Here is a 144179-nt window from a genome sequence, read left to right as displayed (position 1 = left end):
TCAAGGATGTAATGTACAGGATTGTATCAGTGTATGGACAGTAATGCTTTCAGATGCAAAAGGTAACATTCCAGCTGGAGATAACAGCTACCAAGAGATGACATATAGGTTACTTGTCTGCAAAAATCCCCCTGGTGGCTTGGGACTAACCTAAGGCCATTCCTGAGTTCTGGGGCGCAAGAAGTCTGACAGGACATGATGGAGTACAGGCATGCTTCTCTGCCAGATAGTTACAAAAATGAGACTAAGGCAAAGCACTGTTTCCCACAGGGTGACTGTTGACTTGCTACAAAAATATAGTTGCTTCCTTAGGCGTTCCACTTTCCCAAATTAATGCTATGCTGTTCTCATTCATAAGGGAATTACTTGGTTTACACACAGCTTCAGAATACGTCTACTGTAAATTGATATGAACTAGCAGGCTAAATGGACTTGCCAGATGCTTTCAGATCTCACTTCTAGTTATTTAAAATTAGTGTAGGGATTTCCACCATATCAAGCCTTGAGGGTGGAGGAACAGCAGTAAATACTCTCCAGATTTCCTTCAAATGCCATTTTCAGAAACTATTAAGTCATTTGGACTGAAGTTTAAAAAAAACATACAGAGGCCTACAACAAAAAACTGGCACAGAAAATTCCAACCTTACTGAGTTTTTCAACTGGATAAATAACTGACAGTACCATCTCCAAATGGTAATGCTACCTTTATATACCTGCTTATATGTCAGTTCACAGTAGTCAGTAAAATGAATTGGAAAAGCGCTTTGTAAGCCCTTTGGTGTACCAATGAGAAAAAAAAAAAAAAAAAATTTTTTGTCCCATGTCTTGGCTTTGGATTGCTTATTCAGCAGCCTTGCTCCTGAAAGTCTTGACAGTGGAAAGTCTGTGGAAAGCAGAATCAAGAGGTAAGCTTTCTCAAATGCTGTATAATGTAAAATGCCTCAGAATCACTCAAACTCTGTTCTTTGTAGAGTATTGATACATCCTGGATGACAAACCTCATGCATTTAATGGAAAAATTAAAAATGCTGGGTGTTAATTGCATGTACTGGAAGTAGCAACCCAAACTCCTATCACTGAAAATTAGTGAGCTATCTCTTTCCTCTTCCTACACAATTTAGAGTCTGGCATAGGATGCATGAGATTTAAAGAAAGAACAAATCAAAGTGCAGAAGGTCTTGAAATGTTAGGTACATCAGTGTTGTGTACTATTTCTTTAGTAAGCTGAAGTTCTTAGATATTTAAGCTATACAACCATGGATAGTGCTATTACTGCTTGAAACTTGAGTGTGTATTAAGTGAATGAATAAGGCAATTAATAAATTAGAAATTAATCATAAATTCACCATAGGTGATACAATGTGAATGCATGTTGTAATGTATAAAAGGCTAGCTATATCATTTAAAGAAGATTTCAGCTTGGATTCTTTAGATGGTTATGCTCAGTGGTTTGATCGCCAACAATTAGTGCACTCTTTGCTATCTGCCATACTGAATAAAAGAATCTCTGTGGCAAAGCCACGTTGCATTGAGCAACATGTATCTAGGCAAGGCTGTTGAAGACTAGATTGTGGAAGAGGAGGTATTGTGAGAACATCCTGGAGTAGTCAACTGAGAGCATCAAGCAGACTGTGTGGAGTGCCAAGAGTTGGCATCTCTGTGGCCAGTTAATGACCATTAACTAGGGAGGAGGCAGACTTTCGAAGGAACAGGTCAAAAAAATGTTATTAGAGCTTTTTGTGAACATACTCAGAAGTATCCATGGTTCTGGGGATTATGCTATTCCAGCCCTAGTGTATAAGCAAGCCTCTGCGTGATAAAACTTACATTAGAAGGAAGTTCCTGTTGTCTTCAGTGTCTATACTGCTGCCCTGAGAAAAAGAAATTCTGGTGGCTTTTCTGCTGGTGTAGTGTGTGTGCCACGCACAAGCTTGGACTTCTATGATTTAGCAGTATGATAGGACTTTTTCTGCTGACAAATGCATAGTGGATTGCAGAACATATCTTCTTCTACAAGGGTAGCTTTTCTGATTTAGCTATAAAGCTTTTCAAGACAAGAAATGCAGTGTGTACTTGATGTTTAAATACACTTGATACACTACTCCAGGGCAATAGATTCCAGGGGAAAATGTCCTTCTGGCAAGGCTAGGTGGCGCAGCAGGTTAACGCATTAAAGTTTTTCAGCCGTTTTAGGGTTTTCAGCCGTTTTAGGGTTTTCAAATTCCTCTAAATTTCCAAGGCCTCTTATGTTTATTGACACATCGATGCATTGATTAATGTGGGAGAAACTAACTGCTTTTTGTGGCTTCTCTGGTTCATGATTTTCATATTTAACCAAGTAAAAGTCCACATAGAAAAAAGCTTCCAAGGTACTTTCTGGACAAGACAACATAAATACTTTTCTCATTTCTTGTACATTGCCTTTCAAGCAGAAGTGTAGTTGAGGGTAAACAGACTCTGGATGCTTCTAATTTTGGAAAATTAGAGTTTATTTCATTCTCACTGCCCTCTTGAATACCGCAGAGGTATGTTTATAGATGTTTTATATACCAATAAACCACTGTCTCCAAATACTTACCAAACATTAAAGAAATCTTCAATGTCAGCTTTTTTCTCCACAGAAAAGGAAAAATTTCTGAAAACACATTATTAGTGTGCTCTTAGTACTTCTTCCATCTGTCATAAAAAATAGAACGCTGAGTCTAGTAGTGAAATGAAACATTGATTTTTTTCTTGGAAAAACGTGGAATAACTACCTGGACAGTTTTGTGAAGCAACTTAGTAAGTGTTAAAAGGAACAATTATTTGTTGCCAAATTAAATTGTAACAGACTGCTAGTTTCTCAGATAGAGAATATTGTTTACATAAAAAGCTCAAGATAAGCATCTGTCTCATGTATTGTTATTTGCAGAAGATAACTAAGTGATGATTAATGAGTTATTTATATTCTTTGGAAGAGGTCAGGAATGGAGTTATCAATATTTGAGCAGCAGTATGTGGCATTTTAAATAACCCCAATTATCAAAAAGGTTGAGAGTAACAGTCAGATGGTTAATGTACTGAGCATTTAGCATCTGCTCCTACGAGGTGTCAAGTGCCTTTGCAAGGCACTGAGTGCTCTCAAATTACATTAAAATATTGAGGGAATTCACTTCCTTCCAGGAGATTCTCAGCCACTGGCAGGATAAAGCTATTAGCATCCAGCCAGTAATGGATAGTAGGAAAAATCCATTTCCTCCTTTCAATTATTTTTTTTTTTTAATTTTTTTTTTTATATTTCTACTCCTGAAATGGCTTGCCAGTGCTCTGTAAGCACTTGGCTGAGAGCTGAGTGCCTGCAAGCAAAATATCTTTGTCTGCCCTGAGACACAAGCACAAAAGCTGAAAGCAAAAGTGAGAAACTGAAGAGTAAGAAGCCATGAAAACCTGTATGTGATACATTGTAGTGAAGAGCTTAAATCTATTTCTATAACATAGGGCAGCTTTGGGCATCCCAGTGTGAGGTGGCCTACTCCTTTGTGTGGAGACACTGGTGTTAGCTCTCTGCTGCCAGGCTAGAAATGCAATAGCTAAACAAGCTTATTCTGCACAAATCCCAAGAATCACAGCACGCAGCTTGCATCAGCATTTGCAGCTCATGTTTGTATCTTGTTCCAGGATAATCTGCTTATCCCGTCATGGGGTTAAGGAAGGAGCTGGTTTAGATCCACTTTGGTAGTATTCTGATAGGGTTCCTACTCTTAAAATTGACAGAGCTGTGCCAGCTTTTTGTGGTATTGTCAACCATTACAAAACTGGCAGGTTTAAACAGAAGGAAAGCAACAGTAGTAATTCTGCAGGAGAGCAATGACAAAAGGAACTGTGTGGATACAGAAGAGTGAACCAAGGTGAAGCTGCTTTAGAGCAGCAAAAGCCTTCTACTTAAGCATTTTTATTAAGCCAGTTTTACTGAGCCAGTGTTCACACGCTTCATAGAGTGTAATCATAAGAAATTTTCTCAGGAGAAAACTGCAGGAGGAAATGTTCTGGAGTCTGAGGGGTAAGGCATACTGATGAAAAAGTCAGCACTAGGTGTTTAAATTGTTGAGGAAGCTCTTTCCTGAAACCTCAATCTCCTCTATGCCAGGTCCTGCACAAATATTAGACAAAATAAATGTAAACAGCTGTGGAAGTAAAAGGTAGTTGATGATTTTATGCACAAAGGAGAGCACAGAGAAACAGTATTAGTGTGTGATAAGTATTGGCAGCAGGATTATATGACAGTCTAGTTATGGTTGAAATTTCAACATCCCTATGATATTGAGTGTAAAGGTGCTCTGAGGAAACAAACACACTACATGTATTTCTCAAGCTGTTCAAGTATGGCTTCCATTCTAGGTCCATGTCATGTCACCAGTGGTAGGCTGGAACAGGCTGCTGAGTATTCTCAGTGCCTCTCTATGGGAGAAAGTAAGCCAGCAAGGGTTTCTGAAGCTGACACTGTGACATAATGCTAGGACTCAGCTTAATACCAAACCACAGACAGAATTGTTGGTGTCCTGGGGAGCCACTGTCATCTTTGCAGAACCACGCTCTTTCTCCAGGCAGCTCTCTGAGGGATATGGTGGGTGTCTTGTGGTTCCTAGCCCTCTGGTTTGAGGGTCAGCAAGGCTGTCCATGCTTGGGTTAGTCCATGAAAGGCCCTGAAAGAAAAGATATTTGACATCACAAAGAAGGGAGTCAGTTGTTTGGTACAGAAAGGTAGCCAGTCAAACTGAAAGATGTAGTCAAAATTCTGACAATAGTATATTGGATTGGTATGAGCAAGGGTAGTGAGGGGAATTTCTTCGGGGCTGACATGGGAGACAGCAGTCTTCAGAAGAGTTTTAACTATCTATATATGTAGAACAGGATAACTTATAGAAATGCTATGTAGAGAGGATGCTTAAAATTAGACCTAACCTCTAGGTAAAAACATGGGAAAGTGTAATCAGTGATGACTGCTAGGTTATTGACTTGAGAGGCTAGACGGTGTTTTCTCAGAAAACAAGCGTGTGGAAAGCGTAGTGGATTTTTGAGAAGGTTAAGAGTGTCATCAAATTTACCAGCAAACAGTTTAAGATTGGAAAAAGATCTCTGAGTAACATGGTCACTTGATTATCAATTGAAAGAACTGGACAAATTACTAGTATATCTGGGTTTATTATACTGAATGGGTCACACAGTGAGCTTGTTTTACTGATGGGGTAGTGGGCCTTGGGCCATTCTCTACCTGCATTAGGAATTCTTCATATTCTGAGGTATGTGGTAACAACAAAATTATGCTTGGGAATACATGATGATGATAAGATTGCTACCATGGTTTATGACTCAAAACTTACTTGTTCATAGAATCACAGAATCATAGAATTGTTAGGGTTGGAAAGGACCTTAAGATAATCTAGTTCCAACCCCCTGCCATGGGCAGGGACACCTTACGCTAAATCATATCACCCAAGGCCTCGTCCAACCTCATCTTGAACACTGCCAGGGATGGAGCATTCACAACCTCCCTGGGCAACCTATTCCAGTGCCTCACCACCCTAACAGGAAAGAATTTCCTTCTTACATCCAACCTAAACTTCCCCTGTTTAAGTTTTAACCCGTTACCCCTTGTCCTGTCACTACAGACTCTAATGAAGAGTCCCTCTCCAGCATCCCTGTAGGCCCCCTTCAGATACTGGAAGGCTGCTCTGAGGTCTCCACGCAGCCTTCTCTTCTCCAGGCTGAACTTCCTCAGCCTGTCTTCACTCAGGAAGTGCTCCAGTCCCCTGATCATCCTCGTGGCCCTTCTCTGGACTTGTTCCAACAGTTCCATGGCCTTTTCATGTTGAGGACACCAGAACTGCACACAGTACTCGAAAGGAGGTCTCACAAGAGCAGAGGGGCAGGATCACCTCCTTTGACCTGCTGGTCATGCTCCTCTTGATGCAGCCCAGGATACGGTTGGCTTTCTGGGCTGTGAGCACACACTGCCGGCTCATGTTTTCATTTTCTCATCGACCAGCACCCCCAAGTCCTTCTCCACAGGGCTGCTCTGAATCTCTTCTCTGCCCAACCTGTAGCTGTGCCTGGGATTGCTCCGAACCAGGTGGAGGACCTTACACTTGGCATGGTTAAACTTCATAAGGTTGGCATCAGCCCACCTCACAAGCATGTCAAGGTCCATCTGGATGGCATTACTTCCCTCCAGCGTATCAACCGAACCACACAGCTTGGTGTCATCGGCAAACTTGCTGAGGGCGCACTCAATCCCACTGTCCATGTCAGCGACAAAGATGTTGAACAAGATCATTCCCAACACCAATCCCTGAGGGACACCACTCGTTACTGGTCTCTAGCAGGACATTGAGTCATTTTCCACAACTCTTTGCGTGTGGCCATCCAGCCAGATCTTTATCCACCAGGTGCTCCACCTATCAAATTGATGTCTCTCTAATTTAAAGACAACGATGTCGTGTGGGACAGTGTCGAACACTTTGCGCAAGTCCAGGGAGATGACATCAACTGCTCTTTCCATCATTTTCATAGCCCCATCATAGAAGGCCACCAAATTGGTCAGGCAGGATTTCCTCTTAGTGAAGCCATGCTGGCTGTCACCAAGCACCTTGTTGTATTTCATGTGCCTTAGCATGCCTTCCAGGAGAATCTGCTCCAAGATTTTGGCAGGCACAGAAGTGAGACTGACTGGTCTGTAGTTCCCTGGGTCATGCATTTTCCCTTTCTTGAAAATGGGGTTTATATTACCCTTTTTCCCATCATTGGGAACTTCACCTGACTGCCATAACTTTTCAACTATGATGGACAGTGGCTTAGCAACTTCATTTGCCAGCTCCTTCAGGACCCGTGGATGGATTTCATCAGGTCCCCTGGACTTGTGTACGTTCAGGTTCTTAAGATGGTCTCGAACTCATGCTTGTAAAGCATTATCCCAGAAAAACTAAAAACATCATCATTTGATCAGTCCACACAAAAACGAAAGTACTCCTCAGCAAACCTATGTTTCTAACCATAATGCCACCTCATCTGGTTTCTCACCAGTCCTATTCACCCAGAAAGTTTTCTGAAGGATGCATATACCCTACATGAGAATACACAAATGAGAACTTGATGATACCAGTTTTTCTGTTTTGGCCTCAGTGAATGTTATCTTTGTAGCTATCCCAAACATCCTATGTGGGTAGAGAAAAGGAATGGTGAGAGACAAATTATTTCTTTCCTATGTAATTGACATTAAACCTTTGAGCATGCTTAGTTGTACTTTGAAGAGTTTGTGGTTGCACTGGTTTTGGTTCAATCTGACTCAAGGGAAGGGATGAAAGGTTCATGATAACTCTGTTGTGGTTGCCCATTGCTGCACGTTTTCTTTGTGGTAGCATGCAGTAAAAAAATGCCTTGAAAGCTACTATAAAATTTGCCGAATGGCTTACCTATTGGTGATGTCTCACCATATAGCAGTGAAAATGGAGTGTAGTTGTGTGACAGTTGTGCAAGGAGGCAACCATGTCTGAGAGACAGGGGAAAATAAAGACATTTTAACATAACCAGCAGAGAGTGAGAACAACTTCTGCGGTATTTGAGCTAACAATTGTAGGGGTATCCATTATATCCCAAAAGTTTTTGATCTGCACAGTTATATTCAAACTTCAGTGGTTTGAACTTATATTCAAACTTGGACCTAATGGGTTAAAAAATTCATACATTTCTTAACTTTGTGTGATCCAGGTTTCACTGATGCACGTAAGGCATGGATGCCTTACCCTAAGAAGGATTTTCAAGAAGCACTCTGGTAAAAGGCAGCTTTGTTTGGATTTCACTCAAGGCATTTGGAATACTGAAGCACAGGGAAGCCAAGTTCTGCCTATAAGCTCAAGCACAAACAAAAATGTTCACAGTCAAAACCTTATCAACAATAGTCTGATTGTACTTTATGAGATTAGAGATGCTAAATTGAAAAAAAAAAAAAAACCAAACAAAAAACCCCATGGTATTTTCTTCTCTTTAGTATGCAGATATAGTGACAAAACAAGCAGAGTTTTCCAATCATCATATTGTGCTTTGACATATGAGCAGCTTGGTAATAGTGATGGAAGGTGATATTGGAGCTGATCAGCTTTCTTCAAGAGTTGAAAATCCAACCTATACAGAGAACATCTTGTTTCTCAAATAAGATATTAATTTGAACTTTAATAACCACAGCTCTGTCTGCACAAATCAGCACTGCAAGCATTTAATAATCTAGGCTAAAGCGGGAAGTGTTGCATCAGTTTATTTGCTAGAGTAGGGTTGAAGGAAGTGTATTGGGTCACCTGCGAATCTTCTGAGACGTTAGAAATGGTAAGGCCTGCCAGAAATTACTGAATTTTTCATCTTCAGTAAAACTCCAATGCACAAATGTCAAGTCTCATCTTTATCTGTGTGCACATGTGTGAGTAGGAGAGATAAAAATGAACCTAAAGATGCTACAGGATATGACTGGCTGTTTCTAAATTGAAAACAGTAAGAGAGAAAAGCAGTGCTGCCAAAAATCATGGATCTTGCATGACATTTGTGTACTCCACAGGCTCATCTCAGATTGTCCAGTCTCAGCAGGATTCCTTTGTGTGTGACCAAGCTTTTGGAGACTTCTGACAATTGTGTACAGGTCTTTATCTCAGTCCAATAGGAACAGTGCAGCCTTTCTATCCTTTTAGCTAATAAAAATGAAGCTCAGTGGAGTCACACAAGATTCAGAAACAGGCAGGAGTGCATGTCTTGCCCTCTGCAATAAGATTTGCTCAGTAACTCATACTTTGCACCTTCATAGTGAGTGTCTGGCTATCTAACTCAGTATCGACCAAAATTTAGAAGTTTAGCTTTATGAGAAAATGCTTTTGTACATATGAAATCATAGTACAATAGCACAAAGTGCTCCAGCAAGAGGCAGAAGCCTCCACAACTTTTCTTTACAGCCTTCAGTCACAGGACAGGAAAAAGCTAGAGGACAGGAAAGCTAGAGGTAGAAGGCCAAAGTGCAGACATGAAAGGCATATCTGCTCTTATCTGTTTTCAGCGCAAAGAGAAATGGTTGCAGTCTCTTTCTGCTGACTCAGTTCTTGGCAGCTCAGGAGTTGGTTAGGGTGGAACAGGGAGAAACTCCTCAAGTTCTCAAAGTTGCGTGTGGCATAGACCCAATTTTGTCTTGTGCTTAATTGGTCCAATCCTTATGCTTGGAAAATGGCTTTCGAAATTATGATGTTTGTAAAGACTATTTTTCTTCACTGTAGTACCTGGAGCTCTCTCTGGAGCACATGGAGAAGTGCATGTAATGGTTGGAACTTGTGCAAAGTTATTGATTGACCTGGGGTGAAGTCCTTACACTTTATCTTTTCCTGGGCCTTTTCTCTGACCAACAGCGAAGTTCCCTCTCTCTTGTAATAAGACAGTTTTATCTGAAAGGGACTGTGATCATTAAGTTCTGAACTGTTTAAATCTTTTGCAGTACCAGAAAAACCAATAGTGACTTTTATAGCAGAGGATAATTTGTTTTGCACAAATGCACACTGCAGCAGCTTAACTGTATCTCAGGGATAAACTTATTAATGAAACTTCTTTCATTAACTGTAGTCTTGCCAATTTCTCTTGATATAATGAGAATCATTTACTGTTAACTGGAGCTGATTCGTTTTGTTCAGACCGTGTCATTGTTCTAGTTTTCGCAAATCCTTAGGAGAAGGAGGTGGCCTTCCTTAGTCATCAGTGTATTTCATAGAATCATAGAATAGTTAGGGTTTGAAAGGACCTTAAGATAATCTAGTTCCAACCCCCTGCCATGGGCAGGGACACCTCACACTAAGCCATGCCACACAAGGCTCTGTCCAGCCTGGCCTTGAACACCGCCAGGGATGGAGCATTCACAACTTCCCTGGGCAAACCATTCCAGTGCCTCACCACCCTCACAGTAAAGAACCTCTTCCTTATATCCAATGTAAACTTCCCCTGTTTAAGTTTTAACCCATTACCGCTTCTCCTATCACTACAGTCTCTAATGAAGAGTCCTTCTCCACCACCCTTGTAGGCCACCTTCAGATACTGGAAGGCTGCTCTGAGGTCTCCACGCAGCCTTCTCTTCTCCAGGCTGAACTTCCTCAGCCTGTCTTCACTCAGGAAGTGCTCCAGTCCCCTGATCATCCTCGTGGCCCTTCTCTGGACTTGTTCCAACAGTTCCATGTCCTTTTTATGTTGAGGACGCCAGAACTGCACACAATACTCCAAGTGAGGTCTCACAAGAGCAGAGGGGCAGGATCACCTCCTTTGACCTGCTGGTCATGCTCCTCTTGATGCAGCCCAGGATACGGTTGGCTTTCTGGGCTGTGAGCACACACTGCCGGCTCATGTTTTCATTTTCTCATTGACCAGCACCCCCAAGTCCTTCTCCACAGGGCTGCTCTGAATCTCTTCTCTGCCCAACCTGTAGCTGTGCCTGGGATTGCTCCGAACCAGGTGGAGGACCTTACACTTGGCATGGTTAAACTTCATAAGGTTGGCATCAGCCCACCTCACAAGCGTGTCGAGGTCCATCTGGATGGCATTACTTCCCTCCAGCGTATCAACCGAACCACACAGCTTGGTGTCATCGGCAAACTTGCTGAGGGCGCACTCAATCCCACTGTCCATGTCAGCGACAAAGATGTTGAACAAGATCGTTCCCAACACCAATCCCTGAGGGACACCACTCGTTACTGGTCTCTAGCAGGACATTGAGTCATTTTTCACAACTCTTTGCGTGTGGCCATCCAGCCAGATCTTTATCCACCAGGTGCTCCACCTATCAAATTGATGTCTCTCTAATTTAAAGACAACGATGTCGTGTGGGACAGTGTCGAACACTTTGCGTAAGTCCAGGGAGATGACATCAACTGCTCTTTCCATCATTTTCATAGCCCCATCATAGAAGGCCACCAAATTGGTCAGGCAGGATTTCCTCTTAGTGAAGCCATGCTGGCTGTCACCAAGCACCTTGTTGTATTTCATGTGCCTTAGCATGCCTTCCAGGAGAATCTGCTCCAAGATTTTGGCAGGCACAGAAGTGAGACTGACTGGTCTGTAGTTCCCTGGGTCATGCATTTTCCCCTTCTTGAAAATGGGGTTTATATTACCCTTTTTCCCGTCATTGGGAACTTCACCTGACTGCCATAACTTTTCAACTATGATGGACAGTGGCTTAGCAACTTCATTTGCCAGCTCCTTCAGGACCCACAGATGAATTTCATCAGGTCCCCTGGACTTGTGTATGTTCAGGTTCTTAAGATGGTCTTGCACCAGATCCTCTCCTACAGTGGGCCTAGGATTTTCATTCTCGCTGTCCCTGCATCTGCCTTCCAAGACTTGGGTGTTGTGGTCAGAGCCTTTGCCGGTGAAGACCAAGGCAAAGAAGTCATTCAGAACCTCAGCCTTCTCCAAATCCTGTGTAGCCAGTTCTCCTGATAGCTTCCAGAGGGCGGCTACGTTGTCCCTATTCTGTCTTTTATTCGCTACGTACCTACAGAATCCCTTCCTGTTATCCTTAATATTCCTAGCAAAGTTTAATTCTAACTGGGCCTTAGCTTTCCTAACCTGGTCCCTAGCTTCCCAGAGAACATCCCTTTACTCTTCACAGACCGCCTGTCCTTGCTTCCACCTTTTATAAGCCTCTTTTTTCTTTTGAAGTTTCCTCAGCAGCTCCTTATCCATCCAAGGAGGTCTCCTGGCCCTCCTGCTGCACTTCCTTCTAGTTAGGATGTAACACTCCTGAGCTTGCAGTAGGTGATCCTTGAATATCAACCAGCAGTCTTGGGCTCCCCTGCCCTCTAGGGCAATATCCCATGGAACCTTACTAAGCAGGTTCCTGAAGAGGCCAAAGTCTGCTCTTTTGAAGTCCAGGGCAGTGAGCTTGCTGTACACTCTTCTCACCGTCCTGAGCATCTCGAATTCAAGTATCTCATGATCGCTGCATCCAAGGCTGCCCTGGAGCATTGCATTTCCAATGAGCCCTTCCCTGTTGGTGAGCACATGGTCAAGCATGGTACCTCTCCTTGTCGGCTCCTTTATTACTTGCAGAAGGAAGTTGTCTTCCACGCAATTGAGGAACCTCTTGGATTGCTTGTGCCGGGCTGTACCATTGCTCCAATAGGTAACAAGGTGGTTGAACTCCCCCCTGAGAATAAGGGCCTGTGAGTGTGAGGCTGTTCCTATCTGTCTGTAGAGTGCTTCATCCAGATTCCTCTTGGCCAGGCGGTCTGTAACAGATCCCCATAATAATGTCCCCCATAGCTGTTCTCCCTTTGACCCTGACCCACAGACTCTTTGTTGACTGCTCACCTGTCCCCAGGCAGAGTTCCATACTCTCCAGCCTATCCCCAACATAAATAGCAACTCTCCCTCCCCGCTGCCGGGCCTGTCTTTTCTAAAGAGCCTGTAACCTTCCATTCCAACACTCCAGTCATAGGAGCCATCCCACCATGTTTCTGCGATGCCTATTTTATCATACCCCCGTAGACATGCACACATTTCTAATTCCTCTTGATTGTTCCCCATGCTACAGGCGTTTGTATAGGGTCATCTGAGCTGAGCTCCAAATGAAGCCGGCTCATTGGCTGGAGTGGCTGGAATATCTCTACATTGCTCTGAGCATTTATTATGGATGCTGGCAGCTGACTGGGAGTGTTGGGATGGAATGGTGTCCCCCTCCCCCAACACATCTAGTTTAAAGCATCCTTGACCAGTCTGGCAAGCCTCCTACCAAAACTGCTCTTTCCCTTCTTTATCAGACCAGCTCCACCAGCCCCCACTAGACCTGGCCTACAAACTTGGGTCCTGTGTTCAAGACACCCAAACCCCTGACTATGTCACCACCTTTCTAACCATTTATTAACCTGACCAATCCTCCTAGCCTTTTTGGGGTTCTCCCCTGTATCCTGGAGAATTAACAAAAGGACTATCTGAGCTCCAGGGCCCCTAACCACCTCTCCCAGGGCTCTGTAGTCCTTCTTCATGTTCTCCAGGCTACTGCTATCCCTAGCACCGACATGGATCAGTAGAAGTGGGCAACAGTCAGTGAGACTTACTAGAGCAGGCAGCCTCTCTGCAACACCCCTGATCCGTGCCCCTGGTAGGCAACACATCTCCCTTGAGACTGGGTCAGGCCGACAGAGGAGTGCTTCTGTTCCTTTCAAAGTAACACTACGACTCACTGCTTTTTCCTGGCAGCACCAATAGAGTTCTGCTTTAGCAGTGCACCAGCCGGTTGTTTCTGGTGCGAGTGTGTTTCCTCATCAATCCCTGCAGGGCAGCAAAGCGGCTCTGGGTGGGGATAACAGATTTAGGAGGAAGCCCCTTGCTTTTAATTGTCCTTTTCCTCCTTTTTTTGTTATTGTTTTTTGGATTTTTTTTTTTTTTTTGTCACTAATTCCCAGCTTCCCGGGTTAACGGCCTCCTTCTTTCCTCCATGAGCTAGAGGGGAAGCTTGAGGCCCCTGCACAGTTTGGGCCTGGAGCAAGCATTCCTGCTTCCTCTCAGCTTCCCTGACATCTCGCAGCCTATTAACAGCATCCGGCAGCTCAGCCCCCGCTGCAGGAGGACTTCCACCAGGGAGCACCGGGTGCAGCGCTGCCCATTGTGCACCCTCCCCTCACCAGACCAGTGCAGGCACTCTCTGCACCCCGAGCTCTGCCCTGCAGCCTCCCCTCTCATCGGCTCTGTCTGGGTGCCTACGCTGGCCACCGCCGGGGCAGCCAGAGCAGAGCTCCCGGACCGGGCCCTGCTCACACGGCGAGTGCTCACCATCCCGCTCTGGTGGCCCTCGCAAACTGCCTCGACCTGTTTGCCCGCCGTTGCCCCCTGTTCGGTAGCGCTCCCTGGGGCAGGTTTTTACCCACTCAGGGCTGGTGCCGCTCCTCCTGGCTCCGCCCGCTGTGAGTCCCTGCTCGCCTCAGCTGAGCAGCCGGCTCCTGGGCAGGTCCCGTCGAGGACTTGAGGCTCCCTCGGTGTCTCTCGCCTCTCTGAGTTGAGGCTGCCGGACGCTGAGCTTCCCCCTGCTCAGGTGTTGAAGGTGTCCTCTCTCGAGCTACTCACCTCAGCAATTCAGAATATTTGAACAAAAGAAATGCGGGAACACCTTTAAATGGCTATAAACTTTCTATGGCACAGCAAAATCATTCTCTTCATTTCAACATATGATCAGGAGAAACCCAATTCAAATAAAAGATATTATTTTCTTAGGTTTTGAAAGATCTTTTGTAACACTCAGAAAATCTAAATAATCTAAAGAAAATTAAAGTTTATACAAAGATCCTGGCAAAATAGGTTTTCATCGTCATTCTGGTAGTGTTCTTGTATCTTTCAGTTCATACCGATTTCAAGGAACCAGCACTCTTGAAGAGTAACACACAAATCTCAAGCAAAGGACAAAGAGTCAATGAAACTCAGGGCAGTAGCATTGATCCTGGTACTTCCTATCTTCTGCTTTTTTTGTAAGGGAATCTTGGGAAAAGTCTGGATTGAAGGAAAAGAAATATGAGAAAATTATTTAAAGAAAAGCTAAACTGTGGCTTCATTAAAATTGCAGCTGACAGCAAGTAGACTTATGCTTTGCATTCTGATAAGAAAGTACAGAGAGGAGAGGAGGCCTGAAAAATATATTACAAGGATTGAAAGCAGGAGGGCACTCAGTGATAGGGAAGAGGAGAGAAAATAGCTCCAAAGAAGAAGCCATTCAAGCTTCAAGATATTAAGAATGCTTGTGATTCCAAAAGGAAGAAGAGCCAAACAAACCAAAACTGATCCAAAACCCAAGCCTTGTACCTTGCATCTGAAGGCAGCAGGAAAGGTGCCTGTGTGGGATTAGCCATGTACCTATAAATAAGTGTTAGAAAAGGAGATTTTAAACAAAATCTCATTTTCCTTTATAACACTGCATTGCAAAAAAAAAAAAAAATCTTTACAAAATAGGCTCTTGTGCTTATATCCTAAGCACATCCCCTTTTCCTACATTCATTCTAATACAGTTTAATTTTTTTTTTTAATACTTTTTTTTTCATTTCCTGCTGAAGCGAAGCACAGAACAGTAACTACCGGGGGGGGGGGAGGGTACACTGAATCTGAATTTAATAGCATTTTTTCCTCACATCATCATCTGAGCAGATATAGGTACTTGCTAAGTGTTGCTGCTGTCACCACTCAGAAAAAAGGACAATGGCTTGGTTAAATTCCAGCTGTCATTAAAAAAATCTTTTTAAAAAGAGCTCTGTGGGATTTTCTTTTCATTCCATCTGCCCTTCTCCATGATTTCAAAATACCAGTATTTGTAAAACCCAAGCTAAGTTCCTTCTAGGTCAGTCATGATCTCCAGAGACAAAGGTCAAAAAGGAAAGCTTTAGAAGGCAGCTTTATCAATGACATATGAGGCAGAACAGAATCCAGTGTTGTTTTCTATATCTGAGTCAGTTATGCATTGCTGACAATTAAACATGATTTTCAGCAGTAAAGTAAGCTAAAGGCAGTCGTTATGGGTGATTTCTTATCCCTTGAAAAACTCTGCCATACTGGCAGACGGTAATCACAACACAGTAGCAGTAGGTAACTTTGAAAAAAAAAGATTTGCAAGGAGGATAAAGAAATAGACTTGCATGGTTGCATATGTAAGCTCAGAACACTCATCTGAAAATTGTCAAGATATATGGAGACTGCTATTTCAAACTAGTCAGCTTTTAGATTCTGAAGAACGGATGACAAATAAGGAGGTGATGAGAAACAGTTTACTGTCACAGAAGAGAAAATAAGGGGACCGGTGGAAGAAATGCATGGAATGGGAGGGAAAGAGAAGGAAAGGAGGGGAGAAGCATGGATGATCAGAATCCTGGAGGGATTGAACAGAGCTAAAAACATGGCCTTATACTCTATAAATAGTTAGAAAGTGATGCCCTGGGGAAAGATGGTAGAAACTCCAGTGGATTCCCTGGGAAATGAGTGAAGAGACTTCTCTGAATAAGGGTTGTATGTGGGGTGTGTAGCTTCTCCAGGAGCTTGGAGCAGTCTGCTTGTCCCATACATATCAATCAGCTGGAGTAGAAGGGAAGTTCTCTAAATGTTTTTCTGCCTGAGGTTGATGGGATCCCAGCACTGGCTTGGCTCCGAGTTATTAGCTAATCAAGTAAATAGGACATACATCACTTTCTTAGGGCCTTAGCTGAATGGTAAACACACCACACTTCAGATTTTCAGAAGCTCAGCCTGTGAATAAGTCTAGTTAAAATAGCTAGTCCTACTGATGTTCTCTGAAGATGATATGTTTTGAAGAGTATCGAATTAGACATTACATGCAAAGGGGAATAAGGGCATATAATCTGGGAAATACAACATCTTAGTTCTGATACCAAAGCTAGGACGCAGGATATTGGGAGTGGAGTTTTACTTTTGCAGGGAGTAAGATGCCTCATAATTTGGCCTGGGCATCCAGAAGCAATTCTTGTCCACAGAGACAAGAATTCTCTTTAATTATGTCAAATTTATTTAGTGTTGAAGAAAATGGTTCTTTTCTTGGTCTTTAGTTAGAGATTATGGCTGCCCTGTTTCGGGATTGAGGTAGTGTCATCACCCTCAAAGTTGTGAATGAAAGCAGACTTGATACAGCCTTTTGGGCACAGTCAGCCAGTGGTTTGTACTTTAGACTGGGCTTTCACAAGGGGATAATATTTCAGTTTTTGCTTTCAGGGTAAAATTATACTATTGTTCTCTTTCAAGATTGATTGAGCATTTGAGGATAAGTGTTCTGCACTAGCTTGCAAAAAAAAACCAAAAAAAAACCAAAATTCAATCTGATAAATGGGGGGGCACTTAACACCAGAGAGGGAGGTGAGGAGAGGACTATAGTTGTGGGACCTGCTGAAATCCCTCAGCTTCTTTTCTTCTAATCATGACTAGCTTTGAAGGGAGTGATTTAGTGCAAGAATGTAATTTCTTTCCTCAGCTGGCTAGAGCAGGTAGAGTTCAGGCATTTAATATAGGATCAAATATTCCTTGAGATCCCTAGACCTCATTTAGAATTTTGAGGAGCTTTGAAGATACTTTCACTTCTATTTCTCCAAGTCTAAACATTCTATATCCATTGATGTCCATCTGAAACACAGACTCCCTTACATAGAAACAGGGGGAATTAATACCATCATTGAGGATGCTACAATACCATGAGGATGCACATACCATTCAGTACCATAGTACCATTTTGTCCCATTGGCTTCAGTGGGACATTTTATGGATGGGACTGCTATTCAACACACACATGGAATTTTTGTGGACTTTCAGTGACTCCACAGTTCTGTGGAGCACACTGGAGAAATACTCATGTGAATTACTTCTGAAATCTTTTTTTTTTTTTCTGCACAGAACTGCAAAAGTGCTGTACCAGCCTGGGTATATCAACTGCCAAAGCTGTACTGAGAAGCCATATCCAAAGACTTTGGTAAAACAAACCTTGAGGTCCGTATTTTATTTTGTTCTATAGCTGAACTGAGTCTTTTCTTTTGGGCTGGTGGCTTAGAAATGCTTTCTGTCTTCCCAGATAATGTTTCTAGGGATGGAGTCCTTACTTGTAATATTCTGCCAGGAAGAAAACCACATATCAAGGTCATGACTGCCATCTGAATGTTCAGAGTTGATTGAATACCTATAGCTTGCCAAGCAGCTTACCTTCCAAACGTCCCAAGAAATCAGCTCATGACCTTTTAGCCGCTGAGCTAAACACCAGTTCTGGTTCTGTTTTCTTGGCTAACCAGCTAACCAGCACAATCTAGGAAAGAAACTTTCCCAGAGTATTCCATTTCTGAGAGACTGCTAAGCACCTTTAGGAGTCTTAGGAGACTCCTAAGCATCTGGTTGTTTTTTTTGTTTTTTTTTATGTGAGAAGGGGGACTTTTAATTTGCTAAAGGATAGTTTCATAACACAGAGTTTAGGGATAAATACCATTTCCATCTTTCAAACATCTGAAGTATCATCAAACAAATCTTTAGCACTTCTACGCAGTGCTCCAGGATGACAGCCCTGATCCCATGTTACGGCATAACTAATGCAGGCCTCCACATATTGCCTCTGAAAAGTGAAAGAGGTTGGCAGAAACATGAAATAAAGATACTTATCTCTTGGAGCACTTTTTGGCTGTAGATAAGAAACCTCTCTCCAAGTGTTATTGCAGCATATTAAACTACAGCTGATAAGCGCAGGTACCCCCTCCTTTTTTTTTTCTCAGTGCTCTAGCGCTATCATTAACTGACTTACCCCAGGAAACTGTTCACAACAAGGAATCCAGGAAACTGTTCACAACAAGGAATTAAAACTCCTTGTTGCTGCTGGGATATTCCTTTGTCTAAAGGGGTTTTTTGCTTTTGCAGAAAGTTTGGAGCTTATGATTCCTCTCTTAAGAGACAAACACTGAACAGAGACTATTTTGTCTCCTATTGGATTCCACTTTCCATCCTAGTGTGGGATAAGAGAAAAAACACAGACCAGCTAATACTAGTGATGCTAGCCTGCATAAAAATTCAGGGAAGAGGTTTTAATTAGGACTATGTCCTCCCATTGCATGTAGGCACAAGCGTAGCTTTTATTCCTACAGGTTTCTCTGCATGCCAGAAAATGCCTAAGGAGCAGTTGAGGGCTTCTGACAACTCCTGCAGAAAGGTAGTATTTCATGGTTCCTCTATTGCATATCACAGCCCTCCATCAGCTACTAACACAGGTTTCACTTCCTTGTCCTGATGTTTTCTATAAGCCATATTTCTTGTTCTTTTCAATTCAGCAGGTAAAGACAAAAGCGTTCATTCTAAGATATGGACACATTCTTTTTCTATAGATTCTGAGGAGTAAGACAGTAGGAAGCTTCATGGTAAAAATGAAAGTTAACCCTGAGGTATTTCCATTTTTATTTTATAAACAAGAATGTGCATTAGGTTCCAACAGCTTTCAGTTCTAATTCTCAGCTCTACTTGATTCCTGATCTATTTCTGACTTCTGCTTTGTTTCCCAAATGGAATGTCCAGCAGCATCACTGCCTTGCCCCCCACTTGAACATTAAATTTAGTACTTCTGACCGTAACCTTCTACTACTTAGAAGACCTGTAACTGCCAGTAAAGGCCTGTCATGCATTTAAACAGTTTCAGAAAGCTTAAAAAGTTTCAGAGAATGAAACAATTCCATGAGCATATTCCTCCCTCCAAAAGAACGAAGCTTCTGGTGTTTTCTCAAACATGAAGAATTGTTCTCAAGCAAGGTTGTCAGAGCTGTCACACAGTAAAGCTAGGTTGATCTTTGTGTAAGATGATCTAGAGCTTTCCAATATCCTTTTCTTCATCTGGAAGGTGAAACACGTAAGTTATTGTTCTTCCCCCAGTAAACTGGTACGTATTTTCTGCTATACAGAAACCTTGCAATATATGGTTAAGTATATTCAAATATAGTGTAGCCATCACATGGGAACATCTTCATTTGCCTTTAAGATAACTAGAGTTTTGTCCAAGTTTCTTCTGCATTGTACTAGTAGAGAACTGAATCTGAGGGTTCAAATAACACCATGTTTGAAAATGTATTTTCTTGTTTGAAAACATGAGAGTAATATCTTGCTTAGAAATTCCAAAGCAAATCAAATGAAAGTCATGACTGAATGAGCATTCTAATGGAGAAGAGATCTTGTGGGAAAGTCTACTGGGAAAGAATTCCACTGAAAGTAAACACTGTTTTTTCAATGTATAATAGCACATTTTCTTCCCTTTGGTCTGGCTTCGGTCTAGAAAATGTTACAGAGTAACTGAGTGGTAAGGAGAAGAAGCTGACTGTCTCAAAGCAGTTTTACTTGGCTTTGTATTGCAGTTATGTGCTGGACCATAGAAATCCATAAGTAAGACCTCACCTGTGCAACAGAGGTGAAAATGTCTTCTATCCACCAGTTCTTTCAGTGATCTCAAGGTCTTCCACCACTGCAGTAAGGAAAAGCTTTCACAATTCTTAGTGCACAGCCTAAAACACATGAATAGGAAGGTAAGGTAATGGTTGAAATAACATAAAGCTCCTACATGTCTTGGTCCTGATTCTGCTCTGTGCAAATAATTTCCTCTTTGTTCTGTTAGAGCAGCCAAAGGACTAAATCCTACATCCTCCAGAAATCTATTACTTTCATGATTATGCAGCGCTACGTATGCTTCATCCTCTTAACTCTGTGTGTTTCTCTTTCCCCTCTTCAGCCCCTTTGAAATCATTTCATGCATGGGTAGAACTACCTAACACTGACAGCAGTGATCAACTCTGATCTCTATCCATGATGAGAAATATTAGTGTGCTGATATGGAAAGAGACAAGGATTGCAGGAAAAGCTGTTTAACTTGACAACCACAACAGTGAGATTAAACTCTTCTCTTGGAGAGCTGGGAAGGTGCCAGGGAGAAGTTATAGAAAAACCCAAATCTTTTGATCAGATTTTCCACCTGAATTCTGCTGAGTAGTTTTGCACGAACAGTATATGAATCCAGGTCCACTGGAGGTCAGGACATACTTGGGACCTGTCAAGTCTGCAGAGTGCTTCAGCTGTACTTTGAGTGCTATTAGATGTTTACACAAAGGCCCATGAGCAGTCCTGGTAGGAGGTGTGTGGTCTCACTGTACTATGTGCTGCTCAGAAGTAATTGAGGATTAAGAAGTTTATGATGAGATGCAACAGAGAATTAAAACAAACTGACAGTCTGGGGATGAGAAATCAGCAGCACATGAGCATTGTTTTAACTTAATGACTAGTTGCCTCCACTAGGCAACCTGCCTAACCTTGGTATATCTGAATTGCATCATTTCAGGGAATATTTGAGTGAGCAGTAACTGCAATAAAGTTACAGGTCAAAAGGTCTGAAGCATGACCTGTTAGGAAAGATGGAAAGAAAGATGATTGTTTAGTCTGGAGTAGAAAAGACCGTGGGAAGGCAAAGTACCACTTCAAATTTACAGAAAAGAGGAAAGGAATAACATGTTGCAGAGGACAGAAATTTGCAGCAACAGAGATATGGGCTAGAAGCCTTAGGTAGAGGTTGGTCTGTGTCTGTATCAAGTTGCTTTGGATACTTTTAAGTCCCCATAAACAAAACTAAGAATGAAGTAGACAAGTAACACTAAGTGACACAGATACTGTAGTTGGGCAGCGAGATGACCTAGATGACTTCAGGCCTTCTTCTGGCAGTAGTTTCAGTAATTTTTATGGTATCACTGTGTACCTGTTTTTAAAGGACCTCTCCTTTAAAGGTCTGCTTGGTTTTAGAGAGCTGCATTGAACATCTTGTGCAGAAAACATTTTTGCCCTCACAACCTTTATTCAACATCCCATATTTGAAATGAATATGGGCAGCTCTTTGCAATTTTAGTACTCATGTGGTAGATATTTAATGTTTATTTCCTTCCTTTTGTTTACAGCCTCTTGAGTTTGTCATCAGGTTCAAAGGAGAGAAAGCTGGAGTCAGAATCATAGAATCATAGAATAGTTAGGGTTGGAGAGGACCCTAAGATCATCAAGTTCCAACCCCCCTGCCATGAGCAGGGACACCTCACACTAAACCATCTCACCCAAGGCTCTGTCCAACCTGGCCTTGAACACCATCAGGGATGGAGCATTCACAGCTTCCTTGGGCAACCCATTCCAGTGCCTCACCACCCTTACAGTAAAGAATTTCTTCCTTACATCCAATGTAAACTTCCCCTGTTTAAGTTTTAACCCATTACCCCTTGTCCTGTCGCTACAGTTCCTTATGAATAGTCCATCCCCAGCACCCCCATAGCTCCCCTTCAGATACTGGAAGGCTGCTCGCTCTGAGGTCTCCACACAGCCTTCTCTTCTCCAGGCTGAACAGCCCCAACTTTCTCAGCCTATCTTCATATGGGAGGTGCTCCTGTCCCCTGATCATCCTCATGGCCCATAGGATATCACAGACTGAAGTAAGGGTTGGGTTGGTTTTTTTTGTTTTTTATGACTGTATGTAATAAACACGCTATTACTACAGTCAAGACTTGTCTAAGCCCAGCCAATAGGAGCTAATCCAAATGTGTAGAAATTCACAGGGAGTAATCAGGGAGACAACAGGGAGCCAAGGAGCTGTCTAATTCTGTTGTAAAGCAGCATACCAAGAGTACAGAACTGACAGCTTACTTATCAGTACTTGTTAATGTTTTAGTAGAAAGAAATAGCTCTCTCAACTCCTGACTGCAGTCTTCTACTCCAGTACTGAGCTGGTCTTTGAAGTGGCACTGTCTCTCTACTCCCTTCTGACCCTATGATGCATGTTTATGAAACTTTTTAAATCAGTGGTGTGACTTATTGCTTAAGACTCTCTGCCAGGTCTGATTAAGGGAAAAGCTTGAAAGCGTACAGTGGGATCATGCTTGCTTGCTTGCTTCACTTAGCTTGTGCAGAAATTTAGGCTTGGAGACACTGGACTGGGACCCAAATAATCATTTTTGCATGGCACTGCATTGTGTTTAGACTTGGCTCTAGTGCTCTTAAAGTTTCCTATAAATGGTTCTTCTATTATTTTGTGATTTGTCCAGATCTGGATAGATCTTCATGCAAGCAATAAATCTTGTTCTCAGATTGTACCATTATCATATTGCAAGATTTAGTCCAAATCTTGAAGTTTTTATGATTAATTATTAAATGTAATACAATCTGTTTTCCCCAATTTTTACTCCCAGGAATGGTAGTGTTTTGCCAAAACCAGGAACAAACCAGAACAGTGTAGCAACACTTTAATGGTTAAAGTTTTACAAAACAAAGGTATGTAATAGTGTAATTGAAACAGTAACTTAATATTGCTGGCTGTCTTGTTTATGGTCAGTTTCGTTTAAATTATTTCATGGAGAAAAAGGAATGATGAATCAATTGGATCTGGTTTTCAGAAAAGTTTAGCTTGAAGTTTGTATCTTGCTCCATTGACAGCTAAGTTTTGAACATGTTACGACCTTTGCATTTTTTGTAACAACCAAGTAACTTGAAGTTACTGATAATGAAGTATTTAGAAATGTTCTAATTCTGGGGTGACAAGTGACATGCACTGTGTTATCAGTTGGCTCTCTTGCATACCTTCTGAGGGAAGTAAATAGCTGGCACACTTGAAGACCTCTGGTTAAGATTATGTGGGAACAAGAGCAGGGAAACCAGAGGTGTTAGAGATAGGCACGATATCTAGCAAATGCCTGCCTACCCTATTTGTGGTTCTAACCTTTGCTTTCTATTCTTCCCTAAACATTAACCCTGTTAAGAATTCTAAATGAAGAGTTATAGGAAAAGTTTAAGTGCAATTCTTTTTACCTTTTTTTGCAGCAGGTAATTCTACAGCCTAAAGCAACTCCTATGATAGTGTGACTCAGAGGCAAGAAGAGGGAAAGTAAAGCAAAGGACAGTTACATTTTCTTCTAGACTCTTAGAATGCACAAGAATCAGAGCATGATAGATGTCTTCAGTGCATTGTTGCCTTCTGAAAAATACAGGAGCCCAGGACAATGAGTCACCAAAACGTTTTTAAAAATCTAGCCCCAGTTTCTTCCATTTTTATTGTACTGTGGAGGATCAAGGCTATCCAGTCCCATCGAGAACTCCTGAAGCAGCTGATTGGCCTCATCTGTGCTCTCTTAAATCAGTGGCACCTGCACGAGTGGCCCAGACCAGGATAGTGGTCATTCTACAGTGCTGCAGCCAGGAAAAGAAAGGAGAATTTGTCTGTACCTCATAGCATTGCCTTTGAAATAAAAGAGCCCTACCAGGGGCACAGTCCAGAACTGAAGCCTTTCTCTGTCCACTCTTCCATGTGTTGACCCCTGCTTTAAAGGAAATACTCCCCATCACGTGTCCTAGCATCCCTCTGTCTGTCAATATCAAAGACAGTCACCTGCAAGGTCTGCAGATGTCCTGTGATGAACAGCTGATTTTCTTAAACATTGAGCCCTTGCTTTCTTCTCTCAGACTTTATAATAAGACCAGTCTCTGACTTAACAGAACTTACTATTCTATACTGGGCTAAGTTCCCCTATTGCATATGAACTTCATGGGCCATGTCAGCCAGAGGTTTTATTTGAGGTGCCTGCAGCCTAATGTTTTGCAGCTAAAGAATTACAACTACCTAGCAAAGAATCAATAAACCTCAGCTTGTTCTGGTGTAGGTTTTCTTAAGCCTGTATTGGCAAAATTATTATAAATTGATAGTAATATGTCATTTTGGGCGGATCTCATGTCTTTTTTCCAAGTGTCAATTTTAAAAAATATCTCAGGTGAAAAAAGGTGGATTATGTGTGCATAAAAATAAATGTATGTATTATTAAATGCTGAAAGATGATTTTATGCACACTTCTCTGCTGTGCTCCTGTACTAAGTAAATATCATAGAATCATTGCGTGAGTACATGAAAGTAAAAAATTATGACAGGTAATTTCTTTGATGTATTTTGCCTATGGGCAGGGATCGTCTGCGTAAAGGTTATGATTTTCTAAAACTAAATCATCTTTTGTATGCAAACCAGCTAGAAATAAGAAGATTAGAAATCATTTATTATTACAGCTTTCATGTATTTAAAATTATTTTTCTTCCTAAGAAGCTAGTGTTTATAAGCACAGGAACATACAATATGCCTGATAATAAGACTACACCTATATCGTTACGCACCTATATCGGTGTCCATTAGGTGAAATTGGGAGCCAAGTCTTCCCAAGACAGAGTACCTTTTAGGCATTCTACAACCCAAAACCAATGTACTGGGCAAGATGAAGAATCTATTTTCCCCTTCCTCCTCCTCCCTTGAAGGTCAAATCATTACTCTGACCACTTAAGAAGAACTATCATGCTGATAAGCCTGTTAAGCAGACAAGATCTCTTGTCCAGCATCCGGTCCCTGGCAGGGACCCGTAACAGACATCTAGCAAGAGCTAAATTGATGTGACCTGCTGCCTGGTATACTGTCCTAGTTGTTGTTCATTGGCAGCTTAATGACTTCCTGAGCCTGTGGTTGCATCTGTAGAGTGCCTAACAGCCACTGACAGATTGAGTGTAATATTTTTTAATCCTTTCTTGAGCCTGCAAGGGTTGCAGTTCGCTATATCTTCTCTGTGCATTCTCCTGGGAGAAGCATTTCAGATTAACAGAGAGGATGTCTGTTTTTTCAGGGATCCCTTCAAAAAAATACCTGAATATACTTAACAGGAGCAGGACACAAAGCACTTTCCACAGTATGCGGTAGAACAGGCAGAAAAGAGGCACTAAGGCTGAATTTCTAAGTGAGACAGGCTTATGAGAGGAGCACAAACACTGAGCTGCTGCATAGTTGCTAGCACACTGTGGTATAGTTTCAGTCTGTGTAAGCCAGCACCCTTTGAAAAATGCTTGTCTGAGTATGGTTCAGGCAATAGCATGTGCCCAGCTATTCCTAACTGGCTTTCATATGCTGAAGCCCTACCCCTGAGCGCAGCCCTTTTTCTATACTTAGACATCTTAAATTGAAAGAAAAAACATGCAAAAAAAATGTTTTAGAGTCACATAATCACCACATAGAATACAAAGGAGACCCAGAGCCAGCTCTGTACAGTGTGGACATTGCCATTTCGCCCAAGGCAAGGGAACAGCCCCTGCCCTTGTGTCACTTAACAGAATGAATGGATCCAGGGAGACTTGGAAGCTGATGAGAAAAGCAGGAAGCATACCCCCAGCCACACCTCAGAGGTGGCAGAGAAAGTGATTTTTTTTATGAACCTGAGGAGTTGTGTTGAACTGATTGCATGTCAGAAATCCAGTACACTGCTGGAGTAAGTGTAAATCTGAATCCAACAACAAGATAATTAGGAGGCTTGTAGACCTTCTTAAATTATATTGTTCTCAATATGACCTTCTGTCCTTTAAAACAAGTTTATTCTCCTAGTTTATGTCCTTTCATCTCAAAAACATTAAAGCTTAGCCAAACTCAAACTAGTGAAGCTTTCACAGAGGAATTCTGAAGTTTCCATGAGACCCATGCACGGACACTCTCATAAAACATTGACAGGAGCTGTACCTTTCAGCTGTCCTGAAAAGGACATTTACCTTGTTCCACAGGAAAAATTATGAGTAATTATACAGTCACTCCTCTGTGAAAGTTGTCATGTATTAGTCATCATTAAACATATATAGTATGGTACTCTTGAACAGGTGCCTGTGCCCCACAGCCTTCGTAATGCAGCCTTCAAAGGCTAATGGACAAGAGATATAAGTAACTCTTTTCTTTAATCACAGGTATAGGAGCCATAAAGCGCTCACATATATTTCTCCTCAAAAGGGCTCTAGTCTTCCAGATTATCTCTCCTCATAATCTTGGTGCAAGCAAGCTGTGCCAAGCACCATTTTTGGACAGCTCAGTGTGACACACTGAATTTAACTACACCTCTTCCAGACTGTTCCCACTGTGAAAAAGTCTGGAAGCTAGCTGCATGTAGTTAAAATTATGTTGGTTCTTTCAGTTTCTAGTTTTCAGAAATCTGAACTTTTTTTTTTATATTGAAGTTATCTCTCAGCAGACATAAATTCCTGTAACAAAATCAAGTTCTGTCATTGAATTCACATAGTTTGCTTCATAATTGATCTCATAAAAGTTGATTTCTCATCTCTTGAGAAAAAAAATCAGATCAAAGGGAAAACACAAGAAATGTGAGAGCATTTAAAAGGAGAAGCAGCATTTGCTGCAAACAGTGCATACTGGTCATATAGGTAACAAATATTCAGCCTTTCTTGTTCATCTTCTCAGTGGCTACTCATCCTACAAAGAATAGAAGAAGACAGCTAGGTTAAAGACACACGGAAACTGAGAAAAACAAGAACTGGAGCTTCAGTGCAAGGTTGCCTTATAAAAAATGCTAAATATATTCACCCTATAAATTATTTCAGATGCCTCTATCTCTGAATCCACAATGATGTCAGTGCTTTCCAACACTTCATCAATTTGTTGTGGAGAACAAAATGGAATGCTAACTTGGGAGGGTTCCTTTTTTCCATTGGCACTTTCTGGTACAAGTAATCACTAGCTCCCTAGGTTGTCACAACGGAGAAATTAACATACTGAATTTAGCTAGACAAACTGGGCCTAATTTGAAGCATTCAGATGAGCTCCTATTACACATGGTGAATATTCATAGAGAGGACATTAACAAATTTGTGAACATGATGAGAAGAGGCAAAAACAATCCCTTGAGTAAAAAATGAAAGGGACAAAAGTAGAGGTATTTCCTTCTCATGACCTGGTTCAGAATGGTTAACAACATATATTTTTCTTTGCTGCAAATGGCATTTACTAACATGCAAGTCAAAATTGAGTAACAGTAATAATATAACTCCAAGAAAAAAGATTTTAGATGTTCATAACCCATAATATGGTGAATTCGCTGTTTTCACTCTTCCTCAATGTACCTTCAGAAGCCTAAATCCACTCTTCGTAGAGTACATTAAGAACTTGATGCATAGGGATTTTACACCATGGCACCAATTAAACAAGATGAAAGTACTACATCTGAATTCCCACATGCCCTCAGCAGAAAAGGTACTTCTAATGGTTTTTAACTCGTTTTCCTCTATGAGTTTTTCTCTGTAAGTTTTCTACCTTTTATGTCATCAAGAATTGCAGCACAGTTTGCATGTTTTGCAGTCCCTATGTCCATGTGTTCTAATCATGTGGTTTTCTTTTTCAGTTGAATTTCAGCAGAATTACGCTGCAGGTTCTGATGGATAGGGCAGAAAGTGTTGATATACTGCACTGATTTCCACTGTTGTCTCCACCTGCCAAATTGGATCCTGACTTTGTTCATTTATTCTATTAATTTACTTACTGCCTTTGTTTTTTCTGATCATGTTTTCCATCTTGTTTTCCTTTGAGTGCCTTTTGTTTCCCTCTTTTCTACCTGCTATCTTGATTTTCTTCTTAACTATTAACAGAGTATTTTCTCATTATACTGGCCTACATGGTTCCAAAAATTTTATCAGATCTTTTTGCCTGGAAAACAAAATGTGGGGAAGCCATGTCACAGGTCTTCAAAATAGAGCTGTGACTTTATTTTATCAGTGATATATTCCCTCTTCACTTATATAAGATTATATGATGTTCTGGACAAATTTTGACTTTATGTTAGTATCATTATGTGTAGGAGAATTTCAGTTTCTACAATGCAGATGCTGAGACTGTGGTTTGGCCCAATGCATTGAACAGGAATGTGGAAGCATTTTTAAAAAAGACCACTAGTTTTGGGTTTGATCTTATATGCACTTGTTCTAGTAGAGGAAAATCTGCTTCCATCTTGTATGCACAGGAACAGAAAGAAGAGGCCACTCTACAAAGCAAGACAAAGCAAGAGCAACCACTGCACAGACTGTGCTCTCACCACAGCACAGGTCCATCACAACTGAACAGGCTGGGCAGAATAAGGCTGCTGATAACTGGTCCCTTCAATGGCTCCACACACAGTGAGGTGGTGAATGAGGTCCAGGAAGTCTAGTCTGGCGCAGCAGGAGATGGAAGCAGAGACAGAACTGTAAACCAGGCTGCACCATGGGCCCAAGAGTCAATCTAGAAGGTAGGGCTGAGGGTAGGTCCACTAACAACATAGCTCAGGCAGGGTTATGAAAGGCCATGGTCTGAGCTTACGTGTTGCTCCTGGGCCTTGGGCAAAGGGTAGAGGTTCCAGGTGAGGCTGGTCCAAGCAATTAAATGCTATTGGTACACATTCACAGTCTTCACAGTGTGGACTTAGATGAATTTCTTAGTGGCAGGCTTTTCAGCTCTTTCATCTAATTCCTACCTACTTCAAATTACAATCAAATGGGCTGTTTAAATGTCTTTAGAAACCTGGCTATAAGTACAAATGATACTGAGCTGTTAGACACCTAAGAAGCTTTCAAGCACATCCTTAAGGTCAGTAAGGCCATTTATTTTGTAAGCAAATATTTGTGTTGCATTTTAGCTTTAATCCTCTTCTCTCCTAGCTTTTTTGTCTTTAAGATGGTGTTCTCATGAGGATTAAATAGTTCACATCTGTATTGCATGTGAGGAGCAAAAGTTTCTACAAGCTGCAAACTGTTATGGTACAGGTTACTTTACATGCTAATCCTAACTTTATAAGCATCCTAACATTAACCATATAAGCTAACTGACAGAAGATTTCCCGTTCAGACTTCTCCATCTCTATGCGCTTGTGCTTTGATCAGTTTGTTCTGCATTAACAAGCATGTGGAAAGTCAAAACCAGTTTCCTCATAGATTGTTAGTAGGTGAGACAGAGGGGCAATGGCAAAGAAGCATTAACCTCAGATGTGTGAAGCTTGACATTTTTAATAAATAGCCTGAACTCCCATAATGCCTCATGAAACATCAAAGAGAGACAGAACAAAGCACATAAAATCATAGAATCACAGACTGGTTTGGGTTGAAAAGGATCTTAAGATCATCTAGTTCCAACCCCCCCTGCTAAGGGCAGGGACACGTCACCCTAGACCATGTCACCCAATACTCTGTCCAACCTGGACGTGAACGGCCAGGGCTGGAGCATTTATCGCTTCTTTTGGCAACCTGTTCCAGTGCCTCGTCACCCTCACGGTAAAGAACTTCTTCCTTCTATCTAACCTGAACTTCCCCTGTTTTAGTTTGAACCTATTACCCCTTGTCCTATCGCTACAGTCCCTGATGAAGAGTCCCTCATGAGACCACAAGTATGAGATGAGACTGAATTCAGCTTGAATGTACTTTGTAACAGATAGGGACTGGCTCTCAATGTCCAGTGGACAGAACCTACTGCACTATTGATCTTGTAAACTCCAAATGCTATCATCCCCTTTGACTTGGGAGCTGCAGCTGAGACACTTGGTAGGGCTTCAAGGGCATCTGTGGGAGAAGAGGCTGCCATACTGTGAATGTGAAAAGGGTCAGATCAACCTCTGATGCATTTCTTGATATCTATATCTAGTGGACATTATGCACCTATTTGTCATTTTCAAGGCTTGCTTTGGATTTTTAACAGTTCAGCTATGTGGCTGTATAGCTGACTTACTAATTCTGTAGTAGTGCTATCTTTGGAAGCTGAGCCATCACTAGCTAATTGCTGTAGCAATATATTGAGCCAAATTTACCCTGATATGACCGCTTTGCTCAGGGCAGCCACACAGATCTGTTTATGGGATTTCCAGACAGCAATTCACATCCTCCCAATGCTGAACACTTTCTATTTCAGGTCTGCATATCCAGGCTTGGCTCAACACTGCATTGCTTCACATTTATGCTGGTAGAACTCTTTTGGACAAGTTGGTATAAAACTGGAATAGCCTTATTGTCATTTTCAGGACACTAAGACTACCTCCTTCAGATGAGGCTGAATAGACATACCCTGTTCCAAATTGGTACCTCAGCATGTATTTTTCATTTAAAGCTCTTAAGTATTTGCTGTATGTTTCTGAGCACCACTATTGGATTACTCTGATTTGTTTTTTCCCACAGAAAACTGGTATTAAGTGGTCCTTTTCCCAGCAATAATAATCCCATTTACTATAAATTATTTTATTTGTAGTACCTTGGAGACACTGTAGTGCTTTTACATAATAAAAAACCCCATTTATTTATGAATATTTTGAAGCTTGTTTTCAATATTTTTGTTTGTTTGTTTTTCTCATTTTTAAAGTGGAAATCACTGAATTTTATGGGAAAATAACTATTACAAAAAAAAATCATTTATACAAGTATAACTTCATGTGAAAGGAAAGAAACAAAGAAATGCCTATTTCTTAAAAATATAAAGGAAAATATGAACTTTGTGTAGATGAAAAGTACATGAAACAAGAAAACTATTCACTGAACTAAGCTTCCCATTGACATTTACAGTACAGGTTACAGCTGTCTGCGTGAAAGAGATGTCTGATAATAACGCAGGTTTTCAAAATCAAACTTGCACCAGCATGAGTCAGATTTTTAGGCAAGTCTGGCTAGAAGGAGGAAGCTTTAAAACCTAATTTTAGAGGGAAGGTGAGGTCATGGTACATGCTAAGGATTTGCATAATCCTTCTTACATAATCCTAGCAATAGAGTAGTCAGGTAGGGCTGTTCAGTGTACACTGGCAGAGAGGATGCACAAGATACCATAGTACCCTAAAAAATAAGCAAGCCAATTTTGTTTTCCTAGTATTTATGGAATATGGTCCAGATGTGGAATTATTCTGTGACCCTCTAAAAGGCGCCAGTGTCCCAGGGTACCTTCTGGAGACCTGAACCAGCTGTCCCAGTCCAGCGCCATGGTTCCCACTGAGAGGTAGGCACCTGCTCTGGCAGGATGGGATTTCCAGGGTGTTCCTCTATAATCTGTCCTCTCAAGATGCATAAATGATAGGTAGGATATTGAAAGAATTTAACACTGTCCCATTAGCACTTCTTAAATTCACTGTAGGAAAGATGTAAATACTGCTCCTCCAGGAAGACTCTCTGACCAGTGTTGTGTGAGAAACCGCATGCCTAGCTAATGGACCAGGCAGCAGGGGGGGATGAGACATCGTATGGAAAGGGCGGACTGTGTAGCATGGAGAGGCTGACACCTGAGTCAGAGGTGTTAATGCCTTTATGTAAATGACACAAATTTTATTTCTGATTTTTTTTTTTTCTGGTTCCCTGTACCTGCCTGTGCCTACCTGTGCCTGTAACCATTCAAAGCTTAGAGAGAGCATAGTAAATGTGTGTAAGCACATACAGGTGGAGTATGTGTTTGAAACATTATTGGTTCTGTTCAGCAAATACATTTTATTCCCACCTGGCAGGAATGAAAGTCTACCACAGACACAGATCAGTGGATTTGATGCTTTGAGTGTACAGATGTTTTTTCAACTGTCCCTAATTCAAAGACATTGTCAGACCTCTTCTTATGTGAAGGGCTAATGAAAATGAAGCAAAAGCTACAAATCTATGTTTACCATAGGGGTCATGGCACACATGAAAAGTAAGTATTGAATCATGTTATCAAAACCCTGCCTTTGCTGAACTGGCTATAAGGCTTAATTAATAAGAAGTCAAGGTTTTCAAGCTTGTAATGATTTTGCTCTGGTGAGGCTACCTTCCTGTGACTTTGATGCTTGTTTTGTATGAACATTTGTTCACCTATTTTTTATGGAAGTGGTTGTCAGCATTTACATTTATTATCATTCTCATGCATCACTATCATCAGCCTTTGATCTGGCTGGTTTTTTAGACAGTTATTATTGTGTTTAGAATACTGCGTTACACTGGTAAAGCTAAATGTGCCACATGAATTATAAATAATAACTGGTACAGTTTTTCTTCCTACATACTTAGAGCAGGTTTTTTTCAGGCTAACCAACATGACTTCATGTTTGAGAAAGTACATGCAAAGGTAATCAGAAACATTTTTAACAGTGACAATGAAGGATTTTCATGTGCCTGGATCAGTTTCACAGATGCTTAGTGTGAATGACTAATGTTCAACAGCTGGTCAGGCACATGAAATAGCAGCAGAGATGCTCTTCTTTAGGGTCAAGAAATACACAAAAAATAGAATCTCTTCTACCCCAGCAGTAAATACTGCACATGCCTATAGTAAGCTTTTTTATGGAGTGCTGTCAAAATAGGGTGCAAATCTTTGCATTCAATTTATGCACTTCACAGAAGCTACAATTAAGAGGAAGGGCCACATTGATTTTTCCGGTAAGAATTCTTTTTTTTTTTTTTTTTATTATTATTCTTAGCTCTCTAAGAGCCAAGTTATTAGCTATCCATGGAGGTTGCAGGATGTTTGAACTCTGCTTTTTAGTGGCAAGAAAGTGAGATTAATGAGAGTTCTAGTGTCTCTCTGCTGACAAGAAGCCCATTTCCATTTTTGCTTTTAAGGGGAAGAGCTGCATTTCTCGTAATTTGCAGGAGAGGCATCAACTAGATATAAAGAAAAGAATATATATTCAGCCTCTCTCCTGAGACATGTCATCCTGGTTTTCACACTTACTGGCAAGTGAGCATGCAAAAACACTGCACTGTTGTGTTTGTTGAGCAGTCAAGTGCAGACTTCAGTAGACTGGGACTTCATAAACCACTCACTCGACTTCCCCTAGTCAATTAACCCACATGTTGACTTTGCATTCTCCTCCTGGGCTTCTGTTTGCATGTTTTCCCTCTGTCTGCTGCAGATAGTTTTGCAGAAATCAGTGCTGAAACAGGGTCAACCCCTGTGTCCTTTGTCAAACAGCTTTTCCCTGGTGAAGTTTGCCTTTGGGAGCTGTGGGCTGCGGGGAGAGAAGCACTACACAAACTATTCTCTGTTTCCACTGGTTTGTGTGCACAGAGCTCTAACAGATTTGTATTTGCCCTTAAATCTTGCCTGGCATCTTTTGATCAATTGTGCAATCACTAATTTCCTCCTTTTCCCAATCCACGTGTATAAGCACTGATAAGAGGCTGCACAAAGCCTTCTATCCCATGTGGTTTCTGTAATGTAGTGTTTAACTCCTAGGCTTCTCTATTTAATGGAATCACAGAACACCTCAAGTTGGAGGAAACCCATAAGGATCATCGAGTCCAACTTCCTGCTCCTTGCAGGACTACCTAAAACTAAATCAGGTAACTAAAACCATCATCCAAATGCTTTCTTGTGAACAGTAGATGAGTTCCCAAGAACTGCCATACATAGGGTGTCCAAGAATGGTTAGCAATATATTCCTTAGAACCTTCAGCTGTAGCTTTTATGGCAGTCCTGATCAGACAGCATTAAATAAATTCCATTTCTTTTCACTATGGAGAGCAAGAAAGAGCTGACTGAGGCAGCGGGGAATTAAATGAGCAATGTAAGGACTTTCCCCACTTTATTAGCACCGCAGGTCATTTTGGTAGCAGTATCTCCTCTTCTAACCCTCCAGCTTTTTGGTTAGTGTCAGTTTGGTAGCTTTAAACCTGGTCAATTAAAAAAAAAAAAAAAAAGAAGAGAAAAGAAAATGTTTGTTGAAAAAGATACTTCTCAGTTATTGTTTGTTTTTTTATCAGAAAATTACAGTCTGCTCTGCTCTCCTGGAGAGTAAAGCACGTTGTTATGTAGTCTAGACACTTCTATAGGAAGGCAGGATTCCCATTCTCAGAATAAATGTATTGTGATGGCTGTCCCGTCATACCTGTTTCTCATCTGTTTCTAGCTCCACAGCTGTCTTCAGTGCTGAACATTCTGTCATAGATTGCTGCTGTATTTAAAGAAGGAGGTAGCTGAAAGGAAGCAGGCTCACTGTATTATCATCCCAATGTAGGTGAGGACGAGTGAGTAGGAATATCTAAGCTGTTCCTGTCTGCAGGTTTTATAAGGTCTGCAAAGAGAAAAAGAGAAGCAAGTGGTATCACAACTGATATTGGCCGGGAAGGCACCTGTAAGTGTCTGCCAAGCAGTGCTTCCAAGGTCCATAAAAGAGTCGTAACTTTAGCCCAGCGATGGCCAGGCAATCTAAGCTACATTCATTTCTGGGGAAAACTTGGCTTTTCAACTTTTGGCTGCTCTGGGATTAGGAAGAAGGAGACACTGGATTTGAGGATACTGAGATAGATGGAAAAAGAAGGGATCTGATGATGAAGACATTTTTACAGCAACTGAAAAGGTGGAGTGGAAGGGAAGAGCATATTTGTTAGGAAGTGGATAAAGGGAAGAACACATTTGTTAGGAAGTGGATAAAGCCTTAATCGGGCTAATTAAGAGCTATTCCTATACCTGTGGCCCTGGCAGCCTTCTAGTATCATGGTAGTAATGGTGAGTCTGTTGAGGAGAAAGGAGTCATGTGAGACTCATGCAGCAGTGAAGGCAGAGAGCTGGGAAGAAGGAAAGTGATGTGTTTGGGAGTGCTGTGGAAGGCGGGCAATAGAAGGACAAAGGGAGATCTGGATGGAAACATAACGTTATGCTGAGAGCTTGCAATCTTCAACTTTCTGTTATAAAAAAGCATCAGGGAAGTACTGAATGAAACACCACCGTAAGTTTTATAGCTATTCCACACTGACATCTTATTTGTCTGCCTTTGGTCTAAAAAGGTTATCTCTCCTCCGTGCTGCAGAAATACAGCATGGCTAGTGGAATGATCAAAGTCTGAAGTAAATGGCTTCTGATTTTGTTTAATCGAGAGTGCAACATAAAATTAAAAAATCAAAGCCATGTACAGCCTAATTTCATTATTTCCAAACATGCTTTCCACAGTCACTCTCTGAGCTAATTTTAGCATTGTAGAACAATGGGAGAACAATGGGAGAAAAAATGTACATGATGGAGTACTGTACATGAGGCAGCAGAGGCTTTTGCAGCCTCTCCAGCTTCTGAGTCAAATGGGATGTCCAAATTTGCCATTCTTCAGAATCCCCTTGCTTGTACAAGCTTCCCTGACATTGCCTGTGCCTGCAATTTTACTCCTTCCTACAATAAGTGTTATTGCTTATAAATCACCATGGCTGAATATATATATGCAATCTGCTTAATAACTGTTTTGATGTATTGTCCTAGTGCATCACTTACTGCATCTCTTACTGTATCACTTTATTATAAGCGTAAAGTGGTCTCAGACTACCCCAACTGCTGGACTATTTTATCTTTCCTGTTACAGTTGAAGAGGTATAACACAGGCTCTTCAGGCCTTATTTATAGTAGTTATAGTGGTGTACTTACTTCCTTGGAGAAAAGACATGCAAACTTGTAAAAAAGCTGTTTTGCTGTGAATGTCTCTACCAGTTCCTGGAATTCAATAGTTTTACTGACTTTTAAGCTGGCACAACTATGGCTTTAGACCTTGAATAAACCTCAGTGAAAGAGAGCTAAGCTACTTCAAACTACCTTGCTTCTCATGTGGGCAACACATACAGAGACAGCTACGGTTATCGTGCAGAAACTTATTTTGTCTATCTAGGGACACCTCTGGGGTGTCTGCCAGCACAGTTGTCAGAGGTGTGTGCTAGTTTTATCCCACACCCTTAACCAGCGTGTCTCTGCCAGTAAAACTTCCGAGTTTAGACTGGCTGTAGTGTGAATGCCCCTGTACCATCAAGGCTTTTTTTCTGTATTAGAAAAGGACAATGTTGTACCACTGTAAGTACCTTTATCATCACACTTATATTAGGGGCTATATCAGCATAAGCTCTTTGGTACAAGTGAGAATTAGACCATTTATCTATCAGACACCCTGCTGCAGATGAAAGGGCCAAGTTACAATCAGCTCTGAACCCCTGAGGAAAAGCTGCAGGATTTGCTGACTGAATCACAGGAGAGATTCACAGTGCCATGCATCTGCAATGCTGGTTTTGAAAAGAAGTACAGGAGTCAAGTTCTAAAAAATCCAACACTTACTGTAGCAACCTGATGGGCCACTACATGTTCCCTGTCTGGTGGAATCACCCATGTTTGCGGGGTTTGTTGAGCAGGCCAAGGTTTTTTGATCTTGATACTCCATGCATTCTTAATGAGATATGATTCTGTGGCCTCTTCAAAGGTTTTCTTAAGCTGCAGACATGTCTGCACCTAGATTTCATCTCTTATTTTCAGTAAGATTATTCAAAGGAAAGAAAAGGCTCAGCTGACAAAACCCTTGAGTGTAAGAACAGCATGACAGGATAAAAAGACATGCATTAACCTTACAATTTTAATAGCTTGCTTATGAAACTACAGCCCTTCATGTCCATCTGTGTAACCACAATACCTTTTCATGTTATGTCGCTTACCAGTTGCTGAGGGACATATGATTTGTGTGCTTTTTACACAGACTGTGAGGGACTGGAAGTATTTTACTAGACATTCTGTGTACCCTGCTGTTGAGTGGCAACTGTTTTCTCTATTTTCCAGGGAATTTCAGAAGTACAGTTTCAGAATTGTTACCATTACAAAACCAAGTTGAAAGAAACCTGAAATATCTTCCAGGGAACAGAATTTCCTTACATTTGTCCTTTGCCTGAGATCTTCAGGCTCTTGAGCTTGGAGAGTTTCCTGGCAAGGACATTACTTTGTATTTAGGCTGATTTCAGTGCAATGTGGAGAAGCTGAGGAATGCAACGTATCTGTGTGTATCAGTGCTTACATAAGAGGATGTATAGGAAGCAGGTACTTGCAGCATTAGTACCTAATGTTTAGACTCTGGAGGTGATGTTACTGATATTACATGAAACACCAAACCCTTCCCTGTCCATACACAAAAGATTGCAATGTTTTTCTACCTTTTAATAGTGAGGAATCATCCTTTTATGTAAATTATTTGTAGCATGCCAGTGAAGGGTCCTGGGAAAATGTTAAAAAAGGATTGACTCTTGTCTCTGTCAAGCAGTAGTAAACTGTTTTGGATAGGCAATAGCAGGATTTAGAAGCAAAGACTTCCATTTATCTGAACTGACGAAACTTCTGCCAAAGTCCAGGGTGAAGCCAGACAAAATCCTAACCTGAGCAGGTGAAAGCATTTACTTGTATTGACTCTGATTATTGGAGTACACTGCAATGTCCTACATCAACACGCCACCCCAGGCTGTGGGGTGGCATGGCATATTCTTGCTTTGCTCACAGAACTAACACAAAACACATCTATCTGTAGATTTAAAGCAAAGTGAGAAGCTGAAAACTTTTCACTACTGTTTCAGTTGGGCTGTTTGCTGATTTTGATTGTTTTTATAAGAAAAAAAATACTACAGTCTAGTTCTCCTTCTCAGACAGGCCAAAAACAAATGATGGAACCTCCAGGATTTTTTGTCAGAACAGAAACTGTGTCCTGGATGTATGGCAGACTAGGCAAGTTCTCTTTGGATAGCTTTTTTTATTAATTCAAGAGCAAACGTCAACGCTGTCTTACAAAAGCTTGCTTTGGAGCAGAAGAGACCCACCAGCCCTCTCTAAGCTTTGGTAAATTCATTCAGGATTAAGAAACCCTGTATTTCTAGTACTGAAACTCAAGGTGGGTCTCAGCTCAAGCATATGCTGATAGTCAATCACCAAGAAGAGGCACCTAATAAAACACTGAGAGCAAGCTTCCATGTTGCCCTCTTCCTCCTCCAGGTCTTTGCATACATAGCTGTTTTCTGTAGGAGCAGAGTCCTAGAGGTCATGTTGTTCCAGCCCTTTAAACCTCAATGTTCTGAACGTCCTTTGAAATGTTCTTTGTTACACACAGCTTCTGACCTGTTTCCATCAGCACATTTGGTGTAGGAATCTGCTCTCCGAGTCTCAGTAAATATGACCTATCCGTACTTTTAAGATGAGTATGTATTTAATCTCAAGTTCTCCAGTCAGCTTTTCTACCCTAAACCCATTTCTCAGGGGATGAAGTGCAAAAAAGCAGCTGCTAGTTTCTGTAAAAGGCTGGAATTGGTTTGAGGAATTTGGTAAAATTTGGGGGATTTGAATATAAAGGGTACAGTGTGTCTTCTGCTTCTGATTTTTCTGCCTCTGCATTCATCTATAATTTGTGGAATCACAATTAAGTCATGTTATGCCACTGACATTTTTGTATGGTGTAATCACTCCTGATTGCTGTCTCTGCCCTTTGCTAGCTGGTTTCTGTCTGCAGTACAGCTCTCTTGAGAGACCACAGTTTAAAAAAAAAAAAACACAAAAGAGTACCACCAGGGCACTTTATTTTCATCTCTGAATGTTTGAGTAAAACAGGTCTCCCATGGAAAATGAAGCCAAATGAATGCTGAGATAAGTTAATAATATAAATATGCCACCTTGTCATCTCTCTTACTAATTCCTTCGGAAGCAATACAAACTTGCTCTCATCAGCAAGTCTTAAGAAGCATTGGTTGCTGGAAGGGAAGCAGTCCATATTCTAGTAAGGCATGTGCCCCACCATGAAGGGAAATAAAGGCATGATTCACATTAAATCTGTCCTGTTTCTGCATTGTACCATGTGAACCTCTCCTGACATCCTGGCAGGCCCTAGGATGTGTGCCTTGCTGTTTCTAGTTATTCTCCATGTGCCAGGGTGGACAGGATGCCTGTCCATCTGTACAGACAGCGCATTCTGCTGATTCTATCCTATGTTGGCCTCAAGCAGTGCAGCAAGAAAAATGTCCTCTGAGCAAACTATTTCTCATAGGGTGAATGAAAGGCAGTGTTGTGGCCTGGCACTGGAAATGTCAGCTGAGGCTAGCTGGCTGGGAAACATTGGGAAGCTTCCTCCACTCTGGCCACATGCCCACATTCTGCACTGAATTGTACTCTATTTCCAGATACCTGCATCTTCAGGGTCAGGATGAATGCACGCAATATCATCTTAGAGGAGCCGAAAGTGTTTGTAACTTTGGAGGTATTGCTTAGAACATATGGGCAGTGTTAAAGTAGGGTTTTTATAAAGGCATTTGTCTCAGGTACAAATGGGTACCTCCAGATGGGTTTACTACAGCACATCTAGCCCTGAGAGAATGTAGTGTATGAAGTCTTTTTCATTCAAACTGTACAAAATGGTGAGCTGTGAACGAGGTCTTTTCAACAAACACATGCTGGCCAGTCCAACAGATGATACGAACTTCAGCCAAATACCTGCTAGATTCTTTCCAGGGGTAACCATCTCTTCAGTCTCAGCTGATATAATCCAGTAATTCATTAGCTGGTTCATTTATGAGACGTTACTGTGAGCAATAATGAGAGAGAATTCACTGATACCTTACTGTTGGTGGCTTACAGGCCGTGGCTATACTTAACAGTCTTATGTAGCTCATTATTACAGAAAGAGGGAACCAAAGGTGCTGGAGTTCACTAAGACAGACCATTTCTCAACAGCTTTCTTCATGGGACTCATGCCTTTTTTTAATTCCTATCTGCCTTCTAGTGCTATGATTGTGGTCCATAAAACAAATGACTAAAGAGTATTTTAAAAACATTTGCATACGAGCATATATGTTGATACCCACAAGCAAAGAAACAAGCAAAACAGAAGAAATCAAAGTAATCAATGCAATGTTTTGGCTAATTATCATGTGTTTGTAATTTAGAACCATTACATCAGCTATTCCCTATATGCAATTTGGATCATTTGTTTAACGAAGAGCTGGGATGTCTGTTCATGAGCTTATGTAAAGATTTTTATTTTGTTTTTTAATATGACTACTCTATATTCTTTAAATTTAGCTTTTGATTATTTTATAGAATCATAGAATAGAATCATAGAATGGTTTGGGTTGGAAAGGACCTTAAGATCATCTAGTTCCAACCCTCTGCCTTGAGCAGGAATGCCTCACCCTAGATCATGTCACCCAAGGCTCTGTCCAGCCTGGCCTTGAACACTGCCAGAGATGGAGCATTTACCACTTCTTTGGGCAACCTGTTCCAGTACCTCACCACCCTCAAAGTAAAGAACTTCTTCCTTATATCTAACTTGAACTTCCCCTGTTTAAGTTTGAACCCATTTCCCCTGTTCTATCGCTACTCTGAGTTCTTCTTGCAAATTATGTTGTATCCCTGCACAGCGCTATTAGCTGTAGAAGACAGTATGAATAATGAGTCTTTTAGAGAATGTGTTACCTAAATCAACCTCATGAAATTTGAATATACAATCTTTAGTATATGCTAATGTCTATTATTACAAATTCTAAGATTATGCAAATATTTTACTGGCAATGTAGGCCCTTACATTTGAAATTTTTTAATAACTGATATTTAATATGTGTGCATTAGTTCTCATTTATAGAAACTATAAGATCTAACTGGTTGCTGCAAATTTTTTATTAATAGAATTGAAGTCTGAATGGGACCATGGTAATTATTTAATCTGATAATTTGCAGAAGACTGACTGATATGTGGAGCTCTCCAAGATCAGAGGGAATTTATTTTAATTCCTACAGTTATAGGAGGACAAACACTTTTCCATGCAGTTGAACTCTACCCTATTTTTCCGAAAGCACAAGACTTTGAAAGTGAAATTTGTCCTATATCATTTCAGCTTTAATCTTTGGTGTTTGTTGGTTCCCTCTCAACACATAAATTGGCACTGCATGTTGACATGTTGAAGACTGATGAGCTCTATCACCTCCAAAAGCCACCTCTCTCTCCCAAATGACTATAGAGGGGACCTAGAGAATTAGTTGAGGACAGTTTTTCATAAGCAATAACAGTAAATGCCACTCCAAGTGCTAGTGTGGGGATATGCCATCGGCTGTTTAATAACTGATGTTTACATATCACATGTTACTTTTTAAATTTTCTAAGTGTAGCTTACTGCCACAAACACTTGCCTGGAGCCTTGATAGGTTAAATTGTCACTTAGGTAAATGAGACTGTCATCCTTGTGGTATATTCTAAAAGAGATTGCCTCCATGGAGTTTCTAATCTCTTTTGCAAACTTAGTACATAAACTTCTTTTTGATCTCCATTAATAAGCCAGATTTTTCAGGCCATGAATCATCTCTGCTGAAATGCAAAGAATCAGAAAATAATCCTGCAGAAAGACCCTTAGAAGTTGTTTGGTTCCTTTCCTTTTCCCAGGGTAAGGTTATCTCCTTTCTCAAGACAGGACATTTATCATGTCTAACAGATTATTTGCATAGCTTGCTCTCAAAAGCCTCCTGCCGCAGAATATATATGGACTCAGTCAGAGATCAATATAGTCAGACAAAAAGCTGTTTATTACAAAGCCTTAACCCCTTAAATACTGTTTCTTACATGCACTTACAGTGATTTGGCATATTATGATTGGATACATGTCTTGAAGACCCTTTGCAACTAGCATATAATTGGTTAAGCAAAGGTGTGGGAATTTGACCTCAAAAGCTTGCCAACAGTCCACAGTCCTTATTAACTCAGTAAAATCCAGCTTCTTCTTTTTTTAGCTTTTTTAGGCTTCCTCGGGCCTCTCATGGCCTTGCTGTATCTTTCAGGATTTTCAGAGTTTATGTACCAATTATCCATTCTCCTGTGAGAACACTGCCTCCACAGCCTCCAAAGGTGGAGATTCTACCTTTGGATTCTGTAACCAAGCCATACTAGAACTTCACTGTTTTTCTTAGAAGAAGGTTTTCCTTAAGATATAAGTTCCATCTTTGCAGCTGCAGTTTTAAAGTCCATTATTAATGCCTTTGTAGTCTTCCACTCTCTGGCTATGGAACAGTAATGGTTTTCTCAACAGCAAACAGAGGAAAACCTTTAGTCTTTTCTCCTCTCCTTGTTTCAAAGAAATGCAAAGAAGCATGAGTATTTGATCTCTTTTTTTTTGTGCTTTTTGTTTGTTTGTTTGTTTGATTGATTGATTGATTGATTGATTGTTTTAACCTCTATGTGGAGCACATGTGTTACCTTCCAATCTACATCTAGATTGTGTTACCTGCACAACTAACATAATTTCTTGTAAATTTTATAGTGATGAGAAACTGAGATATACAGATAGGTGAAACTTCTCTCAACTTTGGAAAACTAAGCATAGACAAATCATGACTTCCTTAATAAGGAAGGTCATGGTCAAAATGTAATCACCATTAAATTAAATGTAATCACCAATCAAACTTCTCTCAACTTTGGAAAACTAAGCATAGACAAATCATGACTTCCTTAATAAGGAAGGTCATGGTCAAAATGTAATCACCAGACTAAGTACAGAAATAAAAGGCATGACTGTGGGAAAAGCATTCTGATGGTAGTTTCAAGTCTAATTTCTATAGATTAGAAGAGAGTGTCAGACTGTAGCAGATGACAGCCTATTGTTCTTTCCAGATACAGAATATGCTGAGACAGGAAGGTGAGGAGATGGGTAGCAAAGTTTTAGCTTGCATGCAAAGCACTGCCAGAACAAACAAGCTTTCTGGATCATTTCCGAACAAGAAATCAGAGATATAATTTTACTTCAGGGATGTATTAACAACAGAAGGCTACTGAACTAATGATCCCTGTGTCACACAAAATGCCACAAGCTTCCAGAGTTGAAACCACCTAGTAAAAATGATGGTCCTATTCAGCAGTTAAAATGGTTGACTGTAGCCAACTAAGGTGCACTTACACTATTTGGCTTATCGTTCTGCAGATGTGTGTGGTGTAAATGGAAATCAACACTTTTATAGGGTTTTAGGTCAGTATTCTTTTTGCTCTGTCTCTTCTGAGTGGTTTAGCAGCTGCAAGTGCACACACAAGAATATAGTAGCTTCTCATGTCCAAAAATTATCAAGTGGAAAAAAGTCTTCTTATAAATGTACAAGTTCTCCCATTCCTTTCATCTGCATCCTACATGCATACTGGCATGGCATAGTGTTCTAGACCAAAGCCAGACATCCTGTATGGGTAACAGAAACATGTGACCTAAAGAGATGGTGCTTGGTATAACTGGAAGCATCTTGGAGTGTACCTGTATGTCAATAAACATGGGATGTTTGTAACAATTCCAAAGGAGGACACTACATTCTTGAGGCTAAGTTTAAATCTGAATGAGAGTGTGAAATGAGAATGCTGACTGTAATGTTACTGTAAAGTATCAGGTTGTTTAATTATTTGGAGACTTAAACCAGACATACTAGAAAGAGCACAAGAGCTGTACATGCACAAAACTTGCTCTCAAATTCTTTGAACTTTAGAGAAAGGTGAAATTGCATTTAATTTCTTTTAAGCCCTCATTTTCTTCTTTGTTTGTTCATGCTGCAGTGTTGCTTGTGGTTCTTCTGTCATGGAATCTGTATCATTACAAAGGTCACGGTTGAATACCTTCATCAACCCTTTCTTTAGAGCATGCAGCAAAACCAGAGCATGCAATAGCTGTGACCAGTTCTAACATCTCTATTTCTGAAACAGTTTTTGGCCAGAGTGTCTATCCAAATAATCGTTGGTTGAATAGCCTTCTTGTGTAACACATGGCTGATTGAACATGAACAGTAATACATCAGATAAGTTCAGTGCACTGAAAACAATGGTATGATCTAAGAATAGTGTAAAAAGGGCATGGAGGAAAAAATGTTTTCTTTTGCTACTGCAAATGAATCGGCTTCCAATAATGTCAGTATGTGAATGAAGGCTGAAGAGAAGACAGAGCTAGCAGGAGTGAGTAAAGCTGCAGTACAAAAATAGATGAGAAAAAATTAGATAAGAGCTTTGTTATAATAAAATTTATTATCATTTCATTATATAAGTACTTATAATACCCAGAGTTAAAGTATTATATATATTATATATAAAATATCATCTGATGATGATGGATTTAAGAGGAACTATCTCCACATACATGCAGATTCAGGAGTAACAGAGTGAATTGGAATTAGTTAATCTTCAAGACTGTGGCTACTGATACTGGATCTGGGCAGTCCCATGGATGTACCCATAGGCATTAATTTCTTTGACCAGCCTCACCTGAAGCCTCCACAACACCCTGTCCTTGGAACCAGGTGCCTTTTTTAAGCTTCTGTAAGGGATTTAGTCATGATGGGGGTATGTTGCAGGAATACTGATCTCTAACTTAGCCTCAGCTGAGCCTAGCAGTGGATCCCATCGATCTTGATCTGCAGACTGACTTCTTTCCTTGTTCTCAGACCTGTCCCAGACCTGCCTCATCACTGTGGACCTGCTCCATGATTGCTAAGCGTTATCTTGCCTTGGGTTGCCCTTACCAATCGGATCCTGGTCCTGACTTGTAGATTTACTTCCTGGCTTGACTTCAGACTTACCATATCACCATGAACTCACCTGATAATCTGGATCTTTTGTTGAACTTGGCTATCATCTCTGAGTTGGTCCTGCTCAGCTTGCTTGGGCAGTGTGGGGTTTCAGCTCTGGCTGGTAAGGTCCCTGCCCTGCCATCCCATCATTGTGTTCAGCTGCTGGCTCCCCTTACCTTATGGAGTAGCCAGCTGTCACCGTACCCTGAAAATCTATCCGAAGCACTGTTACCACAGTTGCTTCTCCAAGTGACTTGGTTCAGACTAGAGGAAAGCTCAAAATAGCTATGCTACATTTCAGAGACCCTCTGAACCCAGGATTTCAATCTCTGTTCTGCATAAAGTACTGTACAGACTTTATTGTGGAATGTTTTAGTGTTTGGTAATGCTCCAATACAGAATAGTTACATATTCTTATTAAATAATGTGGAGCTAAAACCAGTATATCTAACCCTTGGACTGAGTACCTTGCTAGGAGATGCAAAAATAGCAAATCTCTTTCCCCAGATGGCTTTGCATAGACTTGATGTGTCAGCTCAATGAAACTAGCTTCTGTCTCTAGCAGTACCTTGTCTCGTTCAAACTTGATATCCCAGGTCTTCTGTATTCTGTATTACTAATGGATGTTGGTGTCAGATCAAAATTTTAATGTGAAGATCTCTCTAAACTGTTAGCACATGTGTTTACCAAAGCAGTCACAGGGAGGACTTGCTTCCTGAGATGTATATTCTTTGCTAACAGATCTGACATAGAGTTGTACATTAATGAAAGCTTCCTGCAGTGAAGAGTAACCTGCATAGATCCTCATAAGTGAATGAAAGTTTCATTTATTTCTCCCAGGGAATGTAACTTTAAAGACAATTTTGCCTATGTTCAGATTAAAAGTTAGATCCATTAATGGTAAAAGGTTTCCAAGACCTCCTGCAAGAATAGTTGAACCAGAGGCGTGAACAAAACGAAAGTCAGAGTAAAATTTTTTTATGTAATGAAAGAAAGAATAAAGACTTTCTTAAGCTTTATTAGGTCTCAGGCAAACTCTGGGACTGAAGGCAGTTTGTAGTGAAATAAAATTGTTTTCATTACAGTCTATGCATTACACTCTACACTGTGTGTTTCACCAAGCTACGATTAGACTATGGAAGGACCAAGATAATGTGTCCAATTGTAACATATGTATTTATCTCCTTTGCCCATATTTGGCATTATTAAGGAAGTAACTGGTACCTAAATACCTAAATATATTATTTAGGTATATAATGTAATAAATTAAGATTTATTTTTCTCCTCAAATATGTGTGCATGTATATACAGTAATGCAGCTCCATTCTTATAGTCAGCTGTAGTCTTTCCTGTATCTGCGATACCAAGAACTGGTAGGATGGGAGAAGCTGCTCAAATGAGAAGAAGGAGATTAAACTGACTGCTGTCTACTGGCAAGTGGCTGAGCAAACTACTCTCTGCACTTGAAAAAGAAAGCTAATATCTTTGAATGGGGAGAGAAGAAGCTTGCCTGTTCTGTGAATAGTGTCTGATTATACTGGGAATACTCAGGTATGACTCTGAAAGCTGTGGCCTCAGAAAGCACAAAGTGATCACAAAATAAATATAGAAATGATAATACCACATTCCCACCACATAAGCAGAAGTAGAAAAGGATAAACACTGAGTTCAGTTTATTTACTTGGTTGTGAATGGAAGGGAGTGTCACAGTGAAGAACAACATTAGCCTTGGCTTGTTTTTCAAATAGGTTAGGTAGTGTTTTGGTTAGAACTAGAGGAGAAGTAGTGGTCTGAGGCAATGGGCCTCAAGAAATGAGCCAGACTTTCAGAGTGCTTGTGCCTCATTTGAGTCTTACTTAAGCCTGAAGCCTGATGAAGTCCTTATTTTATGAGCATTAGGGGAGACTTCTAAATTTGAGTATTTAGGACTGGTAACTGTCTGAAGTCATTTAGGTCAATAGCAGTTTCATGAACTTTACCAAACTTAAGGTCATGGCCTTAATGAGAGTATTTAATTGCTATGTATGTACACACAATAAACACACAATACATATACGATGCAGGCATTTCTATAGAATAAAGCTATATATTAAATATATCTTTTCAATGTCTGCTAAACATTAGTAAAATGATTTAAGTATGCTATGTCTCTCTTTGTTTCCTAAGGTCACCTGTTTCTTTTAGATATGAACAATCATGATTTTGCAAGTTAACTATTACCCAGTAAGTTATTAACTTTAAGCACCCTTCATTCCTGAAAGCAATGCAGTAGAAGCGTTTTAGGCTGGGGCAACTCCTTTTACATAAGAGAGTCTTTCTGCCAAATTATTACCTCAGATGGTTTTTATGTTGTACGTGAATGTTTATACGGAAAATTCTTGTCCTCACACAACAAAGGGCTACAGGAGAGCTCAGATGCCCAACATATGGCAAAAGGAGGAAGAATGCAGTCTTGTGCTTGATAAAGCCAGAGAAAAACCTCTCCAAAAAGAATAGAGAAAAGGATTTCTCTATTCTCTATTTCTCTATCTATGCTGGATTCTAATCCTGTTTCCTGTGGAGTCCTCCTCACTCCTGCTGCTTCCAGCAAAAGCAGAGATCTCTTGACACCTTGCAGAAGCTCAGAAACACCTGGCTGGCTCTCAAGTGTAAGTCTAAACTTGTCTATGAGTTCACTAGAAAAGCACTAGCATGTTTTTCTTTTTCCACCTGATTTTTAGTTTCAGTTTGCCTGCAGAGGCTCTGGTCAAAGCAGTTGCTGCTTCTCAGAAATTCTACCAAGCAAATGCTGATATGCTTGGCTTGCAACTTAAAATGCCAAGTTAAGCAGCTGTACTAAAGGTCTTGTGCTCCCTTGGGTGCCTGAGGTTTCTATGTCCTTGCAAAAAGAATAGAGAAGACGACATAAATACATACTCCTTTATTTTTCTCTTTTCACTGGTTTGCTGGTCTGGAGACAGCATGTACTAGCTAACAAGTTCTGCCGTGTGCTATTGTTATCCTAAATTGGTACTCTTCGGTCAGACAATTAGATCAAGCAGTTAGAGGGTTCTGCAGTTATGCTCGCTTTTAATGTGTGTTTAGATTATGGGAAGCCTAAAATACTACTGTGGGAGTCTGGCTAGATCCATACAGTAGGGTTCAGAACTACTCAGTCAAATTCACTCTTTGTTCCCCCAGCCAGGAAAAATATTAGGGTGTCTCAGAGAGAGGAAATTGAGAGGTTTCTCACTAACTTATAGTCAGATTATTAAGGAGTGACATCTATGAATGAATTTAGGAAGGGCTGATAATTCTTACAGAAGAAAACTGCTTTGGCCCTAAAAAAGAGGTGTGAGCAAAAAAAACTTTCAGACTTTGGCTTGCTTCCCACTCCCACTGGAGTAACTAAGAACGTCTGTAATTGATTTCAAAGGGAGAAAACCATGGCAACATTTGCACAGAAGTGCTATTTTTTTTTGTATACTTTAATATGTGGGACCAAAGTTCTGGCCCTTCTGTAGTTTATGTAATGGACTAGCCTCCAAGGAAAGGGAAAATTGGCTGCTATATTGATGTGGAAACATTCATTAATCACTGGATCAGCACTCTAAACATTTCCTGTTTATATCCAGAGTGACACTTCTTTAAATTATATTGCCAGCTCCAATTTGGCATCAATGTCTGATTCTGTAAAAACAAGCTGTTATCAAATTTAACAGAAATAGAACAGTTTCCATGAAGAAACGGATTCTGAATGCCCTTTGGTTCAGATCTTGTTTCAGAAAACAAACTTTCTCCAAAAGTTGTGATCCAGTCACCTCAGACTGAAAAACTGAAGGGAATCTGGTTTGAAAAAAAATTTTTTGCGTTGTCTTGTATTGTCCACTTTATAAGAAAAACAAAAATGAATTATTATAGAGATTTCCAATTGACTGGCTTGGCTCATGGTAAATGAGCCTCTGATGGATGTGTATCTAAAAAGAAACACATCCGTGTTTTACTGCTCACACACCCAGAAATATCAGTTCTTGTTATTTGTCACTAATACTTTTTCAGAATTGCAGTGATCAGCAGTTCTCTATCCTCCCCACCCCTCCTCAGACCTAAACTGACCTCCTTTTTCTCATCAGGACCCAAATAACATGCAGATTTTAGCCTATGTTGGACCACTGTCTGAGCATATAGACAGATTTTACGGGGAGAAATAGGGACAGAAGGAACTGGGAGAAGGAAAAAAAGCAGCCAAAAACCAAACCTGCTCATATCCAATTTCTATCAGTTGTCTTCAGTGTGGCAAGGCTAGGCTTCTCAGGCTAACTATATACAAGGGAATTCCTGTACTAGGAAACAAAAAGTATTTTTTGGCACCAAGTTTAACTGGCACAGAATAGCTGTGTCCATGCTTTTAAGCTGTTTTGCCCTCCAAAATATGTTGGTTATATCCAGACTACCAGTTGGGACTGGTTCCTGGAAGCATGCCTCGGAATGATCTGGGAGGGCCCTACTTGGCCTCTGCTAAAGTCATACCCCACTATTCAACTTGCTTTAACAGTTGAACGGTGAAGGCAGTTGATTGTCAATTTGCACACAAGTTTCCTGGTAGGATGTAGTTTACTAGTATAAGCATAGCCTAATTGTCCCCTGTACTGTAACCACTATGGACACTATACCAAAAGAGTGCAATGATGGTTTAAATTATAAGATATTCTGAGTTCCAGGATCTCTGCGTGGCAATCAGAAAGTTTCACCTTGACATTCTGATGTATCTCCTCTTCCCACTACACATATGTAGCCAGGGAAGGATCTATATGGTAGGATGGGGCAGGGAGAGGGGCTGTAGTGGCAAGCTTTGAGTTCCTTAACACACATGTGCTTTATGAAGGAAGAGGGAAAGACCTCTTTCAGAGAAGATGCTGAAGCAATGCATCCAAATTCCAAATTCTTCCCTTGCCTGTGTGTGTGAGCCATTGCATCAGTGCATGAAAACATTGTTCTCAAGTGTCAAACTCCTATATCTCTCACCCCTTGAAAGACAGGTGGGTGAGTAATTCACCTGAGACATGGTTGGCTAAAATATAGTAAATACCAGAACACTATGTCTGTTCTTATCACTTCTTATCTGTTCTGCTGTTTCAGCACATGAAGGAAACAGTCTTTAATGGCATATAAACTGCCGATGGAAGTGTAAGTCTCTTGTCATATTTTGCATGGAGCAATTGTGATTCTCAGGGATTAGTTTGCAAGGTAAAATCTCTTTAGTAGTCTCAGCAGAAAAGTATTATCTTGTGTTTTAGCATTTCTAAATGGCATCCAAAATAAAAGAAAGAAGGCTGTAGTTTAATCCAAGCAATTCAGATCAGTGTAAGAGAAACAGTTTAAAATTCAGTGGTTTGTAGCAAAAGAGACTACAGAATAACTTAATCTAGTAATCATCTGTTAAGTGTTTTAAAGTTCAGATCCCAGGATATGACCAGCACAGGAACTGTAAAACTTTGGGTATCTGTTCAAACTGTCCTGACATACATTAGCCTTCAGCCTTTGCCTCTACAGCACTGCCTTGTTTGGTGGCAATACCAGGAATGTAGGAATGTGGCTCCCAGCCAAACTGGTGGGGGGAGAATTCCCTCAACCTGAAGGATTACAGCTCCCTCCACGTCTGCGTCTTTAGTGCTGCACTTCATGCCATTTGTAGTGCATGCTTCTCCATGCTGCCCACAGCTGCTGTTGCATCTGCCATTCTCACACTGCCAGCCTGGGTGGCCATGCTGGGTTTGTGCATTGTGGGATAGCCAGGATGTGGCTGCTGAAAGGGCAAACGTGGGGAAGGCCAGAGCTTGGCTGTATGTGTATAATATCAAGTCAGTCAGTGTTCACAGGCTTAGAATACCACAGTGTTTGAGCTAAGGGAAGCTCTTTGTTTGCTTTCCCTTACACTAGTGACTGAGTTACTTCAGCCTAATAGAAGACTCTTTATTTTATGCTCTCTGAACCTGACCCATTGCAAATCAGTTACAGAAAGGTTCTTCCCTCTTGCTCCTCCCAGGAAGGGCAGTTAATTCCTGATGAATAAACTTGATAGTTCCCAGAGGACTATATTCAGTGAGCTCAAAGTTTTTTTCTTCTGCTTCAAAATCTCACTGTAACAGAAAGATGAGTTTCAGGTGAGCTAGTGGTAGTAGGAGAACAGGTTATTTTAAACTTCTTCTTCACCAGCAGGCAATTTGTGGCTGCCTCTCCGTTGTGCTCTGTAACTTTGGGAAGCATCATCACCCAGAGTCCTCTCAGGAGGTATTCTGCTGAGCATCACTTGACTGCAAAGCAGCAGGGGTCCAGACACTTGCTTGATACAGAGATGGCGTTTTACCTCACAGTTCTCTCTGGAGGCTGAATGTACCAATTTCTGGGAAGTTTAGAGTTAAAGGAGTGGTTTATTCTGTTGTAAAGACAGGAACTGTTGTGAATTTATCCCCTGGCTCTTGGTCCAGATGTTAAAGTTGACTGAGGCCCATCTCTCATTCTAAACTCAGTGGTAGTCTACGGAGGAATTAAATTAATCAACAAGGATTTAAATTACATCTTTTTTTCCAAAGGCTGTTTATATTCTTTGCTTTCATTTGGCCAGCAAATAATAACATTGTAATGTTGTGCCAGATAAGCCACTTTAAAAACAGGAAGAAATAGAAATTATAAACATTCAACTGGCCCAGAAGACAACTGCTAGAGATTGCCCAAATGGTGCCGCAATGTCTGTGGATGTTACAGGGAGACAATAAGGGACAATACAAGGCAACAGAAACTGTTTCTGGAAGCAGGGTGTTTGTTCAGTGGATGGAAGATCACAGCCTCTGAGATTTGTATTTGATGTGCCTTATGTAAGACCATGTTTTAAAAAGTATTAAAAAGTATTAAGTATCTAAAGAGTTAGTTTGTTATCCATGGGATTTCAGATGGGAGCTGGAGATGTAAGTGCTTTTGAGATCTTCTTAGTCCCCATTCTGCTGCTTTAAATACTGTAAGTCTGGCTTCTCAAAAGCACTTGGCTTCAGGAAGGGATGAAACAATCAAACTTGAGGGATGCCCAAGATCATGTTAGCGCTGAGTAGCCTTCATTTCCATTCACAATGGTGGGGATATGGAGGTCCCGTCCTTTGCCTCAGTGTTCCATTGGCCCATCACTTAAAATGCCTAGGGCCCAAATGCAAGCTTTGACCTACATGAGATTGTTCGAACTACTGATGGTTTGATGCCAGCTTTTTAATTTTCCTTCCACCTTGCAAGAGTGTTGTGATGCATAATTTGAGCTTGCAAATTGCTCTGGCAGGAAAGCACACTGACAAGCAATATGTTGTGTGCTGCAGAGTTGGGTTTTAGTCCAAACAGACAGAAAAAACAGCAGGAAGGAGGCTGGAATTTTGTTTAATCCTCTATATTTCTGAACCCATCTAGCATGCAGCTAGAACCCAGAAATCTCCATATGTTGGACAACCTGTGAATATGCTTAGTTGCTGTTTTTCAAACTGTATTGGAACTTTTTTCATGCCATTGACTCTTGCAGGTCTAACATATTTACAATCTGCAAGCTGAGAAAGGAGCAATAGTGAAGTTCAGGCTGAATAAGACAGATTAAAGATGTGCTTCTAGGTATCTAGGGTGGCTAAATCCTAGCAGCTTCACCTATTTAGGTGTATGTGACTGCAATGAGTGGATTAATTCACAAGGCATAGGAAAGGACAGTGTGCTCAGTGTAGTGTGTATAGCAGAGAAGGTGTGAATTGTTTGTGCAAGAGGAATACACAGTAAACAGTGTCCACAGCAAACAACCTCTGACTTAGTATATGGCTATTAGCTAACTTCTTTAACTTAAAATTTCTTCTTAGTTAAAAGGAGAACATTGGAAGTTTGGAGCTTTTACATTCTTACATCATTTAATGTAGTTTGCAAGGAAGTGTCCTTAAACTGTCTATGGAGCATGGACATTCAAGAACTGGCTGCATTTTATGCTAACAGGGACACTTGCTGCTGTTTTGATTTTGTGCTTAACCCAGTCCCAACTAGTAAGAGCAAGGGGAGAGCTGCTGTTAGCAGATGAATCTTGCTGTTTGGTAGCTGACAGGATGATGGAGGGCTTGGGCAAGAGAAGGAAACCTGGTTTGTTTCCTTCTCAGCTTTGAAGAGACCTGCATGATTTGTAGCACATATCATGGTCACTTTATAAAGAAATCTTTTTTGGTGATAAGATCAGAGGGGAATGGGCTTATACATAGGGACTAATGCATACAGGCATGTATATTATCTTGTAATTAAATTGCGTTTGTATATATGTATCTACACATGTGCATGTGTGTGCATATGCACAGACACAAAATTTACAGTGTGACAATGTCTCTTGAAGAAAAAGCAGGGAGGAATTCATGGCTATCTACAGTACAGATGCCTGCAGCTCAGCTAGACACTCCACAGATCCTTACAGTCAGTGGTGAGAAACAGGCACTTAGCAGAGCACAGTTTGTCTTATCATCTGAAATAAATCATATTTTTAAAAGGCTATTTCTCTCCATTATCTCTAAAGGAGCATAGGGCAACATCTTCAGCTGCAGAGATCCACATTGCAGAGGTGTAACATGAAGTGAGATGAATCCCATCTTTCCTATCTGAGCTCTCCAGAGTATTCCACATAGAGTTTACTGTATCATAAGTTGCTTACGTTGCTTTTTGTGTGCCCTGAGTTTTCACTTGCCAAAAGGCAATAAATAAACCTGATCTGAATCCAGCTGAGAAGGACAACAGATTTCTCCACACAACAGCCCCAGTATTTATTACAGTGAGTGGTGCTTTCTAAAATGCAGTCTTCAGTCTAAGAGATCTTCAGGTTTTGGATGCTTCTTCTGCAAATTAGGTTTGTTTCTTGATCTGGATTATAACACTATCACACAAACGGTAGTATTAGTGCTATAAAGAGAGCTCTGCAGTGTGCCATTCAGCAAGAGACAGGAACCTCTTAAGCCAGTATTTCCTCTAAAATTTGTGTTTGGAGAGAAAGTGTGAACCTGGCACACAGTGGTTACAAGCTGAATGAGTTTACTTCACCAGTAAAATAGGCAGAGTAGATACTTGTCTCCTGCATAAACACTTGGCTGGGACATTTAGAGGGCATCCCCTGGGAAAAGTGAAATAAACTGTATAATGTAAATGTTCAAAATTCAGTAGTATCTACACTGGCCACAATTTTGCTTGACATAAAGTGCATCTCTGAGATGCTTAGGGGAGTTCAAGCTCAAAATTATGTACAGGAAACATCAGATGACACCAGCCTGGTTATATATCCTTTGCTTATTCATACATAGAGACAGGGACATAGGTGAAACACTGGGATATCCTAAGGTATACCCAGATTCACCCTACATTCAGATGATAAAATGCCCAAGTTAGAAATCCAGCTGTCTTAACTCACTGTGGAGTTAGTGGAGAGAGACAAAGGGGCACCCCCAGAGTCCGATTCAGATTTAGATGTAAATTTCTCTTTGTAGGTGTTTCTTCCCACTGACTATATAAGGATCCTAGAATAACAGCACCAAATGTAGGTGCTTTGGTTAAATGCATGACTGCAAGCAGTATTTCTGTCACCGTATGGCATTCATAGGGTCCACGGTAAGTCCAGGTTCAGGTATACATTTGTATTGCAATAGAAAAGCATATTATTCCATAGTTACTCAAGCACAGGTTTAACAGTCAGCAGCACGTTGATGTCTTTGCTGATGATCTCAAGATCTCTTTTCTGAGAGGTGTGACAGAAAGGTATGTGGTGTAGATCTTCAGCTGTGCTAGCTAGAGAGAAGAGTACTTACAAACACTTCCGTACTTACAAGAGGTTCATTAACTTTACTTGCATTAGGTACTTACTCAGTGGATGTTTACTGCTGTCTTGGCTGGATTTGTAATGGCAGGTGGTTGCTAGGAGGCATGAATGGATTAATCTTCTACAGAAAGGAAGGAGAGATAATCAGCTTTTGAAAGGGAAAAGGTTCTGTCCCATTAGAAAGAGAAGCACAACATGACATGCAAGTACTTTGTCCTCTGAAAAAAAGCCCATGACATCCAGCTAACCTGGCCAAACCTGGTGCAGGTGATAGGGAAAATTTGAAGGTGAAGTACTGGAAAAGGGGAGATCAAGCCAGCAGAGTCCTACTTTCATGCCTCTAGTTTTGACATTGCACTGCAAAAAATGAAGATGATGCTGCCCTTGCTAACATTGCAAAGAACAGAGATTCTATCACACTTACTAGACTGACTCGTGGAACATGATATGTTGGCAGGACTTCATGCATGCGACCTAGGAATACTTTTTCCTTTTTGATATATCCTATAACCAGTTTCAAACAAAAGGGTAAGGCATCCTACTTAAAAACACACACCATGGTTTTTCTGCTATTCTTTGAGATTTTGTAAGGAACATTTCATAGAATCACAGAATCCCAAGGGTTGGAAGGGACCTCAAAAGATCATCTAGTCCAACCCCCTGCAAGAGCAGGGTAACCTAGAGTACATCACACAGGAACTTGTCCAGGCGGGCCTTGAATATCTCCAACATAGGAGACTCCACAACCCCCCTGGGCAGCCCGTTCCAGTGCTCTGTCACTCTCACAGTAAAGAAATTTTTCCTGATGTTCACATGGAACCTCCTATGCTCCAGTTTACACCCATTGGCCCTTGTCCTATCACTGGACATCACTGAAAAAAACCTAGCTCCATCATCCTGACACTCACCCTTTACATATTTGTAAACACTGATGAGGTCACCCCTCAGTCTCCTCCAAGCTAAAGAGTCCCAGCTCCCTCAGCCTCTCCTCATAAGGGAGATGTTCCACCCCCTTAATCATCTTTGTGGCTCTGCGCTGGACTCTTTCAAGCAACTAAATTTAGGACTAAGAAGTAGGTGAACTTTCTGAAAAACAGTACTTTTAAAGCACTAATATTCTCAGAGGTAATTGTGGGGTTTGGTTTTTGTTTATTTTGTTTATTTCTTTTTTTTTTGGGGGGGAGGTGCTGTTTGGTGGAGTTTGGGTAGGGCTTGTTGATTGGTTAGTTTTTTAACAGGTTCTGAAGTGCTGGACAGTAGACCACTCCATCAGGGATTGGAAGATACTTTAACCTCATTTCCACTTTCACTTCTCCTGAAGTGAATTTAGAGAGAATCCCAAAAACCCTACCTCTTTCAGCATGTTTGTGATGGGAAATAGGATTTCAGTGACCACTGACCCCACAGGGGGCTTTTTGCTATTGCTGAAAATAAAAAGCTTTGTGCGATAGCTGGTAGAACCTACATGGAGCTACTGGAGGGGGTGTCCAGTGAAGGACCACTAAGGTGATCAAGATATTACAGCACCTCTTCTATGAGAAAAGGCTGAGAAGGCTGGGGCTCTTTAGCCTGCAGAAGAGATCCCGTCAATGCGATATCTCATTTGAGATAAATGAGGTGCAGGGGGATCTCATCAATGCATATAAATATCTGAAGGCTGTAAAGAAGATGGAGCTAGGCTATTTCCAGAGGTGCCCAGTGACAGGACCAGAGGTAATGGGCACAAACTGAAACACTGGGGTTCCAATCTGAACGTCAGGAGACACTTCACTGTTGTACTGGGAAGGTGACTAAGCACAGGAACAGGTTCTCTCGAAAGGTGGTGAAGTCTCCAGCCTTGGAGACTTTAACAGCAGTTTAGACATGGTCCTAGGTAACTAGTGACCTGCTTGAGCAGAGAGATTGGACCAGATGACCTCCAGAGGTCTCTTCCAAACTCAGCCATTCTGAGATTCTGTAGAGGTGGCTTTGGATTTGTGGTTGCCAGTGCTCAAGGGAAGGAAGCTGATTTTGCACACATAAGAGGATGCTAGTGAGGAAGAGATCACTTCAAGTTCATCTTTAGATGGCACTATCCTTGCAAATTGTTGAGGAATTTACACACATGGTAGCACTAACACTTGAATGATGTGGGGTCTGCGGATGGAGCTGTGCTCCATGCTTCCTAGGCAAGAGGAATAGCTGAGAAAAATTGTTTAATTGGTACCAGCGCTTGTTTGCAGTCCCTTGAGCCAGCTTGCTTTGGCTTCTTTACAGCTCTTGACACCAAGCTGACAGCAACCTGGTTTGGGTTCAGCTGATCTTTTGTTTACCTTTTACTTTAAATGTTGTAGGCTCAGAAGGTTAAAAAAGCAACGGACAGAATAAATTTAATAACAAGGATGAATAAGAGCTAATTGTCTTTCATATGTGGAACGTTTATAACCAAGTATGTTTGATGTGTGACCTATATCCTCCTACTAGGTCATGCTTAGAGAAATCCTCTGCATATAGGTTGCTCCTTTCTTGAAAGAGGCAGCCTGTGATGCAGGACATATAGTACTAAGTCTCACTGGCTTTTGTGAGTAACCTTAGATCCTTTCCATACCTTTTCCCTTGCAAGTTCGTTAGATTTATAGTAAGCCACAATTCTGCCTATTCGATAGGAAAAAATAGTTTTCATAAAGCTTTAGATAAGTTGACATTCTATTTGTTTAGACTCAACAGGAGAAAGGAGAAAGGCTACATCATTTTTGAGGCCCTGGTGTAACCTGTAATAGCCTTCCTACTGTGCAGAAGCAGAATAAATACAGTAGAAGATCTTGGGTGTATACAGATGAAATAACACTGCAAGTGCTGGACTCATATAGTCCTGGCACAACACAGTTCTGCTTTCACAGTCAGTTGCTCTCAAAAGTTACAGTTTTCGTCCTTCTTGATCATATCTACATCCTTTGCTATAACAGGATTATTTGAGCATGATGCACATGCTGCATCCCAAGTTGTATTCAAAGACCTTCCCAAGCAGTTGCGGTAGGGTTCCCTAATGAGGAAAGTGTGTTTGAAGAATGGGCAGCAAATGAAAATGTTATGTGGTCAGAGTCCTGTTTTCAAACCTAGTTTTGTTTGTATATATATATAATGTGCCAAATATGGTATCTCTGTATGCACTGAGAACTGTGAATTTACTATGGTTTGTGTAGGGTAAGTTGTTCCTATGGGTATTTTAAAGAATACAGAGGCAGGCTTATAATAATGTACCAGCCCAAGAAGTTCTTTAAATAGCACAGGAAATATGATGAACTCTGAGTCAACCAGTGACAACACAGGAAAAGGAAAGCCAGAGATCAGACCAGACTTTGGTAGGAGGAATGATAGTGGGTTGATTATTCCTCCAAAGGTTATCATGTGCTTGACTCCATATAGGTAGACTCTCACTAATAAAGAGGAGATTCTACCATGATGGGTTACCCACCTAATAATGATACCCACCATGATAGCTACCCACCTAATTATGGACCTGTTTCTGTGGTAACAGATAGAAACCACATTTACCTTGGTATTGATGGCTTACTGCATGTGTGCCTTTAAGAGTCCAGAGAAATAAGCAGAAAGGGAGCAGTGATTTGTAGAAAAGGGACAACATAGGAACATTGTTTGTCCTTTTATCTTGCTTGAATGCACTGACAAAATGGAAGTTGTAAAAAGATAATTCTGGCTACTTTTAAAAGAAATTTCCCTTATAAACTCAGAGCTTTGAGCTCCAGTGCCCTTCATAGGCTGGATAGAAAAGCTCTTGCTATCAGATACCATATTTAGTTATAGTTTTAAAATAGTCTACAGCTAGAACGGTAATCCACATTGTGAATGGAAAAAGCCTTATTACTGATAAATTACTGCTTTAACAATTATTGCAGAGTCCAGCTCCTTCCCCTTTGTCTGTTGATTTATGTGGGTGCTGCCTCACAGAATTAGTTGATAATCTCATTATAGCTAATCTTGTTTGCTCCTTCTACAAAACAGTCTTGCCATGATTGGCAGAGCTCCCTTTTTTTTCTTCCTGTTTATCTTTTCCCTTAGTTATTTCAGGGATATTCTCTAGAAAGCATGGATTTTCAGAGTGAATGCTTATCCTGTTTAGTGGCTTTAATTACAGTCTCATAAAATTCAGCACCCTGTCCTATCCCTTTCAATAAATATTTTCTTTGAGCCAAACAGCATACAACACTAGCTGTAGCTCTTTTATGTTCAGTTCACATACTTGCACTATTCTGAAGCAATTAAAGCTTATCAAATGACAATTTGGGTTTACATTATCTTTTATGCCTTCAAAAAGTGGTCTCTCTTACATGACTTATTTATGGCCCACAAAGTAAAGAATTAAAGCTGCATTTACTTAACTATATTTTTGGTACCTGGCTACTAAATTGCTTAATAAGGTAGAGTCACTTCATCTGGGATATTTCTAAACTGTAACTAATCATGAGTATATTTTTGGTGACTAGCAGCTCTTGATGAGGTTACTGAAAGCATGTAAAGGTTGTTGAGTTGAATACAAGCATTAGAAGCATGCACGCAGTAAGTGTAATTCTAAATAGCAGCTGTAAAGCAAGGTGAGAATCATAAACACATCTACATATTTACCTTGTAAAGTGCTACTTGTATTCAACAATAGCCTACCTGACTTGAGGATTTTCACAGATAAGCCTCATATTTTTTGTTTTCCTTATTTAGTAATGCTGAAAAGTGCCAAGGAAAATGAAGAATTCATGCTTATTTATATGATCTAGACAGTGAGTAAACCTATTTCCCAAGTTTGTTTTAATCAGATAATCTTGTTCTGAAGTAATAACTTCCAAAAGTACTTCAGTACACTCTATTTAGCGCAGTAAGTTTTGGGAGTAAAGGGTCACAAATTTCCTTATGATTCCTTTTATGCAGTTCCCGAAAGTTATATACAATTAGTTATACTGTAATTCTTGATTATTAGTAGCCATAGGATTTCTACACTAAATGGGGCAAGGATTGTAGGGGAAATTACTGTCTCAGTTTGTTGTAGCCTGGAAAACACAGATAAGCTTTTTGGCATGTAACAATAGTAGTTCCACTCAAAAACCTTACCTTCAAACTTATGGACCAAGAAGTACATAATAAGACTATTTACAGCCTTAACACTACATATTTCTTAGTTATATTGCACAACAAAACAATTTCATCAGTTACACAAGCTGCAGTTCCATTATCTTCCAGTATCCAGTATCTCAAGACTGCCTGCCCGGAACTGCCACACAAGCCAGTAAGTGTTGTTCATGCCCCATGATTCTTTTACGTTCAGCAACACCTTGATGCTTTGATCACTAAACAATACCTACTGGGAAATTTTTCAGTGTAAACAGGAAAGATCTTCTGATTGTGACAATGCGGAATCTCACTGAGGGAGAAGGGGGGAAGGTCTCAGCATAGCCTCTAAAGTCACAGCAACTAAATTTATGAGGACAATTAAATGCTTATATATTAGGGCCCATTTTCCATTACCATGTTATCAACAAGAACTTCTACAGCAGAGCCAAGTAGCTTTAAACCTCTGTGTTTGACCTCCCGCCTTTAACATTTCTGAAGTTTCTACCATTAGGCATTAGTCCTCTGCATTGGTCTTCACTCCAAAGTTAGACAGGAAGAGGAGGTCCCTGCAAACGCAAGAGTTGGTTTTACGTCCTTAATCCAAATTCTTTAAAGAAGAAAGAACTTAAATCTAGCCCTGCCATTCGCCAGCTGAGAACTCTAGTCACAGCCCTCTAAAGTAGATATTTTAGACTGGCAGATATTTTAGAGTCTTTACATTTTTCTTCACATCAAATGCTGAAATACAGGCTTGGAACCAGGACAAGAATCCCAGTGCTCCAGGACTGTGTCCCAAGCATCAAGAGGTAGGAAATGAGTCCCACTAAATGGTAGGAGTATGGCGGAGAAGGAGGCTGTGAAAAACACAGTAAATACAAATCTTCATATTGTTTCCTTTCAGGCAGCTCTAAGCAGCTCCAGTACTCCTGGCTCTGTGTGTTGTCTTCTGGACCTCCAGTTCTTGAGTCTGTCACAGGTAAAAGTTGTTGTGTGTTCAACTAAAGCCTGTTATTTCAGTCTAGGTGAAGAAGGAGTTACACATTCTCAATGACAATTTTTGTAGTATTCATCATCAGTGATGTTCTCAAAGATTTACTGCTGTGGAAGTATGTAAAACTGAGCCCAGACCTAATTTCCATGCTAGTGTCTTTCTTGCTCTTTACAAGGTCTCTTTTTCTGCTTTTTCTGTACTCATCTGTTGCCATATGGAAATTTCAGGGGGGGCGGGGGGGGAGGGGGGAAGAGGGGGGGCAAAGAGGAGCGGTGATGCAACCTGGAGGGGCCAGATTTGCAGTCAAGTATATCCTGTGGTTGTATTACAGTATAATATTTTGCAATAAGAATCCATTAGAAATGCACCTATTAAAGTGGCATAGGAAGCATCCCAAGTACTTACCCATTTCGGAATTTTCCCCAGTTTCACTGGTTTCTCTTCTTTAAAATCTGAGAGCTTTTGTAGTGCAGAATGTTAGCAGAGCATATTCCCTGGGTATTTTGGAATGTTGGCATGTGAGCTAAAGGCTTTTCCAGATAGCTGCTCTTCCTTCTGCTAGCCCTCTTGCCAGTGCTGCTTTACCTCATCTCTGGTTACTTTTACCTGTAGGAGTCTTGCAAAACTGTGCACAGTCGAGCAGTTTAGGAACAGAGCCAAGGAAACACTTGAACATCCTCTCCAATTCAAACCTAGAAGACAAACACATAGAGACAACTCTCCATGTGCAACTTTGGGGTGCAACCTGGTACAGGCTACTAAGTGCTCTGTAGGAGGAATTTGTGAAGTCTTCTGTATCACACAAAATCATTATCCGTTTTGAGATAATGACTCAACAGATCTCAGAAGAGAGTTATGTTTTCATTCTGTTCTCAGATCTATCTGTTGTCAACAAAGAAACTCGATATCCACTTGAATTAAAACTTTCTTATATAATTTGCTGAATCAATCCTTTACAGGCAGCCTGCTTTTATTTTTCACTGTGTTTCACTTCCTACTTCATTCTAGCTGTGATCTTGGCATCTCAAGAGCAGGAAAGTATGGCTGTGCTCTAGTATTACAAACAATGGAATTTGAGATAAAAACATTCTGAGGAGAAATTCTAAGTTACAGTTTTCTTTTAATAGTCAAATTAGACCTGCAGTGGCAATGCCACCCTGCAGATATGCATAGTCAGACATAGATATATAGGCAGATATCCAGAGAAAGGGAATTCATGCCAGTTTTCCTTAAAAGGACATATAGGGGTTTTTTTTGTTTCTTTACAAGAATTCCCACAGGCTTCTAGATGCGACATTGATGAGAGCATGTTGTCTCTTGCCTAAACAATTTCAATTGATTTTAACAAGAAAAAGGATCTTGGAGTAACATCTGCTGTAGAAGACAATATCTCTCTTTCTTATTCTGACATAATACATGCTGACAGAAAGACCATGAAAGTGTACGTTCTGTGAGATGTCTCAAAGTATCTGATAGCTGCACTGAGTGCTGTGGTTGGGCTGGAATCTTCAAAGCAGTGCAAGGACATAAGTACTTAAATTCTTGTGAGTTGGAGCCTTTGTTCTTTCTGTGCCATTGAAGCTTACTCTTTGCTGCAATAAATACTCTTTGCTGCTTGCTAATCCCTACCAGACATTCAGGTACTCCAGGCCAGGAGTACTCTAAAGTGTAGTGCAGCAAATGTAGAATGACACACATGTGATAGCCTTGCTAATTAAGTTTATGAAATTCCTTCTGGTTTATTCAGACAAGACAATCAGAGTTTAATGGAAATAAACTTCACATTGAGTGGTGCCATGGTCATGGAAAGAGATATCATTCGCAGGTGGTCCTTAAGGGCTGTATCAAATAGAGAGAAAGATGTCCAAGCCTACTTCTGCTTCTTAAAAAGGATTATCACTGCTTATTGTAACAGCAAAGGTGAAAGAAGGTCAAGCAAGAGGTGATTATACCTCAATATCTCCAATGATTTATTATCAACACACTGAAATGATAGTCTCAACTTTTATAAGCATTGAAAGAGAAACCAAGCAAACTCACTGTACCTCAAGCTAAGGGAACATCCAGTACATTATGGACAAATAAATGTTCTTCCAGCAGAGAAATACCTAACGCAAGAGATTAATTCTGTGCTAATTGTGATCATCTTCAAGAATCTTGCAGTGTGGCACCAAAATAATGGCAGATGGTTGTAATACGAAAATAGAAAAGGAAGATGTGGAAGACAGTGAGAGGAATCTAATGTTTACAATATAACAATTACAGTTTGTTGATACAGTTGAACAGCACAGAAAATTTCTTAATAAAAATGTTCTCAGGTATATCCATTTATTTACAGAGGTGGTTCCTCATAATCAGATTGTATATTTTGTCTCAAGATGCAAGCCAAAGATTGGAAGCATTAGAGGTGCTCATAGAATGATAGAACAACAGGGATAAGAAAATTCAGTAGGCAAGTTACAGATACAACACAACATCCTGGAAGTATCTGAAAGGCAGGCTGGAATAGGTAGCAATTAAAAACAGGCCTCAGGAGATATCATGACAGACTGAACCAAATAAAATAATTTAGGAGAATTCTAATGGTAAAGAACAAGGCGTCATCAAATAGCTCATTGTAATGTAACTGGAGACAGATATGCAACACTGAGAATATAATTTCCAAGCTGGTCTCATGCTAAATGTGGTAAGACCAAAAAAAGACCTAAAGGACTGTGCAGGGTTTGCAGGATTTGGTGGACCAAGTGGAGCAAGAGGAAAAAGCATATAAAGTGGGAGAATTTTATGGAGACAAGATCAACTGTGAATGTGATAAAGAACAGAATGCAAGAACGCAGTTACAGACAGAGGGAGGGAGGGAGGGAGGAAGCTCTTTAATGACATTCTTAGTATAGACATGTTACAGATAGCTGAGCTGTTTGTAGAAGGTAAATTTATAAGAAATTTAAGAGTCAGTTTGAACTTTCAGCCACAACAAAGAACAAAATGTTGGGAATTTTAAAACTTACTGAAGCAAGAGAGATGATGGAAAGGACTTTGTGGGATGGTGGGATAAGGTAGCTCAAAGACTTTTCAAACTGACTTTTTTTGACTGGATATAGTGTTTCTCCAACATTTTTAAACAAGTGTTTAAATAGACAGTAATAAATATCACAAAACTCCCTGCTCATCGCAGCTCATAAATTCCCATTTGTGACTCTTATATACCCATCCCTTACACAGAAGAGATAACGGCCAAATATCAATGTGGTTTCTGGAAAATAAGAGTGGGAGTAGATAGTAAAGTTGGCTCCTTCATGTCCTCTTAAAGTGTCCTGGGAATCATGGCACAATTACAAAATTTTCTGAAATATTATGATCTTCACCAGCCCTTCTAACATTACTCATAATTTTGGTGCCCTACAGAAGACACAAAATACGATACAAATGTAATTGGAGACTTCAAGAAAGTAGAAAGAAAAATGGGACTTGAGATAAATAAAGATAAAACCAACTAGAAGCTTTAATCTGTTGAGAGCATTTTAGGCAAATTTCTTTAGCAGCTGGTAACGATAGATACCAAAACTTTGGTAACTGAACTACCTCAGAGCGTTGGCAATCAGAATATTGGTGAGAACACAGATATTAATACCAGTCTGAGGAATTAAATGGAGTAGGAATTTGTGTTCTTTTATGTTAAAATCAGAAGACCAGAGGTCAGGATATATCAGACCATTTTAATGTCTTTAGTTTTACATAGAAGTGACACTTGGTCAGTTACTAAAACAACAAAGACAGAAATTAAGTGACTTCAGAAATAAAATATTGCCCAAGGATCATAGGATCATAGCATCATAGAACCATAGAATAGTTAGGGATGGAAAGGACCTCAAGATCATCTAGTTGCAACCCCCCTGCCATGGGCAGGGACACCTCACACTAAACCATCTCACCCAAGGCTTCGTGCAACCTGGCCTTGAACACTGCCAGGGATGCAGCATTCACAGCCTCTCTTTGCAACCTATTCCAGTACCTCACCACCCTTACAGGAAAGAATTTCCTCCTTATATCCAATCTAAACTTCCCCTGTTTAAGTTTTAACCGGTTACCCCTTGTCCTGTTACTACAGCCTCTAATGAAGAGTCCCTCTCCAGCATCCCTATAGGCCCCCTTCAGATACTGGAAGGCTGCTATGAGGTCTCCATGCAGCCTTCTCTTCTCCAGGCTGAACAGCCCCAGCTTTCTCAGCCTGTCTTCATATGGAAGGTGCTCCAGTCCCCTGATCATCCTCGGGGCCCTCGCCTGGACTTGTTCCAACAGTTCCATGTCCTTTTTATGTTGAGACACCAGAACTGCACACAATACTCCAAGTGAGGTCTCATGAGAGCAGAGTAGAGGGGCAGGATCACCTCCTTTGACCTGCTGGTCATGCTCCTCTTGACGCAGCCCAGGATATGGTTGGCTTTCTGGGCTGTGAGCACACACTGCCGGCTCATGTTCATTTTCTCATCAACCAACACCCCCAAGTCCTTCTCCACAGGGCTGCTCTGAATCTCTTCTCTGCCCAACCTGTAGCTGTGCCTGGGATTGCTCCGACCCAGGTGTAGGACCTTGCACTTGTCATGGTTAAACTTCATGAGGTTGGCATCAGCCCACCTCACAAGCGTGTCGAGGTCCCTCTGGATGGCATTCCTTCCCTCCAGCGTATCAACCAAACCACACAGCTTGGTGTCATCGGCAAACTTGCTGAGGGCGCACTCAATCCCACTGTCCATGTCAGTGACAAAGATGTTGAACAAGACCAGTCCCAACACCGATCCCTGAGGGACGCCACTCGTTACTGGTCTCCAGCCGGACGCTGAGCCATTGACCACAACTCTTTGCGTGCCACCATCCAGCCAGTTCTTTATCCACTGAGTGGTCCATGCATCCAGGATGTGTGGGTAAGATTTAATTAGGAATCATGGGAGTGGGGGGGGTTTCAATAAAGAATAAAAGTTATAACTAAATATATATAAATAGTGATTTAATCCCCATAGATTCAGTGGGCAAAGTGTGTGGTTAAGAATGCCACCAGACAGACAAAGAAGCATATGGGGAAAGCCCTTCCACTGCTGCTTGAGGCTGCTCAGTTAATATTAAGTGAAGTGGAAACTTAAGTTGAAAACATGTTCTTAATACACATGGGCAGCTACACAAAAATTGTGCTCCAACAGAGGGAGTTTGGGGCAAACTGTGGACCCATGAGTCAGTATGATCTCTAAAACCATGAAAAGGGGAAGGAAGGAAGTACATGGGAATGAAATGGACCACCAGCAGAGACCTGTGCTTTACAGGCATAGCCACATGCAACAAGAGGCAGACATGTAACAGACAAGTACATTGCGATTGTGGTCTGCTAAATGGTGAGCAAACCAAACTATAAGCCATATCACCATTTACATCATTCCTGAGTTTACTCATCTAGATCTCAAAATAAACAAAGATGAGCCTTGTATTTTAAGAGGTTCTACTTCAGCTTGAACAGAAGTTTGAACATGCTCCGTAAGTCTCAAAAGATGTGGGGAATGTCCAGCTGCTGCTAATGCCAGTGCCTCTGAGGTGAAAGTGAGCTGTGTTGTACATGCTTATAATGCACACTGTAATGCTGGGCTATCCACACACTGTACTGAAAGTTAAATCAAAAATTGAGCACGTACTGCTCATTTGTAATAAGCTGCAGAAGCTTTGCAAGGAGCTAACCTGCCCAGAATTTTCAAGCAGGCTGTGGATTTGAAGGCAGATTTAATTGCGATTTTGGAAGAAAGGTCTTTCCCATTTATTTTCTGGAGGCTCCATCTTTTTCCCTAAGTATTTGAAAAGCACCTTCTGCTGCCCTGAAATACACAGTATTGAGTAATAATGCTCTTGGTCCCTGCATTTAAAATATCCCTGGAGTCAAATAATACGTCTGTAGCAATTTGAACTACTACAAAAGGAGTTACACTGCAGTTTTCTTAATACAACAAGACCACATTCCTGAAATCAGGGCAAATAGGGATTTTTGTCCTTGAAGAGCATGTGTAAGTTTGGATGCTCATGCTTGAGAATGCTTTCCAGTGTGCATAAACCGTTGTTGTCCACTCTGATGCAGCTAACCACCAGCAATTCCCAAACTCTTTATTCTGTATGAGTTCATGGAACCATGAAGACAGTGTCACCTTTAGGCTTGGAAATCTAGAGAAAGGCATTTCCCTCATGTAAGTACTTTTATAACAGATTTAACTAGCAGTTTCCTTCCAAGTTCTATCTGCAATTGAAAACAGCAGAGCGAAATGAAACACTTAGCATCTTCTGGAAAGAATCAGTGGTACAGAGAGAAGAAAAATTATTTTACAAATATCTTCCAGATTTGATTAAATGTAACCCTACAAGCTAAAGTGAATTTGAAGCTAAATCTGTATTTTAAGAATACAAAAACAACTCAGCTGAGTCATCAGGGAGGCAAAAGTAACCACAAAGTTTGTGCAGTCTATACAGTGAGCTTGGCATGGTTTCCAAAACCTTTAATTTCTTTTGGTTTAGGGGAACTAAACACATCCTTTAAACAAAATGCTCTGGTTTTGCAAAGTTTGTGCTTTGCAAAAATGAAAGTTATTGAGGATATTAACTCTTCAGTGCTGTAATTGCAACAAATGTGGGAAGGATATATTCTACTGAGAAGCTTGCACACAAGTCACTGTGGAAATGTGCTATGGGTCTGGCCTGCAAAGTGTTAGTTGAAGAGAAGGCATATTTTTCAGCATGGCTTCTGTTCAGAGCTTCTCTTCTGGATGTATTTCAAGATTGTATGGCAGAGGAGATAGGGTTTTATTCATTTCGGAAATATTAGGTGCCTAGTTTTTGCCAGACAAACCTAGGCTCTAGTGTGGCCACAGACTTGTTATCTAGGCTGTTATTGTCAATGAATCACTAAAATTTCTCTTCGTGCAACTTTTCTTACCTACAAAAAAATCATGCCTATTTTGCAGGTACTTATAAAATTAATGAATTTATGTGAGTGAAGTAAAATTTCTGGCCTCAGAATCCAAGCAGCTTATCCAAAGCTCATTAGATTCAAAAATAGCTTTTTCATTTTGAGCATTTGAACAAAGTGTTTACTATTAACATGAAATCCTGAAGAGATCTCTTGCTATTCTTAAAGATACATTCTATCAGTATCAATCTGATGCCAGTGCAAAGATTTTTATTGCCATCCGTGGAATCAAACTGGTGAGAAAGCCGTCATACTCCGCCTGAAACAAAGAAAACAGAAAAACCCTATGATAATAGTCTCCTAAAAATTACACTTAAGCAGGTCTTGCTTTACATGTGACAATACGGATAGAAATGTGTGATGACAGCAATGAAAATAAACTATGTCATAAAAAATCTGGTGCCTCTAAAACAGCACTGGAAATTCTCAATCCCATTCTCACCCTTTTGCCTAAGCTGTGAGTGCACGATCCCCTCTCCTCACAAACGGAATGAAAATCTTTCTCATATTTTCCTTCTTAAGGGGAAAGTGTGTATGAATTTTTTTCAACAGCTCACCAAGACTGGTGAATGTAAGTTACGTTTCAATATATTTTATTGTGATTATCAAGATTATATATTATATTTTCAGTGTCATAGGTACTTAAAAGTATAAGTGTATCTGTCTCTTGTGTAGACTGAAAAAGCTACCTAAAGTGTCCTACTCATTTGGCTCAAGAAAACTCCATACATAAGGCATGTAATTCTTTAAACAGTATGTGTAACGGGGCAATGGATGTCTGTCTTTTTCACTCCTTCAGCAAAAGCCAAATCACTCTATAGAAAGACTTCAAGTCTTGTAAAGCAGGAAAAAAAACAATAGGAGCCTGAACTCTTAATGCAGTAATTGATTCACTTTCATGGACTGATGGAAACCTGCTTAGAGGACTATTTATGTGAAATGATAACTGGGTTCAATGCATACACAGTCCTTGGAGCAGGTGTTAGAATTCAGATCTCCCCTTCTCTTGACAAACACCCAACTTAACACATGCAAAATGTGGTTCTCATCGTCTCCCCCTTTTTAGTAGGAAGCGGGACAAATCCATGTTGTTCGTGTTTTATATTGGCTACCTTTACGCATCTTTTGCAATAGGAACACTGACTGAAGGCAGTTCCTTGCCCTCAGAGCTCAGAGATTCAATTATGAGAGCCAAATGCTCAAGGGCGAAGCAATGTGTGACTTTGAAGTGCCTAAGAAAGCAGATACTGGAAACCAGGTGTTCCAAAACCTCTTTCAAAGCCTCTTCTAACCTCTTCTAGCCTCATGCCTAACTGCATGGGAAAATAGCTCACAGCATACGGAACACAGTAATTTCCTGCAAACTAATATCCAGAACTGTAAACCTACACTCATGTAATGTTACTGCCTGTATGACCCTCTTGCTTATAAAGTACTGTGGGTTAATGATAAGACTAACAGAAAATGATACAGATACTGTTTAGAGTACAGGAGGAAATATGCTGAAATAGGTCACTATTTGGCTATTATCTATGTAGTGCAGGGGCCAGAAGTGTTAAAAACAGATTATTTCTCTCTGTGTATATTCAGGAAGAGAAGGTTACCCAAGGTTTTCTATGCATTTGGCTCAAGGATGCTGCAATATGAGAACATGTGATTTGTTAGGGAAATCCTATGTGACTGTTCCACAGCAGCTCACCAAGTAAACAAGTGAGCTGGAACTTTCTGTACAAGGACTTTTACTGGAATAATTCAGAAGCTTTCGAACATACTCAGGCTTCCTTGGGAGGTTCCCTCTCTGTCAGATCTGTTGCTGCAAGCATCATCTCTCCAACAAGTGAACAACTTAAGATTTTGGACTTCAGAACATGTTTTTCATCCCTTTAGAAGTTCAAGGTCATGTCAACATAAGTGATTTCTATGTGAGTTGATAGGGTTTTACAAAATACACCCTACACTTCTCTTTAGTTTTTAAATGAAAAAAATAGCATAAACAACATTTAATAAACCTTTGACCATAACAATCTTGCTGATAAACTTCATGTATGAGTAGTTTAAAAGGCCATGTTTCACCTTTTTGCATATCTCCACATGTGGCTTTTCAGATGTTCAAGCTGGCATCTGTCTGGCATCAATCTAAAATCATTCAAAACTTCCTTGCTTGTTCTAAGCCTTCATCTATGAAAACCACCAGTGTAATTCTTCTCTTAACTCCAATGAAAAGCATAGGGGCGCCACTGAATGCTGAATGCTCAAATTTATCATGATCAAATTATGTCTTTCAGGAGAAGTCATTGGTAAAGTGTTCTTTAAAACTCACAAACAGAAGACACAAAGAGTATGGTTTTGGCTCAAAAAGTTTTAAATGACCAAAGCACCTCAGCTCATTCTTATAAATGATTTTTAGCCCTCATTTTGCACTGACATTTCCAGAGGTGCATCAAGTTCTCCATATTCTATAACAGAATATTACATATGTTAGAATCTTACATATTGAGTAACAGAATATGGACATTATTTTTTTATTATTATTTAAAAATACATTCCCCTTGTTCTAATATGAAAGAGGTTGTATTCAGAAGTTGGTGACAGGATTTAAGTGTATTTGCCCTTCTTTTGTTCCCTGTTTCTTCTCACTTGGTTTTCTTTTGCAAGCATTTCCACGTTATTTCAGAGGGAGGATCTCAACTCAAAACTGCTGCTTTGTGCTTGCAGAAACAAATATGAATGGTGGGTGCCAGATCACCTTCAAAATTCATCTTCCTTTCTTTACAGTGACTATGACAGTCAGGCTATCCTTGGTGACAAAAACACAGCAATATTTTATGCAAAAATTTGGGGACCACTGTGTTTGCAAAGCCTTGTTCGTTGTCCTCAGAGTAATCCTCCACCTTTCCACCTTGACTACTATAACACCATGTTTTATGTTATTTTCCAATACAGAACTCACCTGTGGAAATTATTTTTTATGCCATGTATTACACTGACATTTATAAATTGTTTTAGTGAAGAACAAAATAAAGACCCAGACCTCTTCAAATCTTCATACTTATACAAGACCTGTTTGCAGATGAAGGCTGGATACAGTGTCTTTTAAATTTTTAGGCTGGTTGCCTGCTCTTTAGGCTGCAGTAGTAACCATTAGGAAAAAAGGGAAACATCACTTTGAACATTGAGCGGCTTCTCATTACTCAGTAGCTATACTTTGTATTAGAATATTTCTAAGATGCAGGTATCCTACAATTTTACATAGTTTTATATGACCCTTCCAAGCAATGTGTTCTCTCCTGCCTTCCATTTGAACAACTAACAAAATGCGAGCTATTGTAGATTATTCCCATTCAGAGAAGAGGGCAGTGACGGTCTCAGACCTTTTGTGATGTATTCTAGTTTACTTGCAAAGAACCTAGCAAACCTGTATGCTCAGGGTACACCAGACTCCAAGAGCAGGAATCATTTCCATGGCTTATAATTCCCTGTTTCTTTCAGCCAGCACTCACAGGAGTTCTTATTTGACTTTCTCAGGTGCTTGTGGCAAGTACTTCATGTGACATTTGGTATTTCTATGCCACTTTCTCTTCCTGATTATTTGTCTGTTGGCTATATAGCCCTTCACAAATATATACCATAAGAATCCTCCTACTAAACCTTTGGGGTAGGGAAAACGTATCTTAGTTGAAACCACTTTCTGTTTTGTTTTGGTTTTGTTGGTTTTGTTTGTTTGTTTTTTACAAAGTAACAGTAGACTCACAGTTTCTGTGGACAGTTCTGCTGTTTTGAAGTGGTAGGAAACTACATAAACATTGTAAGGATGCTGGCACTCCCAAAGCCCTGTGATTTCACCTGGAAATGAGAAACAGTCTTTTATCTTTTGCACACCTGTGAGATCAGCACTGAAAGACGTCCTTTGTAGAGATTCCAAGCACTTGTCATCAAAATCATTTAAATAGAATCATACTCCACAGAGCACTGGGGAGGCAGTGATGCTGATGCTGATGCCTAAGACAGCTTTACATGCTTTCTTTCTCTAGGTCTGGATCTCCACATCTTCTCTTGCTTTTCACAAGCCATCAGCACCTCAGGTTTTGCTAGATGAATGAGTCATGCAAAAATATTAATTGATGTCCTCATCCGCTTATGAAATATCACAGATTCTTCATTATGTAAGTAATTTCAGATTATTTTACATATTATAGATTTATTCTTCCGAACTGATTAGGGCCACAAAGGAGGTTTTAAAGGTCACAAAACCCACAGACTAGAAAGGTGAAATATATTCTCTTGATAGAGTTAATTGTTGCCTCTTCTGTGTTTTGCAAAACCAAACTGAATACTTTTATAATAAAGCAAATGAATACAGAAAATGTACCAGCCTGGAACTAAAAGAAAGCTAACTTTTGCAATGAAAGTAGCATGTGTAAGTTAAGTAGTGACTGTGTATAGACTGGTCAGCAATTAAGATTTTTCAGGAGCTCCCAATGTTGGTTCTCTTTTGCTCAAACAAGAGGATTTCATCCAAAAAAATCTTCCTCAAGAAAACAAAATGTTTTGCATCAATTTCAAAAGTAAAATTGCAGAATCACAAATTACATGTTAATTGCATTTGTTTGCAAGAGCAAGCATTAACACACATCTTTTAAACATCATTAATTGGCTTTTAGAAATAAAACTGGGGGGAAGAATGAGTCATAGTGGTAAAGTATCAATCTTTCTAATGATAATGTCACTAAAGTCATTCTCTCTGCTCCATTCATCTTCTTCAGGAAAAGCTTTGTGAGGGCAGAGGTCATAGTAAAGAGTTCAATTCTTTTCTCACTAGAACTAGAACTAACAGCGAAGGTTTACATAGGCCTGATCTGCTCCTGCATCTGTCAATGATAAGGGACTCATACTCCCTTTGGCCAGCCAGGTTTGATGTTAAACATTCATGCTAATAAATATGGAATTGGTTTCTATCCCTTAATAAAATATAAGTTATGTAGCTTTATTTTTCCAAACTGCTGGAAGCTGAAAATGGCTAGCTAAACACAAAGATAACCTTTCATCTCTAATCTTTAGAGTCTCATGCTTCCGATTTGTCTCCAGTACAGAGATTTCCTGTGGAAGTTATTTCTCTGTACAGTCCTGCAATTAGAGGAGAAAATTTAAGGCATTTCTGGGAGGCTATTTAGTGGGTTGGTTCTGCAGCTTGTGGTTGATCTCAAAAGGTAGGAGTAGCATCACATTTGGTCAGTGACTGCTGCAATATGAAATGAGGTCTAGCTCTCTGGAAAATTCTGTGACACTTGGGGCCACAGAGGTAATCTTCTGTAAAAAAGTGTAACCATAGCCCTTTAACCAGCTTCAGAATAATAAAATGAATAAGGAGGGAGAAGGGTGAACAAAAAAGGGAAAAAAATCCCTAACCAAAACAAACACAGCTAGAGAGAGAGGCAAGAGCACAGAACATTTTAAAACATTTTTAAATGTTTGAGGTAACACTGTCCTGCAAACTCTCTTCCTTAACTGAAATGCTTGTTTCTAAGTCAGTCTGTGACTACACTGAATAGTTCCTTTTGGAAGCAGACTTTATGCTTGTTCTTCCTGTTACCAGCTGTGGGAACCCATCCCACAGGTGACCTGGTACAAATTCCCCCTTGAAGCCTTTGGTACACTCCCTCTTTCTGGAGTCAGGGCCAGCTGCACTACCAGGACAGACTTCACGTCCACATGCAATAACAACAGCCAGCCTGCAGTCTCTGGCAACCACTTCTTGCAAAGAAATAGCAATCATTTATGCAAACACTGTCTGATGTAGCATATATAGCGTCTCCTCATTCTGGAGTCTCGCTCTGGAGTTGTGGACATGGACACATTGGAGATGCCTGCTTTGTTATCACTGCAGGGCAGTGCTGCTATGGACTCCCAGCTCAAAATGGTATAATCAGCCCTTACTTCCTGTGGATCACCTTTTTCTCATGGCTGCTGAACTTTGGTTGGCACATACCAATGGCTACTGTAGCTCCTGTCTCCTCCAGATGTGGAAGGCTTTGGTGAAGTTTTTACCACTTGAACCCTAAAGAAAAATCTGTTACTGGAACAGCTTATGTTGAACTGTAGAAGGAGTGGAAACTCAGCAAGTCTTTCTGTCAGGGCTCTCTTGTGCTGGCTTTTCTGTAGGAGGAATCAGGCTATTCTGAAATAGCTCAATACAAAGAGTTGTGCTCCTCTAAAATCCAGGAAAGTGGTAGGATTGCACAAGATAGGTCAAGGTCATTGCCTGTAATAAGGGACAGAGTGAATCATAGTGCGACCGTCATGGGCAAGTTTCTTCCCAGCTTCCTCAGCAAGACTAACTGTTCTATGTAAAAAAACATGGCTTTTGCACCTGAATACACAAAAAATGCATGTCCTGGAGTGGGGACCAGAAGTTTGCACTTTCCTCTCCCTCCCAGGGGAAAAACCTACTGTTTGCACAATCACTCTCACTTCTGCTCCAGCATTTTCTGCTTCTATAACTTCATTGTTGTTTTTTGAGGGATGTCCATGCTTTAAAAGCAGAGTGGACAGTGCCCTCTAGCCTAATGAGGTGGTCAGAGCATCTCAAGTTTCCCTGGACCACCCTTGCCCACTGCACCCAAGCTCTTCCACTTCCCAAACAAGACTTTTAGCACCTCTGTAGTTGGAGGCGACGTTTTCACCAACATATGATGGCATCTGTTTTTTCTCCCATGTTCTCTCTCTCTCTTAGAACATTTTCTGATGTCTAAATCCAAGAGAAGGTTTCAGGCCACAAATGCTATTTGAGGAGGCCGGAGGATTGTGAGTAAATAGCACGAGATGTAACATAAAAGATTTATGTTTATGATATCACCTCCAAAGCCAGAAGAAACTCCATCTAAATGTGACTTTACAGAGTGTGTGCATTCTACATCTTAAAGGTCAAGACTTTCAGAGTCCTCCTTGGCATCAGCCTTGCTAATTACAGATAACAAGGAAAATTACCTCTAAGGCCAGGGGTCCAGAACAAGGCATGGTGGAATCGCTGCCTGTTGGTGCGTATCAAAAGAGGGAAGACAGAAAAACTTCATCGTACAGAGCTGTGTAGGAAAGCCAAACTTAGAAAAGAAATGAGACAACAGGAATTTCCTTTTTGCTAGAACAAGTGCCCTGTGCTCAGCAGGTTACTTCCTGTGAGCCTTTTGGCTGTTCACTAGATGCCTGTATGGATTTATAATTAGATATTTTAGATTCAGAAAAGAGTATGCCTGGGCTTTGTGTTTTTTTCACATCTCAATTTCTCTTTAAGTTTTCCTTTAAACTAGCAGCCTAACCAAAGTATGAGGAACATTAAAATGCTGAGTGCTGCTGTGCCTGTAACGTATGCATGTTCAGCTCCAGGCTGCATTCCACAGCAACACCATGCATAAAACAGGGAAGAGGTACAGGCTGCAGGGGCAGTCAGCACTTGGAGCTTGCAACAGCCAGCCTGCCAAAACCAAACATCTTTACTGGGGCTTCACTGAAGTACCTCCAGAATTGGAATTAGAAGCCTCATGAAGACTTCCTAGATGCATTTTCTCCTGAAAGCCAGGTACTCCTCTTAGGCAAGGTAGTTTCCATGTGGGTACCCAAATTATTTGGTTATAGAGGTTTGTGGAGGATGAGCATTGCCTTCATGCTGCGATGTGGGCTCACAAAGAGCAGAGTCCAGATTATCTCTGTAATTACGAACACAGCTCTGCTCTTGCAACTGTCACTGTGTTGTTTCAGGCAACGGACAAAAGGCTGGTTCCCTAAGGTTCCCCCAGTTTTCCTCAGATACCTGCTGTCAGTCTGTCCTAGCTATTGCATCCTGTCTCTATTGTGTTCTTAGGTGTCTGGCCATGCCTGAAATACTCCAGTCTAGAGGCTAAGGCACATAGCTGAAGGCTGAACTCACCACCTCTCCCAGGCTAAGGACAGCCGAGAGCCCAGGACTGTGGTTTGACACACGGCAGGAGTGCTCCTTCAACTCTTGCCCTTGGCTGTTTATTCCTGTTTATTCCTACCTCCTACCAGCCTTCCAGTGGCTTGATGTTTGTGTTCAGTGTAATTCACAGCAGGAGAACTATTCAGTTAAAAAGTATCTTGAGGGGAGGTTAATTAAAAATATAAAAGATTGTTTCCTTGACCTGTCTTACTGTGTGGATGTGTGCAAAGGTTTACACTAACAGAATGCAGTAGAGGATCACAGAAGGGATGCAATAGATGCTCAAGTTCATACTGCTGGAACAAAAACCCCTAATGTAGGCCAATACATGCACTAACTCAGCCTGCGCCTCGTGGACTCATAGTATCTGTTCTCAAGAACATGCTTTGCAGCCTCTGTGGTGAGCTGTGCTTCAGAGGATGGTTGTTCTCGGCATCTCAGGCAACTCAAGTGGGGAAGGAAGCTGCCTAGGTAGCCAGCTTGGCAAAGATGGGGCACAAGACACAGCATGCTCTGTTGCACCCTTTTCAGCATGTAAGTGCACTTCTAGAGTCTCCAGTGCTGTCCACACATGTTCTAAGAAGTGTTTTACAGAAAATAGTTTTCTGCCTGAAGAAGCTTAATCTTAAAGCCCTGATGTTACAACAAATCATTCTGTGTCAGGGCAGCTCCTTTGGGATGTGCAGAGGCAAATTGAGATTGCTGTCAATCTGGAAACTAATGAAAGTAAATGTGCTTGTTACACCAGAAGGGAGGATACGAGGATGTACGCGGACATGTAATTACGTGGCTACCAGCTTAGAATTGTACGTCATTGGTAGAGATGTTTTTGTATAAAAATAAAAACACACCAGAGGACAAAAATAGGTCCACCTTGATGGAAACTCCTGGAATGGATGCAGAATTTGCTACAGTATTTAACCTAATGCAAACAATTGTCTGCTTTTATGAAAACATCTTCCAACCTGACTTTCAAATATGCTGGGATAATTTTCTTTACTACACTTAGAATTTGTTTATGTACAAATACAGACCTTTTAAAGAGAACTGTGGTTAACCAGGGTAACTGAGACACACCAAACAATAATATTTCTGAAGGCAGGTGCAGAAAGGATAAAATTGCTTCTAATAAATGGATTTTGCCATTTCGTCCTTGAGGACCACACCTTAAAGTGTCTTATTTGCCCGTCTTTTAATACTATAATATCCCAAGCTCTCATGCACTTTCTTAAGTGGTATTGAAACCTACATCTGAAAAAATAACAAGGAAAGAATGACAGAAGGAATGCCATGAACCATGTAAATATAAAACTTCATATGCTCCTCAGAAATGTTTGTTATGTATCTCCACCTCTTCTCTAGATGAGCTATTTTTGTCTTGCTACTTTTATGTTGATGCATAGGAATTTGGTTCCAAGCAGTGAATGGGCTTCCAGGTCAGTCCAAGGATAGTATGGAAGAAGGTATATTTCTTTCCCTGGATATGGTTCAGTGTGGGGAGAGGGTGATGCTGCCTGGAAAATTTGAGCAGGGAGAGTTTTGAAAACTGTAGCCATTCGAGATCCACTGAAGCTCAGCTGAGTTACATGAATTCTGCTTGAATGTCTCCTGTTGATGTAGAGATCTGCAGTGCATGTAGAGTTCATAACAGCTTAGGGTGCTTCAAATTCATCCAACATTCATTAGACATGTTCAGGCCTGAACACATGCTTCATGGACTGAAGCACAGAAAATCTGACATACCAATTTACTAAGCTTTGCAGTACAGGGGACATTTCTTTGTGGAATAAATACAGAAAGCATGGCAATATCTAACTGACAAATTAGTGAGCAGAGAGGTATGACTGATGGGAATGGCACTCAATTGGAAACAGGACCAATACAGTGACAAGAATTGCTAAATAAGCAGCATAACTGAAAGTTGCACAGAGCAAGAATATGATACAGTGATGCTGGGGAGCCAATGGAGGGCCTTGCAATATTAAGAGTATATAAACATCTGATATGTTCTCAGTAGCTTTTATTTGTAGGTTTCCTTGTTTCTCTGGCTATTACAAACTTAAATTAGCTTCTGACTGTAATAAATCCTCCTTTTTTTGTCATGTAATTAGGTCTTCCACTACTCCTCAATGTAAGCCTCTTCAATTGCATATCCAATAAAGCAGACTTAATTCTAGGACTGGTTCCACCAACCTTTCCACAGTTAGTAAGATTGTTACCATTTGTTGGTCTTCCTTCAGAAATTTATATTTAGCTTCATTTCTTTCCAAGAACTATGCTGTATCTTATTTCACTGACCTGAAGACTGACCTCTCATGCTACTCTGTGGACTCAGCAATGGGATGCATCCAACATGATGATTAAGCATGTGCTGAACTTCACACTGTCAGTACAATCATAGAATCATAGAATCATAGAATAGTTAGGGTTGGAAAGGACCTTAAGATCATCTAATTCCAACCCCTGTGAGGGCAGGAACACCTCACACTAAACCATGTCCCCCAAGGCCTCGTCCAACCTGGTCTTGAACACTGCCAGGGACAGAGCATTCACAACCTCCCTGGGCAACCTATTCCAGTGCCTCACCACCCTTACAGCAGGATGGCACAAATGTTTGGATTGGGAAGCTGACCTCCAACTGCTAATCGGGTTACAGCATGTAGTTTGTTTTAGCAGAGGAATTTCAGCAGTGGTCCATTCTCAGGAGTTGGACCACTGTAGCCAGTGCAGACATTTGTAACTGAAGTATTAAGACTCATTTGAATGAAGTATGAATGGAAATGCCTGCATGTGGAAGCATCAAAATCTGCATTAGAGCAAGGATGGAAAGAATAATAATTAATGGACATGATGACATGAATGACAGCAGTCATATCAAGGAACAGTGAGGAGTTTGTTGTTTATATCAAGACTACAAGACAAGACCAAATGTTCAAAGCCCTTGCTCTGATAAAACCATAGCAGAAGCAAATCATCACCCCCAAAAATCATGCTCTAATTGCATGGGCTCAGATAACATCTTCCCAAAAGGAAGACAGACAGTAGCCCTAAAGATGGCAAAATGAGGAAATAAGGCAACGGGCAGGAATTTTTCCAGAGATTTCTAGATGATAAGGCAAGCCAGGGTCTGGGGCAAAATCACTGCATAACAACTGCGTGACTCAGGAGGGTATAAATGCCCTGTTCAAAAAATTGCCAGTCAAGACAGACCTAACATACTGAGGACTTAACAGCTGGTGCCCCTTGTCCACTGTCCTATGCACAAATGACCCTGGTCTGACTACTTAGACACTAAGATCTTGACACTTGGCAGTGTGTGTCAATGAGATCCACCTGCTAGCATCTCTGTAATACACAGGAGAAGTTTTATCTTCACTGCTGAACATAAGGGTCTTATTACTGGTAGCGAATCCAGTATTTCCACACCGTGTACTTTTCAGGCAGCTGAAATAGCATTTTTTTTCCAGTGAAAGGAATGCAAGTGCCTTCAATTTAATTATTTTTGGCAAGTAGTGTTTTTCTTTCCATTTCTTTTTACATTTATGGCACTATCTAAGTTGGTGCAGGTCAGCAGAACAAAGTTCTTCATTGCTTCTCCCTGGAAACACAAAACCCATGATAGTCCATATGGTTTTTCTGCAGACAGGGGAGACCATGAAATTAAACCCTTTAGCAATATATTGCTAACATGTCACTGTATTTACCAGCATAGGTCCCTAATGATAAACAAAATTTTCTGTATTTGAAAAATATTAATCACGAAGAGTTTATTTCTCTGGGGTCAGTGTACTCATTTCCAAGAATAGCTCTGCTCCAACTTGACAACACAGGGATGCTTCCACTGAGACCTCATAGGAAAGAGCTGTTGCTTTGTAAGTGCACCAAAACACATGCATTATCCACAGTACTCAAGATTATTCTTGGCATAAACAGAGACTGCTCTTGCTCTTATCACAGCATTGTAAGTTTTGTTATTGGCTTTCCTGAATACATTCAGTCAGACCCAAATTTGCCTTGTTGTTTGCATTATATAATAATTTTTTGTAAGAAAACAGGAATAGATCATCCATAAAAAGAATCTCTGGCAAACCTTTGCTGGCAATATTATATATTTACAATCTCTGATGTTTCTTAATGCTGGTAGAAGTACTACCTCGCAAACTTCTGGTTAAATTGTATGATTTGTAAAATGTGTACACAACTTCTCAGCAAAGGAAGTTCTTTAATATTCTTTATTGAGTGTAGGAAAGTGGGTGCCAAATACAACTGTGAAATGGGAAACAATGCACAAAGGAAAAGTTCCAGAACATCAACACATCCGTTCCTTTTCTCTGCCATAAATAACCAACACACCCTTAAATACAAGACTAAATGGCTCCAGGAAACCCTCATTAATGAAAACGTCCTAGCTGGGCTTCTCACTTTCATTTAGAACTTACAGGCCACAACAAGTTTTTCTGAGCTAGACAACAGATATGTTGCTCTCTAAGTAATGCTAAGCACTGAGATAATCTAAGGTAAACTAAAACTAGCCTACTATCTGGAGAGACTTAAATCTTCCCCTCTTACTGTCAGAAACATTAATGTTGAAAGGTACAGCCCCGCTGCTGTTAAAATCAATGACATAAAAACAGTGTGTGTGTTCCAGCATCTGTCCTTCAGTTTTCTGGAAACCAGAGATAAGGCAGGAAACAAAATAAATGTCCTGCATGTATGTATGACATGCAGAGAAGATTCTTTATAAAATACAGTGGCTATATTTTACAGGGAAGGTCTCATGATGAGACAGGATGCATAGACAGCATATTTTCTGCAGATGAGAAGTAGTAGGGTAATTAGAACAGTCATTTATCTACGGGATATTTATATTAAAATTAGCATATTTCACTCTATAAAAAAGAGGTAGTTGGTAACAACCATCTGTAGCTTTATCACTTTGAAATTTGTACTATGCAGACTTGTCTTCAATAGCATCAGATCTAGAAAGTTTCTTAACTTCCAACAGTCATTAAGAATTGAATCATTAATACAATATTAAAACCTTAACGTAACTTCAGGAACTACACTTACTTTTGATTTCTCCTGGCAGCTTTTTCTAATTTCACAATCACATTTTTCTTCCTACAAAAGTCCAACCCACAACTCTTTCCCCAGTTCCTGTATGGAATATCTGTGAATTGCAGGGAAGCTGCCTTGCTAATTCATAGAATCATAGAATAGTTAGGGTTGGAAAGGACCTCAAGATCATCTAGCTCCAAACCCCCTGCCATGGGCAGGGACACCTCACACTAAACCACCTCACCCAAGGCTTCATCCAACCTGGCCTTGAACACTGGCAGGGATGGAGCATTCACAGCTTCCCTGGGCAACCCATTCCAGTGCCTCACCACCCTCACAGGAAAGAATTTCCTCCTTCTATCCAATCTAAACCTCCTCTGTTTAAGTTTTAACCCATTACCTCTTGTCCTGTCACTACAGTCCCTAGCAAAGAGTCCCTCCCCAGCATCCTTATAGGCCCCCTTCAGATACTGGAAGGCTGCTATGAGGTCTCCACGCAGCCTTCTCTTCTCCAGGCTGAACAGCCCCAACTTTCTCAGCTTATCTTCATACAGGAGGTGTTCCAGTCCCCTGATATCATCGTGGCCCTACTCTGGAATTGTTTCAACAGTTCCATTTCCTTTTTATGTTGAGGACACCAGAACTGCACACAATACTCCAAGTGAGGTCTCATAAGAGCAGAGTGGAGAAATAGAGTAGAGAAAAAGAGAAAACAGTAAAAATTGCTATTGCTTGATTTCAACATCTAGAAAATGAGCCAGATCTTCCACAATTACTCATAGTACACAGGGTACCATGTACATGGTACACAGCTTGCTGGCAAGTGAGATTCCTGTGAGCCTTTATTACAGGTGAAATAACAGAAACTGCAGGAAAGAAATGTGGCACAATTTCAGTTAACATTTTCAATGTCTCTGAAAGAAAGTTCTTGTGCTCCTTCCGTGAACAGAAACCTGCATTTGTTGGTCAGTCATCCAGGGCACAGGGCTAAGCCGTGTCCTTCTAAGCCTTGGGTGCAGACTCTAGAGAAAGAACTAGGCTCCAATTAGTGAAGTCTAGAAAGAGAAAGATCGAGGCAGTCCTCCCTTGGGTAAGTCATGTACAGTGAAATGGTCACCTTCTCCTCAGGCTTTCTGGTGCTATGGATGTTTCCAGTTTCACTGCAGCCCTGCCAGAGGGGCAGGAAGGCTTTTGTGCTAGAATGGAAACTGAACTATATGTAAAATTGGTGGTCTTGGGCAGCTGATATACCAAACCTGTTGGTGCTTGGGTTGAAGTCTAGACCACAGAACTAACCATCCAGCAGATCTTCCCAGAAGAGAGAGATCTGGGACTGTGAAGTGCTGACTGATGTGCTGCTTAAACCTATAGATAGAAGATCCCTAAGAGAACTCTTAAAGGCTGCCTGTCTTTGGAGCTACAAATGTTTCAGTGTGCATCAGGACAAGACATCATCTTCCTCCTGGGATTCACAGGCCAGGGCTTCTCTCTAAGTGCTGTTTAGAAGAAAAATGCTTCTTTCCCAAGAATGTATGTGTACAAGGAGACTTGTCTTTCCGCTTGAGAAAGTGACACGGGTCAATGGATAGACAACTGTCTCAGGATACAAGGCCTGAAGTCAAGTATGCTCTTAAGACAGTAGAGATCTGGACTTACGTTCAGCTGCATGACCTAGCCACAAGGTTCATGTGTCTCTTGCTGGCCCACTGAAATTTCAATTATCTTTGCACAAGCAAAAACACTGGAAGGGGGGGAAATGGTGGAAGATTTCTTCTCTACAAAATAGCCAGTATTCACTTACGGTGAACAGGGAATGTGCAGGATAGCAGGAGACTCTGGCTTTGGAGACCTGAAATGCACTTAGCCAAGATGGGGCACAAGTCTGGCCCAGGACCTTCACACATACATGTATTTGCAGTTCTTTATCATCTACATTATGAGAAGAACAATTTACAGCAACTTGGAAAACCTCTGTAGGAAAATGTAGGCAGTAATGCAAGGAAAACTGAGTAGTTACTCTTTCTCCCCTTTCTTCTGCGGTTTACTGGGGACCAAGAGAGGAGCCACAGGCTTGCCAACTCTTCTGATTTTATGGGCCTCATGATATATATATTTTTTTTAATTGCTTGACTCTTGAGACTGTGGGATTGTGAAGATTTTAAGTTTAATTTAAAAGAGAGGCTGGCATGTAGCTGTTGTGGCTTCAAAGAAATGTTGGAGGTCAAGTCCCAGACCTCAAAAACTAGAGCAAATACAAAGATAAACTAAATCAAGAATGTCCTGGGTTTGTAGGGCCAGGCCCTCCACTTCAAACCCTAGAGGGTTGGCAGCCCTGGAGATACTTAAGATACTTGCCTAAGAAGGATATTTGACAGTGGCACATGTCTGAATCAGTCAGGTCGCGTCCGTGGCTTCATGTAGCCCCGCAGCACGCTCTTCACAGCCCACTGGGGACCCAAGGAAAGCACCCGTCACTGCGTTACCTGTAATAACATCGTCCCGACTACACCCCGGCAGCAAAAAGGGCTGTAAAAGCGGATGTCAGCCCGAAATCCTGGACAGCTTCTGCCCTGCACAACCCGAACTGCCGCCGGCGCGCCCACAGCCGAGCGCGGCCCCCGCGGCAGAGAGGAGCAGGGCTGTACCGCCCGGGCTGCTCCGTGCCGGGCGGCGGTGCCCCAGGGGCAGGACCGGCGGTGGCGGCGGCGCCGGGCGGTGCGCGGCGCAGGCTCCTCCCGCGGGCAGCCCGCCAGCCCCTCTCCTCCATCCCTCCCTCCCTCCCTGCTTCCCTCTTTCCCTCCCGCCCTCACGCCCCGGCTCCATCCCTCCTTCCTGTCGGCGCTACGCACTGCTGCCCGCCGGAGCTGGGCCGACTGGGACTGCTCCGCGGACAGCCCCGCGCACCCCCTGCGGCATGAGGCTGCCGCCGGGCACGGCGAGGCCGCGGCGGGTGAGTGCCGAGCCCCGGGGCCGGGCGGCTTCTCCCGGGGGCTGCCCCGCTCGCACGTGGGAGGGAGCGGCCCGAGGGCGCGATGCCCGCTCCATCCCTCCCCTCCATCCCTCCGTCCGCTCACGGGGAGGTGCCGGCGAGGAGGGGCAGAGGCGGGGTTGACAGCCCGGCCGGGGCCCAGCGGGGCCAAGGGCAGTTTCCAAGCTCTCCCCCCCACCCCCCCGCTTCCCTGCTTAGCTGCCGGTCGGGGCTGGGGCAGGTGGCGACGGGGTCGGAGCCGGTGCAAGCGCAGACAGCGGCTGCTTCCCCTGGGAGAACGGGAGAAAGACCGGCGGCTCCTCTGCGCCGCTGGCCGGAGCCTGCGGCTTAAATAGAGGCTGTGTTTTGTCAACAGCTCATTCTGCTGGCCGGCAGGTTGGTTGGTTCAGGGGCTGAGCGGCGGGTAAATAATGTTTATACCTTTTTTCGTGCTTTTAAATATTTCTGTTAAAATAAGTAACACCCCTCCAGAAAGAGGGGGAGTTTAGGATGATATTCCAGAGCCGTTTATGCGGTTAGGGAGCATCCAGGCATGCTGTACGTCTTGCTGCACGCTGACTGTAGAGGGACATCAGCGCAGTAGCAGCTTTCTGTGTCTATTTTGAGTGATTGAATTTCTAATGTGTTTAGAGATTGCGTTTAAAAAAGATCTCGGTAAGCCTCTGAGGTAGTTCTGGAAAGAATGTCATTCCCTTGTTAAAATTCAACGTGTGTAAGTAAATCTGAACTGGGCATATTTTGCTGGCATGCTCTGTGTGGCTTCAGTAAGAATTGTTGATATATATGGCTTTCCGTTTTTAAATTGTAATTAATGGTGGGTATCTGGGAACTTTGCTATAAATGGGAGTAAACCTTGGCTTAGGTACTGTAATCATCTAGTGCTGGGGTTAGGCTGTTAGCTTTTGTGTGGTAATTGTCACTTTGATTCTTTTCCACAGACTTTCATACAGACAGATATTAAAATTCCATAATCAAGCTGGCCGTGTCCTGTCAAATTCCCTTCAGGAAAGCACAGGCACTGGGCAGCTTTCTGCTGTATTTGAAACCCAGCTTGTTACCTAAGTAAGACTATGTGACTTGCCTTTGACATCTCACCTGGAAGTCCATTCTGCCTTTTTTTTCCTTACTGTAAAATTCCTTACTTTAAATTCTTAAACCCCTATTTCAACTCCATAATATGAATCTGGACTTTTCATCAGATTCAGCAGGTCTAGTAGCTGTGGGGATGATTAAAGTCCATGTCATGCCATCTTCCTTCTCTAATCAGCATGTGGCAATGCCAGCTGAGACAATATGTTGTTTAGTGTAGGTCCATCATTGCACATGTGCTTTTATATAAAGTTTTGCACATCCTGCAGAGAAGAATGCATGAATGCCTTGATCTGCAGATCTGTGCTTGTCCTTCTCAACCATTGTATGCTATATGATTTTGGTGATAAAGATAAGCTTTGACTTCTGTACAGTTTTGGTGATAAGCATGTACATAGAAATCTCCTGAATTTGGCCTCAGTGTGAATCAACATCAAAAAAAAAACCTATGTTTGATGAGGGTAAGGATTAGGATGTGGAACGGACAGAAGCAAATGCAGGGAGTAAATCCACAGAACAAGTAGTGCTGCATCTGCAGTTGGATGGTATTACTTAGCATGGGTAGCTTGATAGAGGTCTGAAGGTTACTTCTGAGAGGTCTGCTGAGGCTACTAAGAAAAGACAGCATAGTATCAGTCATCTGCAGGGCTATGTATCTAAACTACAAAATTATGCCAAAGTCCACAAATGGAAAACATAAAAATCACCAACTTGGAGCTGGTTTGGAGTATAGCTTTTAGGCATTCAGTAGGTCACCTGATTTTGTTTGATTTTGCTTTCTGTTTACTCAAGTTTAGGCATCCTTTCATCTTATCACTGTTTCACCTATTCAAACTTTTATCAGCATTATTAAGTGATAACAATTTCCATTGTGCATTCTCCAAATGTATCATGTAGTCACTTAGAGCAACCAGTGTCAAGCACTATCTTTGAGTTAGATTGTGCAAAATCCCTTCACGGCTTTGATGAGGAAAGGGAGAGACTTAACCTTTAGGTGAGGGCATTCTTGCAGACTTGCCGAAGGCAAGTTAGGAATATGCAGGAACAGCTGTATGGGTGGAGGTGCTCTCCAAGAAAGAGAGAGAACTGTATTCTCATAGGTGGCAAAACTGCTGCTGCTACTTTAGGAGGGAATTCATGGGGCTTTAATTTTAAAATTCTTGATGAGTTAAGAACTGCGTTTTAAGGTCACATCAGCTTCAACATCATCCAGCCCAGGGCTTTAGTAAATGTTCAAAGGAAATCTGAATTTATTAACATCCATAGGTAATGCTAGAACAGAGTCTGTAAGTCTATTAGAAACAGTTCTTTTAGAGCATTAATATTAGATCGTTCAGACCAGTGGGTGACTGGCAGAAAGCTTTGTACATTATGAGAAGATGTATTTAAATTCAGTATGTTAGCAAGAATTCCAACTGAAAGATGAAACAATGCACCAAGAAGAAAGTGCCTGGCAATTTTAAACAATCTAGATTTTTATAAAGACTGACTCTGTCTTGCAGTGCGTGCATCACAAGGTTAACGCAGATGGATTATGTTTCTCTGCAAATGACCCAATAGATGATGTGATCAGGTAAATGAGGTTCTTTCCCACTTATTTTCTGTGCTAATGCTCAGAGAAATGCAGAGGATACTAAATTCAGCAGTTCCTGTTGTGTTGATACATGTGTTGGATAAAAGCAGAAATGATCTGGTAGAGTTTTAAATTATAGTTTATATTATCTTGGAATAAGCTTATTTCAGCTGTTGAAAAGCAGCTTTTGGATAATGGAAGGAAAGGCAGAAAAAATCAGGAAACTTCTTGGAGTTAGTTTTTTTCTATTTGCTGTGTTGATCTGGGATCTTAGATTCAGACTGACGTTGAAATACAGAAGAGATTAGTTAGCAGTAAAAGGTCTGATGAAGGAGTTTTACAGATACTTGCATATGTGGAAGGATTGAGAACTCAAGCAAGATACTGGTGGCTCTTTGAGAGGCAATGCTGTTCTGCGTTAGGCATTTATTCACATGGAGGGAGACAAGGAGAACAGGTCCGAAAGTCAGTTTTACCTCTGTTATCATAATTAGCTAGAATTAGTTGATAAATATTTTGGGGTATCTTCTCCCCATAGATTTAATTCTGACTTATATCTAGCTGTTAGGCATCAGATTTTTGTCTAAAACCAAGAAAAATAGATTACTTCTGGGTAAGCCTTGAGAGGTGATTGTGCTCTGTGCCAAAGCTAGTTGATGTATTTCATTCCATAAAAGGTTTAATGTGGAAGACATAAATAATCCCTGGGAGCAGGACCTGGAACCCATGGTCCCTCATTTCTAGCAAATGCCCTCTCACAGGGGCACGGAGTCCTGCTCCAAGTCAGTGGTTACTTAAGCTGCAGAGAGAAATGCCATCCACAGAAAGGCTGGAGAAGTCTCCATCCTGACTTGTCTGTTACTTCGAGTAGCCTCTGGGGAAGTCAGAGGTATTTTCCTCACCCCAGCGAGTGCTGCAGTGGCTGGGCTGCTGTACAAAAAGGGAGCACCACTGCTACTTTATTTTTCTGGCTCTGTCTTTATAAACAAAAGCTGCGGCTTCTGCTTTTTCTGGGGAACTTCATTCTGTGGTTCTGTGCAGATTTTATCAGCAGGCACAGGCAGGGAATAATTGCTTTGTGAATCCTGAGTGTCTGAGCATCAGTCAGGTGGTGTGACCCTGTCAAAGATGAGACTCTGCATCTGATGCCTACAAAATTTATCATCACATCTCTCTTTTCTTTTTTTTTTTTTTCCTCTTCCACCCACACTCCTCCCCCTGTTTAAGCATCAAAAGTTTGGTTTTTATGGGTGCTTAAGCATCTCCAAGGGTCGTCTTCCAGAATCTTATGAATCTTTTCCAGAGTCATTAGGATAGCAGTGATGGGGGCCATATAAATTCCTAGATGGCCAGAGCTGTCGTCTTACCTGCCTTTGGGGGGTAAAGGGGCAGCTAAGATACAAATCATCAGCAAATGCTGAGGTTCCTGTGTTCGTTGCCTGCCTTACTGACTTAGAGGATGGTAATTAGAATGAATGATATCAGAAGGTTCTGATCTGACACTGAGAATACGCAGGGACTATTTTTGGTATACACCATTAGTTTTTGCTGATTATTCCTCCCATGGAAAATGCACAATCCCTAAATCTGTGGACTGTGGGAGCCCTCCTGCCATGTGTTAATAAGGTCCTTGCACTTCCTGCAAGCAAGAGGTTCTCAGCAGGGCCTTTTGCCACTTTGCTGCTGTCTGCCTTTCCCTGCTGCTGTCCCTTGGAATCACTCCTAGTAGCAGGTTTCACTGCAAGCAGAAAGTGCTTAAACTAAAAATAACTCCTAACCCACTGGTATGAATGTTGGTCAGGCTGTAAGGTTTTGAAGGGCATACGTCTCCTCTCCTTTCCATGCACAGTCTGGAGCTGGCATTGGAGCTGGGTCAAAGATTGTTGCTACAACAGAAGCAGCTTTCCCTTATCCCACAGGCAGAGAACTGCTGAGTTGTCAGCTGTTGAGGCCAAATTATGCCTTTTACCTCAGGGAGCACAAGTTATAAAAGCACGTGTCATGGAAACAAGGACAGTACTGTAGCAATTTCTTCTGCCTCACTTCCTACCCTGCCAAACATTAGACCCACAGCACAGCCCACAGCAGAGGACAGGCACCCTGTGTTGTAAGGTTGGTATTAGGGGTGCGCTTGAGAGCAGGATGGCTTTCCCTTTTCTTGGGCCATGTGTTGTCAGGGACCAGAGTCTCCTTTCTCACCTGTAAACCCAGCAATTGAGGGGTGGCCTCCTGCAAGACCAAAAGGCACAGCCTCTCAGCTAGCCTTGGCCTCCTTAAGTTTCCTGAAGTCTTGAAATTTCCTAAGTAGGTATGATCATAGAATGATTGTAAACGAAGTAGGGCTTTCTTGGGGTTGCTCTTGCGCTGCAACATTTTCTTTGCCAGCCGATACAGTGCTGATACAGTAGCCAGATCCTGATACAGTAACACTGGTTAGAGAAAACCAGTGGGGTTTTGATATTTTCTTTCTTTCTTTTTGCATGCTTCTATGTCGATGAGACACATTATACCAGTGCTCTCTGCCAGTATAGCTTACTGCATTTTGATCATCAGTCAGAAGCACTTTCTTTTCGAATATACATACATTACTAAAATAGAGAGAGATATTGCTGTGTACCTGTAGCTGCACTGATCATAGTTTTGTGTATTGAATGAACCTTGATAGCTTCCTATCAAGGTTGCCTGGTAGTTTGTGGTACATAATCATGACATTTAAATAAAGCATTGTATTTGTAGGATTTCTTTAGGGCATAAACACTGCCTGAAAAGTATGCTGGAATACTACTTATGCTTGCGTGATTTTGTCATTATTGTACAAGTTGCTTAGAAGTATAATACAAGTGCAAGGAACAAGTGGTTGACATTATCAGTCTGGTTCAGACTTACATGCTTACTTCTAGCCCTTAGCCATCCATCTAAGCTAGTTCTGCTCCCTGAATAAATCAATTACTCCTTTCTAAGAGGAAATACAGGCTCAGCTGACTAGATATCATGATTAAATGTTTATTCTAGATGGTGTGGATATGGTCTATGGCAAGCATGGATAAGCATGGTAAGCAGAACAAGCCAGTTCTATCCCAGGTGGCTTTATGCCGTTAAATGCCCCCCACATTGTGCCCTTGGGCACTGCATACATTTCAGCCTAAAGCTGAAAAAATACTTTCTATTCATTTCGAACACTTTGAAAACGAAGTTCAAAGAAGTGCAGAAAATGCTGGTTTGGTTAGCCAGATGGTGACCTGGGCCATTTGCTACAAAGTGGTCTAGTCTGGACTTCCACATGTCAGTCCTAAACAGTGTGAAGGCGAGCCCTCCTGCAGCATTTGGGCTGAGGGTGAAGTCCACCAGGCAGTTTGAGCATCTCGGATGTTCATGCTTTCTGTAACTTTACAAGTTGCATTTCAAATTACTTGGATATTTAAGAGTTGTACAGCATATTCTGCATATCTGGGCAATCCCAGAGGAGAGGGAGATTTGGACAAGTGGGAGGTGAGGCATGGCTCTGCTCAGCGTGGGGCTAGCCTGGGCAGGTAGTTGCCTTTTGGGGCTGTCTAGTGGTATCTGCCTTAGCCTGGCTGCCCTTCTTCCTTCCAAACAGGTCACCCAGAAGCTCATGTGCCAAGACAGCAATACTGCTCATCATGTGATGTACCCCTGTTTGTATGGCTGACCACAGATTTGCCCTTCTTGAACTGGGTGATCTAATGGCCTCTCTTAACTACAAAATCAGTGAGGACAGAGCTTCAAAATATCTTTCTGAAATAATAGGTCATAATATTACCACAGGGCACAAATGCTGCTTAAATCAAAGAAAATTATAGCAGTCAATATTATAGGTGGGGCTTCTGCAGACACTGAAGCCCAAAGGTGAATGTAAGTTATAAGTATTCCAACTACAACTAATTTTCACAATATTTCGTGTTTTGGATCAAGTTCAGCACTTGTGGCAAAAGAGATGTTTGACCTTTGAGGTTTCACAGCTATTCTGGAGCTAAAACCAAGGAGATAAGCTTTTAATGTTTAATCCAAGGAGCAGAGGGAGAGGAAGAGAGAGAGAAAAAAAAAACCAAAAATGTGATTTATTTATATTGTCAATTTCAGTGTTGCCTTGAGTTACATACAAGCACTGAAGTACTCTTTTGTGTGAGGTGGACATAAACATCAAACTCTCTTACTTTTGCTATGGTTTCTGCTGGTTCTGATGATAATAATATCTGTTCTCTAGAGTCTGCCTGTTCCTCTTCCTTTTCCCCTCTTTCCCCCTGCTCCATACTCTTCCAAAGGTCATGGCTATGAGAAGTCTTTAGTGTACAGGTCTCCAGGCACGTAACTTGTAATTCATCTGCTAGAATAGCATTGTCATGATCCCAAATATAGAACAGCCTTCTCCTCCAAATTAAATGTGATTGGCCTGTTTCTTTTTCAATATGCTAGGAAACTTTTGAAAGAAAATGCTTTTGACCAAATGTGGCCCCATGTTACAAATGACAGGATCAGTCTGGATGTAAATCCAGCAAGCTATCATGTGAACCTTGTTTTTTCCCTCAAAATCTGTAGTTTGTCCCCTGAATATTGTCTTCCTTCACCTTTAAAATGCTTATTGATGTGACATCTGTGCAAGATTTATGTTAATCTACCCTGACATTGGTGTAACGTGAACCAAAAAATTTAATCTGGGAACACTTGTGTTGAGCCTATATTTATCATTACTTTTAGGAATGCATCCAATCTTATTTTTTGTTTCAATCCATTCATCCCATGCTTGAAAACCTTTGGCAATACTTAATTAGTTTTACTTTTAACAATGTGCACTTTTCAGTGGAGGTCTACTACGTGGCATTGACTGTTGTATCTCCTAAATTGTGGGTTATGCTTAAATCCTTTCTCTGTGTAGGTAATTGAGAACTGTGATCAAGTAACCTTGCTGAACTAAATAGTTGCATTGTTTTAGGCTTTGCAACAACAGACAATCTCTCAGACTCAAATTGCTCTATGTAATCATTTGATCTTGTATGTAAATCAACTTTGTACTGGATTAAACCATTTCCACTGCTAATAAACGGCTGGTCTTTCTCTTATGCTGTTAGATTGAGTACTCTTGTAAGGCAGCTTCATCTGTACAAAGTTGCGAGGACTTTTCGGTGACTTTTATGTATTTATTTGCTTAAGCTGTGATAACTGATACTTTGACAATTGAATGTTTTCATTTGCTTCCCCATTATTTCAACTAATGAGTGGTTAAACTGGTGTTAATATGTGAAAAATGTATCCTTGAAAGCATTAGATGCTTGTCTGTTATCCTTTTGCTCTGCTATGTGTGTGCTTGCTAATCAGTAGGTAATTTTCAGTTGGCGTTTGGGCAGTGTTTACTGCAGACAGAAATGGGAACAAGCACTCATCATTACAACAGCTGCTGGTAGAATTAGGTCAGTAACAAACTTTCAGCAGAATAGTGTTATTTCCCTCTCTACACAGGTATATAAACAAAAGATATATTTATAATTCCACACCTTTTCTCAGTGTTCCTTTAGTGTAGAATTCTTCATGATGAATTCATACATGAATCTTCATGTACTTCAGGTATCTGATGTGACTGCCCAGTTCAACATTCAGCGTTCCCATACTGAAGACTAAGGACTGAGACTGTCACAGGCTCCTGCAGCTGGGCTCCTGCCAACAGCGCAAATGTAAGTTTATGCATACCTTAATTCATAAGATAGAATTAGTCATATAGTTATGCGTTTGAAAATTCAGGAGCAAACTCATATATGTGGTTGCTGAGGCTTATCTTGTGTAAATCAGCAGTTAGTCATGAGCAGCACTCCATGGCTTTGAAATACCTTCTCGTCAGAGTGCACAGGTGATCTCTGATAGCATTTGGCTGTTTGTTTCATGGGACTTGAGAATTAAGATGAATGAAACGCTGCAATCTAAACCAGGTTTTTGATGATTTGATGAACTGATCATTTTAATAAGAATTTTTGGTAATGATTACCTCCAGTTGATCTCATCTTCCAAAGCAACATAAATTAATTTTTACCATATTTAATGATAATTGATTGTTTTTTGTTTTTTTTTTTATTTTAAATTTTCTTATTTGGGAAAAAAAGATACTTGTCATTTGCATTCTTTATATATATGGGGGTATGTGTATATATATATGTATATAAGTACATATATATATATGTACCTCTGATCCTTCCAGTCTCTTCTACCATAGCTCACAAAGGCTCTCTGTATATATTATTCTGAAGTCAAATATTTATATCCCTAAGACATATGCATTGTTATCTAAATATGTTTCTTATATATGATCCTTTTACTAATCCAGTGCATAATTCTTTAATAAGGAAAATTGCAGAAATGGGAAAAGCAGAGTATCATCTGCAAAGATGTTTGAAGTTGTGTTGTTTCTAAATGCTGTGTGGATTCTAATGAACTGCTTCATGGTGAGATTGGCACAAGCTTTTGTAGAAAAGGATTTCCAAAAGGAAGAAGAAATGGGAATTTGGTATTTCTTACTGTGAAATTTACATCAGAGGTTTTGCCAGTCTACGGGTTTAGACAGGTAAACTTAACAAGAACATGCTTGGCCTTGTGTGATACGCACTGTATATCTGGATGGACTTGGTTAGATACATAAAGAGCAGAAATTTTCCTAAGGAATAAAATGCTGGCATAGAAATAAAAAATAAGCTCAAACAGAGCATGACTTTCTTGGAAACTAACCAAAAAGTTAGTTGTCCAATTAACTCTTCTCTGCAGGTAGGTTTACCTTCACCCCTGCTTTCTCCTCTCACATGCCTGGGCACCTCACAGAGCAGCCACCAGAGAGACCATTGAGAGTTGTCTCACGTCTCTAATTCCCACAGTTGGACTTGCTCAGCACTTTGGAAACAATAGCTGCTTCATTGCTGAGTTGTGAAACAAAAACGTTAAATGTATCGACAACAATGCATGAAAAATGTGATGAGCAGCCTTCTACAGGAAGAGATTTTTTTCATGCCAGTGTGTAGGTATACAGGATTTAATGATGATAGAATCTAATAAGTGAGAAATCCTTCTTCTTTTGTACATCATCTGCCAGCTCAATACTGAGAGAAGTAAACCATGAGATTTACTAATAATAGGAGGAAGGAAGAACCTTGTTAAACAGAGATAGCAAAGTTGGAATGACTTGTGTGTGTAAAATCCAGGGTTGTTTTTCCCTTTCCACAGCCCTTTTTTATAGTCACCCTTGAGAAGAGAAAGAAAAAGAGATCTTCAGAGGAAGAGTCTTGCTTTCAAGGGAGGATTGAGGGGGAAGAGGCAGATGCAAGTTAGAGGTCACATAGTAATGGTCATGTGAAAATGATGTGAAGATGTGAGATGAAGTGCAGATGTGGCTTTGAAATTTCTGTTTTGTGTTCTTATTCTAAGTGTGAATCAGGACAGGAGAGACTTGTGGAACTGACTCACTGTATGTCCTATTCGTATCAATCTCACTTTTCTATGAGCTGCTTTCAGTTTTAAATGAGATGCGGCACCAGTAGCCTTACAGACACTGCTGTCTCAGCACTTGCTGGTGGGTTATATACAGGGACTCAATTCACTGCTTTTGCTAAGTTCTGAAAGGAATGACAGAAAAGCATTGCTTTATTTTACAGCAATAAAAATTATAGATATGGGTCCTAGCCATCTTGCTTATTATTTTAAGATGTTAAGCTGCTCATTGATTTTTTTCCTTTTGCTAAGGATTATTTTAATGGTGCAGCGTTTGCTCAAGTATTTTATTCCTCTGCAAAGTACTTTATTGCAATATTTTCCATTCTATGACCCTCCATGAAACAGCTGGAGAGCTTAGAAGCTTATTTAAGTCAACCAAAACCAAGGAACTTTCTAAGATAGATAAATCCAACCTGCAGACAAGATGTAAACTTATCATTTGGCGTATTCTGAATAAACTTAGGATTTTTTTAGCATCTTTTTCACTGTTGTGGACTGAGAGATCTATGTTTGAATCAGATTTGAAGTAATTTAGCAGAAATTGAAAATGAAATTTAAACTTTTTTATATGTTTACTTTTAAAACAATGTTCTGTCTAAATTATTTGAAATGGAAAACCAGATACTAATTTAATTGTAAAACAATTGCATCTTGTGCCTTTGGCATTGCAGTAAGTGATTTATTTCAGTTAGGGCAATGCAGTTAAGCAAGTGCCGTATATTGGTAGAACTGAGGATAAAACGGAGGAGTACACTAAAACTGATCTGAGATTGTATTCTGGAGGTGTCAAAGGCTCTTAGATGCATAGAAAGGATAACATGAATGAATTAATTTATGTTGAGCCACTGTGTTGCTGGCTGTGGTGCTATGAGAACTGATCTACAAGTGGACCATAAGTCCTTTGCAGGAACCTAGAGACCTTTGTGAGTTTTGCAGAGCAGACAAGGAGGATCAGGTGTGCCTGCATGTCTTTTGAGTCAGCGGCTCTGATGAAGGCTCTGAACTGCAAGACAATGAAAGGGTACTGGTATCATGAACCCACATGTGTGTGAGAGAGTCAGTCTCAGTTTCCGGTATGTCTGCCTGTGTATATGCACACAGAAGTGCAAGATTTAATATTTATTTCTTTTAGTCTGGCAGTGATCTCTCTTGGGTCTAAGTAAGTTAACTAGGAAAGAGACCAGCTCTGATGCATATAGACTACAGAAGTCTATATTTGTATTTCTTATGATTTCCTACACATTGCCACCTTAAAAGGAGGATATGGATGTACATGTACAAATGAAAAGCTGGGTGGGAGGGGGAAAGGGGAGAAAAAGGTATGACTAAAACAGTATGTGAGAGAAATAAATGCCAGCTGTTATATATGGACAGGTTTGTTCTGATAATGTCATACTCCATTGTAGATCTTAGTTCTTTGAAAGGGGAATGGCAGCATTGAGTGCCCACCTTGGAGTGGAACAAAGAAGAAAACAATTGCTCACCCCAGTGGAAGGGTAGTCTGTGCATGGTAACATGCTGTAGTAGATCTTCATGTGACGTGCCTGATACTTTTATTAAGAGGGTAAATACAGAAGGGCATAAGAGCTTTTAAAGTCTCAAGAAAGATCACTACAATGTGAATTTATCAGAAACTATAGATCTATAGTTTCAGGAATTGCCATTCCCTCGATTACTAAAAAATCAATTTATTTCTCGTGACTTTCATTCCTTATATTCACTCCAAAAGGATATTGCACAATTGTTGCTTGTTATTCTCAATATATTATTTAATGTGAGAGCCACATTTCAGCATTTGATCTATTTATATGCTGTTTGTACACATAAAGACAGACTTTACTTGGATTTAGTTCATTGTACCTTAAAAATAATTCAAATACCACGGGTTTCATTGTAAACAATGAAAGATTCCAGCCCTCAGGTCATTGCCGGTTGTTTAAAAAAAAAACACACTTGGATTTGCTTCAGTAATTATCAGTGTTCTCTTATAAAACTAAATAGGCTTTTCCTGTGGTGGAAAGAAGATTAAAGGTCATATAGTTCAAAATTTTGGACATTGCCAGATTAAGAAAAATAAACTCTTTCATTAATAAGGTCAGCTTCTTTATGTCCTTATTAGTTCATAAGGACATACTAACTGAAGAGAACCAGCAGGGGCAGAATTAAGTAGATAATGACTCTTCTTAGGAACAGCTATATTTTTCTGCAGCCCTCTTTGTAAAGTCTGAGTGAAATGTCTGGCCCTTGAATCTCAACCTAAGTAAAGTGCAGTTGCCAATGTGGGCAAATGACATTTTCCTCTGAAGATACAGTGTCTTGACAGCTACACACAAAGTAACAGTAGCCCCTCTCCCCACAGATGAAATGTGTTTTGGAATATTTGGTTTGTGGTTTATTTCAATTATTTATTAGTAAAATACAGCAAGCACTGGAAAAGTGGGAAACCTTCTCTGTGTATTTTCATTTGATTCTAGGTTATGCATTGCAAAAAATGCGGGTGCATTTGTTTCTATGCTTTGTACCTGTATTAAGTATTGAAAAGGCATAGTGGGTAGCGATAGCATTCATGATAAGATGTGTTTTTTATTTATGCAAAGTAATTGGACCTTTGTGCCTTTGCTCAGTGTACTTGTTCCATGCTGCATTGCAAAGCACAAGAATTGAAGGAAGTGTGTCGACCATGAGGTCACCAAATTCAAACATATCAGGAAATGTGTGTAGCTGTATCAGATTTACACAAATACATAAGTTGAATCCTTCACCTTACTGCGGTATTAATTTGCCAGTTGTAGTAAGTATCAAGATAATTTTTTGAATGGGTTAAAATACAAGTGTGTAAATGACTTAGAGCCATTTCCTTCTGCTGTAGAGCACAATAGCCTAGAAAATCTAAATTTCTCTTTTGGCCAGCAGTGTCCCTTAACCTTCACCCCTTTGCTTTGTTCTTTGTTCAGATGATTAGGTGTTTCCCATCTGCACCTCTGTGGAAGAAGAATCTGTGCTTGTTAATTTGAGCTGACTTCCTAAGGAAATCAGGCTTATCTGATAATGCTTTGTCTGTCCTCTTACCCCCGCAGTAACCTTTGAACATGCTGCCCAGGTCAGTTCACCCAGAATGAGGAGGTGAGGTCTCAGCTTAGTGTGTCCTTACAAGCTTGATGAAACTGCAGCTCCTTGGAGAGACCTAACTGAGGAAATAGCTGCAGAATGAAGTCAACCTTTACTGGACTGCAGTACCAGCATCTCTAGCATGCCTTCTCTGATGTCTAATAAGGCTTAGAGAGTAATCTGTAATAACATTTGCCTAATACATAACAACAATAAATTGTGGACAGACTTGTAGATATCCCAAAACATATTCAATCTATTTTGGTAGTATTAGGGTTCATTGTGTTTCTCTGAAGACTTTGTTTTCTGTTGTTACCATCTGTAGAGCAGTGCTGTGTTTGTAGTAGTAATGGATGTGTTTTTATTTAACCATGTTCTTGGTGGCTAATTGATGTGGGCAAGGATGTCCAAACTGAGGAGTTAGACCAGTTTTCTTTTGAAAGTGACTTTGTTCTTCTGGAAGTCTCACACTAGGAATGCTAAACGCAGTGTCTGGCTTGGGTTCCGCTCTCACATTGTGTATGCTGGGCAGTGAGCAGCAAATGGCATCAGTAGGACTAACAGTTTTCAAATTAGCATACAGTTTAATTGAAAACAACTGTAACTCAGTAAGGACAAAAGGCAAAGTGTGCAAAATGTATATTTAGCTTGAAAACCCCCAAAATGTCACCTCATAAACTTGGTTTTCATTGTGGTAAAAATATAAATCGTTGATTTATTGTGTCTCTTTGCTTTATTCTGCCCTTTCAGTCCACTGCTGTGCCTGACAGCTCTGCCTCTTCAGTATCACTGGGCTCTGATTCTTTGCCTCCAGCCCAGCTGTCCCAGCAGGGATATTGTTCCCAATTGCCTCTATAAGCCACCTGACTTGTTCTTGTTTGGTGGAGTTTTTTTTAGTTGAAATGTATAACCTAAAGGAGTCTTCCACTATGCCTTCCAAATGCTTCTCAAAATTGTACCTATTGCTACGGTTAAGATATTTGACATCTGCTTCTTCTGTATATTTTCCTTTACAAACGCAAGTCCTAAGGGCTTCAGTTTCTGCTTATGTATGGGTGTTGTACTGTCCTACAAGTACTAAATGCTTTCGTAAAATCACTCTTGAACTGTGATGCTTGTTCATGGATTTCCTAAGCAAATGACTTGAAACATTTCTGTTCTCTGTCCTGCATGCAGGCTTTATGCATCATACTCCCAAATGAGGAAAACTCATGCAAAGAGTTTTCTCTCACTCTTTGCCAGGTGAGGGTGCTTCTCCTGCTAATTGCTACCTGGAAACATCCACCAGCTCTCCTAGTCTGCAGCTTGCTTATTTGTATTTCCATCGTGTTTAACAGTCTAGGACAGGAAGAAGGGAAGAACTGGAAATACTGGAAAGCAGGTGCAGCTTTGCATTGGCCTAAAACTCTGAGCCAGGTGAAGGGAGCTGGGTGCACCTTTGATCTTGCTGGTGTTATTTCTTGCTTTACCCTCACTTCTGCTTGGCTGTATTTGGGGTGACTGGCTGTTCAGTATTGCAAAAAATACAGCCTGCCATCATTGTCTACAATGTTTTGGTGGTGTGCTATATAATCCTTTTCCTTGAGAGCTTTTAATATTCCATTCAGTGGTAAATTATTATGATGGTACCTTTAACTGTGGAGAAAAACAAATTGTAACTTGAGAAAATTTATTGACAAACAGGGACATGATGGTTGTGACCAGGGGCTTGGCAAATGCATTGTTGAAGTGTCGATCCTGGTACCAAGTTTGTATGTTGCATCCTGCCATTTCACCTCACCTTGCAGAGCAGAAGCAGGTACCTGCGGTGGCTTCCCAGCATCTCAGAGGTGACACTGCTGTTTGGCACCTGGAGGAAGCAGTGAGAATGGAATTTTTCTCTTCATGCTTGACAGGAAAAAACTCAAGAAAACAACATTTGTCTCAAAGGACTGAAAAATTGGCCTTGTGAACTCCTACACATTTACTGTATAATATCTTAACACTCTGTCTTTGTTTCCTTTTCCTCTGCTGCAGATTAGGAGAGTGCATTTCATGCAGATAGGCAACTTGAATTATTTTATCAGCTTTCGGAAAGAGAAATAGCAGATTCTTAGATTAATTCCTCAGAACTGGGAAAAGTCAGATTCCCAAATGGGATTCAGCCTTCATTTATAAACAAGTTTTAGTGATTCATGTCCTGCGAATCTTTTATAACTTGGAATGGTGCCATGTTATAAAACAGAGAGGGAAAGCCTGCCTGTAGGTTATTAAAGAGAGATTTTTTTTCTCAACTTTGGGAATTTTTTTTAAGGAGGTGGAAGAATGTACTCAATTGAAACAAAGCCAAGCCCCTCAAATTAATGTTTTTAATTCTACTTCAATTTTTTATTTATTACTCAGCTAGCTTTAAAGTCAAAGACTGAAGGCTGTGGGATCAGCAAAACTGTCCTAAAGAAAACCAATTCATCTTCTGTTTCTGTGTTCATTGTCTTTACTGTCAGCTGTATTGGCAATTTGCTTGGTTTCCCAGAAATGTGTACTTCTGGCATGAACTTTCAGATAGGGGAATTTTTTTGGAAGCTTTCTGTTGGCAATAGTAGGATGTGTAATTTGATATATGCATTTTTATCTGGATATAGGCATGTTTTCTTTCACTTTGAAGATTAAATTAGTTATCTTTGGGCAGAGACAAGTAAACTGAGCCTTCTCCACCTGCTAAGCAGAATAATTTTTTTTTAGCAATAAGGTTTTGATCTAGGCACACACTTAGCACCCTCACTTCTGCCTGGCTGTATTTGGGGTGACTGGCTGTTCAGTATTGCCAGAAATACAGCCTGCCATCATTGTCTACAATGTTTTGGTGGCATGCTATATAATCCTTTTCCTTGAGAGCTTTTAATGTTTCATTTAATGGTAAATTATTATGATGATACATTTAACTGTGGAGAAAAACAAATTGTAACTTGAGAAAATTTATTGACAAACAGGTTTCTTCTTTTTGTTGTTTGATATATGTTGTTTGATATATGTTGTTTGATATATGTTTTTACTGGTTTCATGGTTTCATCTAGTATTCTCCACTTGCATTTTCCCTAAACATCGTGTAAGCTGACTTTTTAACTGTTTCTTTTGAGGTGTCTGCTGTGGAGCACAAACATAGCCATAATAAGTGTGGCCACTGATCCTCAATACACAGATTTTTTTAAACCTATTCTGGAGGGCTGTGAGTGGCAGATCAGACTACAGGCAGAAAGCAGGCCAAAAGTATTTTTTATTTTTTTATCTGTTTTGTTTGCTTGTTTCCAAAGCGGTTTCCAAGCACTTCACAATGGAATATATTCGGAGACCAGAAAACTCAGAAGCAGAACAGAGCTTTGGAGAACTTCTGTGCTTAGAGGACTGGTCTGTTACAACTGACAAAGAATTTTTTTGATTTTTTTTTTTTTTTTTTTTTAAGAGAATTGAACATTTGGTCAGCTATGCTTTAAAATAAATAATGCAGAAGCAGTTAAGCCAACAAATACATGAATGAAATACAGTCAGGAGGAGAGATACCGGTTACCGTCCGTTTTTCCCTTTCAGAGGTTGAGTCCAAAGAAGCTGGTAATGTCTTAGCATGTCACTGTCAAACAGCTGGTCCTACCCTCCTTTTCTCAACTTGTCACAGAACCTTTAACCTTCTCCCCAGCTGACAACGTTTTGAAGGAAAGCTGTCCATAGGTATTTTCCCAGATGCACATTATTGAGTTGGAGTTCTTTCCTTCTCTTACCTATCAGATCACCAATAGGTGTACTGTATGCATCAAAACATCTTTAAAAGTCATCTGAAAATCCAGAGTTGGTATTGAGCTGTTTTAAATAAGCATCACCATCCGTTGGCTTCAGTGAATAAGAATCTGAATCTAATTGTTCCTTTATTAGCTTATCTGCACAAAAAGTAATCTGAAATTACTTTTTTTTTTTCTGACCACAGGCGCAAGGGTAGTTCCTCTGCACAGCATAAAGTCTTAAGCATAAGTCAGGACATCTCCATGTACTGTGACTTCCAACAGTTATTATGGAATCCTGCTTTTGTAGCTGCTTTTAAATATGGGCAGTTGTATGCTGAAGCCTGCCATGCCTTTGCTGTTGGTATGACATGAATTTGCATGTGAACTGTTTGGAAACACACACAATATTGTTCCTTAGCATAGATTTATGGGAGGCTTTTTCTTTATTTTAAAATTTCAGAAGTGAAAGACCTTTTCAGGCAAGGCCTTTAAGATGAATTTGCTGTGCAAACATACGCAAAGTCAGGAGGTTTGCAGTCAATTTGAGGGTGAGATTGGAGTCTGAAGTACTAAGTAAACAGCTACGTGGCAGCTTTATACAGTAGTATCCGGGGCTGGATCACACAGTGAAATTGAGTCAACAAGATCTGAATGTTGAGATAAAGCAAATATGGCATGAACTGAATAAACACATACTACGCACAGGTTTTCCTTAGAAAAGTTCCTTCGTCGTGCTTGATAATGTTCAGGCATCAGAGGGCAGAAATATTTTAAAGCTGCAGATGCAGCAGATTTGGTCCATGGAGAAATACTTGTTGCAGGAAAGATCAGAAATCTAGAATCTGAGACTGGGAAAGGGTAAAAAGCCCTGGAGTTTTTAAGGAAGAAGCTAGTAGAGACCTGGTCTCAGTCATCTTCTATGTAAAAGGTTGCTGCAAGGCAGAGGTTAAATTGTTCTTCATCTGGAGATAGGGCAAAGTAGTGTGCTTAAAACTGAGTGAGAGAGAGTTGCATAGCACACTGGACCGCTAACAATAGTGCCAGTGACGTAACACAAATAAATTGCCCAAGAAAGTGAGATTGTTATGGGATAGGCTATCAGGATGTTTTTTAAGATAGACAACTGCTAAAGATGGTTTAATTGTCATTGCTCTTTCTGCTGGTGAGACTGGGCTGACCCCCTTCAGACCATTTTTAAAAAACAGACTTAAAATTGAAATAAATTTACACTTGGTAGCAACTGCTCCTGTTGCACTCCAGCCAGCACTCATTGAGGTTTTGCCTTCATCTGAGAATGTTGAGTTCTGTTGCCCTAAATAAATATTTCTGACTCTTATATTGTCCTATCCATCTTAAGAGTACATCTGCCTAGAGCATAACATGCTTTTTGTATTTCCCTAGGTTGAGTAAAGCCCTCCATGCCTTGTTTGAATTAAGACTTGAACTGATGGAAGGCAGCTTTCATCCAAAGAAAGTGAACTTCCTATTTTTAAATTATTCAATTATTTTGTAACTATAATTAAAACAAGCCCATAAATGGGGATCTTTTCTCCTGGGTAACGACGTTTATTATGTGACATGAGGCTTCGAATTGCCAACTTTTGAGTAATCTATAAAATGTGTATAAGACAAGAGCCAGGGAGTCTATGCTTCTTACAAAAGACTGTGGTTTACGAGACTCTTATTATGCTCTGCATGAAAATACATAGGTTCCCTTTGGTGCCTGATTCTGAAACAGAAATTAAAACTGTGCTTGAGTTAGGAGAATTTGGTATGACTCGAATTTCTTGTAATTCACTGCTGTGATGTTACTCTTAAAACATCTGCTTTAGGGGAAATACTCAGTAAGCTATGTATTGAAAGAATATGCAGAAAACCAGATGATTTTCTTGAAATACGCACATACACACACATGCATGTAGTTGCTGAATCTGCCTCATAAACCTGGGATGACCAAACAGGTTTTTGAACAATCCTGTACAGGTAATGTGTTTAGAAAGTGAGAGTCTTGGGATTTAATTAACTTCACAATGCGTTTTTCTCTCATTCAAGTGGCATCGGGGCTTTCCCTTGTTTCTATTCTTTTCTTGGCTTCTGCCAGGTGATGGGGGACTGTTAAGTGATCTTGAAATAAAACTTGAAATTCTGATTTTTGGACTTTTCTGCAAACCAGGAATGACCTTTGAAGAAGTCACAAACAAACATATATAATTCCCATGTACACCACAAATAGAAACCATTTTATTTGTGTAACTCCTAAGTCTGTCTGAATGGTCTTCATATTTTTGATGAAGGTTTCAGAGCAAAGTTTAGGTTTCTGAGCAAAGTTTAAACCTGGAGGTAATATCCCAATGTTTTTATTGGTAACATAGACAAATACAATACGAAGACCTTGAGAGACACCAAAATGCAGTGGGGGGACTTCTGGCACAAAGATTATTATATTTTATGTGCTGGGGGGTTCTTGATACATCTTTACCAGAAAGAACATGGCTTTGTCAAACTTCACTCTTGATTTGGCTTATAACAAATTGCATGACATGGATGTTACAGCTTAGGAGCATATAAGAGAAGAACTGGATGTGTCTGGCAATAATATAGCTTAAATTAGTTTATTTTTAATGAGGTCTTCAAGTGGCTTGAGAGCATGGTCAAAATAAAGTAATTGTTAAATTTTAAGGGTATTTCTTCCCTCTAGATATAACAGTGGCATTTACCATACCATCTCTGTCAGTTCTGTGGCCCCTTGAGAACACCTCTGGATTATCTTGACATAGTGCTGATATGTTTCTCCTTGAAAAATGCAGATTGGTGAGGACCAGAAGAGCATTTGGGGCATTCCCAGCTGTCCCTTGAGAGAGAATTCCTTAAAAAAAGAAAAAAGAAACAAAATGATATGGTTGTATTGCAGGGATGGGGGACCATATTCCTGGTGATGCAGAAGACATCAGTGAAGAGAGTTTTCTTTTAAAATTACAGAGGCTTTAAGAAAAGTCTGTTATTCTGACAGTGATGTACTTTGGAAGAGATTTTGAAGGCAAAGTCATGAGCCCTTCCAGGTCAGACTTTTAAAAGAAGTATCCTGGACAAAATGGGAGTTTCACAAAACTGTTCTGTAGGAAAGGGTAGCTCAGCTATGTTTTTAGATTAAAATAGCCCAGCTCCTGCTGCTGGTCACTGACAGAAGGCACCTCTCTACATGGGAGCTGTGTTCTCTGGGAGGGTGCTCAAGTCTTCAGAGCTTTCAAGTGACAGGGAAACAATGCACCAGGGATTGGCTGGGCTTTAGGATAAGCTTTCTTGTAGTTTTCTTTGTGAGAGAAAAACTGGTGGTGTCTGATGTGTGGGTGGAACTGAGTGTGTTCCCCAGATTCTGCTGAAAAGTCAAACTTCTTGCTGGAAAACATGCAACCCATTAATCTTCAAAGAACAGATTAAATGTAATATTCTAGATAATTTTTACTTTAAGGTTAGCATTTACAGCAACAAGTATCTTTTGTCTCTTTTTCCCCCCTCTCCCATTTTTGTCCTCCAGACATTATTACTTAACAGTGGATTGAACCAGTGATCCTGGGTGGTCAGATCTGGTTCTGCAGTGTCTTGGGCATCTCATGGCTTTGCGTAGCAACAGTATGAAAAATGAGCAGAGGTGAGAGGAAAACAGATGGGCTGTCCTGTCCCCTTAATACCATATCCAAAGCAAGGGACATTTCGATTCACCACATGCAAGACCTTTTGTGAATGTGATATTTCATCTAAGAGACCTGTTTTAGAGCAACACCTGCCATGTCTATTCTATTCTGGCCTCAGATAGTCCTGAAGGATACCTGTGAACAGTTGAGTCTTACATGCCTGTGATTCTTGAGGTTATGTCTGAAATGTCTTCCTGAAAAAATATGCATCAAGAAGTGGCTGGTACAGTGAAAAGGTTTACCTGCCAGATAACAAAGGAGTTACTACACATGGGAGCAACACCAAGGAAGAAAAGTAGATGGAACAAAAAGTGGCATTTCTGGAGCAGCAGCTCTGGAATTTGAATTTTTTTTGTTTGTTTGGTTTTAATTTTAGAACTGACCAGCTTGTTGGAAGATGACATTTATTCCTGCTTGAAGCTGCTGTTCTGAAAAACAAACAGTAGAAGAATGTGGAAGAATTCAAGCACCCGCTGCCTTTTAGCACTAGCTATATTATGTTTAAGAAGCTTAATATATAGTAAGGAGATAGGTGAGTTTATTGCAATGTATTCACTAATTACTTTTTTTTGTAGCTTCTGTACCTACACCATTTAATTACATTGCTTTCCTACTATATGTATGTTCAAAAATGGTGACTTCTATAGTCTCACACTGTCCAAGGGATAGAGGTACTACCAAACCTGATCTCTTGCTTTCAAGTACCCAGTGGCATCTTGTATACAAGTACAAAATTGGGTGTTACATTCTCCATGATGCAACAGTGATAGTCTGCTTATGCAGGTGTAAATGTCAGTATTGATACCTCCTTGCTGTATATGTTGGCTGTCTGCAACTACTTCACACATTATCTTTGATTGTCCTTCTGTCATTAATTGTCCTCAACGTGGGACAATGCAGGAGAGTAAAAAACTCATTAATTTTATCATCAAAGCCTGTGGTTTTGCCATTGGCCCAAAGCCTGCTTGTTAGTCTAGGTTAGAAACGGGTATTGTGGCAAGAGACAGATGCCTGTGTTGTTGCACACAAGTTATAAACCCAGATTTTAGGTGCTTCTAGAAATCTGGCAGTCTGTGGCTTCTGTAATCAGGCACACAAATCATTCAAAAGTTTTAAAATACTGGCCAGACATGCATGCAATAAAAATGCAAAGAGAATGTCTATAGATGTGAACAGTTGTTTTACAGATGGTCATTCCTGACATGCACTTTATGTCTGTCTTTCTTATGATTTCAGGTTCTTTGGAGCAACCCCAGAATTTGAAATGTGTAACACACAATTTGCGTAAAATGATCTGTACTTGGGATGTCTTGTCCGAAGGAAGACATGGACAAACTGACTTTTGCTACACTACTGAGTAGGTCCCTTATATACCTGTTTGAAAACTACCAAATTGTGATGAAAGTATAGCTATCCCTCAGTCACTGCCCATGGAATTTGTGATGCTGTTGTTTCCCAACATCCCCCCTTCAGTTTTCCTTGGGTGGTACTCCCTCCAGGCACTGTTAACTCAGGCAGTGGTGGGGTTTCTGGCAAAGTCTTGTTTCATGATAACAATTCTGCTGCCAAAATCTGCTTGTTCTTTTCAAATGACTGGAAGATGCTCTCTTTTACTCAGACTCCTCTGTGTGCCTGCCTAAGCCTTGCTCAGAGTTTTCATGAGGGACATCTTCACACCAGGTTCAATCCAAAAGGAAATGATAGCTGGAAGAAGTGGGTCCTGATGTTATGGGCCAAAGCGGTAGAATATATGACATAAGTGTTGAGATTCACATGTGGAAAAACATGAAAAATCTCTTGGTGGCTGTCTTACAACCTTTATAAATACTAAGCTGTCTGGAGAGCATAGTATTAGAGGAAACTTAATAATTATTCCACAGTTAGAATAGCTTTCCAAAATGAATACGAGTTGAAAATTTTGAGAAACATTGAAAAACTTAGATCTTCAGTATGTTTTCACTAATGAGAACTACATGTTCAATTCCCCATGCTGTGGATCTGCCAAATACTTATCATGTGCTAAGGATGAGATCAAATAATTTTTGCATCTTGATCCTGCCCCCAGTCCAGATTTGTACCGTCTTTTTTTCCTGTAAGTTCTGCAAGCAGCCCAGACTTGTCCTTGGGGTCCCAGGGCTTGGCTGCACTTCTTCCACCTACGTGTTTGATTTTCTGTGTCTAGTTATTCCTCCTGTATTGCCAGCTATCATTTCTATTAAAAAGAAAAAAAAAAAAAAGGCAAGGCATATATTTGACATTCTGGCCAGAGTTTAGGAGTGTAGAGTTCATGAGGTATTGACCTCTAAACAAGAAACCTAAACTTCTAAACAGCATGGAGCTGCTGCTGTTTCTCCTTAGCAAAGCAGAATAGACTTTAGTCCTTGAAGCAAAGAAGCTGAGGGCTGAGCTTAGTGCAGACCTCCCTGAGGGAAAAAGATTTTGTTTTTCAGTTGCCCAAACATCCTCTAATAATATCTCAGTACAGAAGAGGAATAGCCTTCCTGAGCACTCAAGTCTCAGCTGGCCTTTGCTAGCCCAGAGCCTTGCGTGAATCTTAAAAGTTCAACCCAAGCGCTTGACTCCAGCTGAAGGGAGCTCCAGCGTCCTGTTCCAGTTCATAAGTGAGTAACAGTCCCTCAGCAGGAAGTCTGGCATTGTTCTCTTTGCTTTCCTTCCTCCCATCATTCCCCCAAGAGGAAGGTCTGGATTTTTCCAAACTTTCTGCCTTTCTAGTTGCATATCAGTGATAATGAGCAAAGGGACTTGACCCATCCATTATTGTTTCCTCTATATATCTACAACCTTCAGAGAAAGGCCAGATCACATTGTGCTGAGCACTGTACAAACATTGACAGCAGACTGTATTTCCATCTGGGATCTTAGCAATTCTCTACCCTGCCCTCTGCTCTTTCCCCACAAACGGAGCACCAGAAGGGAGGTGTTCTAATACGGGGACACAGATGGGTAAACCTGCTCTTTGCACCCATATGCCATCAGTTAGAGAATAAATGGAGGGAGGAGAAATCAGAAAACAAAAGGGGATGGGGAGGTACTGATGAATTTTGCAGGTTTTGATTTTGCTTGTTTTGAAATACTGATTCACGCTGACTGTAGGTTTCAGAAATGTGTCTTTTGCTATAGAAGTCCACTTTTCACTTTGGAGATTCTCTCAACAGCTGGGTTGCTGCATTATACAAAGAGTGCACAGGCTATCACTAAGATAAAAGTGACTTGAAAGGTGAGGGAATGCCTGTTAATATACTAAGCAAATCCCATGCAAGTCTTATTCATTCATGAATTTGATATGAGGCTCTCTGTTATATTACAGAGAATTTGTGTTTTATTAATGTCCTAGGGAATAGGATTTAACTTTCCTTAGTTTCCTGTCATCTTACATGCCTGGTTAATCCTCTCTGTCTTTTCAGTGACCTCCCTCCTTCTGTGTGTTTTGAAACTAAGGAGAAAAGGGTTGAGATTCCAGTCCCAGATAGCTCCAGCACTGTGACAATAACTACAAACAGCAATTCTGGAATTCCTTTTGCTACCAAAGAATTTGAAATTCACAAGAAAGATATCTGTAAGCATCAGGTTTTATGTGTATATGTAATGCCATTATACTGTGATTAACAATGCTCCAGAAGTGTGTATGCTTGCAGCTTTCTTTGGCAATGTTCATGTATGTAAAATGTTGATGTGCTGGGTCCATATGAATCTACCATACATACAGGTATGAGGGGAAAGAAAGCCTCTCATATCAGAGGACAACAAAGAAAACAGCCTAATCACACTTCAATTTTTATTTTTATTTTTCCCTAGTTGCAGATGAGAAAGGGTTTGTGAACAAGTTTCTAATCTACATACTGATGTACCTGAATGGGGCATAAAGTGCATTTGATCAGACTTGGCTTGGGAAAGGCAGAATAAACTTCCTAATGCCTGTTCACCCATCTTAAATACTGAATAGCTACAGAATGAAATTTATTCCTGCAATTTCACAGCATTTTAAGGGAAGTTGTATGTCTCTCCTGACAGGATCAGATTTTCTTAATATATGCCCGACTTACCCACTCTGTACAAATGTATATAAAACTGAGTGAATACATTTATTCTTGAGATGTAGGCTGCACCATATTGGAGTCATAGATAAATTAGACTTTTGCCAAATTCCTTCCTTCCAAAGGATGAAGATGTAAACTGAAGATGGCATTGACACCATCTGCCGTGCTTGCTCATAATTTAGTCTTTGATATTGGTTTGCCTCCTTGTTCCTTTATGCAGTCAAATTCTAAAGCCAGTAGACTTCTAAGTGTCATTAGTACTTCTTATCCGTGGGTTCAGTTTGCTTTTCAGTTAAGACCAACTCAAGAACTTTAACCAAACGTTACTCAAAAATATGTGGGCAGCACACTGGGTTTTCCAGCGTCTTGCTTACTTCAGGGAGGATAAATCTTTCAGTTCATCACAGGTTATCCCAAGCAGTGTGTTGACTGTGATGAACACTTTGCAGGCTTTCAAAGGCTTGGCCAGGCATGAAGTTGGATAAATCATGCATTTAAAAACCAGGAATTATCCTGCACCAGGCCCAATGAACTGCCATAACTTGTGTACTACCATAATCCTCACCTGTTTCTCAGCCTCTTGCTTCATCACCACCCATTCAAAGAAGAGAAGCTTCTGTTTAATCTCCCTGTCTTGTCCCCATCACCATGTCATGCCTTTAACTTTTCTTCTAGCTTAAAATTGCATTCACCATGATCCTTTTCAGAGGCTCATATGAGCTTCTTCCACCCTATGCTTTTGCTCTCTTTTCTTCCTACTCTTGCTTTTGTTCCAAGTCGCCTCTTCCCTGCTGGTGTGCAAAACTCATTTCCTCCTTTGGGGTATTTTCCATCATCCTCCCTAGATGTGTTCTCATGTGCACTTCAAAGACTTGTCGCCATGTTTCCTCTATCTCTGTGGCACTGAATGAAGGTTGTCTTCCTTACTATGCATTATGAAGAGTCATATTCATGATCTTACGCATCTGCATGCTGAGATGTTAAAATGCTACCTGGTGACTCATCAGCACCTGTGCTTTCCTGGGAACTTTCATGCTCAAGTAATGACAGAGCCCATCTTGCTCTAATTACAGAGGTTGAGTTGCATGTTTGTTTGGCTACTAGCCAGTTCAGAGCAGAGAGATGTGGCTGCTAAACACCTGTAGGGTTGTGTTGCTGACTAATGACTTTAATATTGCTTTTTTTTCTCCTCTCTTTTTCAAGTGTTTGTTCCTCTTACTCCACGCATCCTTAGTTTGACACCTGACTTTTCAACTTCCACATTAAATCTGAAGTGGAGCGATAATGGATTAATCTTCCCATATGGACTGGATGCCTTTTGGCAAATTCAGGTACTCCGTAAAGAAGCAACAGAAAAAGTCACACAAGTAAGTCCTTTTCTTTCTCTGTTAAAAATGTATATATATCTTTTGCCCTTGGTAATACTGTAGGAGATCGTTTGAAGAAAGCTGAGAATAATGAAGATTGCAGAACCTGAGTGTAGACATGTTTCTGTTAGGCAACCTTATGAAGTTTCAAAGTTAGGAGAACACTGGCTACTATCCTGTCAGTACTTATTCATAGTCACAGCATGTTTGTTTTTAATCTAGTTGCAACCACAGCTACTCCGGGATAATTTGTAGCTCTGTTTTATAACTTTTGGGAATGGAGAAGAGATAAAATGTACACCCTGGGACTAATATCAGAAGAGTTTCATTTTGGAATAGTTGGAACATTTCCCTGCCTGGGAGAGGCCCAGGATACTGGGATGCAATATATACCTTTTAAAATGCGTGACAAGCTTCCCGCTCTCTCTCAAATGTGCGCTCTCAAATGTGCGCCCTCTGGTATTTCTGGCTGGCAGTCTACCTGGCTGGTGGGCTGTTTAGTATCTTAGGCTTCTGTCCAAGGAAATTCACAACACAATTCAAAGTTAGGTGGGTCACTCAAATCACCTATCAGGATTTTATGATTTACTTCACTTAATTTGCAATTCTGTTGACACGTGGGAGATTGTATGTCATTACTAACACGTGTTCATAAACTCTCTCTTGGTTGGGTTTTTTTGGGGGGGGGTTGTAAAACTTTGTAGGTAACTTACTACTCAAAACTGACTCATGAAGACATCATTCTTTCTTGGAACTGGACATCAGATATGCCTCTGGAGTGTACATCGCACTATGTGAAGATTCGCTGTTACATTAATGTAACACAGTTTGCTGGCCCCAAGGACTGGAGTGAATGGAGCCCAGTAGGAGAGGTCCCTGGTATGTTTGTTCCCTTGCCACCACATGGCTTTGGTTGTTTTATGAAAAGTAAGCCAAAATCAGAGGAAGCGCATTAGGCACTGATTGACTGCTGCTTTTGGGAGGTGCTTTGATTAGAGAAATAATGCAATCATTAGTTAGTGAAACCTAGTAAACATTGATTTGCATGCTTCGGCGTGCTTCTCAGTCACATGTTAGCTGATCAGCACCATGGTTCTGTTTTTTGTTTCTCTAATAGGAAAAGATACAGAGCCCAACGGGAGTGGGGTCTTTCCTCAGGACGTTGTGGTGGCAGTAGGTTCAGATTTGACAATTTGTTGTGTCCATGAAGAAGGACAGCAGATAAAACAGATGACTTATGGACCAGAAATATATCCAATGATACCTCTGAGTAGCCGGAGCAGTGCAATCAGAGTGATGAATGCCGGTGCTTCAGATGCCAGTGGAACAAATGCAGTGTGCACACTGTCCGAAGATGTGACAGATGGAGCTGTCTTATTTGTAGGATGTATGTATCATTATATTTACTATCCTTAGGGGAAAAAATCAATTTTGAAACTCTTAGAGTTCTGCTAGAAACCAAATACTACTGTGGCTTTTTTCCCCTGACTTTTTGTTTCTGAAGTTTTAGTTGGGATTATACTGGTTTGACTTCTCTATGGAAGCCCTCCATTCTTAGAACCTGGCCCAGTGCTTCTCTCATATCTTTCTAAGGTGCTTCTTAATGATCTGGAATAATTAGTTGTTTATTGCCATATGACGATTCATCTGAAGTCTCCATCAGTTTAGGTTTTACATCTGTTCTATTTTGGTCCATTGCAAGGCAAGAGTAAGAGCAAGAATTGTAAGTGAAAACATTAATCTTCCAACCATTCAAATTTAAACGGTAAACAGTTACACTTGCAACAACAACAGATGCTTATCCAGAGCAGTAGCTCGCTGGGAGCTAGTCACAGCAAAGGAACCCAGCTGACAGTTCCTCTTTCCTGGAAAACCTTCTAAACATTCTCTTAGTATTTTCTTTAAATATACTGAATCACTGTGTATCTTCTCTGTGTAGCCATGCCAGCCTCAGAAATCTCTTCCACATACAGACACTTCTTAAAGCAAACAAGTGAAAGTAGCTGGTCTTCTTTCCCAAAATTGTTCACTTTAGAGATTTCTGGGTTTTCTCCACAGGGGTTTTAGAATCCTGTTCTGCATTACAAATGCCTGCCTGTGAAGTTAGCGTCCTTGTGGCTGATGGGAAGGAGAGACTGCACTAGTTTTGAAAGTCTGTTCCCAGTTTCAGCCTGTGTCTCCTGTCACTGACTTCATGTATTAAGTGTGTGCAGCAAATGCAAGACAATCTAACTTCATATGACTTCCCAGTGAGATTCCTTCTTTACATTATTTGTGCAATATTTTCTTTTGTGTGAGAATCTTCCTGGTAAATAAGTCAGTGGTTTATGATCAGAGTCTGTGATAATTCCCCAGGTTTCTCCCATACAGTGATTTTGAAGAGCTGGGATATGGTCAAGTCTGTTTCCTGCCAGTGTTTCTTGTAGTACCTGCTGAGTGGGAAGGGAGAGAACTTGCCATGATGTTCTTGCTTTTGAGAGACATTTTGGGAAGAAAAGATAAAGGAAGTAAATGTGTATGTACATCACCTTAGTTAAGTCTAGGTCTGGCAAAATAAGTGCTCTTCTTGGCCCTCTACTCACATTCTGAACTAAGCCTGCCACAGTGGCCTTTTGTGTTAGGGCAGGTACATGGATGTTATTGCGGTATCTTTCGGAGAAAAGTGCATGAGACTTGAAATAAGTGTTCTGATTAGTCTTACATTAGTATGGTTATCTTCTCTGCTGGGATCATTGCCTATCTTCTCCAGGTAGGCACTCAACACCACTCTAGCATGGGAGCAAAGACCAAGCTTTAAAAGAAAAAGATGGGCACTTCCAAAGCAACAGTGAAGGGGATGATCCATTTGGGGCTTGCTTTAAGTTTCAAATTCAGTCTGGAATTTATGCTAAAGGGAACACCTCCCTGACATGACTTGCTTAGAGAATTCAGAGCAGCAGTGGGGTTGGCATGTAAGAAAATGTGACCCACGTGCAACAGCATTCCTACATTGCTCAGTGGCTACTCTGATGCTCAGAATTTTGGAACAGTCGTGGCAGAGTTTCAGTGAAACACTTCCAGGTCAGAGCCTGAACCTTGCGAACTTATTTGCGTCTGATTTACCAGATTACCCACCCACTTAGAAGCTTAGAGTGAAGTGTTAGTCAGATGGGGCTGATAATAATTACCCATCTGTTTTACTGGGATTTTTTTTTAAAGCATATTATTTTTATGGTTGAAGCATAACTATTACCATGTATTTCTGAGGTACTCAATCTAGACCCAGCAAACATGAACGGTGATGCTTTCAGGAAGCTAGCGGCCCAACTGCCCCACTAGGATGGTAAAACATTGGCTCACTGTTTTGGTTTCTTTTTTGTGCTACAGATGCCCCTGACATTCCCGAAAACCTCAGCTGTGAAACATCCAACTTCCTGATAATAAAATGCACCTGGAAACCAGGTAGACCCAGTGGACTGTATGGAAAACGACGTACTAAGTACAGTTTATTTGAAAGGTAAAATATTTCAGCACTAAAAGAAGTAAAAAGGTAGAACTGGAATATATCTGTCGCTGCCTATGACTTACTGCACCATGCCTGTTTAAATAAGATATTCCCCATTGTTTAGAGCCTAAAATACTTTCAAGATTTTGTGCAAACTGAACTAAACTGAACTTGGAGAACCCTTGTCCAGCTCTGCAAACTTTCAACGGGTATTAAGGATGACTTTTCCCAAAGAGTTATGCTATTATGAACTCCTGAGAAAGTGAAGAGCTTAGTGTGTCAGGCTGCTGCCCACATGTAGATGAGACCAATATGAAAGTACAGGGAGATAATAGGAGTTATTCATTGATTTTTAAATATTTTTTGTATGCAGCCTGTATCAGATCGTCTGTCAGACATTTACTGAGTTTCTGCTATGCAAATGACAGAAACTCACTGAAGAACAACTGTAAGACAAGCCATGGGGCATTTCTCAAAAGCTGCTAGAGAAAATAGCAATGAGCCTGCATCTGTTCTCCTCCCAGCATTAAGAAATGGATGGTGTAGAGCAGGCAAAGTGCATGTTACCTGGAAAACATTGAAAGGGATGAATTACACTGGCATATCCATAGAAAGAAGTGAAGACTGATGTCCCACTAGTATGCCTTATTAGGCCATGTGAAGCCTTAAATGTGAAGAATTGTTGTTTTGCAATAGCACTTGCAAACAGGATTCCTTGGTGGTTAGGATTAGAAGTTAGTGAGGAGTTAACAAAATTCCCGTGGCAAGGAGGTTCCCCTGTCATGCCAAAGGAGCAGTCAGGGAAAGGAGCCAGGAGGTGCCTGAGTCACACAAACTGATGGGAAATGGAGTTTCATAGTGGTTTTGAAGCAAGTTAGAGGCAATGAGGATTGAGTTATGGTCACAGATGTAGTTCAGAATGCTAAAGAAGTCATTGGGCAGGATGCAAAGAGGTGGACAAAACAGAGCAGGTATTCAAAGGAAAGGAGCTCCAGTCACTGGCTGCGCATATTCAGCTCATAAATGAGGATGTAGTTCAGACTTGTTTCACTCAGCCCAAAGCTGTGAGGAGATTAATATGATGTCTTTCAGGGTAAATATTCTTATCCTTGTTCTTAGCCCACACTGAGCTAGTGAAATTCTGTTTCAATAAAATAGATTATAGTGTAGAGAGAGCTCAGAGCTCAGCAAAAGCGCCCGAAGGAAGGAATTAAGCTTCTGCTACTTAATGAGAGGTTTATACAGATATTAATTAAAGCAACTTCTATATATGTACATACATACAGAAACACACTTTAGATTTTACCCCTGAAGATGTAACTCTGGTCTTGGCTGTTACCAGAATGACTCTCCTGCTTTTGATTTTAAAAAAGACTGGGACTCATGGATGCATCGTGGTTTAGATTTGGCAGGGTTGATAGAAGGACTTTAATGTGTGTCGCATCTCCCTAGTTCAGAAGGCAATTAAGAACATTCTTTAAATGCAGATGTATGCTGATCTGAACAAAGATACTTTTAATCAGAATCTTAGTTGTGACTTGTGAGGCGGTTTTACAGGACCTACCTGTTTTCCAGGCTTTTGAGAAGTGAGAGGATGGAAATGTTAGGCTAGTGAAAGAGGAGAGTTTCACGTGAGAGCTGGGCGAGTCATGACTGATGCCACTTTAACCTGTGTTGTGGTGTTAGATACGCTTCTGCAGTCAAATCATGCTGTAAACTGTGTGTCAGTGAACCCATCATTCTTTACTGTGTTTTCAGTCTAGACTTCTGACTGTTGTTTGAAATGATCTCATTCAAAAATTAAGTTGTCCCCTCTCTTTTTTACTTCGCAGAATATCTGGTAAAAATGTTTCATGCAAAGTCAACGAAATGAACAGAGAACGTGTCTGTGGCTTTCCAGTACTGGCTGATCAAAAAACCTATGATTTCATATTAGGTGTCTCCAATCCTATTGGGCAAACAGAGTCATCACTTTTAGTTGATTTAACTCAAAGAGGTAAGACTTAAGAATTACAAAGGCAAAAAAATACATGTTTACTGCATGCTAACCATTTGCTTGTTTTGAGTTTGAAGAACTCTGACATGGTACTCTTGTCCTTATGTGCTGTATTGTCACCAGTATTTTGCCATGTTTGATAATTTGCACTTCAGAAGAAATTCTCTTAGGACATGTCCTGAGGCAATGATTAGGTGTACAGGGAGAAGCCAGTTCTCACCAGCAGTGCTACCAGAGTGGGTATGCTGCTGTGTGGGTAGATGCTACTTGTGATCTAAGACTTTAGCCAGCTGGTGTTTATGGATTTCTTCATATTCTGTTACATCAGTAATTAAAATTTAGGTGTAACTTTATGAACTGTATGTGACCCTGTACGTCAGTGTATGCTTATAGGGTAAAATACCACACAGTTTTACAGGATTTGGAGTATTAAAAAGTAGCACTAAAAGGTAAAAGCTAATAGCAGGACTGTTACCTGCTATTGGTAATAGCCATGATCATCTGCTGTTGTGGTTTGTAGAAAGAAATAACTTCTTTCATTAGACCTTCAGTTTAAACAAGGAAAGAGAGAAGGTGACCACCTTGTTACCACTGTCTTTCCCATCCTTGCTCATCTGCCTCCAAAACCGCAGCTGATGATTCAGGGGTTCCTAATAATTCTGCTGTTTTCTCTGAAAAACTGCATTTAAATGTGAAGATGGTGCATTTCTTTTGCCCATATCTGAGTTCAACTAGCCTGAGAGTAGAATTGTCAGAGTAAATTGACAGATCCTAGTAAAGCATGAATTGTTTCTGTTAATTACATACTGGGCTGGTTTGCAGCAAGTCAACATGACTGCTGCTTCCTATTTGTTTCCTTTCTTTCCCTCACTGTCCACTTAATTCTCAACACAGAGTACATATTCCCTTATGGTAACTGGACCAGTTCCAAGAGCAGAAACTTTTCTTTCTCTGATAGCTATGAATAGCAGTAGTATTGAATATTGTTGAAAAGTTCTATTGAGGGGGTTCTGGGGAGAGAAAGGTCATATAGGAGTCCTGCCCTCTCCTATTCTGCAGATTCTAACTTGAAAAATCACAGAAGGTGAAAAAAGTTGAATAAATTTCATCCATGACTGTGGTCCTCTGAAAATAGCTCATGTTTCACTTTTTTGATAAAAGGAAGTAGGAGTGTAAATGCCTTTTTTTTTTGTCTCCAACTCCTTATGCTCAGCCTTAAGTAAATCTGTTTCCATGTTTGACACCTGAGACAAAAATGAGACTGCTTGCAGGTGCCTTCCCGGCACCAGCTGTCCTAGCTGCTGATCAGATCACTTATTTATCCTGATTCTGTCTGATCTCTTAAAATCAGATTTTTCTGAACTAAAATGAATATATTTTTCTTGGAATTGAGGTGTTTGTTTTTTTTGTTTGTTTCTTTGTTTTTTAAGTTCATCCAAAAACTCCAGAAAAGTTAACTGTTTCTGGGAACAGCTCTACAAGGGTCCGTCTGCACTGGTTTATAAATGGCAGCTTTACTGAGATCAGGCTTCTGTGTCAAATAGAAATTAGCACTGGTCACTCTGAGCGAAAACTGGTAAGTGTTGCTTTTAATGGATTTTTTTTTTTTTAGAGGGGGGCTCAAGTGTTGATCTTTTTCACTGGTCACATTTCAAATTCTTTTCTTTCCTAAGAGCTTCATTCTGATCATCTTATTAAATTATTAATCCAGTCATAACTAGAAGTTCATCTACTAAAACTGGAAAAAGTTCTACTGATCTCTGTTATTGCCTGCTTTCTTTTTTTTCTCTTCTGGTTTGTTTCAAACATTCTAGAGGGAAGTCATATTACCCACCATGTTATTCAATACTTGGAGAAGGTGCATAGTGCTTTATACTGACCCTTTAGGTGGTGGTCCATGTGCTTTGTCCTTCCTGGTGCAAATGTATTAGCAAATATGTGTTCCAGGACACGCTGCTGCCCTGCTGACTTCCACAGTGGTTGTTTCAGAGGGCTTCCTACAGTCTGTCACTGAATTTCTTTTTTAATTTTTTCTACCCAGAGAACAGTTCATTTGCTTGCTGTCAGCAGTTGGCATGCATGTGGCTACAACTGGGAGCTGCTAAACCTAATGGTGTAGAGACAGGATAGAGAAGGATTCTCCCACTGGGTGTATCAGGAGAGAAGGTGGTATTTCTGGTTGGAGATCAGATTTTCCAGCATTAAATCTTCCAGCTGCTGCCCAGATTTGGTGCTGTGTGTCACTGACAGGAGCTGCATATTTTCTCTGCTGATTATCAGAGTCACTGAGGATACTAATTTAGACACCAGCATCAGATACAGAGTGTAGGTGGTGGGAATATAGCCTCTTCTTCTGTGTTGCCTAACATAGCATGGGGTGCTCTGTGTCACTGGGAAGTTTAATGGCAGAACTGCATGTTCAGTTGGCCTGGGATTCATCCCCAAATTCTATATTTGTGACTTCAGGTGGAGTATTTCTGACCAGCTTGGGTAGGCATATGCTGAATTGGCAGCTCTTGATGCGCACAGCCTGAGTTTGTAATTTGAGCACATTAACCTCAGAGGCTGCTTTTTACAATGTTGCTTGATTTTTAGCAGTATTCAATTACCCACTGCATTTAGCTGCCCATTGGGCACAGCTGTTGAGCGCAGCCTTGAATAAAGTCATTCAAGCCACAGAAATGATACAGCTAAGATTGAAGATAATCGTTATCTGCATTGCCTGTAAAATAATAGGGTAGTAGTTAAAGTATGCTCTGTAAGAGTATTTTTAAAATATTTTCAAAGCACTTAATGACTGTGGGAAACTTAAGCTTTTATATTTTCTCTGTAATGAAGTGTTAAGTAGTAACCAGAGATTTTCAAAGTCATCGTTTGGACTTAACAGAAGGAGGTGGCTTTTAGAAGTATATAACAGCTCTGGCAGATGAGCTATGCTGAGTTTTGGGGTATAGACTGACCCATCATCACCCACAGCTGTCTGCAAGTCTCTGCTCCCAACAGTTACTGCTTCTGGAGCCATCAGCAGGGTAGCGAGCGCATTAGTGTCGCTCACCCCATGCTCAGTGAGCTTAAGCTGCTAAAAAGTAGGTTTGCCCAGTTCTGTGTAGCTAGAGTTACACTATGTGAAGCCTGTGGCATGCACTTGCTTGGGAACTGTGCTACCGGGTCAGTCATCTGGGGCAGTGGGATATGGTCAGGTCTTATGCTGCCGCAGCAGTTTCATTCATGGCACCTGTACCAGAATGCACAGCTACAGATATTTTGAAACACAGCAAACAGCTTGGTAGAAGCTTTTACAGCCTTGTTATGTTGTCCCTGGTTGCTTAATAAAAAAACCTCCAAGAGTTCTCTGTAATAAACAAAAGTAGCTGTGAAAATGTTATGGGGTTTTACGTGGTATTTTGAGGATGTTTTCAGAAGCTTTTCCATCAGTATGAGAGATTGTTGGCTTTTTTTTGTATTTTTCAAGTTGTCATTTGTCTTTAGAAATGCACAATTAGTTGCATCTTAAAATCACTTGGAGTCCAGTTTTTGGCAGCTGTGATGCACATGTGTTATAATTAGTTTCAGTAAAAAATATTGCCAGGCTTAAGGTTTCTTTAAGCAATCATGAAACTGACACATTCCCTGGACTCGCACCGTTTTAAGACTAATAGGAGAGACTAGTCCTGTCACAAGAGCTGTGAACAGAGATCACCTGGGTAAGGCTTAGACACTATCTTTTGGAGGAAAAAGGGCTGCCTAGGAAAAATACTGCATGATAAACGTCTTGCTCAGACAGACTGTCTTTAGTTTACTTCTGTGCATGTGTCTTAGGAAAAAGGCCTCTGTCCACCCAGTTTGATGTGCATATGCACAGTGGAAGTGTGGGTTCTGAATACCAAAGGTGAAATCCTGGCCTGCCTCATGTGAGCAGTTTTGCTGTGTATGGGAGAGAGGGCAATTAGATGGGATAGATGGGAAGCAACAGCCTGCTACCGTGCGCAGAGCTCATCTCTCCTCTTCATATTGTGCACCTCAAAGGTGCTACCTACTGTCATTATGACAATTTCTGTGCTATAGATATAGCTTTATTTTGCTATGTACGGCTTAATTTTGTCAGACCTCTGAAAATCCTTTACTAGGGTGACTGCATAGGAAACATTTTCATTTTTCATGAATTTCTTTGTAAGGCTTGACTGCAACTTTTTTTTCACAGTGTCAGTATCCCAGGGACAAATTCCACTTTTTCAGGTGTTGACTTTCAGCATAATGTAAGAGCAAAAAATATATATGTATCATGTAAATTTTTATAAATTTTTAACAGCACAATGTCTCCATGCCTGGTGGAAAATTCTCAACTCACACAGCTGAGCTGAATTCATTGCATCCATATACAAAATACCAGTTCAGGGTGCGCTGTTCGGCTGCTGACCACTTCTGGAAGTGGAGTGACTGGAGCAGGGTAGAGGAGCACACAACATTAGAAGCTCGTAAGTTTATTTGATTCTTTGATGAAAAAATGTTGAACTTGTGAAGCTATGCATTTTAAAATCAGACATCTGAAAAGCTAACTTTTTAATACATGGTAAATTGCCTATTGTGAAACTTGGTGGGTGGAAAAAAAAAATTTTTTTTTTTTTTTTTTCTCTCCTTAGCTCCTACAAGAGGACCAGATATCTGGAGAGAGAGAAGTCCCTCTGGAAAAAGTCTAAAAATCTTCTGGAAGGTAGTTAGGGCATTTAAAGTTTTAAAATATTATGTAATATAACTTTATGGAACATTATTTCCTCACATATTTATAAATAAGTGAAGTTTATAGTCAGTCAATGAAATGGACTTCTTTTGTTAACTTTTTATAGAATCATTGAGGCAAATATTTTTCCCCAAATGATACTATTACTAAAGTTTTATAATTGAAACACTGCACTGAGATGCATTTCACACGGGGAATTCAGTTGTTAATACATCTCAATAGAAAATTAAAAACTTACAAATTTGCGTGTTAATTCTCAAAAGTCACACTTGAGTAGCTGTCTTTTCTGCCTTGCAGTTCCATACAGTTGTTAGAGTAAATTGGGACATTAAATTCCTATTATCCTATGGTTTCTGTTGTTTATTCCATTTCTGGTTTAATGCACTCTCGGTCTGTTCATAGCCTTTATCCCTTTCTGAAGCCAATGGAAAAATTGTGTCTCATGAAGTGTCCTGCTACCTGCTAGAGACACCACTGGAGCATAAAGAAGTCACTGAACCGTCAAACAGTACAGAGATAAAACTTGGAAAAAATGACTGTGTTATTAGCGTTGTAGCCAAAAACCATGCAGGCTCATCTCCTCCTTCGAGAATAACAAGTGTGGAACTTCCAAGCGGTGAGTGCTCCAGCAGATTGCTAAACATCTTCAAAGCTTCGGGAATACCTGTCCGAGGTTGTTTATTGAAAAATAAGATAGATATGACCTTTTTTTGTTTATGTTTGGTTTCTGGTTGATTTCCCCATTCAAATCTACTGAGTGGGAGAAGGAAAAAAATTGCTGCTTTGCTTTTAGGGTAGCATCTTGCCAATTAATTATGCTCTCTGCATAAAAGGAGGGTGCTAGTGTGCAGTCTCTGCAGCTATTTGCACTTTCCTGAAGACCTCCCTGGTACAGCAAGAATGAGGCTTCAAAGCATTGGTGTTGATCTCTGATATTTAGGGAGCTCAGTTTATTTCTGTGCGTTCTTGTTGAGACACTGAGAAGTGTTACGTGCTAAAAAGAATCAGAATAAAGTTTTGGGGTATTGTTTTTAAGGAGAGAATTGTCGCTTCAGTGTCTCTGCAGGAAAATATTAATTGGGCTGCTTGATAAAGTGTTGGCATCCTTGTGCTAGGAGCCACTGTTTGAAAAGGAGGTATGACTTAGCTTCCCAATTAAAGCACTGCCACTCTTGCTGTGGGCTTTTGTAAAGGGAAATAGATGAGCCAGATAATGATTTTCTGCTCCAAACACTGAACTTGGTGAGAAGTTAATACTGCATGTGGCTATTGAGAGTCCATGATTCCCTGTGCACCAGGAGGAGTGTAATCTCCCAAAGCCCAAACCTTTAGCTCCAGATGTGGCTGATGCTCTGCAGGGAGGACAGGTTTAGAGGCTTCTCTCTGCTTGTTTGCCAGAAGCATATATGTTGCTGCCTCTTCTTCCCAACCCAGAGAACAGGTATCACCTTTGCTCGCTTTGCAGCTCAGGTTCTGATAAGACAGGGCCGTTCTCTCAGGAAGGTATGTGCTTTGATTGTGATTCACAGTGAGAATAAAAACAAATGTTTCTATGTGAAGGAAACCCATGTTCTTAATGTTTCTCTTGCTTCTCCAAAACACCAATACTTAAAAGTCCATTTTCAGTCTGCTCCTTGGAGGGAAGAGTAGTTGCATGGGACAGCTGAATGAATGAAAATGCTTTTATAGCTCTCTTTCAACAGAGAAAGAAAGAGACTCTGTGAGTTAGGGAGGTCTTTGTAATAGGTTTGCGGTGTGGGGCAGCTGATGGCAGCTGGAGCTTTGCATTCATTTGTAGTTCTCTCTTGGGTGTCTGAGGTTCCCTTTGCTGTTACCCAACTTGTACTCATTGAAGGTTTGCTCCCAAGTTGGTATAGGAATTATCTGAGTCACTGGCTGGAGTCATCAAAGATGACTCATTCGGTGAACTGGATGACATTTCTGCCCAAACATCTTTCCTGACTGCTTCATGAGTACAGTCTGTAAGTGCTCTTAATGTCTGCAAGAGAGCAGTGGCTCTGAAGCTTGAGACCTGCTGAGGTTTTGTGAAAACTGAGAACAGAACCAAAGGGTACTGAATTAATTTGTCACTGTCTCTAAAAAGTGCTCTGTAGAGGGTCAGGGAATATAACATGGCTGTTACAGGCTGCCTTGCCACATCAGTACTGTAGTGCTTGTAGTTATTTCCACTAGTCTAGGTTGCAGCTATAAATACACCAAAATGAGCAGTACTGCCCTGGGTGAATTTCTAGTTATCTGGCTTGGGAAATAAAATTGAGTGTGGTGTATTTAAGCATTTTTTTAGAGATTAAGTGTTCACTGTCAGTTAAAAGTCTTTCCTGTAAATAGGAAAATTAAAGCAGTCTAATTAGAAATATGCTCTTTTCCCTCATCATAGGAGTGTAGTTTCACTGGATGAAGTAGTTTTTAAGGAAAAGTATTGAAAGACTTCTGGATTTGACTGGCTTTTTTTAATCATGTCTATCTTTCTTGCCATGTGCAAGCTAGCTGAGGATTGTACACTTAGCTATATGTTAAAGTTATTTAGAAATAGACAGTCCTGTGACATCCACACATCTGTGAGACTAAAGTTTTCACAGCACTGATTCTTAAAAACTGCCCTTTCCCTTTAGCCTTTCATAGTTTATGGCTTTAATAACATGAAATAATAGACTCAATAGGGAGCATAAATGAGAGCACTGAAAAAGGAAAATCTGAAACCCTGAGATTGTTTTTGCAGATCTGTTGTGGGGCCACCGCTGTTGTGGTGGCCTTTGGAAAACATCCCTTAGCTCAGCGGGGTCCCATCTGATGGACAGCCATGGAGGAAAGCTGCAGGAATCAAAAGTAGTTCCCAGATCTGATCACTTCAAGGGCAGCTAAACCTTTAATAATCAGAATCAAGAAAAACATACCAAAGAAAAACAGACTAAGCTTGGTTTTTTTTAATTTTTTTTTTTTTTTAATTTTTTTATTTACCATTGGTAGACTGAAGCCTTCATAAAGTTCACCAGGGACTTGACTTTTGCTGATGATTCTTGGTGAAAAATGGTTGTCTGTGGTCAGGCTAGTGATAGCAAGACACTTCGAAGGAGACACAAAGCAAACTGTTTGATGAAATGACAGTAGGAATTTATAGCTGGAGGCTGCTGCCAAATCGGTGTCAAGTCAGATTTGAACCTGACGTCTGCTGCAAATCCTTACCTTGAAAAAGTGCTTTTTAAGCCAGTCCTGAGCTAGAGCATTTCTCGTCATCATACTTAAAGCTGGCTAAGGGATTTGCTGCAGGCTACAGTCTCATTTCCAGCACTTCAGAAAGCCTAGCTGAGTGCACCGCTTCAAATTTCACAGTACCAGGAGTGCACCTCTTGTTCTTAGAAATGACTGTAGTTTATAAATCCTTTGTACTGTGGCTGCAAAGCTTTCTTCCAGCTTGGACTACAGATAAGTGTCTGTTCTCTGATTGATTTTTGTGTCATCTTTGTTGCAGACAATGTCAAAACAGATCGGGCCATGGCAATGGGGAATGGAATTTATATTTCTTGGAATTCTTACCCTAACATGACCTGTGGCTACATTGTAAAATGGTGTCATTCATCTGGGTCTGAGCCCTGTACTGTGGACTGGCAGAAGTTTCCTTCAAATACAACAGATGCAGTGATAAAGTCTGGTAAGTCAAAAGTAATTTTTTTGTGAGTCTTTCTGGTTGAGAGGCTGAGCAGCAACTGGAATGAAAGCAACCAATGCAATAGATTGAAGATTGTTGCATTGCTGTATGCTTGTGTATATAAATGAACCCCTTCTTGGTACTGTGTTCATTTTTATTTCTTATACTTGCCTTACCAAATCCAAATATCAGTCTTGACTTAACTGTTCTCATTCTGTGTTTATTAACTGGTTTGAAATTACCTCTTCTAGCTACACCCACAAATTCCTAACTCAGCTTAATGCCTAATGGTTAATCTAGGGTTTGGGGTTTTATATGGATTCTAATCATGAACAGCAGTGCTCAGGATGAGGGAAGACTAATTTGTTGTTTTTACATGAGGCAGACTTTTGTAAGTGTGACCTCCATGTGTTGGCTTGCTGTCAGCAATTGAAATTTCCAGTAACAGGGCACATTCCAGGTCTCTATATGCTGGTAGGCAGACCAGGGAAATGAAACTCAGCTGTGGTGGGCCTCATAGAAGCAGAGAGGAAAGAGAGTACCCAAGAAAGATGTGGGGTTTTTCTCTGCTGTCTGAAAGGGTGTATATATTTGCTTTTTAGAAGAGTTTAGTATATAAAGTCTCAGAGAAAAAAAATTGGATCTGTCTACATAGCAAGTCTGGGGGAGAGTAGGAACTGGGGGGAGGCAATATGTTTTCCTGCCAGTAATTATAACACTGTGTCCATATTGTTTTCGCTTGTGCTAGCTAGAGCTTTCTTTTTCTAAGCAGACAATACTAGGTCCGTCCAGTGATGTGTTGCTGTGGTCCTGAACTCTTCTGTGGGATGCTTCTTGCAGCATGTTGTGGGTGTTACTAGGCTGCTAGAGCTGGGCTCAAGCTGGGAAATACACTTCTGTGCTTAGTCCTGCCAGAAGAATCTCTCAGGCTGGATCTGAACTCTTGCAAAACCCACTTGACTTCTGTAGAGTTTCACAGTGACATCTTGTTTAGAAGAAGTCTTGAAAGTTGTAAACACCCCTGGCTTCAGAAAATCCCAGAAAGTGGTAAACTATTTACACTTTGTAATACCAAACACCTCCACCAAAGACATGTGAAGCAGAAACTTGATGACTGTCACGTTCTGCAGAGTCAGTTCAGGCCTGGAGTTCATAGCTAAAGTGCTTCACTAACACTTTTTGGAGCTCTCTGAATTTCTTTTTTAGCGTTGTTGTAATAAACCTGATTATTTCAAAATGCGTTTGTATTTCTGAGGAGGAGGCAGGATGTTCATGGCTGCTGTGGGAGGAAAGGAAGGCTGTTGTTTCTGGTAACTTCAGTTTGTGTTTCCCCATGGAAGGCAATTTATGCAATTTGAGTAGCTTGTTTTGAATCCTGGTTTTTTTTAGGACCAAAATTTCTCTAGAAGCTAGATTTGCTTACTGTTCCTAAACCGCATCTAATGGCATAGCTTTTATAGGAATTACAAGTAGGGATAGTATTTACATATACACTGTGGTCTAAGAATTTCTAATTTTTTAGTACGTATTTAAATAAATCTGCATCATGTGAAAGCTAAAATTATCACTCATCACAAGTGAAGCATTCTCACAGTGATTTTTCTCTTGCAGCTCTGTTTAGGCCTGGTGTGAGATACAACTTTTTACTGTATGGCTGCAAACCCAGTGGATATCAGTTATTGAAAAACATAACAGGGTATATGAAAGAGCTACGTAAGTGCATTTTATCATTCAGGATCTTTTACAAAGTGAATTTATATGGTGTCTATTTTCAGCTAGGTGTTGGCAAAGACCAAAACCACAATCCCCATACAGTACTACTGATTTCTGCTTGATTTTTGTATATAGCTCTAATACATTTCTCCAGCCGCTTCGAGTTCCCAGCCTGCAATAACATTGTGTTCTCCAGCTGCTGTGGTGCCACAGGGTGTCACAGAGGTTTGCTCTGAAGGTGGTGGTCTTCTGCATTGAAGTCATAATTTGAACCGCAATGATGGGTTCACTTCCACAGGAGAGGAGGCAACTTTTTTTGATTTGTCAAGTCAAAGTAAACTTCTGAGCACATTTGGAACAGCTCAGCAAACTTAATAAGTGTCCACAACGTTTCGGTTTAAAAGCACTTCTTAGACAAGAACTAGATCCTCGTGTACAAGCCCCTTTGAGAATTGAATTCCCTCCCATACCAACCCCATCTGGGCAACTGCAGTTTGATCCAGGGCTGAGCTTTGCTTGCCTGAGATGCATTAATGTCTGAATGCTATCTATTCCCAGGTATCTGAACATGGCTTTACCCTTTAACATCACAACTGTATACATTGTAACTACCCATTTCACTTTGGAGTTTAATGTGTTTTCTGCTGAAATAGTTTGCTTGGAAAACTGAGTTGCTGACATAATCTGAGCCATTGGAAATGCTGTTGTTTATTTCATTGTTAAGGTTGAAGGTGAGGTTAAGGCAATTTTACCAGAAACTCAGCTTTAGGCTATGTGTGCCTCTGTAAAAATAATGAACAGTTCCCCAGAAGATTTTTCCATACGTGCTCTCAACAGATTGGAATCTTTCAAGGTAAAAGGATAAAAACTTTGGAAAACTAATAATGCATTAAGCGTGCAAAAGAAACTTATCAGGAATTGAGAAACATATTCACTTTGCACAAGAGGATAGATTCATTCTAAAACTCCACATTTGCCTTTGGTCAGATAACCATAAAGACAAAAATAGATGCATTTTTAAACATGAGGTCAGCACTGGTAAATCAATGCCAAATGTCAGACTAAGTCCTGATGCATGTGACCTGTGACACAATATCTTCTGTAACACTTTCAGTGGGGTACAGGTGTTGGAATAAGGACTTGTGGTGCCTGCTGCGAGTAGTTCTTTGAACCTGAGATAGATTTCCATGATAGGAACATGGACTTTGTTCAGTTTGAAGGCAAGCTGTGAAGTCACAGGGTTAAAGTCTTTAAAAGCTAATTTGTATACTTCAAATGTTTATGCTGTCTTTTGGGTTTTTTTTTGCAGGAAGAAAGACATTTACATTTATGATTCTGCAAAAGACTGCCGAAGGAGAAATTTTTCTTTCAGCTTTTGTTCATAGATAATACTGCAGTAGTTAGGAACAATCAGACTGACATACTTGTATTTATGTAGTATCACCTGATACATCTTTTCACATATTCTTGACAGTGAGGGAAAAAACTTTTTCAATGAAAAGTTGAAAATGCTAGACCTGAAACAAAACTGATGAAACACTTAATAGATACTGCATTTAATTATAAGGTGTTTTCTTACAAGCTTTTTCCTTCATAATTCTCCCTACAGCTCCAAAACGTGCACCAAATTTTACTGTAGAAGAAACTTCTTCAGATTCTATATTGGTAAAATGGGAAGACATTCCTATTGAAGATTGTCAGGGGTTTTTAGAGGGATATCGGCTTTCATTTGCAAAAGGTGAAAAAGATGCTTTAAAGCCTAGGCTTTTGGAATCAGGTAAATGAAACCTATAGATCACAACTTCCTTGCTCAAGTTGGGTTGTTTTTGTTTGGGTTTGTTTTTTTTTTTTTTAATCTCTTCTTTATTCTTAAATAATTTAATTTGACTTAAAAAAAAAACAAACCAAAATTAAAAAAGCTTTATTCATAATTCAGTTGCATTACTCACTGGCATAACTGGCCCCTGATTTGTGACAAAGGCATTTGAAATAATCAGTTCCTTGTGTGGTTGGCACATTTGCTTTTTAATGTATGGCAAAGTTTGGAGAAAATCCTGGCTGAGGCCATAAAGCTATGCAGTGACTAAGTGGCAATGTGACACACTGCCCTGTGTACAGATACCCTGGGTAGATGAGACATGGGGGAGGTTACAAAGCTATATTTAATTTGGCATATTCTTCCAGTACCCATCTTGTAAGGACATCTCTATACAGAGCTGAAGTTTGACTCACATTGGTATAAGAGGACACACAGGAGTGTAAAAGAAACTGAAGCTGACCTGCAGCAACAGCACACTCCTGTGCTGTTTGGTGCTGCATAAGCAAGCAGCATGGCTAGGATTCTTTATTTCAGTGTCCCTCTACAGACTGTTCTTCAGGTTTCATATGCTGACTTTAAGAAAGTCACGCTAAAGCTGAGGCTGGCTTTGTGAATCCTTTATTACAAAGTTTTGTTTTTCTTACTTCTTCCAAACAAACAGGAAATCCAGAACTTAAAGTTAAGAATATCACCGACCTGACAAAGAAGTCCTTGAAAATACTTGATCTTCAAGGCAAAACGAGTTACCAACTGGACCTACAAGCCTACACTGCTGGTGGATTGAGCCCTCCAAATAGCCTCTATGTGGTTACAAAGGAGGACTGTAAGTTGAATATTCCTGTTCATTAGTAGACTTCAGCACAGGGGCTGTACAATGCATGCAAAGATGAGCTTATTTTGTTGGTTTTTGTCTTTTTCCTGGGCCATTTAAGAAGTTTGGGCCTACCTTCTAGTTTTTAATATATTTAGTTGGTTATTTTTAAATACAAAGATTTAAATTTTTAAATACATTAGGGTTCTCAAGCAGCTAGTTGTTTTTGTCAGGTTTCCCATCATGAATTTCTGCTAATACATGGTGGGAAGAAAGACATTGTGGAAATATTTACCACTTTCAGAATTATTAACAGATGCCTCTCTGGTATGAATTCAGTTTTATCCATCCCTTGACAGAAACAAACCAGAGAGTTAGAAAAAAAGAGATTGACTGGGGAATAAGAAAAGAAAGGAAAAAAAAGAACAACAACAAAAAGAACATATTTCATATGAAAGACAACACTGGGGTGCAACTAAAATACATGAAAAATCAAACTTGAGGCACTTAACATCAATGGAGGAAGGCAGTGGGAATGTATCAGAGCTAAACCCTGGGGAACAGAAGCAATGTAAACCGTATAAAAGCCAGTGCAGTTTGTGCAATGAGTCGTTGGCCTGTAGGAGCCATTACTAGAGATTTGGCCAGCTTAAGTAATGTGAAAGTGCAATTCCAGTGCTTAATGAGCAGAATTACAGTGGCATTCCATCTTGCATTGCACATGAAGCTTTTCACAATTAAGCAATCGGAGAGAAGTATCTGCTGATTCGTGTAGTTATCACTGAATCAGTTCTGATTATGGATGGACTTTTACCCTTCCAGCAAAGGGGAAGTGTATGGTGTAGGTCACTGCAGACCACTGTTAGATGAGTTTGGTAGAACTGTTAGAGAAGGCATAAAAATTGCTGGTAACTTTGGATATATATTTATGTGTTTTCTTTTTTTGTCCCCCAGCTGTAGGATTGATCATTGCGATTCTCATCCCTGTGGCAGTGGTTGTGCTGCTTGGAGTGGTGGCCAGCATCTTCTGCTACCAAAAGAGGGAATGGTAAATGCCTGCATTTGGTTCTGATCTTTTCCTGGATGTGTTTGTTTCAGTGCTAGAGTGTTCCGTTATTTTAGTTACTCTTTGTTATCTCCAAGTACCCAAAGATGTCAGTGTGCTTTGTTCAAAGGTGCGTGGTAAAAATGCATTGTGGAAGGTGGGGGAGAAATTGAATTGAAGGGAGGTCAGAGTGAGGAATGTGAAAAGGTTTTGCAGGAACCTGTCTCCCAGTGAACACTGCTTAGAAATAGTTCCCAAATGGAAATAAGCTGGCAACATGCTATAATTTGTGAGTCATCCACAAACACTCAGGTAGGCATCCCATCTCCAATTTTTGTAAACGTGGCATATCAAGTTTCCAGTTTAAAAAAAAATTTAAAAAATGATGCTGTTTTTTCCATTATCTACTCAGTGAAAGTGTAACGCAGTAAATCTTTGTGCCAGATGTCTTCAGTATTCTGAATTAAAGGGCAATGTCCTGATTCCTTTTCTGTATTTACAATTAGATTCAGTGCTTGCTAACTTTTAAAAGTTTGTTCTTTCCTCTTTAAAGGATTAAAGAAACATTTTATCCAGAGATCCCGAATCCTGAGAACAGTAAGGCACTGCAGTTTCAGAAGAACACCTGTGAGGTAACCCTAATTTTAAAACTAGTATTTTAAACTCCCATCAGGTATTGCAAATAAAGAATTCTTTTGCAAACTTTGAGTCTTTTGGTCCAGTTCTAGAAAAAGCTCTGTAGCATGGGGGAGCAGGACAAGTTACTGACTAACTTTTGTCAGGTGCTGTGTAGAGCTTTCTTGTTAATGTAGTTACTTTCAGTATTTGGACTAGGAAAGGACTCTGGATTTCTCTCTCCTGCACTAATGAGAAGTGTCAGTACACACTAACAATGTGGGACTAACGTACCCATCTTTGTCATAGTGTTAAGAGAAGCAGAATGTATGGAGAATTGTACATGCAGTATCCCTAGCCTCCTGGTAGAAGCAGTATCTGGAATGGGGCATCACATTTAAACAATGTTCTGGAGTGGGTTATACAAAACCCACATGCAAGATTTGGGGAAAGAGTTCCCAAACACTTACTGAAAAGCCTAAAGTCTCTTTAAGGTGGCTAAAATACTTCTAATGTTAACAGGAATGTGTGATGAGCCTGAAAATGATAACTAAACTATTTATTTATTTATTGTACTAATGGCAGTGCAAGCCACAGGCCAACATACTGGTTTAATTTGGGCAAGTTGTTGTTTTCAGGCTTTCCAGGTCTTTTGGCTTAGTCTCTATGCCTTCTCCTTTTTCTTGCTTCAGGGGAGTAAGACACTTAAAACACTGGAAATGAACCCATGCACCCCCAATAGTGTTGAAGTGGTGGAAACACAATCTGCAGCTCCCAAGATTGAAGACACAGAGATGATTTCCCCAGCAGCAGACACTATTGTCCCTGAAGATGGCTCTGACTCAGAAACAGAGAACCACGTGGTTGTGTCCTATTGCCCCCCAATCATTGAAGAGGAGATCTCAAATCCCCCTACGGAGGAACCTGTGGGGTCGTCTCAGGTGGTTTACATTGACATTCAGTCAATGTATCAGCCTCAAATTAAACCAGAAGAAGACCCAGAAATAAACTTAGTGACTACAGCAGGCTATAAGCCACAAATGCAGCTGCCTATCAGTGCTCTGAAAACAGAGAGTCGCCCACCTGCAGAGGAAGAATTGGATAAAACTGCAGGTTACAGACCTCAAGCAAACACAAATGCCTGGAACATGGACACTCCAGACTCTCCTGGGTCAGTTGAAAGCAACAATGAAAATGCATCTTTTGGGAGCCCGTGCTCCATCAATTCCCGTCAGTTTCTGCTTCCCCCAAAAGATGATGAAGACTCTCCCAGACCCAGTAACACAGGGTGGTCCTTTACACACTTTTTTCAGAACAAACCAAATGATTAACAGTGAGTCCTCGTTGCACCTGCCTTCTAAATAAGCTCTTACTCCTATTGTTGTGAAGATAGGAAGAAGAAAAGTGCAAAAGGCATGAACTATTCTTGGAGACAGTCAGCAGAGGTTCTAGTGAGCTGAATGTTACCATGTTTAAGTTAGTGAAAGTGTTAATGTTCCATTTTCATAGAGGCCGAGAGGCTGAAGTTATAGCAATTTAGTTATTACTCTAGTAAAATATACTGGATATAAGGGGTATTGAGTTTAGAGCTCCTGTTAATTGTAGTCAAAGAACTCTGCCTACCTTCACACAGCGCTCCAAGATTAACATGGTCTCATGCAACTTAAAACTTGGAAAGATTGCTTTGCTTTGTTGTAGTTGTTCTAAACTGTGCATAATCAAATGATGCAGCCCAAACAGGTTTCCTTACTGAAGGCTTCATTTATCACAAACCTCAGCCTAACACATGGAAACAATGTGGTTGGAAACTTGAAATCTTTTACCTAGTTATAAACGAAGAACAAATGAGAGTGCTATGTTTTTTTCTTCTCCCATATGGAAGGGTATTGTCACTGTTTAACACTTCTGAAGCAATGGTCATTCAAATCTGTTGCTTTTTAACTAGACACTAGTTTCTGTACCTACTGTACAATGTTTGTTCAATGCTTGACTCAGGGGTACAAACTTGGGGAAAAAAGTATAACACTGTTTTAAACCTCAACAAGAACTGCATAGTTTGTTTTTTTTTTTAATGTAGAATGCTCTATATTTTTTTCTATGTTTTGGTTAAGGAGTTAATCTTTCCTAATGTATTGCACTAATGTATTTTGTATTTCATAGCTTCAGCTCCAGAACTGCTTCAAAGTGGTACAATACTCCATTTGCCCCTAATGTTTTGCAGTCTTTGCACTATACAGTACATGTAAGTCATGGGGAAATCTCCGCTAACATTAACTGTCCAAGCAGTTTGGCACACAAAATTAGAGGTAGTAGTAATAACTTCCTGAGAACAAGTTCTTCTTTGGATGGTCTTCATTGTATTAGTTTTGCCACCTGCTGCCTGACTGCTCTCCAGTGTCTGTCCAAAAGGACCTTCTCTACAAATCCCATCTGGCAGTACGAGGTGGGATTTCTCTAGTGGCCAAACCCAAGGAGGTTTTAGTGCCACTAATTCTACCTCTCCTTTACAAGATATGTGATGCAAAGAACGCTTTAATTACACACAATTCTTTGCTTAAAGGGGTGTTCAGAACAATCATCTTTGAAAAAGCTTGTTTTCACATTTGCATCTTTAGGCCGCTGTAATCGTAACATTTCACTGTGTAAACTGCAGACTGCGGCACACGAGATTCACGGTCTTACAGGAAAGTGCTTTCTAATTTACTGTCCCTTACTGTAAAACACAGCGGTGAGAGCTCAGATGTTAAAGAGCTTGATCAAAAGGGGTCTCCATAAAGACCTAACCAAATCTTGTTTGGTTTTTTTAGATGTCAGTTCCCTCGGCTACTTTGTGTTGGTTGGATAAATAAGATAGGGGAGTAGTTTTCTAAACAAGATCCCAAAACAGATAAGGAGACTTAGCTGGCTAAGCTGCTAGTTGTGAGGGTGTGGGGGCAGAGCAGGAGGATAGCTAGCTTGGCAGGCGTTTGCTTTTCAAACTATGTGATCTGGAGAGTAAAGCCAAGCTTTAGGTTAAACCTAATTACAGCAATGGACGGTACAGTTTCAGATGTTGGTATGTCTGCCTTCTCCATACAGTGACAATACAAGGGGATTCCAAAACTGACAAAAAGGCAAAACACTAAATAGCATCCAAGTTAAGTAGCAACTGCCTGAGTGAACTGTGAAGACAGTAAAAATAGATCTTTCTGCACACCTGACAGAGTGTGGGGTGTGTCTGAAAGAACTCAAAATGCAAGTAGGATTCTGCTTTTGAGGTTGAATCTTCGCATTAGCAGGGCCGCAAGTGAAAAGACAGACTGGCATTTGCAAATAGCTGGTGTTCAACTATCACTAGACATCACCACAAGAGAAAGTTTCATGCCTAATGTATTACTGCCTATTACTCAGAGCACTAAATTAATACATAAAAGAAAGTAGATCTGCCCTTTGTGCTTGATAGCTGAGAGGTAGCTAAATCCTAATAGTAACGATCCTTTCTCACGATATCTCTTTTGACGCAGATTTCTTTTTGCTAGTACAGATTTAGCTTAATGTGTTGATCTTCTAAGATGAATTTTAGGTTGTGTTGCCATATGTTTTTAATCGAAAGCAGGAGTTGTCATGGACAGCGTGTCAGGGTAGTGGTTTGGGTTTGTTATGGAGCAGTTTCTCAATGCAGAGGAGTGATCAGTATTGTATGATGAACCAAAGAAAGAGAAAACCTTCTGCAGCAGAACAGCTGATCTGAGGAGTAACTGTGCTTTCATATGGCTCTGTATTGTAAGAAACAAAACCAGACTGAAGTGTGGGAGAGCTAGCAATTCTTAATTTGGCAGACTGGAAGCTCAGGCAGCTGCAGAGAACTCACAGAGCTTGCAGGGAGCAGCCTAACACCCTTCACAATGCTCCCATGCTAAATCACTTAAACATAAGCATCGCATACTCTGGTGTTCCAAGGTAACAGCATTTTAAATGGTTCTGTGATTAGGTAAGGTCCACAAATACACGGTCTGCCTCAATGTTATCAAAGCACTCTCATCTAATTATCCTTTACTCCCCCGCCCCGAACCTTTGACTATGTATTTTGTTTGACTGGTGTTCTGACTTCCAGGATGTAGGGCAGAAGATTCCTGTTACTAGTAGTGGCTTAACATACCCAAAATCTTTTATCAGTAATGGAAGAGTGAGGCAAATGGGGGAGAGACAGGTTTGTGCAGTATATGTAGTATCATTTACTGTAGCTTAATGGTTATGAACCAGTAAGCAGTTTTCATCCCAGCACTTGAAAGCTCAGCTGCTTCATCTCTGTTGTTTCCTTTGAGTGCTATCCTATTCAGTGCTTCTGGTGAGGACTCCTTTCAAATGCCTATCTTAACTCTTCAGCAGTGAATCCAAATACCACATGGGTAGTGAGAGAGTATGTACTAATTTTGTGGAGACAACCCTAGGTGCATGGAACAGTCAGAATGAGGACAAGGACTGCCAGGGAATGGACTTGCTTTCTGAGCCCAAGTTCCATGTTAAACCAATGAAGTGTCTTTACGAATGTCTTCATATCAAATCCATTTCCAAAGCACAGTGCTGTTTAGCCTCTACATGCATTGGTAACAATCGTAAATCTAAAACTCTGGGCTTCAGAGGGGATCAGACTCCTTGTGCTAGTGCCTTTGGGCTTCCTGGTGAGACTCTTCAGTCAAATTGTTTTTGAAAAATATCTTAGGAAAGTTAAAGTACTGCGTTTCCTAACCATCATTTTCTGAAAATTCTTATTCCCATATCAAAGATCAATTTTGTTTAAGATCTTTTTGCTTTTTGCTTTTTTTTTTGTAGAAGGATAGAAAGTTCATCTTTTAAAAAAAAAACAAAAACAAGAAACAAAAAAAAAGAAACAAAAAAAAACCCAAACAACTTCTTCCAGAAGGGATTTTGTCCAAAACACTATTACTCCTAATTCAGTGCTCGTCTTCTGTGTTCAGAGATGTAGGGTGTTAATGCCAAGCAATTTCTTTCTGAAGCAGATCATCAGTGCTGCTGCTTTTTATTTTTGAGCCATGCCTGTCATATGTGACAATTTGGGGTTTGTAATGGGGTTTTGTATTTTTCACTGTATGCATGGAACATCAGTCATGTTTGATGTAACATTGTGCACTCTCCTATTTGACACATTCATTGTTTTTGGTGTTCTGACATTCACGGGGATCTTGGTTTTGTAAATTAAATTTTGGGATGGTAGATCTGCATGTGATATACCTCACAGAACTGCTAGTGAATATATCAACAAAATAGTAAGCTAGTATTACAGGCGGGCAGTGAATTACCTCCCTTGCTATGCAGTGGCTGCATGGGCAGACTTAGGACCCAAGACTGATATTTGGTGTGGTAGCTGTCTTTAATATCTGTAGTTGAGGCTTTCGTGGGTAAATCATTTCCAAAGGGAGACAGTAGCCATTCTGTCCGTCATGGCACAATTGGCAAATGGACAGTTTTTTGTTCATCTTTGGTTTATGTCGGGGACCAGAGCTTTCCTTTGCTGGGAACAAGCTCCTGCCGACCTCAAGTTTTGGGGCTGCTCTGAAGAGGCACGTTCAAGCCACCTTTATTGTTTATTTGTTTGTTTTGATACATTCAGCTGGGTAAAGCTTAGAGCTGCAGTGTTTCCTGTGATCTTGGCCTCCAGGGCACTCAGTTGAGCATACATAGTGAAGGTGTAGTGAAGGCCATTGGATTCATTGGACTGGGAAGGTGTTTAGACATCACTCTGAAAAGGCAAAAAGAAAGTGTATGCTCTATTTTTAGACAAGTATTGCTTTGTAAATACAATATTTGTATACCTACAAGTAGATAGAAATATAGTAAAGAGTTTGAAGTACATAGGGAAATGTAACTAAAGAATCAGATTGCTAACAAGGCTCCATGCACCATAGATCTATCAAGAACTTCCTATGTAAATAGCATCTTCTTAGATGAAGACTTAAGTGCAAATGGCATTAATGTTTTTAACACTAAGAAAAGTCCTAAACACTTATGCACTTATGTACTTACCTCATTAGGTACCTAGGTGCATATTGCAGAGGAAATTGGCTTGCAGTTCCCAAAGCAATTATTTTGGAGCCCTGTACTTTATTATGTGAGTTCTGAGATGCAGTTTTGTCTAAAGGAAATAGCTGCTGTGTGCCCTCTTCCCAACACACTGCACAGAGTTTGTGCTGATGCGCATTAAGCAGTGCTCTGTGTGGCTGATTTTCAGAGATGCTGTTGGCAGTTTGCAAGTTTTGTTGTTGGCTTTTTCTTTCCATTTTCCTTAGGAAGCCTTAAAACACAGCTGCAGACCCCAAGTGACATGGATTCAGAATGTTTAGTTTTAGTTAGAAATTAGCTTTAAAACGAATTTCCTCATGCTTCTTGAGTTTCTAAATACCTCCTTAGAATCTGGAAAACAGTTTCTTCCATAACAATTTTCTTTCCTCCCCTCCCCCATTTATGTAACTCTGGATTTTCCCCAGTGTTTCTAAGATTGCCAGTGTTTGTTTGCTTCTTGCATAGTATGCAAACAAACCTCAGATGATATTGGCAGGGGTTTCTGTAACTTCACCAGTTGTCCCAGGGTGCATGACAATACTTCTTCCCCACAAAAAAAAAGTCTATTGATTCTTTCTGCTTTTGCAATAAAAAAATATGTCTCCAGAGAACTTTTGATTTCGGAGAGCAGTGGCTCAGCATCTCCATACAGGTGAGCTGGTCTAATGGCGGTGTGTTACATGAGAGGATGGGGTTAATCCCTCTGCAGTCTTACCCTCTTCTTGTGACAACGCTACCCAGGTGACTTCGTGGTGCAGCAGAGCAGATGACATACTTATTTTTTAATGTGATACCCAACTAAATCTTTAGGTAGGTTTTTGGATGGCCCCAAACCTGCACTTTGACTGTGGCTACATGAAAGCAAGCTCCAGGGGAAGCATATGCACACCTTCCATGAGAATATTCAATATCTTTCCAACTCATTTGGCCTCATGTTGGGCAAAATGTAGTAAGTAAAACTTAACCAGGAACAAAGCAAAAAATGAAATGTTTTCATTTTCATTATTTGAGCTAAGAAAAATTAAAAAAGAAATTGATCAAGCAGGGCAAAGTAAAATAGAAACTGGCAAGGTCTCACACGTTTAGTAGTAATACAATAAAAAAAGAATCCTTGAACATCACTTCGTCAATGTTTCCTTAAATGTGATTCAAGAATGGCTTGAGATGGACAACATTTTATGCTTCATAGCATGTCAGAAAAGTTTCTAACACAGGGGATAGCAAAAAAAGAAGATAACTGAATCGACTCTGAAATCCTCCTCGAAGGTAACAGTAATTTGAACTTTGATCCAGTTGTGGCACACAAAAAAGTGGAGCTGAAGGAGTCATACAGGTCACCTGAAAAACAAAACAATGTTGTACTATAATGCTGTAACTTTTACAATATATACTGTGAACAGGTTCAATGTTTTTTTTAGGTCTTTTTATACCATATTTTTTACAGCATAAATAATTTGTTTAGAGATGTTTTTATGTTCTGTTTTTGCAAAGATTTTAATGGACTTTTGTTTAATACTAGTGAAAATATTGTTTGCCAATTTGAAATAGTCATCTATAGAAAATAATTCTGAGAATAAATCAATAAATCAAGCTGACAAAATAGTCTTCCTAACACACTAAATCTAATCAGTCATTTAACATAATTCTGTTGCTGAATGATACTTAAGTTTTCCAGCTTCCACGTCCAGTATTGCATAAATGTTTCACAATTTAAGCAAAATTGTCACAAGGCACTTTAGTGAAGTTGTAGCATACCAAGTAAAATACTGATTCAGCAGCGGATCAACAAGAAAATTTATTAGCTAAGCAGTTAAACAAATGCATGCTTGAAAAAGGAAGTGTGGGATCATGGTGGGAAAATAATATTCCAGTGTTGCAGATGACATTTAAGACTAACCTAACCTAAGATACCAACTTTGCATACGTTTTAAACCTAGTTTGCTTGGCTGTTGTAACTCCTGTTGTATTGCTTGGGTGTCTAAAAATACGCATGTATTTAACAATTTTACCATAGTATTGCCATGGAATTTAATAAATATATTTTCTTACACTCTTACATGTTTTCATATTCCTTGCTTGCATGTTTAAGTAAGAGTTAAATTCTGCTTATGCTCCAGTACAAACAGAGGTATTTTAATTTTGTGCCAGAGTAAATAACCACAGGATCTGGCAAGCATAGCCTTGGCTTCTTGATCGACAGAGCGGGTAGTAATGCAGATACTCTCTGAGCAGCTTCTCAAAGCACAGCATGCTGTAGTGCGTTCATACATGGTTCGCTGAAGCCCTCTTGTTCCTGTCATGCGATGTGATGATAGGAAGAAGGCCAGTTGACTTACCCATGTCCTCCCTGGCTTTTGGCTCTAACACAGCTGGGGTTTTGAGATGTTATTTTCTGACAGGCTTGGGCTGAGGGGTTACAGAGGTGAGCCAGAGGGTCTCTGCTGGAGACGGGTCTATGTGGTGGACATTGCTATTCCAGGATGAAGGATGTAGTGGCAGGAAGGAGGGGCCCAGGCTTTGGTGTGTTTTAGTGGAATGGCAATGATCAGTTCATATGGTGACTGTAACATGGGCTTTATGTTTGAGGCCACTTATGTCACAGCACTTACTGGTCCTAGAAACAGGCATGGATTTTTGTGGCTCATCTAACCACAGATGACCTGAGGGGTGACATGCAGTCTTAGTGTGCACACAGTCAGGTGCCACATCACAGCATGTCACATGAAGCCATCATTGCATGGTGGCATGCTGCTCTCTCTAACTCTTCAGAAGCAGTCTCAAAAGTCAGAGTCATTGGTGCAGCTTACTGTTGTGACAGCAACTAGGCATGATGTATTACCTTCACTGAGCACTGGGCAGGTGTGGGGTCAAGAGTACTAAGTCATTTAAGCATTGAAGATTGAAGAATACTGCTGTGAAAAGTCTGAAACATGTAGAGCTGTAGAAATGAGGAAAAGCTTTGATTGTTCCAAAGGTGAAACCATGCAGCTGAGCTTGCAAATCCTGCAACTGCTTTGGCCAGTGCAGAACATCAGGGACAAGTTCAAGACAGGTCTCACTCCATAATCTGGGCCTCAGGTCTAAAAGAAATAAAAGGATGATGGTTTGCAATGTCTTTTGAATATACTGTAAGCTGTTCAGTTACAGCTTGTTCAAATCTTGGTAAGACTAGACAAAACCAGTTGGGTTCGGTATTTAACACAGCTCAGAGACTGGGGCTCACTGTCCATTGGCATGGAGGTACTCATACGATGGCAGCACAAAGGAATGTGGAAGTAGCAGGCTTCTTTGCAGGGACAGAGCTGTGTCACATCCACAGTGGGTTCAGACCAGTTAGCCCAGACTGTGCTCTGCTACTACAGAGCAAATCATAGAATCACACAATGGTTTGTGTTGGAAGGGACCTTAAAGCTTATCCAGTTCTACCACCCTTCCATGGGCAGGGATATCTTCTACTAGACCAGGTTGCCCAAAGCCCATCTAACCTGGCCTTGAATGCTGTCAGGGATGGGGCAAATGCGTGAGAGCAGCTGAGAGCTCAGGCTCTGGGAGAGGTGAGGTGGGTCTGACCCCTCCACAGACACCAGCCCCCCTGCCCCAGCAAAAAAAGACCCCTCCACCGCAACAAATGCTCCCCACATGCCTTGTCTACATGCAGGATGTGTCTGTGGGATGTGCAGCTGTGCAGCCCCACGCCTGTGCAGATTTACCCACAGGTCAAATCATGGGGGGGTCTAGTCATGAAGCCAGCACACATATGAGATGCTGACAGTATCCTGCCATGTCATGATTACAATGCACAGCCCCTGTAGGTGAAATACACCGAGGTAGTTATGAGCTGAACTCTTTAATTTTGGATGCATTTACGAGGTACTTGGGAACTACAAATACAAGTACTTCTGCAAAGTAATTAAAATCACAGAGTATGAGTTTCATATAGTGTTGTGGCTGTTACAAGAAAGTAAGTCATGCTACAAAATCACAGCAGCTGAATTCAAAGGCTGGGTAATGACAGAGGGCATAGACTGCCCCAGTTTTCACCATTGTGAGGAGGGTGGGGAGAGAGATGCAAACCATCCGTGTTTCCTGGCCCCATTCCAGTATGCATCCTTATTTTCTGCTTGTTTCTCCTTGTTCTGCAAGTGCTGGCTGCTCCTAAGGTGGCACCAGCTGTCGAATTAGCATACAGCATTTCTCCAGATTTGCAACTGCAAAAGGTTAATCTCAGCACACAAGTAATGGTTGCAGAGACCCTGTGTATGAGCATTTGTTAGTTCTTAAAAAAGCAATCTGTGTTTTGATAAGAAAAATCAGTTTGAATGAAAACTGCCTAAACATGATAAATTGATGATTTCATTTTTTAATTCTGCTTTGCTGATAGCTGTAGCAAGAAAAAAAAAAAAAAGGAAGAAAGAGGAACTGTAAATAAAATACTAAATATTGCCTGTCCGGTGTCTTCAAAGGACAGGAAAATTGAGGAATATTCCACCATGTCCACAAAAAGTGACCACAAATGCTGCTGCTATTGCCGCTACAAATTATTTAAGGGTCTGCAAAATAAAAAAGGAAGGCTGGAAAGCTTCTGGTCTGTGAGCCTGAACATGGGGTATCAGTGCTCAGTAGCCCCATTTCTTCCATTCTGTTCTCATATGTAACAGCAAAGTATGGAACTGGAAAACATGACATGTGGGGATGGGTGCTGAGAGAACTGGCACTGTTGTTTTCCTAGAAAGGAAGACTGGGGGAAGCTTAAAAAGAAATAACAGGGAAAGGAACAACGTTGTCTTTGTTTATTGTGCACAATAAACAAACTAAAATGCTCTGACAGTGAATGGATGTTTGAGAGAAATAGGGACAGTCGGTCACAGCGCTGCCAGACCGTCTCCATAGCAGGGGTTGGGAAGAGGGCACTTATGGACCATCCGGGTCCTGTCCTTGGAAGGCAGAGAGCCAGGAGCTCACAGAGCTTTCTGCACTGGGCTGTTACTCATCTGTGAGACACCCAAACACTGGAGTGGGGACACCTCATTGTCTGACAAGGTGAAGAGGGGTGCCCCTGGTGACTTAAACCTACAGGAAAGTGGAGCAGTACAGAGGGATGCGCTCACTGGTGCAGGCAATGCCTTGACTGAGACATCAGAGTAAGTTACTGCTTTGGAGAAGGAAAATCTCCACTGTGTGCACATACACACCAAGAAATAGAATGCTGACAAAAAGACATATCTGGCTGATGGGATGTGGCTGCTGCCCTCCATGAGTAAATCACAGCTGCAGTTTATCTAGCCTTGTAAAGTGAGGAGATCTGCCCCTTGAGGGATGATGCTGCCATGGGGGGAGCTGTACATACAGAGCTGGAATGATTTCCCACCTGGATTATTTTGCTTTATGAACAGAATGAGAAAGTTCAAAATCAAAGCCTGGCTGACAAAATAGTAACTTTTAATAGGCACCTGTGGCAGGCTACTGCACCAGTGGGGAATCAGCAGCTTCACAACCCTGGTTTTGGGGTGGGTTTTTTCTTTCTTATTTTGCTTGAGGATGACCTGAGTAAACCCAACTGCTGACTCCCAAGTGGCTGGTCCCCAGGGTGATGGAGGAATGGTGGAGAGCAGCAAGATGCACTGTGCTCTGGACAAAGTGAAGAGCAAGAAGGGAGTAACTCTGCCCAACAGCCAGTGCCGAGCACTAAGGCTAACTCAGACCATCCAAGGCTGGCACCAAGGTGGGCATTTAGACTTAGAAAGTGGAGGGGGTTGGCTTTTGGGATTCATGTGGAAAATCAGGAAGCAAGGTAAAAGCTGCAATTTTGGGAAGGGGATTAAATAGCAAAGAAAGGCACAAGCACCTGGGACTGCTGGCTTCATTGCTGGTTTGCACAGGTACCTGTGACAAAAAGGACATGGCTTTGTCAGTGGGCAAGAGCTCCTACTCTAGCAGCACCATGGTCATGCTGAGCATCAGATATGGCTTGAATAATAAGTAATATGATTAACAAAAAGCCTCGGAGACACTGAGCAGCACACCCAGGCCAGTTCCTGGGAAAATGACTAAGCACTTTGCCACGTGCTATCCACCTTTGCCCAATGCTTCCCTGGCCCAGTTTTAGGGGAAATAGGGGTGGTCAAGCCTACACATCTGGTCAGATGTTCCTGAGTTTCTGTCACCTATCTGCTGCTTAACCCCTTGAGATAAATCCCTGGCTCTTATGCAGCCCCAAGTTTCACCAGGGAGACAGGAGATGTGGATGTGGGATGCTTCTCTCTTCAGAGGTTTCTCAGACTGTAACAGGATGTAGAATGGACTTTATCTTTAAAAGATCCAAACCCCACAGCATCTTTGCTATTCCCCGCCTGGCTGGCACCATGCAGCTCTGCTGCTTGTGTTCCGTCTGTGCTGCAGCAGGGTGATGCCGCCAGCTCCAAATTCCCATGTGGTGATACACATAGTTGGAAACAGGCATCTGGGGAGCTGCAGTTTGTCGCTCTTCTTTTTCCACAACAACAACAGAGGTATTTCCTACCCACTCCTCCCCTACCCTGCATTTCAAAGAGCATCTTTTGTTCTGGAGAAGTATGGCCTTGAACTAAAATGCCTGTTATTCTGCAGTAAATTATCTTAAAATAGAGACCTCTCCCGCCAGATGTTTATCTTGGAAACAGTCTCCAAATCCTGTGACAGAAATGAAAGGGTGGGAAAGGCAAGGCACATGTGACAGAGTGAAGGCTCATTCTGTTTCTGGACCAGTGTTTTTCCCTTGTCACCAGCAGCACATGAGGTCCCAAGGACTAGGGGTACAGTTGGCTGATCTCCCTTCCCTGCCCAGGTCAGGACAGTTCACTACCATCTGGGAAACTCTTTTGAGTTGATAAAATGTGAGTCCTCCCTCTCCAGCAGCTGAGCATATGCTGTGACTGGACACTGCTGCAGGGCTCATGCAGTGGGTAGCAGCAAGACCTTCAGCCTCTGGTGGTTTCAGTTTTCCCCGGTTATCAAACCCTGCACATTTCCCCTGTATATCCCATGGTATCAGATTCCATTTACTTTCATTTTAAAGCCACATCTTGATTGTGTATACTTCATCCTGCTTTTTCTCGACCATGCACTGTCTCCCTAAACCAACAAATACTTTGCTTCTCCTGGGAGGAGAGCCATGTCTCCAGCTCCTTTGCAAGCTGCCCATGTCTGCCATGGACAGTTTTTTCAAGTGTGATTTGAATAGTGGGCAGCACACGGGTGCTGGCATTACCATGCATTTTTCTGCTCCTTTCTAATTCTAACAAGTGCCTGCATTTGTTTTATACCTCTTGACCACGGCTGCCATGTCTACAAGGGCTATCAGATCTTTCACCCATGATCAGGGCATCCCTTTCAGTGTGCAGGAGAGGACTTTGATGTCTCCTTGGTAGTTATTTGCATGTGTCATTATCTAGTATGAGCTATTATTTTTCCCATTCAAGCCTGCAGCTGCTCACAGTCATGTGAAGATAGGACATGTTTTAGCTTCCACGAAGCCAGAAGCACCCTGGACAAGGTAAAATGGACCAGAAACCTCCTGATCTCCTCCTCAAAAGGTTGCTTTTGACTCATCAGCATTTAGATGAGCCTGCACCATCGAGGAGGTTTGTGCTCCTCATGCTTCTGGCATGTGGTGAGCCATGGTACACTCCACCGCACAGCAGGTCTCTCTTCTCCTCCCAGCCCCTGATGGCTCACTGATCCTCTTGGAACAAAGAGTTAAGGAAGAAAAATCTCCAAACTATGAAATTCTGGACCATTTCCTTAGTGTCTCGACAGCACTCTGTTTGCCTGCTTAAATTACAGCTTGGCAATCAAGGTTGCATAAGTGTTGGTCCTGTGCCTAGAAAACATATTATTTTAAGAGGACTGTGACCCACCAAGGTCTCTCACACAGCCCTTTTCCCATTTTCAGAAAAAAAAAAAGAAAGTGATTTATAATACCACAGTAGCAAGCATTTGCTCATTTTTATTTTATTTTTTTCTTTTTCTAATCTTTTAATCTGTTTAAGCCAGGAAAGCTTCATAATGTACAATCTTAAACTGTCAAAATTTACAAAACAAAATGAGTGAGATTTGAAACTGGTCATAATGCACAAATATCCCCATCAGAACTGTATAATACAGACACTAAGCATCCCGTATAGCAAATTTAAACCACAGGTGACTTTGCTATTTTTAGGAAAGTGTGCAAAGAGCTAATAGTACACCTAAGTGTTAAAAGTTACACCATGTAGGCAGGTCTGCTGCTGCTGCTATAAAAAATATACAAGTATAAAATTACTTCTACAAAATCGGTTCATTGATTTTGTTGCTTGTAGTAAAAAATTAGACTTTCAGAGCTTTCCTTCTGAACAAACAACAATATCTTGAAATCAGTCACTGTAGCTGTTATTTACACAGGACAAAACATAATTTAGCTAAATCAGAGAGTGGTCAGGAGGACTGCTGTTCCACAACATATATCTGAATGCACAGATACACTGCCTGATGGTGTATTTGTTGAACAGCAGTCACT

At 40.6% G+C, this 144179-nt stretch overlaps 1 protein-coding gene and 1 long non-coding RNA gene across 6 annotated transcripts; both read left to right on the top strand.

Moving 5' to 3' along the window:
* Positions 1–31852: 31852 nt before the first annotated feature.
* LOC130611998 (uncharacterized) lies at positions 31853–36976 on the top strand. The gene is made up of 3 exons (XR_008975367.1): positions 31853–32026; positions 34221–34328; positions 36890–36976. It is a non-coding gene; the product is annotated as an uncharacterized LOC130611998 (long non-coding RNA).
* Positions 36977–46971: 9995 nt separating this feature from the next.
* Positions 46972–131434, top strand: LIFR (LIF receptor subunit alpha). 5 transcript variants are annotated; one of them, XM_057433249.1, is made up of 21 exons: positions 46972–47301; positions 91817–91923; positions 104650–104805; positions 105510–105630; positions 107699–107850; positions 109535–109698; positions 110403–110577; positions 110816–111085; positions 113065–113194; positions 115015–115178; positions 116609–116754; positions 119488–119653; positions 119819–119889; positions 120319–120532; positions 123407–123586; positions 125195–125296; positions 126906–127073; positions 127777–127938; positions 128881–128974; positions 129525–129603; positions 130279–131434. In XM_057433249.1, the coding sequence occupies exons 3-21, from the start codon at positions 104724–104726 to the stop codon at positions 130915–130917; spliced, it is 3279 nt and encodes a 1092-aa protein (XP_057289232.1). In that variant the 5' UTR covers positions 46972–47301; positions 91817–91923; positions 104650–104723; the 3' UTR covers positions 130918–131434. The 5 variants fall into 5 exon arrangements, with proteins under 5 accessions (XP_057289232.1, XP_057289234.1, XP_057289229.1 ...); XM_057433246.1 differs by lacking the exon at positions 46972–47301 and adding an exon at positions 83375–83535; XM_057433247.1 differs by lacking the exon at positions 46972–47301 and adding an exon at positions 83853–83977.
* Positions 131435–144179: the final 12745 nt, after the last annotated feature.

The sequence above is a fragment of the Pezoporus wallicus genome, unplaced genomic scaffold, assembly GCF_028554395.1.
Source record: "Pezoporus wallicus isolate ANWC-B61680 ecotype Strahan unplaced genomic scaffold, APGP_CSIRO_Pwel_v1 contig_5601, whole genome shotgun sequence".
Lineage (NCBI taxonomy): Eukaryota > Metazoa > Chordata > Aves > Psittaciformes > Psittacidae > Pezoporus > Pezoporus wallicus.
The sequence above is the reverse complement of the archived record's forward strand: the minus strand, read 5'-3'. Positions and strand labels throughout refer to the sequence as shown.

Bases quoted from the DNA above. Each gene is read 5' to 3' on its own strand.
- LIFR (XM_057433249.1), top strand. From the start codon at position 104,724: ATGTGGAAGAATTCAAGCACCCGCTGCCTTTTAGCACTAGCTATATTA. The intron at 113,195-115,014 runs GTAAAATATTTC...TTTACTTCGCAG, and splicing joins AAGTACAGTTTATTTGAAAG to AATATCTGGTAAAAATGTTT. The intron at 127,074-127,776 runs GTAAATGAAACC...CCAAACAAACAG, and splicing joins GCCTAGGCTTTTGGAATCAG to GAAATCCAGAACTTAAAGTT.